Source organism: Podarcis raffonei, chromosome 1 (genome assembly GCF_027172205.1).
Source record: "Podarcis raffonei isolate rPodRaf1 chromosome 1, rPodRaf1.pri, whole genome shotgun sequence".
In the NCBI taxonomy this organism is placed as follows: domain Eukaryota; kingdom Metazoa; phylum Chordata; class Lepidosauria; order Squamata; family Lacertidae; genus Podarcis; species Podarcis raffonei.
This window is the reverse complement of record NC_070602.1, coordinates 104,308,971-104,453,149: the sequence shown is the minus strand read 5'-3', so window position 1 is coordinate 104,453,149 and position 144,179 is coordinate 104,308,971. Positions and strand designations below refer to the sequence as shown.

At 41.1% G+C, this 144,179-nt stretch overlaps 1 protein-coding gene and 1 long non-coding RNA gene across 5 annotated transcripts; one reads left to right on the top strand and one right to left on the bottom strand.

Annotated features, from left to right (window-relative positions):
- Positions 1-33,003: 33,003 nt before the first annotated feature.
- KCNJ3 (potassium inwardly rectifying channel subfamily J member 3) lies at positions 33,004-143,789 on the bottom strand. 4 transcript variants are annotated; one of them, XM_053407211.1, is made up of 4 exons: positions 143,696-143,789; positions 140,308-141,000; positions 133,923-134,139; positions 33,004-33,792 (listed from the first exon to the last, which is right to left on the bottom strand). In XM_053407211.1, the coding sequence occupies exons 2-4, from the start codon at positions 140,986-140,988 to the stop codon at positions 33,194-33,196; spliced, it is 1,497 nt and encodes a 498-aa protein (XP_053263186.1). In that variant the 5' UTR covers positions 140,989-141,000; positions 143,696-143,789; the 3' UTR covers positions 33,004-33,193. The 4 variants fall into 4 exon arrangements, with proteins under 4 accessions (XP_053263186.1, XP_053263176.1, XP_053263205.1 ...); XM_053407201.1 differs by lacking the exon at positions 143,696-143,789 and adding an exon at positions 141,352-142,221; XM_053407221.1 differs by lacking the exons at positions 33,004-33,792; positions 143,696-143,789 and adding exons at positions 137,193-137,288; positions 141,352-142,221 and having other exon boundaries at positions 134,046-134,139.
- LOC128422776 (uncharacterized) lies at positions 62,335-63,733 on the top strand. The gene is made up of 3 exons (XR_008332593.1): positions 62,335-62,662; positions 62,789-62,920; positions 63,170-63,733. It is a non-coding gene; the product is annotated as an uncharacterized LOC128422776 (long non-coding RNA).
- Positions 143,790-144,179: the final 390 nt, after the last annotated feature.

Sequence of the window (144,179 nt, the reverse complement as noted above, 5' to 3'; positions counted from 1 at the left end):
TTATTTACTTATTTTTTCCCCTTCTTGGCCCCCACTGCCAAAATCAGTGGGCTCTTGGAAAATCAGAAACAATTACTGAGGGGTACATTAGTTCTTGGGCTTTTTGCTAGCCACAAATAGGTTTATGAGATCTTATCATAATTCCATTTAAGATTTAAGACCTTCCCCTGCTTCTGATGCCCTTCCAATGGGAAACTAGCATTTCCTTACATATACAAATATCTCCTTCCAGTTAAGTTATCCATGCTGTGACACAAAAGTTAGAGCAATTGTTTCTTTATTTTTTGAAGATGAATGAATGAATGAATTGATTTTTTCCAGTCACTGACCAGAGTGACTTTTTGAAGCTGTCAGTACACACATCAAACGTCAACTGCCCTACATGAGATAATGTGTAGCTTACATGATGCAGGCTCATAGGCTCATAGCTGTGTGGTTGGAATTGCAATTTCAGCACCAGGAGCTTCCCATAAACACGTAGCCAGAGTTTATTTGTTGTTGCAACCATCCTGGTCATTTCAACCAAATAGTAAATAGAAGTATTCTGTGCATACTGTGCAGAATAGGCATAGATACACTGCTAAAATACAGTGACAACCAATTTATACAGTTATACATTAAAATGCAGACCCACACAAATAAGTTTCTCTATTACATTACCGACCAGACTTTGCAGTCCATCATATTGTCCTTGATGAACGTACTTCACGGTCCATAAACACATAACACATGGCTTATAAGGCAGTTTTCTCTAGGAATCTGCTTCTTTGCATCTACTGTCCATTTAACAATTGGTACCAAGCAAGATAAGCAGAATGGAATTCTGATCTTGAGATGCAAGAAAGCCTCTAAATTACTCATCACAAGGGGGCAGAAATGATGATGCAAATCTAAACTGAATCCTTCCAGCACAATATGTTAATTTTTTTATATAATAGTTATTAAGACTTAAAATCTATGAGTAATATCCTGTGTTCTAGAAGCCTATTACATGATTTATAAGGAAGCTGAACATTCTAGCTCACTTATAATGTCAGGGAACAGTGGTAAGGTCTCAGATACTGCTCTTTAAAAAAGAAAAGAAAAGAAAAACTTTATTGGTTTTTGTAAGACCAATTGTCTAGAGCACAATTTGTCTAGAGCACAAATCAGTGACAAGCGAAATAATCATGAAGTACTGGTGGTTAAACAGCTTAGCACTACAAACGTACAAGAGAGACCAGCAATAAAATGTTGCAGTGTAGAGAATTCTTCTTCAGTGTTCCAGCTAGCCATGTCTTCTTTCAGAATAGTCCACTCCCATCTCCCCTGCAGAAGACATGAATTGAGCATCCATGCCATATTTAAAGCACATGGTTCCCTCAACATAGAATACTGGGAGCTGGAGTTGACTCCTCACAGAGCTGCAATTCCCAGCATCCTTAACAAACTCCACTTCTCTGGGGGAACCATGTGCTTTAAAGGTATGATGTGGGTGTAGCCTTAGTATTCTGTGCCCTGTGGGCATGCTCAGTCCTCATCCGGCTGGTGTGGGTGTGCTTCTGTTAGGCTTTCTCCCCCTAAATGTTTATTTCTTCTATGAAACCTTCAGGTTCCCCTATGTTGACAGCTCACGCTTGTTTCTCAGCAGCCATATTTTGACTATATTCCCATGATAACTTGGGGGAAGGGCTGTAGCTAAGTCATAGAACATCTTCTTTGCATGCATCCCATGGCTTGTTTCTCAGCAGCCATATTTTGACTATATTCCCATGATAACTTGGGGGAAGGGCTGTAGCTAAGTCATAGAACATCTTCTTTGCATGCATCCCATGGCATCTCCAGGTAAGGATGGAACACTGGAGAGCTGCTGCCAGTCTGCAAGGACAATACTGGACTTGATGGTCTGACTGAGAATAAAGCAGGCTCTTGTGGTCCAGTAACAGGTCATGTTGTTCATATATGTAAGTGGACTTGCAACAAAATGAGAGCCAGTGTGATGTAATGCTTAGACTGTCAGACTAGGACCCAGGAGACCAAGGTTCAGGTCTTCACTTGGCCATAAAGGTGACCTTGGGCCAGACATTGCCTCTCTGCATGGTGGAGTCAACTCCAGCTCCCGGTGGTGGGGAGCATGTTTGCAAAGGTGAAACTTTATTTCCCATGTATGTAAGATTGCAAACTTCAGACAACTGAAAGAAATTACTTCAGCTCTGAGAAACAGCCCAGATAGACTTGGGATGGAAGAGTCATTTCTCAGGTCCCCTTCCAACAAGTTTATTTGTTTTCAAAGACATCTCCAGACAGAGGAGGACATCAACAATTCATCAGAAGAAAATCTATTCTTTTCAAGTCTCCTCCTTGAGAAAGATTCATTTCCTTTGCCATTAGGTATTTGAACCCAGCCTCACCCAACACTGCTCAAGCGGGTTCCTTGACCCTTTGGAGAACATTTTTTGTTGCGGCAGTGCAGATATTTGCCGTAGTGAGAGATGGGAAAGTCCCCTTTTGCAAGCATCCTTCTGCCAACACATCTTTTGCTTTGGTAATGGACTGGATGAGAGCCATGAAACTGAAGCTCAATCCAGATAAGACTGCTAGTGGGTGGTTTCCTAGACCAGATGGATGGGAGTTTGCCTGCTCTTGATGGGGTTACACTCCCTCTGAAGGAGTGGATATACAGCTTAGGAGTATGTCTGGATCCATTATTGTTGTTTGAGGCTCAGGTAGCCTCAGTGGCACAGAGTGCCTTCCATCAGCTTTGTATGGTGGCCCAGCTATGCCACTATCTGGACAGGGATAGCCTGACTTCTGTCATGTATGCTTTGGTAACCTCTAGGTTAGATTACTGCAATGCATTATACATGGGGCTACTTCTGAAGAAGGTTCAGAAACTTCAGCTGGTGCAGAATTCAGTGGCCGGGTTGCTCACCGGTTTCAGCATATAACACCAATCCTGGTCCAACTGTGTTGGCTGCCAATTAGTTTCCGGGCCCAATTTAAAGTGCTTTTTTTGACCTATAAAGCCTTAAACAGCTCAGGACTGCGATACCTCAAGGACTACCTCTCCCCATATGAACTGACCTAGACCCCGTGATGCTCATCTGAGGCCTATCTTCACATGCGTCCTCCGTGAGAGTTCTCGAGGGCATCAACACGAGAATGGGCCTTTTCTGTGGTAGTTCCCCGTTTGTGCAATGCTCTCCCCAGCAAGGTTCACTTGGTGCCTTCATTGCATATCTTTAGGTGAAAACATTCCTCCTAGGCCTTTGGCTAATTAAACAATGTACGGTCTTTTAAGCTGTGTGTGGGGGGTTATTGTTTTTGTTTGCTACTATGCTATACATTTTGATGAGTTTTTATCGTAAACTGCCCTGTGATCCTCGGATGAAGGGTGGAACAGAAATTTAATAAATCATCACCATCATCTCTGCATTTCAATAAAAAAAAATATTGTGGTAGTGGGAATAATAAGTACAGATGGACCAGTACAATGTTTCTATGCTTCCCTTGTTCAATTAATCTGGCACCGCTTTTGTTGCTACTCCACTGTATGATCTGGCATTTAGCAGGGTTCGTTTTAAATGGTCCCATTAGTGTTCCAGAGGTAAATTAGCTTGAAGGGGATCATTGAGAACCAAGGTTGAGTGCTTTTGAGGCTGCTGCCCATCACTTACGTGTAATGCAGGTAGAAAATTGTGTGGCAGAAGAGGTTTGTGAATGTAGTACTACCGTGCTTTTGCAGGGCCTCCGTGTATTTCAATGGCATATGGGCAGGAGAACTTCCCACTAGATTCTGTGCCTACACTCCTTACAGACAAAAGCCACTTCATCTGCAGGGGATGAGAGACCCACTTCTCTGAGGACACTATCGCTAGCAGACAGCTCATAAAAACAAGATCACGGGGATTGATAAGCAAACAAAAAGGCCTTTAGAGCTGCAGGATAACCATTTTCTGAGCTCATTAGAAGCTGCTCTACTGTTAAATATTTCATCACTCCTTGATTCAAGAGTTTAAAAATATTTACCCACAGAATATTGCATGGCGAGATTGTTAGACACTGACTATATATATGGCTCAAGCTGTCAAAGGGAGGCCACTGAAAGCAGCATGTGGCCCTTCCCAGAGCTTTTACATTTGGACATACCAAATGGTAGCCAATTCAGAGTTAACCCATTGAAATTAATAGATCTAAGTGAGTCATGCCTAATAAATCTGCTCTGAATAAAGCTTAGCTGCATGCAACCAACTGTGTGGATTGCTACCAGTGCATTGTAAATCTCCATGCCCTCATATCATGTTACTGGATGGTCCTGGGTGACACCTAGATGATGATCCATTCACTCCAATTGCAGATTGCTACCTCCTCCATTGAAAGGGAGGGGAAGTTCTTGAAGGCTGGCATATATTCTGTTGGTAGTCACGCAGAGTGGTTGGGGCAACCCAATAAGATGTGGGGGGTACAAAAAAGCTATATTATTATGATGATGATTATTATTTTTCCCATCAATAATCTCAACCCCTGCAAATGATTACTTAACACTTTTGGGTTGGAGTAATCTGATGAAGGCTGCATGCCAGCAGTAGGTGAGGCTGGAGCCAGTGATGGATGAAGGCAGAGACAAACCTGGACAGGCTGCCCATTCCTGGTTCAACCAATAGCAATAGAATTCATAGAATCATAGAATTGCGGAGTTGGAAGGGATCCTGAGGGCCATCTAGTCCAACCCCCTTCAGTGCAGGAATACACAGCTGTCCCATTCAGGGATTGAACCTGCAACGTTGGCATTACCAGCACAACGTTATAACCAACTGAGCTATAGAATCCCTCTTTTCCTTTGGTCCACCAGGTGAGCTGTCCTTTATCTACCTCAGAGCAAATCTTCACATAGAGAAGTAATGTGTGTCCCAGCATTGGTTGTCTGGTCTGAAACCAAACAGAGAATTTATTTAGTGTTTCATACATATTTGGAAACTGCTTGATGCTGTTGGTGGGTTGTTGTGTTTTGATGACATGTGATGAGGCGCATGGAAACAATTAATATAATGCAGGATAATAAAACAGTTTCATTGGTTGCCCATTGCCACTATTAATAACAACTTGTTAAAACAGAGGTGGCCAACAGTACACTGTCTGGATGTTGTTGAACTAGGACTCCCATCATTCTGGAGCAATGGCAATGCAGGCTGAAACTGATGGGAGTTGGAATTGAATAGCATCAGGGGCAGGGGGACCCATGTAAAAAGCTGGTTCATCATTATACACATTCTTTACATACTTTTAGTTTTGCATAAACCTTAGAACTGAGCTAGAAAGCTCATCTGAAAAGTGTAGTCTAAAGGTTCCCTTCTCCTTTATCTCATTTTCTAGGAGGTAATCCATTATTTTGTACGAGTGAAAGAAGAAAACATTTTCAGAATTGAGCACATAGCTATATAATTAGATCGAAAAACATTGTTTCATGGAAAAAACCTGTTTTTGAATTTGTTCTAAGCCAATTGTTATTAATGCTATGCTTGGTAACATGCAGAGATCAGGTAGGCACCAGCTCCAAGCACAGCAACCACAGGACTTTGGAATACTTGAAACAAACTAAAGCAGATTGCTATACTTTTCAGCGTTTGTTCAAGAGCTTCCGCTTAGAGAATGGAACTCTTCTCTCCCTGTGTCCACCCACCAAATCTGTTCTGGGAGTTCCCTCAATCCATTGGAACAGGTTTGGGCGTGGAGGGGGGTACATTATGGAAGAAATGGAGGGGAAGTTCCTCCTGTTCATATGAAAGACACCAAAGAAGAAATGGAAGGGGTTTGACAGCTAGAACATATTTTTATCTATCAGAAAATAAACTAGATAGATATTGATTAGTGGGTTAGACACAGAAACACACGTGGGTAGCAGGGGACCATCATGCAAATTTGTTTTTGATATCTTAAGAGGTGTCCAAATACATAGTGAAAAGACAATTTCCCAAAACATACAGTAAAGGTAAAGGTAAAGGTACCCCTGCCCGTACGGGCCAGTCTTGACAGACTCTGGGGTTGTGCGCCCATCTCACTCAAGAGGCCGGGGGCCAGCGCTGTCCGGAGACACTTCCGGGTCACGTGGCCAGCGTGACAAAGCTGCATCTGGCGAGCCAGTGCAGCACACGGAACGCCGTTTACCTTCCCGCCAGTAAGCGGTCCCTATTTATCTACTTGCACCCGGGGGTGCTTTCGAACTGCTAGGTTGGCAGGCGCTGGGACCGAGCAGCGGGAGCGCACCCCGCCACGGGGATTCGAACTGCCGACCTTTTGATCAGCAAGCCCTAGGCGCTGAGGCTTTTACCCACAGCGCCACCCGCGTCCCATACAGTAGATTACTTTAAATATTAGGCATCACCATAAATCTGTGACATTTGGTCATTTACCTTACAAATATTTTTCCTGACAGTATTTAGTGGTGAAGTTCTATCCTTGGTGTCTAAGAATTTGTCCTCTTGCAGTCTCTGAATTTTTGGACTGAAATTTGATCCCAGATACGCCTAGCAGGAGAGGGAAATGAGCTAGAAGCCGACCTGTTTCCACTCCCCCCAGATGGATGGTTAACAATATCTTGAAGAAGATGGGTGAGGCTTATTAGCATAGATGAGGTGGTCATTGTGCAGACTTCAGCCTAAACTGCTCGCAAATACCGAGTGACTATCTATAGCATCAACTTTTGCAAGACGTAGGGTTCCAAAAGCTGAAGCACTGGGTTTTAAAAGTAGTTAGAACAGCACAAAGGCAATAATCACTTTAGGGGCAACAATAAGAGCACAATTATTGGCACCAATTCAGTAGTGGGGTTTACGAAGAAATTTTGAAGATTTGTAACATCTTTCCCAACTTTCTGATTTATGTTTTCCTTGCTTTTCTTTTGGAATATAATCTAGTTTAGCTTCTTATTTTGTCACTCTGTGCTGTGCTAGAGTTTCCCAGACCCATTTATCACACTTTTAGAAGACTCTAAGAACAGCTTTCCAACCTACTCAAGAAAATATCCAAGACCTTACTCCTGTAAGGTCCCTCCAAGCACCACACAATAGAATTATCTGTGATTACTGTTAGAAAATTGCATTTTAAAATGACATGCTACTTTCCCATAATTATTCCCCATCAAATCTTTTTTCTGTTTATAGTCAGAAGGCATTTTTTGTTTTGTTTAAATTCCTAGTACAGAACAAGAATGCAAAACATCAGTCAATTGCACACCTTCTTCTCCTACTCAGACAATTAGACCTTAGGTAATCATTTGCATCAAATGGATGTCTGTGGATTTATCCTGTTTGTTGAATAAAATTAAACCTTTGCCCATCTCTCCTGGTGGCGAAACATAAACATCTTACTTTGCCACTTTAAAGGGTGAAAGATGGTTACTTTATACAGTCAATAACCAGAGTTTTTATTTTACAGATTAAATTGTAATAATGTTATTTTATAAAACTGTAGGAGGTATTTTTACATTTCAAATCTGTTTGATTTGTACATAAGTGGAACCTCTCTCAAGTGAGATATAAAGATATGCAATTGGAAAATGGGATTCTTGAAGTTCATGAATGGCATTTTAAACAGCAGGGACCGTGATTCCATTCCCGTTTTTCATCGAAGCAGAAATTGCAGGTAGCACTTATTAATGCATGCTATTCATCATTAGTCTCTCGCTTGCATGCTGTACGAGAAGGGTATGATTTAACACTTTGGGGAGATTTCAGAATATGGCTGCCTAAATCTTTCTGCAGACATGTTTATGGCCAGGCCCTTTGAAAGCTCCAAAGAACCACTTCCAGCTTTTTGAGGCCTCTAGCCATAATTGCATGGCACCAAAAATAGAGTGGTAGATAATTTGATGTTTTTATATGTAACAAACGCTTTTGTAGTCTGAGAGGACTGTGTCACAGTTTGGTCTTGTGTGCATAAAAATGAGTTGTGAAACTCATCAAAGTCCACAAAATGAAGAGGGGGGGGGGAAGAGTCTAAATTTGAGGCCTGCTTTGAGTTGGAGGCCCCAGGCCTAATGGCCCTCCTGACTCCATGCCCCAATTGGCTCTGTTGATGGTATCAGTACAAGCTATACATACATTTTTTGGATGTTCTCATTCAGAAAATGCCATTCCTGGAAGCTGTGTGACATCTATTCTGACAGAGCAAACTCGGGGACTTATGAGATGAACACAGAAGGCTCATGCCATCCAAATTGGAGCAGATTCCAGAGTTTAACTATGCACTGTGTGGAGAAGCACTTTTTGCCTGTCCTCAATGCTCCAACATTTGCTGAACAAATTCTAGTGTTTTGAGAGGAGAAAAGCTTTTCTCTACCCGGTTTCTTCATGCCATGCATAATTTGTACCCACTTTTATCAACTTGTCTCTTACCTTTTCTCGAGTTTCCCACATAAGGGAGCTACTCCATCCCCCTTGGTCATTTTTGTTGCCCTTTTCTGAACTTTTCCCAACTCTGCAATATCCTTTTTGAGGGGAGGCTACCGGAACAGTAGGCGATATTCCAAATGCACCCAACTAACACTGATGACAGAAACAAAATATTGCACTAAATGTACTGTCGGGCTAGCATGCAGACAGACCACTGGTTCTGCCCATAAGATGATGATGAAATAAGTGAAAGCTTGCTGCATATCTACAACACAGAGTGATGAATTCAACTAGCATTTACTCAGAGTAGACCCATTGAAATTAATGAACCTGACTAAGTTAGGTCCATTACTTTCTGTGGGTTTATGATGAGCAAACATTAACTGAATAGCACCCAGACAGACCAAACTGGGAACCATGTGTCTAACCCAGTTTTCCATATCTAGGCAGAGAAACTATTTCGATACCACCACTAGCAAACATAGAATTCTGCTACTCTGAAGATCTTGCTCACTGTTTCAATGTGACCAGTTGGTTTATTCCTCCCATAGGAAATTAACCAAGAAGTAAAAAAGGAAGAACTTTCTGCAGAGATAGCTTTTTTTATTGCTGGAAAATGAGTTTCCCAGATATCAAAGCAGACATGGAATTCATAAAAGTCTCCACCAAAACTCCTCTAGAGAGCAACTATTGTTTCCTTTATTGCCACAAAAGATCTGGTGTAAGTCACTGAGCAAACACACATTGCAATTATTGATGAAAAGCCTGCACTGCTTTCAGAGGGCCAAGGTTTGGGCATTAAAGTCTAATCAAATGCCTAGAGTCTCATAACACAGAAGATCATGGAAACTGCTGCACCAAGTGAAGCATCAAGTGCTCTAAGTGTCATGCCTTCTTTACATAGGCCCTAGAAGACAAGGCCACCACTCATTCTTAAAGGAGGCTACTTTTGCCCACCAAAGCCCTTTTTCTGGGACAGACCTAGTTGTGTTTTATGTTTTCAGTAGTTGAGGTATCCATTCTCCCTTTTATGGTTGCCACTATATCACATCAATGAAGTCACTTATTTATTTTACATCATTTGTATTCCACTTTACAGTTTTTGGAAGGAAAACAACCCAAACACCTCAAGCTGTTTACAGCATATTTTGAAATACAACATTCCAAAATCCCAGAAGAAAAAGTTACCCAGACAAATCATTTGTTCAAAATTATTTTTAAAAATCCTCATTAATGCAGCATAATTAGCAGCAAAACAAGACATCCTCTTAAATGTCAGAAAACATTGCAAGTAAAAATCAAATAAAAACCCCATGCATTAAAGCATTGTTAGCAGCTAAACCAAATAACTCAAATAGAAGCTGCACCCACACTTTCTGGCACAGTAACATTTCCCAAGCACATCCTTATTACCCTTCCACATACAGATTTCGTTCTCAGGCATTTCCACCAACCATACCCATAATACAGTTGATCCCAGAAGCAGCTCAGGTGGGGGCTATGCTAGCTTCCTGGCAGGTGGCCCTTGTTGCTCACCAGGAGGAAGACGGAAAGAGGAGAGGTGGCAGGGAGGTCAGCACAGTGCAAATGCACTGGCAGAGCCAATCTCGTGCTATTTGGTGGTGTGTTTCTACCTTGCCCACCTTCCTGCCATCTCATCCCTCTCCCTTTTTGTAAGCAACAGCTACCCATTTGCTGGGAAGCTAATATGGGCTCTAACCCAGCCATACAATTACGTTGCTAAGGCTTAGCATTTGGGGTGAGGTGTTATCCATCCGCAGAAATGACTGTGGGTAGCTGCCTGTCTTTAGCAAAGGCTCACAGAATCAACAATTGGGGTTTCTCTCTCCATCCAGTCTTAGGTTTTAGCCAAAGACACACAAACTTGAACGCTCATTATCTTTGCTCTTTGCTCCTGCTATTAGCATGTCCCTGTGATATTTTTTGAAAGGCATCACATTAAAAACACAGGTTACTCAGTAGGAATTTAAGAAAGGTCATTCTGCTTATTAGAGGGGAACAATGACATACTGTTTTGTGCAGAAGCCTTTAGCTGCTGAGTGTCAAAAGACTCCTTCCATGTAAAACTGAACTTCAAAGGAGCATAATAATACGGTAAACAGCACAGTACAGTGGTACCTCGGGTTACAGATGCTTCAGGTTACAGACTCTTCAGGTTACAGACTCCGCTAACCCAGAAATAGTACCTCGGGTTAAGAACGTTGCTTCAGGATGAGAACAGAAATTGTGCGGCAGCGGCAGAGGGAGGGCCCATTAGCTAAAGTGGTACCTCAGGTTAAGAACAGTTTCAGGTTAAGAACGGACCTCCAGAACGAACTAAGTTCCTAACCCAAGGTACCACTGTAACATTGCACTTATCTCCAAGCATTGCATCATGGTACTCTAATGAAAAGTTAAACCATCAGGGCTACAATTATTCAATAAGGTAACCTTTAAGTAGGGTGGTATCTGTACATAATATACTATGGGTATGTGCCAATTTTTAAAGAATAATTAAATCTATTTCAAAACCAGAATTATTTGAAGTTACAACCTTAACTCGGAATGTGCCAAGTATTATCTGGCTTTCATTTTCAGGCCAAAATTTGTGATTTTACAGATGGAAATATTTCTTTGCCCTCTCTCCCAATGCCCTTGTGTTAATATTAATTAGGGCTGTGCATCAGATTGTGATGAGTTGTGAGGTGAAGCTGGATGCCCCCGGGGAATTTGGACTTACCAACGGTGAATCAGATCTCTATAAGGAGGCACAGATTGAAGCAAGGAGCCCTAAAGTGCTTTGTAGCACCTTGTTGATCCAGGCATCAAAATAATGCTCCAGGCAGGCGTCTGCTGAAAGCAAAAGCAATGTCTCTAAGCTTACCATAACATTAGGGTAGGGTGATGGGAGAGCAAACACTGAAGGAGAGAGTGGGTGCAGAGGCAGAGCCTTATTGTAATTGATACTCCAGCTTGCAGGTAGAGAATTATTTCACTAATACTCTGCAATTCCAATACTTTGGGAGAGCATTGCAAGAGTGAAACCTATGTCTCTACTGTAAAGGAAGATGGGGAGGTGAGAGAGTACCAACAGAACTCTGAATAAGTAATCAGAAGCAATCATTTTACCTGGAAATTGAATTCTTTCGACTCCAAAATCATATTTTCTGCAGTTTGGCACATTTCTTAACTAAGGGTAATTCTCCAGTCAAATAAAGGAGCCTCCTAATTGGTCCAAGTTGAATCAGTCTGTTTTTTCAGCACCGAAACCGAATATTAAACTTTTCTTTTTTATTAGTTCCATTGTTGTTTTGGTTTCCACTGGTTGCAGTGTCTTTCTTCCCCTTTGCTTAGTCATATGGGTGATGCCTGCCAATCAGTGATCATAGAAGTACATAGCCAATCAGATTTGGCCCTGTGGTGATATCACTGAGAGCAAACAAAGTCAGTTTGAGAAAGTACACATGAGAGGGCAATATAAACAAATGGAAATATTTTCAGTAGTAGTGCCAAAGATCATTAACAGAGAAGTCATTTTAAACGCTGCCAACAATGTTCTGGAAAACTAATCCCTAACCTTAATGTTTCCAAGAAATCTAACATATAGAAATGACGCAGATGCTTCATTCATTCATTTAAAAATATTTTAAATGCTTCATGAATGAATAACTTCCTTTCCAAGTAAACTTGGCAACATATTTAATTAATGCATTTTCTCCTCTTGAGGTCACCAGAGTAGCAGTTTAAAATTGCAGTGTCACAGCGTTCCATAATTCACTGGCAGTGAGTTAGTAGAAAGAGGCAAAGAGGCATGAACTGAGGAAGCTTTTAATTTGGTTAATGGAAACCAGATTCTCAAGGGAGACATTTTTTTAAAAATCACATAATCTTAACAGACAAAAGCAGCACAAAGGGAAGTGTTTGTGTGTTTGACCATGGGATTGTTTCACGCAATCCATTTGGCTACAGTGGAACCTCGGTTTTTGAGTGTCTTGGAAGCCAAACGTTCTGGTTTTTGAACGCCGACAACCTGGAAGTAAATGCTTCCGTTTTCAAACGCGCCTCGGAAGTTGAACGGCTTCCACTGAGGTCCCCCCCCCCATGGTTTAACAACATGGCAATGAATTTGAATGTGACAAAAGTCACATCTTTGTTGATAGCTCTAAAGGAAAAAGAGAATTATTACCCAACAAGGAACTATTTTATACACTCTTTCCAGAGAAGCCTGTGGCTGCCAGTTGTTATTTTTGTGCCATAAAACTGAATGAAGTTGCTTCAAATTTGCCCACTGTGTTTCTTGAATTGTTTCTGTCTTTTGTGTGTGTGTGTAAGTTTTTGCTTTAATGCGGTAGGCCATAGCTGTTGATACCACACTGATTTTAAATTATCACCTTCATTCTTCTAGCAATTGTCATTCTTGCTGCTGCTAATTGATTATCCCCCCCCTCAAATATCATTCCCCCACCTCATCAAATACAGAAATAAGTGCCATTCTAGGATCCAGGCACAAGGACAGCCCAGTTTGTAAAATGCACTCTTCCCAAATTATTTCATTTTTGCATGGTACTGCAAGTACAAGTGGGAAAAGTTACCAATCTTCCCACATACCTCTCCCCTGCAATGGGCTGTTAATTACTTGAAACTCTGCTGAGGCTGTGGGGAATCACACCTGGGAGTTAATTTAAAGGAACTCTGTCGGTGACTAATATGTAGAATGAATGTGTACTACTTCTAGTACCAGAGGTTATGTGGGTCTGAATACCAGCTGCCAGCAAAGCAGGGTGATCCCCCTCATTTTCTGCCTGTGGGCTTCCCACAGTAATCTGGTAAGCCACTAAGGGGGCAGAAGGCTGGACTAGATACTATCGATAATTTTGTAAGTTGTGAGTCTTTGTTTCTTAATTTGACCCTTTTACATGGTTTTGTATGCATTGTTGTATTTTATGTCTTTGTAACTTGCCGTTATTTTTATTAATTATAGTTTAGTAATTATTTGTTGTAATGGCTAAGAGTGAATTTCTGGGGTTTTTTTAATTTGCTGATATTTGGAGAGTTAATTTTTACTGTACTATTCTAATGGGTTGTTGAATATTCTTTGATCTAAGTTGGTTGTTTTAAAGCCATGTTTTTATTATGACTTTTTGCATTGGATCAGATTATTATAAGGTATATGATCTTTGTTTATTTGTTGTTGTAAAGCGTCTTGTGTTCAGTAATATAGAAAGGCGGTTTACAAAGTGAAATATGAAATATACAGACTGATAATGAGCTGAATGGTATAGCATCCCAAATTTTACTCCATTTTGCTTCATCTGCAGTTTACACCTGAATCATTTCCCCAGTTATCTGTAAGAGAATCTAAGGAGCCCATAGTTGCTTGTAAGAGTATTTTGCAAATTTCAGATAAATTTTGCTTCTCTCATTAAGTATCCAAAAGATGTCATTGGTCTGGTATAGATGTTTCCTTTCCCACAGTGCTTTGTGTCATATGAGAATAGTAAAGCTGTTGGATAATTATTGCCATTTGGAGGAAGTTGTCTGAGACAGTATATGCCATATAAGCCTACAAAGTGTGGCACAAAATTCTGGCTGTGTTGCAATTCCAAAAAGCCATGTGTTTCTGATGCAGACATATATGAGGAGGGGAAAGAAGGCATATTGGTAGCAAGAAACCTTGTCCTGTGTGGCTGGGTGGAGAAAACAATACATTTACAGGCTTCTAGAGCAAATATAACAACTGATAGCTGATAACTTTTGTTAGCCAGGGAATTACGTCTGGTTGGTACATTAAAATCAACCAACCAGAAATTTTATTTCTTACATTTATATACCACCTTTATCTTCCAAGGATCTCAAGGTGGTGTATATGAATCTCCACCTCCCCATTTCACCCTCACAACAACCCTGTGAGGTAGGTTAGACTAAGAGATGGAGACTGGCCCAAGGTATCCCGGTCATCTTCAAGGCTGAGTGGAGATTCAAACCCTGCTCTCCCAGCTCCTAGTTGAATAATCTAACCGTTACACCACACTAGCTCTCTAGAGCCAGTTACCAGCTAATCTAAAAGTTTCAATGGTAGCATTTGCCAAAGGAAAGGAAGCACAGTTGTTATTCTGTAGTGGTTAAGAGCAGTAGACTCGTAATCTGGTGAACCGGGTTCACTTCCCCGGTCCTCCACATGCAGCTGCTGGGTGACCTTGGGCCAGTCACACTTTTCTGAAGTCTCTCAGCCTCACTCACCTCACAGAGTGTTTGTTGTGGGGGAGGAAGGGAAAGGAGAATGTTAGCTGCTTTGAGACTCCTTCGGGTAGTGATAAAGCGGGATATCAAATCCAAACTCTTCTTCAGTGTGTAATAATGCAGCAATCTCAGACCAGAATCGCAAACCTGACACATTTATTATAATCAAACCAAAGGTGGCATAGGCCAGATGGCTTCCATATACACTTGTATAAGCGCATGATCAAATGGTGCCCAACTGTGGTTTTATTTTTGTGTGTGATATAACTGCAGAGCTGGATTTCTTGTCTTTTTTTTTTAATATCTTACATTTCCTGGAAGCTTTTGTTGCTTTATATGAACATATGCAAAACTGGGTGATAATGATGCAAAGTTTTCTTTAACTTGGAAATTTAAGAAAGCTGATGAAAGGGCTCTGTTTAGCTTTGATGCTCTATGCTTGCTTCAGAAATTGGTGGTGATTAAATGGAAGCAGATAGTTTTTTAAATAAGGGAAATGCACCCAAACATTGCACTGCGAGCCTCTCTCAGTACTTAGCATCGACTGTGCTTTAGACGTATCATACTAAATAGTGGAAAGCTCATCATATTTCTACAGAATATTTTTGGTGCATATTTTATTATTCTTATTTTGTGGAAAGGAGATGGCATTGAGCTCAGCCAGTGTACATCAAGCAGAGCTGAGGAAAGCAGACAACCAAGAAATAAAAAAAGCAATATTTCAGCCTTTGGATATTGCAGGTGTATATCTGAGCTACAATGAAGAATGTGAATTCACCCCCTACCCACCTCAGTGCATAGCATGAAATGATGAGATCTCCCAGTCTCATAGCGGCCCTGGAGACATGCTGATGGCAATGAAAACATCTTATCATTCACATAAATCCTCTGATGACTAGGAAAACACGTTGCTACCAATCCAAGCTGGGGGGCTGAGGGGAATAAATTTTCGGCACTGGGGTTCAAATTCAGAAGGCAGACACATTTCTCTCTTATCTCCCTTCTGTTTTAAATCATTTGCAGTCACACGCTCCTGGATGCTGCTGGTTAGATCTCTGTCAAATTGACTGCTTAGGCTGACTGCTCTCTACACAGCTGTCCTAAAATATAAAAAAATAAAAAGCATGTTCCAGCCCTTTCCTGGCTCGTTATCACCATCCAACTAGATGGCATAAGTTCTGATGTGGTTCAGGTTTAAAATGCCCTGCTTTCTTCTCCTTCATTTTGTCTCCTTGCCTGGTTATCAAACTATAAAGGATGGCTGCTCTCCATGGAAGTCCATTTCAAATCAGCAAATTTTGTTGTCCCTTCTCCCCAGAACCCGAAGCACCTCATTCCAGGCAGTTTTAGGAATCAAACTGATCTGCTGCAGCTGGATCTCCCTGAATATTCATTTTGTTGAAGGCTGAAAAGGGGGTAAGCAGCGTCAAGCTTCAATTTAATATTGATTTAAATATGCATTTTTAGACATGCTTGATCTCAAATTGTGCATTTCTGCATGCATCTTCTCTCAAAACAGACACCTTTAAATGTGTTTTAGTATGTCCTTAGAACCAAGAGCTGCATGGTAATTGTGAAAGCCAATGGATAAATCACAGCACACAACCCTGACTGTTGTTGCACATAGTAAGGTAAAGGTAAAGGGACCCCTAACCATTAGGTCCAGTCGTGACTGACTCTGGGGTTGCGGCGCTCATCTTGCTTTATTGGTCGAGGGAGCCGGCATACAACTTCCAGGTCATGTGGCCAGCATGACGAAGCCGCTTCTGGCGAACCAGAGCAGCACACGGAAACGCCGTTTACCTTCCCGCCGGAGCGGTACCTATTTGTCTACTTGCACTTTGATGTGCTTTCGAACTGCTAGGTTGGCAGGAGCAGGGACCGAGCAACGGGAGCTCACCCCGTCGCAGGGATTCGAACCGCCGACCTGATCGGCAAGTCCTAGGTTCTGTGGTTTAACCCACAGTGCCACTGCGTCCCTAAAGGTGCATACAAGGTCACTTCATACTGGAATACTCAAAAGACTGAATTCTTAAGCATCTCTACTCCTACTTCAGGCACTGAAGTGTCTTAGATACTGTAGGTCTTCCACTGACAGCACATACCTACAGTGCTACTTTGGTTCTCAAACGCCTTGGTATTTGAACAACTTGGAACCCAAACACTGCAAACCCAGAAGTAAGTGTTCCGGTTTGCTAACTTTTTTCGGAAGCCGAATGTGCTCCGTTTTGAGTGTTACACTGAGGTCTGTCTGTTTTTGCTATTCATTTTGCGTTTTTGTTTCTGCGGCTTGTGTGTGTGTCTGTGTGGAAGCCAGTTCAGCTACTGATTGTGTGACTGCAGTACATTGTCTATTGCTTTCATTTTATGGATCAGTGGTCTTGTTAGATAGTTAAATTCATGTTAAACTGCTGTTTTAGGGGTTGTTTTTGAAAGTCTGGAATACATTAATCCATTACTTTCTATGGGAAAGCGCGCCTTGATTTTGGAATGGACTTCCGGAATGGATTAAGTTTGAGAACCGAGGTACCACTGTATCAAGTTTATAATATGCTCTTCACCACCCACAAGGCAGGAAGAGTCAGGGATGTCAGAGGCTGGAAGTGTTGCAGGAAGGGGAGGAAGAGGGAGACCCTGAGAGAGTCTGGCTGTTTAGGATCTCCTCCATCCCATCCGCTGTCTCTAAGGTCAAGGAGGGGCTTAAAGCGCCAGAAGCAGCAGCAACTACCGTGCAGGAGAAGTCTCAGGTTGCTTGCACACACCCTGGCAGGCGAGGTGATTTAAGTTCGGGATCCAATCTGATTTGGACCCTGAATCTGAATCTTCAGTCCTCCCTTTGAATTACATTAGGAAACCAAAACAGCCATAGCTCTATTCTATTTTTCACATAAGTGAATGAAATTTTGAGACTTGGCAGCCCCTCAAGAATGTATTAGCTCTGCAAAATTTCAGGCAGACAGGTAAAGCAAAAAGTTTGCTTTTATAAATAAATAAATAAATTTTTAAAAGTAAAATGGCCATCACAATCTTGTTCTATCACACCACCACCACCATCATAATTTATTATTTATAGCCCGCCCATCTGGCTGGGGTTCCCCAACCACTCTGGGAGGCTTCCAACAGAATATTAAAAATGCCTGAAAAGGGTACCACACTCCTGGTATTTCGGAAGATTTCATACACAGACATAAACACGCACCCATAAGGGACAAGTGTAGCATCTCAGAGGGGACGGAATATTTGGCAATAGGAAAGAGAACCATTAAAATGCCGAGGCAAACATAGTTACAATGACATTGTCGGAAATTTAAGCTTTTCTTAATTATCGAATTGCAAAGGACATTTAAATTAGTGCTTACTTTAAATCAACTTCAAGCCGTTTAACTTTCCTGAAGGAACAGTAAAGTATTACAGTGAAGCAAGGAAAGAAGGGCTACCCTTATGCTATTCATATAATCAGTTATCAGTAATCAATATATTCATATATGCTCACACATAATCAGGGCTTACAGTGTTTTTATAATCCATTTTGAATCAAAGGAAAGCCTTTGCCTAAGCTAACTGCAAACTGCTTGGAACAGCAACTCTAGAACCGACCTTTCACCTAGAAACATCCTTGTACCCAAGGGGAAAAGGGATGCCATGAATCAGAAGACACTGGTACAAAACTCCCCCTCAGATGCAGGCTAAAATGGTCTACAAAACAGGAAGGGCCAAACCACAAAAAACTCCCTACATGAGGCAGAATGCATTAGGGGGGGGGGTAGGCCAGGAGATTCCCTCCCTGAGTTCTGTCAGAACCAGGGAAAAGGTCAGACTGTGCATCATTGTGCATCATTTGTGCAGACAATGGAAAGCAGAAGTTGGGAGTGAACTCTGCGCTCGGCCAGGAGCTGGGAGCATGGCAAGAAGCACGCTAATTGGCTATTTTTCGCTGGCGTTCGTGACTGTCTCATGATTGTCTCATGATCTGTGATTTGCTCAGGTATAAAGACCTCAGGATTTGTGTTTCTCAGGGTCCCAGTCCTTTTGGAAAAGATTCCAACTGGGTCCATTATTGCTCAGCAATAAAACCTCACCTTCTTTTTCTCCAAAGCTGTGTCTGTCTGATCCTTGTTTCACTCTAAGTGGGTGCCACTTTACTTTCACATGCTTCAACAGTTGAGTACCACTGAGCCTTGGACTTGCCAATCAGAAGGTTGGCGGTTCGAATCCCCACAACGGGGTGAGCTCCCATTGCTCGGTCCCTGCTCCTGCCAACCTAGCAGTTTGAAAGCACGCCAAAAAGTACAAGTAGATAAATAGGTACCGCTCCGACAGAAAGGTAAACGGTGTTTCTGTGCACTGCTCCGGTTTCACTGTTGCGTTGCGCCAGAAGTGGCTTAGTCATGGTGGCCACATGACCTGGAAAAACTATCTGCGTCCAGATGTTGGCTCCCTCGGCCTGTAAAGTGAGATGAGCGCCGCAACCCCAGAGTCATCCGCGACTGGACTTAACTGTCAGGGGTCCCTTTACCTTTATCTGACGTGCACTGCACTTCAGCTCATGAGGTGATTCTTTGGCAATTTACAATCATGCAAGGAAACTGGTTTTAGCCAGCGCAGTGGGTGGATCAATTGTTTCTTTGGTTATCCTACACTTCCCTGTCAGTCCATAAGGAGAGGTCTTATGTTCAACACAAAGTGCCTCTGTAGCTGCTAAAGAAAGAAGCATAATAGGAGGTGTGTAGTGTAATACTGTATTTCTCCAACAATAGTTTTTGAGCATGTGAACAAAGGCCCAGCTTCTAAAATTCATTAATCCAACCTACCTAGGCCAGTCCTATGCCCCACTGGGGATGAAACAATTGGATGTAGCTTAAAACCAACCAAGTACAAACCAAAGAATTCTGTTCTTTGTGCATAATTAAGAGATTATCACAGATGTTTCTGCAATAATGTGATAATGGAAAATGGCACAGTGTTCAAACACTCTGGCTTTTTACACAGCCCTTTTTGATGTTGCTATCTTAGTTTTAATCAGTATCAATGCAATTTTACTTCAAGGCATTCCTGTCCTTTATGTTTTCTCTTTCTGTTTTTTTAAAAAACTGAATTCTCTGGTTATTCATTCCTCTCTCCCCCCACAAGGGGGGAAAAAACTGTTCCGAAATTACTGATATGATTACAAATTGAAGGTCAAATCTTAGGGTGCAAAATATGGAGATTTTTTTTTTTAGAAAAGTAAAACATAGATTAAGTAGAGTCAAACCCAAACTGAGAACAGTAAAATCAACTGATTTATGCAATAGCTGTGATAGGTGATGTGTTCAGTAATGGGGAAATGTGGCTTGATACAGGGGACCCAAACCTTTTGGTCTTATGGGCACATTCAGAATTTGGGGAGAACATAGTGCGTGTGATCACAAAATACCTGCAATGTGGAAATGTCCATTTGCGAAATGGCTGCTGTGGTAGGTGCATTCAGTCAAAGAACACCCATTTCTATAAATCTTCTCCAAAAAACAACCACCACCACCCACCTCTAAGTACTAGGCAGAGGTGCTATGTAGGCCCCCAAACACAAAGCCATTTTTTTTGGGGGGGGGGAGAAACAAAAACTCCGAAAATAATTTTTGCTCCACTTTCCCAGAATGCAAAACACCAGTTTCGGAGACAGAGAAAATTTTCTGTCTGTCTTCCAGGCAAACTACACACAGAAGGCAGTTCCCACCCCCAATTTCTCTCCATGTCAGGCAAAACATCCAATTCACAGATGACAAATCTCTCTCTGCCAGCCAAAGCACACCATTCCCATATATATTCCTACCCATATCACTCATACATACCTGTCCGAAACAGGCCCTGGGTGGTACATCTTTTTTCTCTCTCCCCACCCTCCAGACTGCAGCTGTTACGTTTTCTAATTCCACCCCCCACCATTACTTACCTTTCCTCCTAACACTGAAGCACAGGCACAGCCTCCTCTTGCCTCAGCTGGTTGTGTCCAATTAAAACTGCACCCTCTCTTCTGATGCACTGGCAGAGAGGACCATTCTCTCTCCTCGTTTCCAAGTCTGCCAGCCAATCAAAATTGCATGAGGGCCTAAACAGGCAACATGGCTGGAAGCCTGGGCTGTGTGGCCATTATAATTTTTGAACTGGCCCGGGAAGGCTTAAAGAGGTTGGTAGGCAGCCTGGTAAGCCTCTGTGGGTACAATAGTGCCCTCAGGCACCATGTTGGGGACCACAGTTTACTAGCTGGTTTATTGTTAAATACAGGTGTTTGCTTGCATTTTGGGTGTCATGGACTGGTTGGACACAGAATGGTGGAAGGAGCTGGGGAACAACCAAGGGGGAAAGGCTCACAGCCTGGGAAGTGGTGTTGGGACTGCAATGAGTGGTCACATGGAGAAGAGGGAGAAGCCCCTGAAGGACCAGGTGCACAGCCTGGGAGTCATTTTGGACTCCCAGCTGTCCATGGAGGCGGAGGTTAATTCTGTGTCCAGGGCGGCTGTCTACCAGCTCCACCTGGTACACAGGCTGAGATCCTACCTGCCTGCGGACTGTCTTGCCAGAGTGCTGCATCCTCTAGTTGTCTTCCGCTTGGACTACTGCAATGCGCTCTATGTGGGGCTACCTTTGAAGGTGACCCGGAAACTGAAATTAATCCAGAATGTGGCAGCTAGACTGGTGACTGGGAGTGGCCGCCGGGACCACATAACACCGGTCCTGAGAGATCTGCATTGGCTCCCAATACATTTCTGAGCACAATTCAAAGTGTTGGTGCTGACCTTTAAAGCCCTAAATGGCCTTGGTCCTGTATACTTGAAGGAGCATCTCCACCCTCATCGTTCAGCCTGGACACTGAGGTCCAGCGGCGAGGGCCTTCTGGTGGTCCCTCATTGCGAGAATCCAAGTTACAGGGAACAAGGCAGAAGGCCTTCTTGGTCATGGCACCCTCCCTGTGGAACACCCTCTCTTCAGATGTGAAGGAAATAAGCAGCTATCATATCTTTAAAAGACATCTGAAGGCAGTCCTGTTTAGGGAAGTTTTTAATATTTAATGCTGTATTGTTTTTAACACTCGTTTGGAAGCCGCCCAGAGTGGCTGGAGAAACTCAGCCAGATGGGCGGGGTATAAATAATAAATTATTATAATATTATTATTATTAGTCAGGGAAGAGGTGTTGGAAGCTGAAGAGGTAACAGGGCTCAGTGAGCAGAGAATCAGAGGCAGAAGCCGAAGCAGGAGGGTGAGAGGAGGGAGACAAAGAGGCAAATATTATTCAGGCTGGTGAAAAGTTATGGGGTGTCTCCTGCTGCTGCTGTGAAAAGCTCCCATCCACCTTTGTCTCCCAGAACCAGAAGAGGCATGAAAAGGGCAGAGAGTTAGCAGGCAGTGTCTCCGATTGCTTGAGGACAAGCCCTGGAGAGGAGGGGACAGGCAGCTGTGATGACACAGGGACCTTCAGTCTCAACAACTGCTTCATGGGGGCAAGACCTACCAGAGATGAGTTTCTGTGCTCACTGGGCCTGACATTCCTGTGCAGATTGTGTTCTTGCTAAGGTCAAGCCCAATTTTCATGGTGTGATTTACTGCTGGCTCGCTCCTGGCAATGGGTTTATACTGTGGAACATAGGGAGTTAGTTGCCTTATTCAGAGTCCCACCCTTGGTCTACTGAGCAAATGTGAGGTTGCGTAGTGCTGGCTGCTTTCTGCCTCCTATTCCACCTCCCAGCACTAGAAGCTAAGGGCAGGAATGCCCTTGTCCTGTATCATCTCACCATGGTGGCTGGTACCCTTCTGAGGCCACGGCCGCTGGATTTAATCGCTTCATTTTGACATCAGCTATTTTGTAGAGTATTTTCTCTAAAAGGGAGATCGAAATATTTTAATCGACAAAACATGTAAATGTGATCCTTACCACATGTAAATGAATACATAACAGTGTGATCCTTACTCATAAGTAAGTCCTACTGGATTCAATGGGGTTTACTCCTAAACAAGTGGGATTAGCCTGGCAGCCTTAATCATTTCATGCTGTTCTGAAAAGTCTCACTTTGCCACATAAATGGGCAAGAGGAATTAATTCTGTAAGTCTTTGGATCATCTATCTATATCTATCTATCTATCATCTATCTATCTATCTATCTATCTATCTATCTATCTATCATCTATCATCTATCATCTATCTATCTATCATCTATCTATCTATCATCTATCTATCTATCTACAATAATATAGATTCATACATCTGACATTTTCACTTTGAGAGAAATTAAAATGATAACATGGTGAACCACTTACAAGAAGCCTAATTTTGAGCCTAAGTACTATTTAAAATGAGTGCAGTGCTGGTTTTGTTAATCTGTTTACAGCATTTCCAAGTACAGGATGATTGCTATGAAAAGCACTTGAAATATTACTCCAAAGATATGTGCATAATCTCCTAGATGAAACACATAAGACTGCTGTATCACAGTCTGGTGTTGTTGTTTTTAAAAATAATCATCAGGGTGACTTCGTGGAAATAGATCAAATGTTTTTTCATCTTTATTATCAGTTTCCCAGAAGAGTTTGCTTGTTAATACAATCCACAATTGCAGTTTAAATTACCGGTATGTTCCAGGCTAAATTTTATTTTAAAAAATGCTCTTGAGCAATCCATTTTCTGAAGGAAGCCATTTTCTATGTATGGCTCCCCTTCTAAATCGGTTCTCAGCCCCACTTCCTGCCACACATACAACACAGGTTTTAGAGAGGAAAATGATTTCTCATTCAACCTCTGCTCTGTATATTTAGGACAACAACTAAATTCATAGTCATCCCTATGAAAATGGTAGTCTTTATTTATTATGAAAACTGATAATTTCCTGATTATCTAATATTTGATTAAACTAATATTTTATTAGTTTTCATAGTATCATCAGTAGCGGTTTTTTTACAAGCACACCCTAGAATAAGTCATGGCTTAGCATTTTATAGAACACGTACCCTAGAAAAGTGCCAAATCATAAGAAAGACACTAGATTGTTACATATTTTTATCATCTCAATCAGCTTTTAAAAGCAATAAGTTCCAGATTCTTCATCTGTCATTGCTGCTGGAATCCTGTCTAAATTAACTTTTAACATCCGCTGGCACATTACAGTCATTATCACTGAGACTGGCAGAAAGCAGACAACCAGTCATTATCCAATTATTCTTAGCAAGAAATCCTAGGGTTAAAATTCTACTGTTTGTCTCTTTAGCCCAACAGTGGAACTCACAATGCAGTCGAACTCTTCAGCCAGGCTAGTTAGGAAATGGATGCAATTAAATGCAGATGAATTCTTGTGCCAAACCTAGTTTGGTTGCTTTTAAAATTGATGCTTTGCCCTTGCTGTGTCTGCAGTGTCCATTTCTTTTGAAATCAACTATGTAATCCATTTTCCCCCTGTAATGAAAGTTCATAATTCTGCTTTTGTGCAGATCCTATTACCTACAGACAACAGCCATTCCTTTCAATTAAAGGTTTCAATACAGTGCGTTTAGGGGAGAGCCCTCACAGGAGAAAATGGGCTCTCAACCAGCAGTTAAAATCAAGCTTAATACTTTTTAAATCTTGCATTGCCCAAACTGACCTAAGCAAATAATTAATTGTACTGATCAGAGGAGGAAAAGAAATGGATTCGGATGTTCATGATACACCAATTTATTACACACACACATACAATCTTGATGTTTTACCACTTTAAAACACTATACAAAGTTCAAAATCTAAGGATTTTGTGGTAAACAGAAGTTGCTAGTGACACAACTTGTGGCAGGGAGAAACTCTGGAAGCTTGAAGTACAGCAACTTCTGGTACATTAAACCCGGCAGAACTCGCTGGAACTCAGTTCCACATCTCTCAATTGCTCTCCCTTGCCATTATAAGAGAACAAGGGAGGTGTTCATGGTGAGTTCTGGCACTTCTTTATATATAAAAATAGCACTATATGCAACGTTGTAAAGCTGGAAAAGGTGCAGAAAAGGGCAACGGAAATTACCCAGGGGGTGCAGCAAATCCCTGATGAGGCAAGGATACAGCTTTGCAGTTCTGAGAAAAGGCTAGTAAGATGCGATGTGATAAGAGGTGTATAAAATTGTGTGTGGCACCCAGAGAGCGGACAGTGAAACGCTTTTCTCCCACTCTCGTAAATACTACAACTCAGGGACATTCAATGAAGCTGAATGTTGGAAGATGCGGACCAGACCAACTAGCACATGGTTCGGCTATGGAGTTTGCTCCCACAAAAGGTAGCGACGTTCACCAATGGCTTTAAGACTGGACAAATTCATGGAGGATAAAGCTTTCAGTGGCTTCTAGCCATGATGGCTATATTCTTAGTTCTGCTGTTGAAGGCAGCATGGCTCCGAATGCCTAGTTGCTGGGAACTGCAGTTGGAGAGAGCTCTGTTGTGCTTTGGTCCTCATTGTGGGCTCAGGGGCCTCTGGTTGGCCACAATGAGAACGGGATGCTGGCGGAGACGAAACTTTGGCTCTTATGTTTTCGCATAGGAGCTGTTTCCAGCTGTGCTATTCCGTGTGGCTGCCGTGAGCGCTTCTTCATTACACATCACACCTGCCTAAAGGCTTTTTGCTTGCATTCATACAGAATGGCAACATCTGATGTGGCAACTCTTTTATCAAGAGCACAGATGTATTTCGTTGTGGCAATGATCTTTGTCAGTTGGCCCATGCCTAGGTTCTGGCATACTGTGGTATCCAGCAGGTCATGGGGGAGAGGCAGAGAGGAGAAAGGCTGGGCAGGCAGGTGGGCCTGCCTCATAGGAGACTGAATAAGATCCAAATGTGAAATGGTATCTGTTTGAACAAAGTATTTGCACAGCAAATATCCATTATACTTATTAAGCTCACGATAAACAAACTTTCCTTTTATTTATAGCTGTCCTTCATAGAGTAGAGGACATTTATTTATATATTCAGGTCGTTGGCACTGGACTCGTATTTTCAAAAGACTTGAATGAGTTTTATAGGACACATTTAATTTCGTTTGCAGATGATAAATTGGCATGTTTATTTTGAGATGTGTGCTGTGAAAGCGCAGTGGAGTAAGGAGTAGAATTCTTTAGTGTGCTCCTCTATTCAGTCTTGTTACAGATTAATCAAATGAACAAGATGCATGTGCAGTCGTACCTTGGAAGCCGAACGGAATCCGTTCCGGAAGTCTGTTTGGCTTCCAAAATGTTCTGAAACCAAAACGTGGCTTCTGATTGGCTGCAGGAAGCTGCGGAAGCTCCGTCAGATGTTCGGCTTCCAAAAACAGTTCGAAAACGGGAACACTCACTTCTGGTTTTCAATCGTTCGGGAGTCAAAACGTTTGGCAACTAAGCTGTATGAGATCCAAGGTACGACTGCACTGCAAGCTACAGAAGGAAATGTTCAATATAGGTTGGTATAAAGACAGACTATGAACAAGTAGTACGGGCATAAAATAAGCTGCAAGTTTACTTCTTTGACTACTTCCATTAAATAGAAGCAATGTGATCAGGACTTGGTACCTAACAGCTGTCCAAGGAACACAGAAGAGGAGCCATGGGTGGTTCTACAAACATTTGAAGTTAATAGAAACTCAGTGGTTTGCAATAAATATAAATATCTTGAATGAGATCAGAGGTTGCTGCAGCCTAGATTACTGTAACGGTCTCTGACCATTAGCTCTTTGGCCAGTCCTGATTATAGATCAACTCCCTTAATCAAAATGAATATGATTGCTACTTGCACAACAGATCAGCCAGCAATGAGTTTGGAAAGTTGCTCAACAAGTTATGTGCTGAGAACCTGGCAGTTCACCACAATTTAAAGCAGAGTTCTTTTCCTGTATTTGCCAAATATATGTAAAACACTTGGACAGAATAAGGAAATATGACTGCTGATCATAAATTTTGAACAGAAAGGTAATGAGGTTAGGGTTCAATATTATTTTGTGCGTATCCTCAATGAATTGGCAGGTATGGTCTCTCTTTCCTTTTTGGCTAGTGTCTTAATATTTTTACTTCGGTTTGTTGTAATGCTTGTTTTCCACTACTAGGTGTCACTATAACGCTGATTACTAATCTAAATAGACTCCATCAGTGACAGATAAGAAATATATGCTCACAGAACAGCTTGTACTTGGAAGTAAGCCCCTCATTTATCAAGAATATGGTATTAGCCAAATTCTGAGGCTATTTCCAAAGTCTCTATGCAACTTCTAAAACAAACTGAATATTCTTTTGCTTTTTAAAAAAAGTCCATAATTAGATAAACTAGACAAACACTGGTGTTTAAATCCAATAATTTTCTGAAAGTTTAATATAGTTTTAGATAAAACTGAGCTTGCAGTATTAATGAGTACAAGAGTTTGTTAATTTTTTTATATTATCCAAATAAAGTTGTACATTTATACAGTTATAGAGTGCATGCCAGAAAATGCAATTACTTGATTCTAATTTGAATATGTACAATTTACAATATAATTCAAGCATAAATTCAGCAGTCAAAAACACAGACCTGCTGTGCAGTCAAACAGAATTGTCTTGGTAGCATAAGCACTTGGGCCGGGCAGAAAAGCGAATGATGAAACCAGAGTGGCCGCTTGACTAGTAAAAAAGATTACTAATGAAAAAATATACAATCGCTTAAAAAAAAACTTCCATTTTTTTTTATAACCACTCTTTGATGTATTGATTAAAAGCAAATATATTTTAATCTAAGTACATAGTGCATGCTGCAGGGTTGGCTAAACAATCTTAATTCCAGCAGAAAAAACGATTTTAGCTTAATATTTCAGGTCCTTTGAATAAATTGAAGTTAACTTTTTTTTTAACACCATGAGATACTGTGCATCCTCACAAGTGACTAAAGAACAATCCTGTTTCTGCGTGCTATTTTGCACTGCACAGAGATTGCCTTGTGCTGCATAGATGAGTAACTCCTCTTACTCCTATGCAAACTCAGATCCTAACACATGATTAAATAGTAGACAATTCATTCATTATTGAAGTTTCAATAATGAGGCATGGATAAAAGTTAACATTTAAGCATGAGACGGGCAAGTAGCACAAAATATCCAGCCTCCACACTTAAGTACAGAGAAGTGGCGTTTTTTCTCCAAGAAACAATGTGAGTTCTTTAAGATGTGTGTACCGTATGCCACAGAAATCAAATTACATATTGCCAAAGAGGCTCTTAAGAGGTGGGTGTGCAAAAAACTGTATAAGTTATTCACACAGTGGAATTCTGGTCACAAGACGGGTTCTCTATTTTTTGCTGTGTTTCTTCGCATGGAATTACAGACACAGTGAAATGAATTGACAGTTTGAGCTTAAAGGTCGAACAGCATGCATTTCAATTCACACATTTTAAACTAGTAAACGAAGTTGGAAGAAAATGCAAAGCTTGTACAAATACAGCGTGATAGACACATCTCCCTGTGTTATCTGGGTTTCACCCCTTGGCTCCACAAGCAATGTGGCATAGTTTCCTTTTCACTCTTATAGTTTACAAAATGATTGACTATTTTCAGGTTTTGGTAGATCTGCTATTATTTTTGCCATTGAGCTATGCATTGGTCACTCATTCATGGTTTTTTTTTTCTTTTTTCCAAATGGTTCAGAGCCCTTTTGAGATGCTAATGTATATATGGATTCATATTTAGCTAAATGTATGTCATTTGAATAAAATAACTTTAATTTTCTATTGTCCCACCAACACTCAAAATATACCCCACCCCAACCAACCAATTTTCAGGTAATTAAAAACAAATGGCTTCACACAGAATCCAAAACTTGGACAGATTTAGTACTCATTGGTTTTAATCAACCCTGTTTTATTCCACAGAATAACCGCTACATACTATACAAAGAATTGAAAGAACAGCGATGAGGGTGATCTAGAAGATATGCATCAACATGGCACTGCTACCAGTTATCTTATTATCACTCAGGGTGAGTCCATTTATGCATGTTGAGCACTTGATGGCAAGATCTAGAAATGACTGGTATGTCTGCAACAGACACTCCTGCATCTTTCATCCTGCCTCAGAGCCAACAGAGGACACAGTGATTTGGGTCCAATGGGGCAACCATAAGAGGGAGTCCAAATTTCTGCTGATCCCCTCTTCCCACCACAGCATCCCACATATGTCACATCCTTTCTGCAGTGTATTTTTTGGATGCAGGGGGAGACTGCCAAAGGGAGAGAGAAATAGGAAATCCCTCTTATGTGAGTGGTTTGCTGCAACTGAGCCAGAACGTTTCGTTTGTGGATGTTCACAAGTTCAGGTGAAATTCGTCAACTGATGAGAGATCAAGTGATGCACATTCATCTGTGGAATTAGCCCTCTGTTTGTAGTACTGTACTTTAAACAAATAAAAATTGCTCAGTTTCAGATAATCAGCACAAAACCTTTTCTCCAGGATGACAATTCCCATCTATGCCGCATTTGGGCTCAAAGCAAAGGGGGGGGGATGGTCAGGCAAATTCTCCTAATATTATTTGCAAGAAATAAAAATCTAACATTTCCTTTATTTTTCAACATTATAAATACAAGTCCAAATTAAAAGCAAACTAAATGTTTGCCATTTAAAAACTGGTATACCTCATGTTGCGTCTGCTTCAGGTTACGTCTTTTCAAGTTGCGTCCTGCGGCAACCCAGAAGTACCGGAATGGTTACTTCCGGGTTTCACTGGTCGCAAATGTGCAGAAGTGCTAATTCGCACTGCGTGCATGCGCAGACGCAGCGCTTCTGGATGTGATCGCTTCGAGTTGCGGACGTGCCTCCGGGATGGATTACGTCCACAACTCAAGGTTCCACTGTACAGATCACGGAAATTTGCTGTGTTCTGAATTTGTTGTCATTTTCTTTCAGATCTACCCCATGGCAGCAGAGTAAGATCTAGATCTGAATAGCTACACAGCTAGCACTGTACTTCTGTTTCTCTTGCTGCATTCCCTCATTTCATATTTTGGCAAACTGAGACCAATTTTAAAATCGGGATCTGCAACTGAAAAGAGGGCAGAGGCAGTGAACTTTTATTCTAGTGGGACGCAAGCCCTTGGGATCACCTGGTGTGTCTCTTTGAATACTGGCTAAAGATCATGCATTGATATCAATAGTAGAGTTTTTGTTTTGGTACTTAAGATGATCAGTCAAGCCCCAAGCATGAAAAGCAAGGGCAATATATTATTGGGAAAGTTTTGCCCTTGGCCAGATAAATCTCATTTATTTGTCTTTCCCCATAGCATGTAGAACAATTTCTATAATTAAGCCAGCTGGGTTTTATTAAACATTTTCCTGGTCCGACAGGCACCTCTGGCATGATTCACCTTGATCCCTGATGTCTTATGTGTGCAGCACACTGTAAACGGAATTATTGTAGGCTATATATTATGGGCTACTTGTATTACTCCAATTAGCAATCCTATTCTTAGGACTGTGGCTCTTGTCTCAGTGCAGGGGAGGTTCAGCTTATGACTTCCAGGCGATTATTGAACACTAATGCTTCAGAATTATATGAATTTCACAAAACAATTGAACATGCAAGATTCTTGTTAACTAGGGGGAAAAAACCCCTAAGAGCTCAGTGCTATATTTTGCCTTGTCTAAGATTGCAAAGAACAAAAGGCTTGTGCTTTTATAGCTAAGTTTCTCCTAAAGAGGAATTGGCAGAAACACCTCCTATTGGTGCCCCTACCGCCATTATGGTTGGGTTTCTTTTGAAATTCCACAGATCATGACAGTATCTGTTGGGCCTCCAAGAATTCTTCATCCTGGCTTCTGTGCACCCATCAATGCTGCTTTCAGCATTGGGTGAACCCCCATCTCAACCACTGATTTCTTTATTAGGTGGAATTAAACAATCCCAACCCTGGAAAATGAAATTTCCTCTGAATTTCCATTCCGCATCTGAATGGAAAATGAAATTTCCTATGCAATTCTGTCTCCTGCCAGGAACCTCTGACTTAATTTCCTATTTATTATAAGAAAGGTGATGTGCAAAATTTGTTACCATTCTCTTGATACTTTCAGCATCGTTTTGGCTGCTACACTGGCATGCAGAGGCAAGCACAAGGGATCAATACTGGTGTTGCAACATCGATGGCTCCTCATTGTATGACTGGATCATTACTCCTGAGTTTGCCTATTCTGCTAGCAGATAATGTCAGCTTTGGACTGGGCTAAAAAGGTGCTTTTAAAAAAAATCATTTTTGTGCACCAAATGGGAGAGGCCCAGGGTGCTAACTATGCAATATTTTTGATGATGTACTCTTGGCACATAGTCACCATTTATCTTCCTCTGCTTTTTTTTATCTGATAATTATTGCCTCACAAGGCAAAGTTGGTAGTGTGAGAAAGCACCCTAAACTAACAATGCTACACACCTTAATGCAGTAGCCATCATAAAAAAAAACCCCTTCCAGGTAGATTCAGATGACCAGGAGCCTTGCAATAGACAGTGAAGTACTTACCCTTTGTGAAATGGTGATAATGCTAGGCAAAACCATAAACCATGCTTTCGTAGTTACAGGCAGTGGTAGCTAACATAGTTCTCTTCTGACAATTTTTGACTACAACAGGCATCCCCAAACTCGGCCCTCCAGCTGTTTTGGGACTACAACTCCCGTCATCCCTAGCTAACAGGACCATTGGCCAGGGATGATGGGAATTGTAGTCCCAAAACAGCTGGAAGGCCGAGTTTGGGGATGCCTGGACTACAACTTTCCCCATCCCGGCCAGCATGGCTAATGATCAGGGGTGATGAAAGTTGTAGCCCAACATCATCTTGAGAACACTACACTGGCTACCGTTGTTAAAGTCAAACACTTCTCCCAGGATTTTAGATGCTACACATTAAGTTTCTAAGCAGTTACTGAGAGGCTCTCAGTTGTCTAAATCCAACTTTATTCTAACTTGTTCTTTGGAGCCTTGTACAAGTTATGGAAAGAATAATAATCTATTTAAGTGCAGCCTTTTCCAAACTGGTGCCCTCCAATAATAATAATAATAATAATAATAATAATAATAATAATAATAATAATTTTATTATTTGTACCCCACCCATCTGGCTGTGTTTCCCCAGCCAATCTGGGCGGCTTCCACAAAGACCAAAAATACACTAAGATGTCACACATTAAAGATGTCTTCTTAATGTCAGGTAGTTGTTTATCTCTTTGACATCTGAGGGGAGGGCGTTCCACAGGGCAGGCGCCACTACATATTTTGGACTACAACTACCGTAAGCCCCAGGCAGCATGGCCAATAGTCAGGGATGGTGGAAGATGTAGTCAAAAGCACTACAATCCCCAGTAGAGGATTGGTGATTTAGGCAAGATGAAGCAATCAGCATAATAAATCAAGAAAATATATCTCTTTTTGAACTTTACTTCACTCTTAGAGCTTGTTTCATATTATTCAAGCTGTCAGTAGAGGATGAGACTCTTAATCTCCCAGGGTTGTGGGTTTGAGCCCCACATTGGATGAAAGATTCCTGCATTGCAGGGGGTTGGACTAGATGACCCTCGTGGTCCCTTCCAACTCTACAGTTCTATGATTCTAAGCACCTATCACTCTTACATTCTTTGGGTTTTTATGCACTGTGTCTAAAATGGAAAACTGTCCTTATTTTGCACGCATTAAGCCCATTGCACTTTTTTTTTGTTTAATATAAAGCATGGGTTCAGGGATCTCTGTAGCTCTCCCTCCCAAAGAAGTGGAGGAAACTGTTAAAAGTAAACAATAAAGTTAGGAGATTAAGGCTAAAAGTATTGGTGTTCATTATTCCTAATACTGATAGCCTGAATCTAACAAAGAAACATGCACTTTAACTGTCTGAACAAAACATCACAGTTTATATCAGGAGAGTAAAAAGGTACTGGGCACGATTCAGCCAACATGAAACATTTATAATTCCCATTGATGGAAATAGAAGCCATCTAAGGTCTTACTTAAATTTCAAGAAAGCGACTGCTCCAAATTGTCCTTTATGTGCACTTCTGCATAGTTCTCCACCTACAGGGGGTGGGGAAAGGGAAGGAGGCTTGGCAGCAGATGACCTCTCCACATGCTGAGAGGCTGGGAAGATTGCAATGGGCAGATGGATCATGCCTCAAATGTTTAACTTTGGCTGGATTGTGCCCATCATAAACAAATGTATAACCTGCCCTGTTAGTAACCCACTTGGATGTTTTATCTACTACTTAACGCTTAAGAAATATAGGAGAATAACACCCCATTTACACTCCCCGCCCATAATATACAGTATAAATATAGTAAGAACCATGCCATAAAACTATATGCAAAATTTGCACACTATTATTGCATGCTTGTGGTGATATTACATGCCGATTAATATTAGCTTGTTAGCTTTCATATGGTCCTATACTGAAGTTCATGTATTTTATTGTATAATTCAACAAGAGTCCTTAATTTGGGGGAATACAGTTGTCCCAGAGTGCATGTAACTCTTAAGGAAAACCAGTCATCAAATGCAATTTTCAACGTGTTTGCTTTCCTGCTCAATTGGATTGAATGGCAATTCAAACTTGAAATAATACCTAATATGTCTGTTCATGTTATGTAAACCGATCAGAATTCATTTTCCTCAGTTTTGGGGGGAGGTTTCCTTCCATTCTACCTCCTCCTCCTCCTCCTCCTCCGGATAATCTTTGAAGTTTCGGTGGCAAGTCTGCCATAGACTGGCTCATAGGATCTGACAACATTTTTGTGGTTTTAGATACCAGTTTCTCTTCTGAGTTGCCAGGGACAGAACTTATTCGCTGGAGTTTCAAAGGTAGGTCCCCCATGCTGTAGGCTTTTTCCGAAGTGGTAGAACTCATCCTCAGCAGTTTTTTAGGAAAGTCATCCCTTCCAGTCATTTTCTGCAGTTTTGACGGTAGCTTTGTACCAATGTCATCTATGCCATCTAGACATTCTACAGAATTATTTCTTTCTTTACTGTTACTTACAGCTGGTGCTATTAATGGGGAGGACATAAGGAGCATTTCTTCCTGTTCTTTCACACTGTAAGGTGCTGTAGGGACTTCAAACGTTGCATGGAACTGGGAATAGTCTACTTTGAAGAATCCTTCCTCTAAGGAAATAACAGGGAAGAAACGATGGCCCCAAAGAACTTCATCTTCTGTGTAGGATGTTCTGGCTTGACAAGTCATCCCTACAAGTTCAAAGGCAAACAAGAGCTTGGTCAGAAACTTGAAAATAAAATGATTTGGTTCATATTTAATCCACTAGGTCTATTTACGACAGTGGAACATGGCAATGATTCACATGATAGAAACACCACATGAAACTAGCTTCCACATATAACAGAGCAGCTTGACATGAGGATTCAAGGCATGGTGCAGACTTCATCAATTGCTGCCCCACCCCAATAAATGCATAAATATTAATCACAATAAGAATATATTATTAATGCACAGCTGGCATATGGCACTGTACTTCTTGGAGACTCAGTTCATGCAGTAATGTGCTGAAATCAGAATTACTGTTATTTAGAATTGAAAATTGATCAAAAACAAAGAAATCACATACTTATTGAAAGGAGAGGAGAGTCACATACTTATTATATGAAAGGAGAGGAGAGTCATACTTTGGTTAGAATGCCAATCAGCGGTAGAAAGAGAGATATGAAAGCCAGGAGCAAAATGGCACCTTGAACCTAGATTATGGATGCAACAACAGAATTTCTAGGGGCACTTTTTTTACAAGAATTCAAAGCTGAAAATGAATCAACTGCGGCTAAAATATTATGTTCATTTTCCACATGATCTGATCCTTCCCCCACGGGTGGCGCTGTGGTCTAAACCACAGAGCTTAGAGCTTGCCGATCAGAAGGTCGGTGGTTCAAATCCCCGCAATGGGGTGAGCTCCCGTTGCTCGGTCCCTGCTTCTGCCAACCTAGCAGTTCGAAAGCACGGCAAAAAAGTGCAAGTAGATAAATATGTACCACTCCGGCGGAAAGGTTAACGGTGTTTCCATGTGCTGCTCTGGTTTCACCAGAAGCAGCTTAGTCATGTTGGCCACATGACCTGGAAAAACTGTCTGCAGACAAACGCCGGCTCCCTCGGCTAGTAAAGCGAGATGAGTTGCCCATGACTGGACTTAACGGGCAGCATCCTCCCTGACAGTAGCCAAACATGGCAACTGTAGTCCCAACCATGGGACATTTTGGGAACACAACTAGGCTGGCACAAGAGCTGCTCAAATGACTTTGTATACAAGCTTGGTAAAGAAAATGTTACAAAATGACTGCTGGGGAAGATCTACTGTTCACCTAAGGAAACCCATCACTTGGGGAGGAAAGATACATGCATGCAATTATATGCAAGTGGGATTTTTTTGTAATTATTTTCCAAATGAATATAAATTATATCAAAGCCCAGTTTTTCGCCCACTTTTAAATTTTGTTTATGAAATTATCACATAAAAGAACAACATAGCACAACAGGTTGGGTAGAAATTAATTTTAGACACAGAGCAATTACTCTGAGTAGTAATTACTCTGAGCCTAGGGCTTGCCGATCGGAAGGTCAGTGGTTCGAATCCCCGCGACAGGCTGAGCTCCTGTTGCTCAGTCTCTGCACCTGCCAACATAGCAGTTCAAAAGCACCTCAAAGTGCAAGTAGATAAATAGGTACCACTCCGGCGTTTCCGTGCACCACTCTGGTTTGCCAGAAGCGGCTTAGTCATGCTGGCCACATGACCCGGAAGCCGTACACCGGCTCCCTTGGCCAATAAAGCGAGATGAGCGCCGCAACCCCAGAGTCGTTCGCGACTGGTCCTAACGGTCAGGGGTCCCTTTACCTTTACCTTTTAGTCTTGCCAAGCCAGGTCCTTTATTTGCTGCTGTTCATTAGTTATAGCTACATTGGATTTGGGCTATTATGCCAACAAGAGGACCATCAGCTCCAGCCTCTCTAGATCTGCATTCAGCTAGAAATCTCATTACTAAAGGTTTGCTATAAAATGAATGAGTGGAAAATGAACACCACATCGTTAGATATTAGGTACAAGCTTGCAGTTTAGATGTAAGAAAACAGTGAGATAAAGCTGGAGTGGATTAAAAGTGAAGAAGGCACTTTCATTGATGCTGTTCATAAAAGAAGGAAACCACATACTATCTGTCTCTAAGGAGTAACAAATAATTCCTAAGTCATTCAAGTAGTTAGTGATCCTATTTACGGTAATCGTTTTAGTAATGGATTTGTTTGTGGCAGGGTGTTAGGGCATGTGCAACCCCCTGCAATTGTCAAAATCCTGAGGCTCTGGCTGCATAATGATTTGGCGCCTGCAGCCAAGGAACTAGCTAGTTCATTTCATGAGTACAGTGGTACCTCAGGTTAAGAACTTAATTGATTCTGGAGGTCCGTTCTTAACCTGAAACTGTTCTTAACCTGAGGTACCACTTTAACTAATGGGGCCTCCTGCTGCTGCCACCACGTGATTTCTGTTCTCAGCCTGAAGCAAAGTTCTTAACCTGTGGTACTATTTCTGGGCTAGCAGAGTCTGTAACCTGAAGCGTCTGTAACCCGAGGTACCACTGTATGTAAAAGTAGAACTGTGAGCTCTTCCCCCAACAGGTTGCTGTTGTCTCCCCTTCAGGTTATCCAGCCACAATGCTGCTATGACTTTGGAAGCAACTACTGACAAAACCCTGTTCAGATGAGTAAAGCTAACAACCTGATGCTCTATGGCGCAGAGTCCCCAGCTTGCCAATCCTCCCTTTTGCCTGTCCACTTCCTTCATGCCAACAGTGCACAGTCCTGCTTGTTCCTAGGGTCTGCTTTCAGCCCTCTTTGCCTCACTTTTTTTTTATATAGCTTGCCTGTCACTTCATCAGACACCTATTTCAGTCCCCTCATAGCACCAAGCTCTGGGAAAATTTTTTGGCCTGAGCATTATCTTAGTGCATCTGTAGTATTCCAGGGGCCACAAGGCAGTGGTGGGCAGGCCAGAGGCAAAAACTGGGTGGCAAAATGGTTGTGACTCTTACCTTTCTATATTTCCAGCTCTGCAAAAGTCAGAGGTGCATATGCATATACCTCTCTAATCCAGGAAACCAAGAGGCATTATCACAATTCATCCCACACCCAGGCCGGTCATGAGATTTCTCGCCCATACCTTAAGTGATTTCAGCTATGCTCAAAGCACCTACCTATCTCCTATTTCCATGTCTCCTCTGTAAAGTTTCTGATACGTTTGCTTCCTGGAAAGTTTAACACTGAACCCCTGGACTAAGCTGAACAGTTCAGCTCACAAACATTCCATGGGTTTCATCACCACAAGCAAAATATAAGCAGTTATTAGAAATAAAACCAACCAAGGCCACAATATTCCTGTGAGGCAGTGGCGTAGCGTGGGGGGTGCAGGGGGGGGGCCGGCCGCACCGGGCGCAACATCTGGGGGTTAGGGTTAGGGGGCGCAAATCCACGGGTTAGGGGGCGCAAATCCACGGGTTAGGGGGCACAAATTACTTGCCTTGCCCCGGGTGCTGACAACCCACGCTACGCCACTGCTGTGAGGCCAAGTATAAATTCACCTTACTTCTGTTTTTTGGCTAACGCTAAACAAGGGTAGAACTGAGATGTCTCAGTGTTTAGTTTGCTGCTTATTCTGTATGACTGTGGTCATCAATCGAGTAAAATCTGAGAAGAACTTGAACATAATTACCCTCCCCTCCTTGAACAAAAAGAGAGAAAAGAGAATAGGGGAAAAACTGATTCCAGATTGTATCCCCAATTAGTAGATCATTTCCCTTTCTGTTGCATTACACTTTCCCCCCCAAATGCTTTAAGATGTACTACCATCAATGTGATTTTTTCATTTTAGTATGCCAAGAAGCAAAAGCTATTGACTGTGATCCAGTTTGCATGTAATGCTAAGCCAAACCATGGCTTAAATGAGTATGAGGCTACTCAACGCAGAAATCGTAGCCACTTAGCTCCTCCCTTGGTCCTGATATCCAGAGCGAAGCCATAGATTGGCTTAGCATTAGATTTGAAGCTGGGCTTGTGATTTATCTCGCTCCAAATAAACCACAACAAGACAAACCACGACTCCAGGTTTGGCTATAACACCTTAGCCCTAGGGAGCACGAAAGCAGCAGGGCTGGGAAAGGATTGAAGCTGCTACAATTTCTGCTATGAGTAAATGCACAACGATTCACCTTAGTGTTACATGTGAGCTGTACCACCATGTACAGTGGTACCTCAGGTTAAGTACTTAATTCATTCCGGAGGTCCGTTCTTAACCTGAAACTGTTCTTAACCTGAAGCACCACTTTAGCTAATGGGGCCTCCTGCTGCTGCCGCGCCGCTGGAGCACAATCTCTGTTCTCATCTTGAAGCAAAGTTCTTAACCCGAGGTAATATTTCTGGGTTAGCGGAGTCTGTAACCTGAAGTGTATGTAACCTGAAGCGTATGTAACCCAAGGTAGCACTGTATTGTGTCCCCATTGTTCCTGTGCTGCTCTTCATGCATGCATGCTACAGATGGGCTAAAAGCAGCACAGAAGGAAAATGAGAAATAACGATCAGCAAGTAAAAATATATAGCTGCAAAAAAGGCATTTTAGTGCAAAAAACTAGGTACTGAATGATTCATGCTGATTCTACAGCATTCCCCCAAATAATCCTAAAGTAATTCCCAAATCTATGTAGAGCTACTTATTAAGGATGGATAACACCCTTAAAGGGACGCAGGTGTCGTTGTGGTTGGCGATTCTAATCCCTGCAACAGGGTGAGCTCCTGTTGCTCGGTCCCAGCTCCTGCCAACCTAGCAGTTCGAAAGCACACCCAAAAGTGCAAGTAGCTTAATAAGTACCGCTCCGGCGGGAAGGTAAACGGTGTTTCCGTGCGCTGCTCTGGTGTCTCTGTTCTGTTGCACCAGAAGCGGCTTAGTCATGCTGGCCACATGACCCAGAAAAACTGTCTGCGGAGCGGACAAACGCCGGCTCCCTTGTCCTGTAAAGCGAGATGAGCGCCGCAACCCCAGAGTTGTTCGCAGCTGGACTTAACTGTCAGGGTCCCTTTACCTTTACCTAACACCATTAAACAGGTGCCCAAACAAACTGTGAAAGAGAAAGTACATTTCAAGACTTCCAGAGAAGAGATTTAAGGAAAGTGAAGTTACAGGAAAGAAAGGAGGTCATATGTGTGTGTGTGTGTACACACCATTTCTTAGCAAACTTTGCTCAGATTTCCCTTAGAAATTAGTCATGACAAAATGCAAAACACTCCAAGAAGAAAGTAAGTAGTGAATATGAGAAAAATGAAATCAAATTTTGACACACAAAGGGGCTTATTCATTGCTAGTTCCTTCTATCTCAAGCAAAAAAACCAGTCTTCTAAAACACTGTAATTGTATGCATTTTTTTCACTTAAAAAAACCTCTTTAATTATTTAAATTAGGTGTGTATGATACACTTTTAGAGTAAACCTTGAAGGTGGAAATCTTTTTGCTTCAGAATATCACAGAGAAAAGAGCTATGTTAGAGCCTCAGAGAAAACAATTTTCAGGGAGAAGACTCAACCACAGCAGGCAGCTGGAAGTGGCATAAAGTATTAAATGATCTGCTCACCAGTAAAAGGGGCTGACTAGAGAAATGTGTTAAGGCTAGAATTAGAGCGCTATTTAAATCAACAACCTATTAAACTAATCATTCCAAGGCATTCTGATTCGTTACACCTTATTGGGAGGGGGGGAATGACATTTATGTCACACTGCTTTAGGCAACAATTAAGTGTTTGTCTTCAAACTTGAGTGTACTGTCATGACTAAGGGATACACTGCTTTTTACGGTCTAAGCTTTCATTAATGCAATTTTGCATGATATCTGGAGCTTCAGTTATCTTAGAGAAGGTAGTATGAAAGAAGCATGCTGTTGCAATTGTATGCAGGCTATGTATAATTGCATTTCTTGGTGAAGCTTTCCCCTCCCAGCACAAAAGAGTGTCCTTGGAGCAGTTTTTGTATTTTGCTGTGAAAGGGAAATGATGCTCTTCACAAAGGCTTCTCCTGCACTATCAAGTTGTTATTATATAACATGATTTTGTGACAAATGTGATGTGACAGCAGGGCTCAACTTGTTTGGGAAAGGGAATGGGCATTATTATTTTTATATGTGCATTAGGATTGTCTGATAATACTTTCCAATTTAAATGGTATCTGCAGCACGATACACAATTCTAGCACTGCATTCATAGAAAGGAGTTGCATAATTATCTCTGTGTTGCTGTTAATGCAGACAGCTTCCATCACTGTTGCTGAGCTATATAGTTGCTGCAACCCTGCAAACTGAAGCAGGCCACAAAATAAATCGACAGCTTCCTTGGTACACTGTGTTGCCTTTTAGGGGCAATTGGATTCGATTTCAGCTCTTTGGAAGGCTCAGTAAACATTTACACAAGTTTTGCTAGTGGTTTTCCTTTGACTAAACTTCAGTTCACAAGAGGTCTTAGCGAGAATCGGGTGTTGAGAGACACCATGCCCATTTATCATCCTTCTTCTCATCACAGACCTGGAACCTGGGGTCTTCTACACTTCATGTTCAATAGACCATAATAAACAAAGGGTGGAAGAGATTTTATGAGTTGTATGCAGTTGTTAAGAAAACCTTCCCTGGAAATACAGTGGTACCTCAGGTTAAGTACTTAATTTGTTCCGGAGGTCCGTTCTTAACCTGAAACTGTTCTTAACCTGAAGCACCACTTTAGCTAATTGGGCCTCCTGCTGCCGCTGGAGCACAATTTCTGTTCTCATCCTGAAGCAAAGTTCTTAACCCGAGGTACTATTTCTGGGTTAGTGGAGTCTGTAACCTGAAGCGTATGTAACCTGAAGCATATGTAACCAGAGGTACCACTGTACTGGCTTAATATTATGTGAATCTTAATATTAGTAGCTGGCTTTGCAAGAAAGTCATGTAATTTGAAGTGTTTTAGAAATGTACAAGTATATGGAAGCACAAGTTAGGGTAATTGAGTATATGAGGAGTACAAGGTCCAAACTCTAGCCCAGTGGTGGGGAACCGCTCCCCAGAGACCACACACCTCACAGCTATGCTCCACACTATCCATGAATGCCTGGTTAGAATGTGTCATTGAACTGTGGTAATGCTTCTCGCTTGCCTGGATGAAGAGATGTGAAAATGTGTAGAAGCCTCTGACCTTTGCATGGCTACTATACAAAGGTAAGTAAGAGTCACATCCATTGATCTGTCCACTTTTGCCCCTCAGCAACATTGGTATGCGGCATTTGGAAGTTTTATCACAAGGGAATGCAGCCCTCAGACTTAAAAGTTCCCCAGTGATGCTCTAGCTTCTCAGCTTTTAGGAATGTTATTGTCAGGGAACTGCCATCAGAACTAGCGGAGGAGGCGAGGCTCCACAGCGATGCTGGAGAGGGGCCAAGCAGGGAGAGAGGCAGGTCTCCGGCTGGGAAAGAAAATCAGCGCAACACCAGGGATAGAGGGGGGCCGATGGGAGAAGCAGAGAGGAGGCTCCAGGACTCTTCGCAGGAGACCAGCGAGGAGAGCACAGGTCCTCCGCTGCCCACACCCACCCTGGGCAGAAGACTTCCGCGCAGGGAAAGTAGGCGGCGACTTGGCGTCAAAGAACTTCTTTGCTGGAAGAGGTTCAAGAAACGCCCACTGACGGATTCTGCCAGCGACTGAACAGCCACGGAGTGGATGGCTGTCCAGCGAGAAACGGTTTAACCAGGCAACCTAGCCCAGAGCGGCGGTAAATAACGCACAAGCACCCCCTAAAGCCATTACAGTTATACTTGGTCATCCTGGACCAAAGGAGTATGTTGGGGCTTATACAATCGAAGCACAGCCCCTTTGCCAGTGGAGCCCAGCATCCGAACACCACGAGCCCCAGCAGTGCAGATTGCTGTCTAAATAAACTATTTGAAAGTAATCCCACTTGTTTCCACGAACCTTTCTTTCGAGTAAGTTCTACGACAATAACTGAAAATGCTCTCCTTGGGATATCAGAGCTCTTAACATATACAATTTCAGTAATAGTGTAAATTCTATACAATGGGTCTATACAGCAAAGAATGCCTGCTTGGTATGGATTTACACTTTTAGCTAGTCTCCCTGAAACATCTGCATACCTGTTACTATGGAAAGCTATGGACAGTAATGCATAATTACTAGGATCAACATAAGATTGCCTATTAGCGGCAAAAAGGTGTATTTGTTGCAGTTGCTGCCGCAAGGAGCGTATAAGATGCAATCCAACTGTCTTAGAGACTACATTCTGGGTTTGTGTAGGGTTGACTCCAAAGCCTTTCCTTCTCCCGGCAAAGCAGAGTATTCCTTCTCCCAGATGGGGGCTACCTTCCCAGGTTGACGAGCCCCATCTGTCCTTCATTTCCCTCTAGAACACAAGCAGAAACTACCTTCTTGACTGTAAGACCTACTATTAGTCTCGTCCACTCAATCCACCAGAACCTGTAATCAACTTGTAACCAATTTAGCTATGTAGACTGCATCCACATTCTTCATACTTTAATTTCTGAAATTGCAGTGTTAACAAATAGCAAATAGTATTTCACAAATACTTCCTTTAAAAAAATATGGGGATAAACACCAGTTTTATGGGACTGGGTCTCGGATAGGTGAATCTAAGATATGGAAAACGTCCTTTTAAAACATTTTAGAAATTTTTCCTGTAGGCTTTTAAATATATTGCTGCCTTAAACTTTTCTCATACCCCTTCAGTGTTTTATTGCTTTTAATTATCCCTTTTTCTGTTTACTGTAATAAATATGTTTACTCTACTTTGGGCAACCAGCTAACGCTATTCATCTAACTTCAGCTTTATTGCTTTATAAGCTAGACAAATTTAGTTTTGCAAATACATTTTACAAAGCAAAGTGATAATAATAGCACATGCTATTCTCATAAAATTGTGATAAAAGGTATATAGGAATATCACTGTGTAAACAGCCTCGTTTAAAACCATTTTCAGAGTTTGTCCTGAAGCCCTGCAATGCACACAGAGCTCCCAACATGGTCTTTTCACAATCTGGATGTCAGAAACAAGGGGCCAAAAATGGTATGGGATATTCATAACTATTTAAACCATTCAGGAAGTCATACATATTTAAATAATACAGGAAATTCTAGCATGATTCATGTCTCTGAAATGAAAAGGTGACACTATTCAATCAAGTTATTCTGGAATAGATATGTGTATGAAGGTCTCATGTGTATATGGTCTCGAGTAAACTGTTTTAAGACCTGTGCATTTGTTTATGATTATTATTTTTAAGGTAAGCTACTATTCTGGCCCCAATGTTGTGTTCAAAATGAAACGCTGAGCTAAAAGCAACAGTGAAATCAAGTCAGCTTTAAAGACTAGTGCACAATGAAGTAAGGCCTAATGAGCTCCATGTTGCTGACTTCTGAGTAACCATGGTTTCAATTGCACCACACAACCAGCAGATAGAACAAATATACTCCCCACCCCAGTATACCACAATACAACATAATATTCAAATGCTTTAAGTCACCAGTGGAAAAAGCAGGGAAAGGGGAATAGTCAGAGTTCATTTGGAGGAGAGTTTTGAGGCACAGCACCACAATGGACAACTGCTTAGACGTAATATATTGCAAACTGAATTCTGTGAAAGTAATTCATGTATTATAACACTAAAACTTGTTAGTCGCTTTATCTTGCTCAAGGGAACCTAAAGTGACTTACAACCAAACCCGGATACATTAAAACCAAGGGAAGGAAACTATCCCAGTACATTAAAAACACCTGGCCCACTTCAAAAAGGCCATAAAGCCCAAGGCCTGGTTATAGAGGAAAGTTTTTGCCTGGCACCTAAAGGTGATGGTGCTAGGTGAGACTCTATGGTGAGAACATTCCACAAATGGGGAACCACAACAGAAAGGTCTGTTCTTGTGGGTGTATTTAGTGAGTGGTTGTCATGTCCAACTCACATCTCGATTGTGTTACTGCAATGCACTCTGTGTGGGGCTGCCTTTGAGAAGTGCTTAGAAACTTCAGATGGTGCAGAATACTGTGGCAAGATGGGAGGTGGTTATCAGGAGGAGCTGCAGGGTTATCGTTTTTGGTAGTAATCACACATGACCTTTAGCATCTATCCAATTTTGCCTTAACTGCTGGTCACTTGCACCTCTGCTACCTAGCACTGTCTGAATGTTTTCTGTTCATACAAGTGATGTCATTCTCTGTCAGCTTGATTTGGGCTACACAGATACACTTCTCAAAGCCAAAACGATTTCACTAGTGTGCCAGATGTCACCTTTTCTCATTTGGAATTATACTTTTTATTGGACTTTTTCTTTGACAAAATGTTCAGTTTAAAAGCTGTTATGGTGATTATAATGACATAATGCTACTCAACATTTGTAAGGGCCTGTTGTACAGAATAACAATATATTCTCTCTAATTTACCATGCCATTGTCTTAAGTACTGGCTTTCTTTACTGTATTAGGGAACTAAACCAGATGATTAATGTTCATCTCCTTTTTGTATGTTCTTTTATTTTCTGTAGATTCTTTTTAACAAGGAAGAAAAGAATTGGTTCATTACGAAGTTATGGTGACAGACACTTTTTCTTGCTTTCATTAAGTTAATGGCCCTATTAAGATTTAACAGAGTCTATATACTAATAATGTCTATCCCCGAACACATTCTAATTGCACTTAGGAAGACAAGTTTTGTTGCAAGCTATATGTTTACATTAACAATCATCCGATGCACCGCTTTATGAAAGTTATCTTAATTTTATGTGCTACTTCCCATGTTGACATATGCGCTAGCAATTCAGACTGAGTTTTAATAGCATATGAGAAGACAACCATTTTCTGTATAGCGATATCTATGTTTAAATAGGTGTTAGGTTGTTGGTCGAGGAAAAACAAAAAAGAGGCAGGGAGAGAAATGGAATTGGCTTATAGTAAATATTCTTAAAAGGAGATTAGGGTTGGAGGGATGCACACTATAAGGTTAAAAAAAAACCCCACCTCTCTCTTTTCCCTGCAATATATAGGGATGTTTCCGATTGACAAGCCGAAGAGCAGGGGTCCTTAATAGGGATGTTTCAGAAGAAGAAAAAGGGAAAGCAACAGTTATTCCTTTTCCTATTTTCCATACTTCTTCTACTCTTTATATCAGAGATAACCAACATGGGGCCCTTCTGATGTGGATGGGAACTATAACTGAAGAGCAGCTGGAGAGCACCATATTGGCTACCCCCTGCTGCCTTTTTCAGACTTGCTGGAGGCATGAACAGGAACATGCCTGTTAAGAGTCTGGAGAAACACAGTAAAATTTTATTTTAGTTTTTTTTAAAAAATGTATTTATATCTATGTCACTCTTCCATATGAAACCAAAGTTGGAATATTTTGTTAAGGATCCTCTTTGCAGCCTGTGAGCTTCATGGCTCAGCCAGGATTTGAACAGGAGTCTCCCAGATCATAGTCCAACACTCTAACCACTACACCACACTGATCACAACTGAAACAAAAATATGACCTAGAATACTGACAAATTCTTTGTTACATTCATAAATAGTAGTAATGGCATTTTAGCTTTCACTTTTTGTTTCTAGATTACCATTTTTTACATGAGGACCCTAGAAGTTATTCTTTTTCTGTCTTTTGTTTTATTGTTGACAAGCATTTTTCCTACTGAAAAGGCATAGCTGTCAACATTTCCCCCTTTTTAAGGGAAATTCCGAATAGGATTCCTTGCAAGAAAAGGGAAAAGTTGACTGCTATGAAAAGGGCATCCAAATTGCCAACATATAAATTAAATACAAATTATTGCATGCAATGAGGTAGAACTTTTGGCTTCAGAACAGAAGATCTATGACTATGCACAAGGCTAAAACACAAATGTAATTGCTTTAGCCTCAGCTAAGATAGGAGACTATTTAAGCTTTCATCTTAGCTAATGAAGAAGTGCAGCATTTTAATCCCAGGAGCACGAGAATGCCTCAGAAAGGCTGAGTTGCACAACTATTTCAAGCCATCTTTTATGTCACATTACCTAATTAGTGTATGCTGGTTTGCTACCCCAAGTACTCCACACATTACAAATACTTACACTTTTTGAACATGCTGGGTTTCTCTGAGTCTGCAGGAACAGTTTAGATTCTGCCATTCTGCTTTTGACTAACACTGAGTGGACTAGAATGAAATTCATAATGTTTATTGTCCACAGGCTTATTTCTCAATTCTAGTAAAACGAAGCATGAATATGATTCCTTTTCACATGGAAACACATGACATGATCCCTGTGTATTGTCAGAAATGAGCTGCCATTTGGTGTTACGTTATGCTTCCATGGCAGCCATTCTGTGAAATGCCATGTCCCACAGCAACATTTTGTGACGTGTTATGTCCCCATGGCAGCCATTTTGAGAGTGGCACTTGCAGCACTTTCGCAAAAAATCCAAATGTGGCCAGTGGCAGTAAAATGCTGGCGACTGCCCTATCAGATCGTTGTTGCTGTTGTGTTATTACTTTAAGCTAAAGGAATTGATACTTTCCCATTTGAAATATACTCAGAGTCGCCAAGTGATTTCATGCTCTTTATTCAGCTCATAGTGGTGAGGAGGAATGAATGAAAGTCCCCTCAAAGTATCTGCTTTATATACATTATTTACACAATGGGCTGCACATGATTGGCTAATTCCGGAATTCTACTGTAAGCCAATCAGGTTGTGGATTCACTTCTATCTGGAGCATGATTGGGTGGTTCCTGCCAACCAATCATACTGCTGCATTGTTCTAGGACCAATCAGACTGCTGCATTCTGAATCCTATTGTTCTAGGACCAATCAGACTGCTGCCTTTTGGATCCTATTGTTCTAGGACCAATCAGACTGCTGCAGTTTGGATCCTATTCAACTCAGTACATAACACCATTCATACCAACCCTTGAATAGGAAGAGAAATGAGTCCCATCTTTGCAGCATGCATTGGTGGTTTGAACTACTAAGGTCAGCAGTATATAATTAGGGCAGTTTGAAAATGTGGTGTTTGGCTCTGACTCATAATGGATTCATTCAGCCAACCCGTTGTCTCCTGCTCCCAACCAAGTTTGCTCATGGTGGTGAAGGGGAAATGGCAGTGGAGATGGCTGGGCAGTCCTTACAGACTGCATCCTGAATGCATGATTCAAGTGTCCCTCGCTGCTACAAAAGAAGGGAGTTGCAGTTTTCAATGCCCCCCTGCTTCAATTTATTGAACTGTAAAAAAAGAGCAAATTTCAAGGAGAACTGAGCAGTTTACCCATCACTAGCTGGGGCCAACTTTCAAATTCCAGACAGTATTGTTTGAAAATCATGAAAAACCCTTTCAGAAAATGTTATTTTAAGGAACGTTTACAGAGCACACATGCAACAACTTCCCTTGTAGTAAAACTGATGCATAGCCCCAAAGGACAGGCAGATGCCACAGTTGCCTTATACCACATGCTGTTTCTGTTATGTCAGCACTTGTCATCCTGTGCAAAATGACATCTATATATAACTTTGTACATTGGGATGCCAAAGTATATTACGTTCTGCTTCCAGTTATGTCTGAGCATGTTCAATATGACCACTGAATGTTGGCTGACTGGTAGAAGGCTGGATTGGAAAGCAAGGGAGAATGTGCTTTTTATTCATCTTGCTTTTTATAGCCCTGTTTTTAACATAGAATTATTATTTTTTTACTGACAATCTTAATGTATATTTTATACACTTCGTAAACTGTTTCAAAATGTTACACACAGTTAAATGGGTTACAAATTTTGTTAAATAAAATAAAATAAAATCGTAGGAAGAGTCTGTGGCTGACAGGCTGGAATCCTGAACTGAAACATTCCACTTTGTCATGCTTTTCTGTAGGTCCCACTTGTAAACCATTATAAGGAAATAAAATCTTGAAAATCTCAAGGTACCAATATGACACTGGAGGGAAATTCCTGGCACCGAGTTTACAATATTTTCTGACTGATGTTATATTTAGAAGCAAAGATTATGGTCATTGTTGGATACTGACTTTTATGCTACAGCTCTAAAATGTATTTCAGTTGCTCCCATAAGTAAAAGTGTCTTGAGTATTTTGAACATATATAATTGACATAGTATGTCAAACACAGAATCCATTTACACAGTTCTATGAGAAAACAGCAAGTGTGTGTGTGTGTGTGTGTATGTATGTATGTATGTATGTATTTATGTATGTATGTATGTATGTATGTATGTATAAATAAAATAATTTTATTATTTATACCCCGCCCATCTGGCCAGGTTTCCCCAGCCACTCTAGGAGGCTCCCAACAGAGGACTAAAAACAGAATTAAAACTTCAAGCATTAAAAGCATCCCTAAACAGTTAAGAGGAGCAATGGAAATGTATTTTATTACTAATAAGAAGGGGGAGAAATATATATGAATACAGTGGTACCTCGGGTTAAGAACTTAATTTGTTCTGGAGGTTCGTTTTTAACCTGAAACTGTTCTTAACCTGAAGCACCATTTTAGCTAATGGGGCCTCCTGCTGCCACCACGTTGCCACCACACGATTTCTGTTCTCATCCTGAAGCAAAGTTCTTAACCCGAGGTACTATTTCTGGGTTAGGGGAGTCTGTAACCTGAAGCATCTGTAACCCGAGGTACCACTGTATTTCTTTTTCATAACTGAATATTGAAATGCATACAGGGTGTTATCCAAACTATGTCAGACTCAGAGCAGACCTATTGAGCAAGATTCTATAAGTCCATTGTTTTCAATGGGTGTGTTCCGAGTATCTAACACTGGATATCACCCATGGTTAAACCAGAATTCTCAGTCTGTGTAAGCTTATGCAAAACCTTAAAAAAATTGAATGTTATGATTTTCAAGGCTCCAGTGTATCCTTTCGGGATTAAAAACAAAAACATGAATGTTGGCATGGTGGTGGTTGCTAATATAAAGTAGATAAGTAATAAGATGAACTCCTTTTGGAATTTACAAACCCTTTCTGTGATATGATAATGAAAAGTCGACAAAGAGAGAGAATGCTTAATAATCAGGAATTAGGCTTTCTCTGCTTCTGCACTTTCGAGAAAGATTTAGTATTTGCTATGAAGCAAATACCTTTTCTTTTTAACTCAAAAGAAACAGGAGCACAAAAGCAGGAGAAAATCCTTCCATTTCTCAACTTATTACACATCCTGTAGACAAATGGACAGTGACAATATCTTGGGTTTTTCATTGGGCAAAAGCACTGGGTTGGGTGCCCTAGGAGAGATATAACTGTAATGAATATGTGCTTCATTTATTGTGGTATTAATTCTTTATTCCTGTTAGATACAGTAAAAAGCATCTTGGCTCCATTCTGGACAGCTAATGCTCCTGTTGGCTTTACTTATCTGTCTGTAAGCAGTGTTGCAAGAGCTGTGAAAATGCAGATTTCCACAGGCTGTCTAAACTAACTATGGCTTCTTACAGAGAAGTCTCTTTTCACCTTTAAGTACCTGTCAGGGAACTGCCATCGGAACTAGAGGAGGAGGCGAGGCTCCACAGCGATGCTGGAGAGGGGCCAAGCAGGGAGAGAGACAGGTCTCCTGTTGGGGAAGAAAATCAGCGCAACACCAGGGATAGAGGGGGGCCAATGGGGGAAGCAGAGAGCAGGCTCCGGGACTCTTCACTGGACACCAGCGGGGAGAGCACAGGTCCTCCGCTACCCACGCCCTCCCTGTGCAGAAGACTTCCGCGCAGGGAGAGTAGGAGGAGACTGGGCGTCAAACAACTTTTATGTTGGAAAAGGTTTAAGAAATGCCCACTGACGGATTCTGCCAGTGACTGAACAGCCACGGAGTGGATGGCTGTCCAGCGAGAAATGGTTTAACCAGCCAACCTAGCCCAGAGCGGCGGCAACTTACGCACAAGCAACCCCTAAAGCCATTACAGTACCCTTTAGTACTGAGCCATTGCACCACTCGCTGATAAGCACTTCCTTTTGAGGGTGTTAATCATTTTTATTTTCATAGCCAAATATACCAAAAGCATCCGGAAGCTCAGGGCAGTGTGGATAAAAGTATGACTTCCTTCACATGACGGCAGCCATTTTCCCCCTCGTGCTCTCTGGAACTAATGTTACATTATTTCGGCCCCCAGTATATAAATAAGTATCTAAAATGATTAAATTACTTGTTCAGGCCACCTCCCACAGCTATCATTACTGAGTATGTGGACTGACAACAAGAAAGCTGCCATGGAAACTTTTAGACACAAATGCTGGTTGTGGATAGGATTTCAATAGTCCACCAATGGAAAACCTTGAAAAAACTACATTTTTATGGTATAAGAACTTGTGGACTTTGGCTGTTGTGGAAAAAAATCACACATAAACTGTGTGTTTTCAGGGGTGGGGGGTGGACGATCCAGAATGCTTTTATGTAACCTGGTGGGATTTTATTTCCTATGCTTCAGAACTGGATGCCTGACATTCACCACCCATGCCAGCTCAGGAAATGTGGATGTCTTAGTTTACATTTGTGTGCCACCATTTCCTTTCCTTATTATTTATTTGCTTTGTTATGCTACTGTACCTTTTGGTTTGTTAGTAATGATCACTATGTTACAAAGCCAAAAATATACATAAATAATTACAAAAAGAGAGAGGGGTGATTACATAATGCCATTTTACAGAGAGACTTTCAGCCTCATTTTTAAAGTATGTAGCAGGAGTGGTGCTTCCTAGCCTGTCAGAGAGGCTTTTGCCTTTAAGGAAGTTAAATGAAACAAAGAAACAAATACTGAGTTCATATCTCGGGAACCATGGCCCAATAACATAAATAATCAACACTAATGGTCTGGTTGCACAACATGGCAAGTCAAACTATGGTTTATCAGGACCATGCAAATATGTGGGCTCCTCTTGCTCCACTCCAATACTTTTTACTTCTGTGTTCACCTGTGCTAAGCCAAGGTTTGGTTATGGTGTAATATCTGAGCATGGGCCCATGGTAGCTAAGAATAAACCTTGGCTACATCCCATGGTGCATAACCACGAGTCTGGGTTCAAATGACATGTTAAGTCAAACCAGCTCAGTGGAGTGCTGGAGTAAAAAAATACTGGGGAAGAGCAAAGTGGCTGTAAGCTCCTCATTTGCAACTATTTGTGAATACGTCCTGGTACGCCATAGTTTGGTGAATGTGCTCTGCATACCAGGCAAAAGGAAAAAGCAAAGCCTTCTGGCGGTTCCCTCACTGCGAGAAGTAAGGTTGCAGGGAAGCAGGCAGAGGGCCTTCTCGGTAGTGGTGCCCACCCTGTGGAACACTCTCCCATCAGATGTCAAGGAAATAAACAAGTATCTGACTTTTAGAAGACATCTGAAGGGAGCCTTGTTTAGGGAAGTTTGTAATGTTTGATGTTTTATCTATCGTGTTTTTAAAATTCTGTTGGGAGCTGCCCAGAGTGGCTGTGGAAACCCAGCCAGATGGGCAGGGTATAAATAAATTGTTGTTGTTGTTGTTGTTGTTGTTGTTGTTGTTGTTGTTGTTATTATTAGATTTTGCTCTGCTCAAGCTTATCACTGTTTTCAAACTTAGCTCCAAATCTCCAAAAGGAACTTTGTGAAAGCTTAAAAGGCCAAAGCAAGATATTAGTGTTAGATAAACCTATTACCAATATATCTTTACGGATTGAAAAAGTTCAGTTAAAGCTTCTCTTAGGTAATAAATTCAAACAGTGACTTACTACAGCGTTTTTTATATGCTAAATAGTATAATCTGTAATGCAATGTTCAAACTAGGGCTTTGCTGAAGGTTTGCCAGGTTTTTTAACCACTTATTTGCTGGTATCCACTGTCATTGTCTCCCCTCTCTGCAGTTCCAAAGGCAAAATTTCCCCCTTCAAATGACTTCATCTTCTCCCTCCCCCACTGTAATCCCAGCCAAATGAATGAATGGGATGATGTCATGGTGCTATTTCACTGTGGACAAATGAAGTGAATTAACAGTGAGGGCAGTTCTTCCTGCATCGATTATATGGATGAGCTCAGCCAATCCAATTGCTTTCATTATGCACGGGTGAACGCTTTTGCTCACTTTCCAATGCAATTCCTGAAAAGCTGCCCGAGGGAGGGTGCTGTTTTTTGATGCTGCTGAATACGTTTTGTGAAAAATGGCCCCTTTGAGCTCAGCCCTACTTCTAACTGCCTTGTAATTATTTTTTTTGTACACCGAGATTGGAAAGTTACAGTTCTTGAGTTGCGACAACAGTGTTATGCTACGCTGGTGCTCAGCAAAATATTACTTCAGCGAGTTGTAGTTGAGACCTCTCACAAGATAGGAGATGAAAATGTCTCCTGTCATGATCTCATACTTAGGATGCTCACCGAATTGTATTAACACTGAATGCAATTCAAATATTAAATTAACTGCTGCCTTTAGGGAACAACTGCTTGCCATTTTCAGACAGTAATGCTATCTTTACTTGGAAGACAGGTGCTTTCAGCACTCTGCCATTATCTGTGCATCTATAGTTTATTACACAACCGCAGATGGAAGTTAAATGTTAAAAAACCATTTCTCAGTAACTTGATGCGTTTCTTCATTCCTATAAACAAATCATTTTGTTCCAGTTTTGGTTTGCTCTATAAGACGCAGAAAATACAGAGGAGCCTACAGGACCAGCTTCCGTTTGGAGGAAAGAACACTTGAAGACTTGCAAAGTCTTTGTAATCATCAGAGCCACAGCAATCATAAGGACACACAAAGGTAATAAGCCTGGGAGGCCAACTCCAGAACAGCCTCTCTCACGGAGAAAGTGAGAAGGCAGGAAGAGGTGGGAGGGGGTCGCACTCAGAACCCTGATTGCTTTCAGTACATTCTGCATCCAACAAGCAAACCCCCTTCTTTTGCTTGCACCCCTCTGCTACTCTCCTTGCCACTTGTCTATCACTCCCCCTTGCTGCAAAACCTTGCTGCAAGAGTAAGGTAAGGTAAAGGTAAAGGGACCCCTGACCATTAGGTCCAGTTGTGACCGTTTCTGGGCTTGTGGCGCTCATCTCGCTTTACTGTCCGAGGGAGCCGGCGTACAGCTTCCAGGTCATGTGGCCAGCATGACTAAGCCACTTCTGGCGAACCAAAGCAGCACATGGAAACGCCGTTTACTTTCCCGCCGGAGCGATACCTATTTGCTTTCAAACTGCTAGGTCGGCAGGAGCAGGGACCGAGCAACGGGAGCCCACCCCATTGTGAGGATTCGAACCGCCGACCTTCTGATCAGCAAGTCCTAGGCTCTGTAGTTTAACCCACAGCGCCACCCACATCCCTGCCACAAGAGTACTGCTTGCTAAAAAGAGCTTTTTTGTCCACTGCACCATTGCGTGTGTGTCTCACCCTCTCTCTTTTCCCCATTAGCTGGCATGGTGGGATTATAATTCATACATTTGGTACAGAGCATCCTGCATAATCCTATATGCATTTACTCAGGAGTAAAATCCCACAAAGCTAAAAGGGGCTTACTGCTTCCAGGTATGTAAGTTATATGATTGCAGTGCCCTGTACTCATATGTACTATTATTATTATTATTATTATTATTATTTGGGGAGGGCAAAACTTTTTTGCCCTGGGGTGGCAGATGCTATAAATATACCACTGGGCCTTTGGTTGACAAAGTTCCCACACCTGATCTAATCACTAATATACCAACAAAACTGAAGAGAAAATGTTGTTATCTGGAAGCAAGCTCAGATGAGCCAACTGCTGTGTCTCACCCAGCAGGCTTTCCCAGGATCATTCTTGCTTGCCTCTTGGCTGTCTCTAAGCCTGCCCTAGATTAGTAAACCACCCCGGGTCCAGGCTTCAGATCCTTCACATTGCTGACATGGAGCCTTCCAAAGTTGCTCTTCAGCCAACCTACACTCCTCCACTCTCGGTGAAACAGTGCAATGAGCACAACTAACTTAATCAAGATTGGTGTATTTGTGTTCCACTCCCAACATTCTATGTGCTCCAAGACCACCAAGACACAAAGCCCAGCAGGGCAACCTCTGGTTTGCAGAGGTATAAAATATATATATATGGGGGAAGCAGTCCAACTCAGAGCATGACACTTTTAAGCTCATGGTTGTTGAGCCCCACGTTAAGCAAAAGATTCCAGCATTACAGAGAGTTGGACTAGTTGATCCTTATGATCCCTTCCAACTCTACAATTCTATGATTCTATTAGAAGTGTGCTCAGTGCCCACAAGATGTTGACTGTTGAATGAAAAGAAAGGGGGGTACCTGAAAACTTGATAGAAGTGGGAATGGAATAGAGTGGCTGGAAAAGAGGGGTGGAAGAAGAGACACACATATATATGAAAAGTCTGGAGAGAACCATACATGATTATTTTTATTGGCTATTTCTTGGTTCATACTTACAAGTATTTCCCCAGTGACAGGAATTAGAGCTGTCTATAGAAATCAACAGAGAAATCCCAAGATTTGAAGGGAGTTGAAACTGGGCACTAGTGTGTCCACTCAACTCCTAACCCCCACAAAAAACCTCCCCCAGAACAGCACAATAAGGAATGAGCATCCTCAGGGGGGAATGGAATGTGGTCTGACTATTCGGCCCAAAAAAAGAAAGGAAGGCCAGGGAGGGGGTTTGCCTACATGTGCAGTCTGTAGGCCAACTGTACACGGGCTATGTATATAGACTACTTCAAAAGATCTGGGTGGGAAACTAAATTATTCAAAGACATATGCACACTTCTGAAATCTGCCATGTCTTTTGGAGCGACATCTTCTGCGAGTTGTCTACACCACCTTGTCTCCACTGTGTCAGAGATAGTGTAACAGTTCCTACTGCTTCCCATGACATTAGAGTGATGAGCAAAGGGAGAATGCATGGCCTTAATGGATTAGAACCAATATAATTTTCGCATAGGTTGAGTGAAAATCACCCATTCCACATGCATCTTTTCTGGGTGCAGTGGATGATTGACTGTGGAATATAGATAAATGGGTCTATTCTGTTTGGATGCAGCTGCGATCCTTGTATGAATTTCATAAGGCAAGAGACAGAAGAGTTCTTATTGCTTCTGTAAGAGATCCTGAAAATGTGAAAATACATCAGAGGGTCTTCTAATGGTTTTGAGAAATATGGAGAAAGGAAAGGGGCTATGAAGGGTGATTTGCACTTGTCACTTCATAACTTAGAGGCGTGGAATGGCTATAGCATAAATCATTATGAAACAAATCACTATGGATCATTGCTTCTTATCACCTGAAGCCAAGGCACCAGAATTGGAGCAAAGAGAGGAGGTAATAAGGGACAGAGATCCCTGATGACCCCAGAATGTGATGATTTAGCTGCCTGAATATGTGAACTTTCCCTAAATATTATGGCAACAAGCACAGAAAATGTCAAGCATATTTTGCTTCCTTTCTTTTTTACGGAAATAGTGCATCACACTGAGAGGAAAAACAAAAGGCTTTGTTCTACTATTTTTATATTTAAATGTTTAGGGCATGGCAGCACACATCATTGTTGTTATGTGGCAAAGTGTGGGATGCATGCTAAAAATTGAATGTTCTTCTGTTTCCTTGGCTCTTTGCAGTACAAACACTTGAAAGCACCTGAATTTTATTATTTATTTATTTTATAGATTATTTATATGCCGCCCATTGCACACCACATGGTGGTTTACAACAAAAGCAAGATAGAAACAATATATAAATACACAAAGCAATGGATCAGAACAACTCATAAGTAGCAATTTATAGCAACAGCGGCTAAATCAATTTATCTATTCAAGTCTCTCCTGCTCCCAGCTCCTGCTCCTTAAACAAGTCACTTGAAACTATGAAAAGATGGGGCCAAATGCACCTCAGTAGGGGAGGAGTTCTGTATGCAAGGAGCCACCAAAAGAAGTCCCTTCCCTGGGCCCCCACACCACATACTTCATTCTGAGTAGGGGCCAACAAGAATTTAGCAAATGGCTTCAGATGGCAGAGGTGAGCTTTTAAAAAGTTTGAATGAAAGTGAAAGGGATGGAGTGTACCAGATGAGTTCTCCCTCAATGGTGTCCCAGATTTTGGGTTGTTTCCTTTGTCACATAGAACTCAATGGAAGCCACTGAGAATCAAGATACTATGTCCTATAAAAAAAGGTAAAGGACCCCTGGATGGTTAAGTCCAGTCAAAGGTGATTATGGGGTGCAGTGCTCATCTCGCTTTCAGGTCGAGGGAGCCAGTGTTTGTTCACAGACAGCTTTCCGGGTCGTGACCAGCATGACTAAACTGCTTCTGGCACAAGGGAACACCGTGACAGAAAACAGAGCACACGGAAATGCCGTTTACCTATTCACCGTAGTGGTACCTATTTATCTATTTGCACTGGTGTGCTTTTGAACAGCTTGGTTGGCAGGAGCTGGGACAGAGAAACGGGAGCTCACCCCGTCACACGGATTACCTCCCCCTGTTCATGTGACTGTTGCCATTTTGGCTACATAAGTGACAAGACTTAAAAAGCTGAATTTGAATATTTAGATCACCTCTTTCCTCCAAGAAGCTCATCCTATATCCCCCCTCCAGTTTATCTGCCCAACAAACCTAAAGACTAAAACTGAAAGATAGTGACTGGACCCAGATCACCTGAACGAGTTTCATTGTTGGGTGGGGATTTGAACTTGGGCTGCCACTGTTCTAGTCTGACACGCACGCCACAAAACCACACAGGTAGCTGAGCTGAAGCTCTCTGAATTGCAAACTGGCTTGCAAAAGTTGCTTGCAAAAATATGGTCTCTATTTCTGTTCAGTCCTAATTTGAATTCCTACAGAGGAGCCTATATAGCAGTATCTCCAACCTTACTGGAATATATACTAATAATAAAGAAATGTAACAAATTGAATATATCCCCAACACAAAAACAGACAAAAGATCGGGATTCCTTTGCTTTCCTTAAATATATCTAGATGCAAAAAAATGCATGCATCCACAATAGCAACATTTAAAATCTAACCATGCAGAGTTCTCATTCCTTACTTGGCTGTTTTTGAATGCTGCAGAGAAAACTGGAGCTTTTGTTTTGTTCCTCAATTTAGATGCTTTGTTTCTGCACCATTACTATAAATACTTTTACTGCGCGTTTAGATTGTGTTGTTCTCCCTGGAACAATTTCATTTTGTGAAAATATAGTCCCTCCTTTTTTGGGGGGGCTGTATTTTCTTCAGTCATTAACTTTGACTCATCATAATCTGGGATAGTATAGTTAGTAAGACTTAATATTATTGTTGTATGCAGCAATGCAAAAATGGAGATCTGTGAAATGTCACATAAATGGTAAGCAGGGTCTTTACATTTATGCTCACTCAACAAAGGGGGGTATATTAAATGAATTACAATTGTTTGGTGTTTGGTGTTTTTGAAATATCTGCTTTTAAACAAATGAATGAATGAATGAATGAATGAATGAGGTAAGTGGGGGCGAAGCAGAGATCCCAAGCAATGCAGAGCCATACTGGTGGTTTACTGGGAAGAAACTTCAGTAACGGTCCATCATTATCCCTCTATCTATGCCAGCAATGCCTACAAGGGTAGTCTGTTTCTAGCCCTGAAGGCACAGTATTAAAATACAGTATGTATTCTGAACACCGAAAGTGGAAATTATTATATATGCTGTAGTATGACAATGATGGGACGCGGGTGGCACTATGGTCTAAACCACAGAGCCTAGGGCTTGCCGATCAGAAGGTCGGTGGTTCGAATCCCCACGACGGGGTGAGCTCCCGTTGCTCGGTCCCTGCTCCTGCCAACCTAGCAGTTCGAAAGCACGTCAAAGTGCAAGTAGATAAATAGGTAGCGCTCCGGCGGGAAAGTAAACGGTGTTTCCGTGCGCTGCTCTGGTTCACCAGAAGTGGCTTAGTCATGCTGGCCACATGACCCGGAAGCTGTACGCCGGCTCCCTCAGCCAGTAAAGGGAGATGAGCACCGCAACCCCAGAGTCGTCTGTGACTGGACCTAACAGTCAGGTCCCTTTACCCTTTATGACAATGATATTTGCCTTGTTCATATATGTGAACGTGCATAATAAAGGCTATTTTCACTGAAACAAAGCATACAGCACCATACTAGTGATATAACCAGATACAGGATATTGCTCTATTGCTGCCGTAGATGCACAGACTGGAGTCATGATCCCCATAATGTTGGGTATGTACCGCGTGGCAGCAGAATGCCAAGTAATGATGTGAACAGGAATAATAATAATATTATAATAATTTATTATTTATACCCTGCCCATCTGGCAGAGTTTCCCCAGCCACTCTGCGCGGCTCCCAATCAAGTGTTAAAAACAATACAGCATTAAATATTAAAAATTCCCCTCAACAGGGCTGCCTTCAGATGTCTTTTAAAGATAGGATAGCTGCTTATTTCCTTCACATCTGAAGGGAGGGTGTTCCACAGGGCGGGTGCCACTACCGAGAAGGCCCTCTGTCTGGTTCCCTGTAACCTCACTTCTCGCAATGAGGGAACCGCCAGAAGGCCCTTGGCGCTGGATCTCAGTATCTGGGCTAAATGGTGGGGGTGGAGACACTCCTTCAGGTCTGGAGAATGGCTGGAGAAAGGGCTTGACTCCCACAGGAAGCTCATATTGACAGTGTCTGTGGACAACTGTTTGTCCAGCTAATTCAATTTTGTCAATGCTGACTGACAATCCTAGATTACGATAATGGGTCAAAGTTAATGACTAAAGAAAAAGTACACCAAAAAAAGAGGAGAGGCTATAATGAATTTGATCAATATATAGGATGCCACCACTGTATTTTCACAAAATGAAATGGTTCCAGAGAACAGAATCTGTCGGCCACCATTGTGCCATGCTATCCAACAGCACAGGTCAATATGCTTTATATATCACATCCAGATTTGCCAAAGAAATTATTCTGACTCTTCTAAGAAGCTGCCTTGTGAGTATATTGAGTATGAGATTTGACCAGAGAAGTAAGGAAGAGCTGCTCATATATTCACTGTAGCTACTTCCTTCCAAGCAGCACCAATAGATATATCACTGCAGTGTAAGGATGCACTTTCAAGCACATTTCCCTATAAAATATATTTGAAATCAGTTGGCGTTGCTTTCATGTACTTGTACTCAGCTTTGAAACTGAAGTTATTTAGAATTTATAATAAGAAGGGCTGGAGAAGGGCTGGAGTTAATGTCAAAACAAAATCCATCACGTTTACAAATTTGCAGAGTAAAAACCTGAATTGCAACTAGAGCCAGGAACTTGTATTTGAAGCTGACTGATGTGGCTGTCAATTTTTATTATTAGCATTGTATGCGCTTGTGTGTTGATATAGGTAAGTGAGGAGAATGCTAAGAATAGCACAGAACATGGGCAGCCTCATGAACTGTATAAAATAAGCCACAGTATAAACATGGTGAGATGAATTTAGTTTTTTCATCAGAATGAACACACAACAAGTCTCGATCTTCCAGTGCCAGAAAAATCTTGACTAGTTGCACTAGGTGTCAATCCTACAATTCATGAAATAAAGGCTCAAACAAAAGAATGTGACACACTTAAGAAAACCCAAGATTCCATTTTGTGTAGCCTTGAATAGAACAACTGAGCAGAACATTCTACTAAGCAGCTTTGTTACCTAGTAACAGATATTGTAAAAACACACACACCCATATACTACAACCAGGGAGTAAGGAATTTTAAGGTATAACATGATCTGGAAAACTGTGTGTTTATTATGATAGAAATAACTGAAATAAATATGAGTACAAGAACAATTAAAATGTCAGCTGGGGAAAATACAAGTCTCCTGCTTTCCCAAGAACACTTGAGTGGATAAATGATAGTCACTGGAAACGGGTATTTAGAACGTGTGCAGTGGCAAGTTAATATTAAAATTCAAGAGAAGAACTGCAGATGTCCAGCAACCCACAGCTTCTTTCTAAAGGCATAATGCAAAGGCAATTATTTTACTATTATCCTCTTGAAATGACCATAAATCCAACACCTGCAGAAATCCACAAAGTGAGCTCCTAGTCTCTCTCTCTCTCTCTCTCTCTCTCTCTCTCTCTCTCTCACACACACACACACACACACACACACTCACACACACACACAGAGAGAGAGAGAGAGAGAGAGAGAGAGAAAGAGTGTGCAGTGTTAAGATCTGCACATGATACAGCTTGCTTTTACTGATGCATAAGCTTACTACTCAAATGGGGACAAGTTAAGATGCTGCAATATATATGGAATGTATTATCAAATGAAGTGCACATTGGTCACAATAGAAATAGGACTTCATAAGAATAGCACAATCCTTTTGCCTCTGTCATCCAAAACCTTTATGATGCAACCAACTTCTGCCTTTTTAATACGTTAGTCCCACATTTCCCCCTAGCTAAGAGATTTTGGTTTTTAGCGGTTGTTCTGTTAAGAAGAGAGGGGGGAAATTAAAAGAAATGCTATTCTATTTCCAGTCTTGTGTCATTGTCAGAACTGTGAAAGCTTTAGGCTTTGGGTACTTGTAAGAAAGGATTTCTCTGTAGATTCCACTGAATCACAGCCTCAGCAGTATTTTCTTTTCTTTTTTTAACCTAGCATGCTATTTCTGAAAACGAGTGTACATCTTCAACTATTTTTTTTCCTGAAATGGAAAGATGCTATTCAAGGAAAATGTCTTCTTTTTAAAAAATGAAATAAAAAGTTTTCTTTTAAAAAAATGAAATAAAATAGTGTTTTGAAATGAGGGGCAGTCTGATGATTTGTACAAAAAGTTTGAAGTCAGTACTGAACTGCACCTCAATTTGACTGCCAGTTTTATTTCTCATAAAAGTGAAGGTTAAGCCCACTATTAATAGTTCAACATCAGCTTATTTCCACCAGAATCCAGTCACTTCTATCAGACAATGCTAAAAACAGGAACAAAAGTTTTCAGAGGCAGATTTTGCCTAGTGGGTACCATACTACTGAAGGGGTGGGAAGAGGGACTCTCAAATCTAAACGCTAGGGTACTAATATGATATGCTTGCCTCCAATCGCATCGGGTTTCTGTTGGGCAGTGATAGGTAGGCAAATGGACATTTAGATGCTTCTCAGAAGGTGCTCACCATGTGCTTTCACTCATGCACATGGAGGGAACATAACCCCCACATAAGTGGGGTGATGCCTATATACATGGTTGAAGGCTGGCTGGTTGAAATCCCACAAGTTAAATACAAAGCCCACACTAGGAAATAGCCTTGCTCAGGAAGCAAGGCAGAGAGCTTAAAAGCTACTTTTCACAGTGGATTTCCCTAGAAGGGCAAAGAAGAACACAAGGGCACAGTGCCCCCCCTTTTTTTTGGCTCTCTAGCTCTCCTACTCTATGACAACACAACCCTCTCTAGTTGAAGATCCCAGCTCTGGGGCCACCTGGAGGACTCGTGGGAAAGTGGCTACTGCTGCTGCGCTACTCCACATATCAGCTGTTAGGCAGCGAGGCGGAACAGCTTAAACAAAGCCCTGCTGCACCTCTGCCCTCACTGACATCCTCTTTGGGTTCTGGGGAGGGTCTCCTTGTGAGCCACAATGACTCTCCAGCTCCCCCCCCCCCCATTTCCTGATATGATTCTATTTATTTATTTCCCAGTGCCGCCTGTATACGCCGTCACATTTAAGTGGGGGGGGGATGCGTGTAGTTGAAATCATGCAAGTTAAATGTACATAGGATATGATTGTACTGTACTTGAAGAGAATGCTTGTGGGGGATAAACCAACCAACCAACAAACAAACCCTGATAAGATTTTGAGCTGAATATTTGTGCATCCCTCATAAGCCTGTTATTGCTCTGGTCAGCTGTGTTACTTAGGGCTGAATTAAAAATCTGGCAACTACCATTTCTCAGAGTAAATCAGCTCGGAGATTGCAAAGGAAAGGTAGCATATGAGGGAAGAGGGCACCAAAGCCCTTGCTCTCTGAATATATAAGGCTGCAAATCCGAGGGACAATTCAAAATAGCATTTGCTCAGAAGCCTTATATTTGTGTGCTTGCACAACTACGTATTTGATCCGCTCCCAAATCACAACAAAAGTATAAACAGACAATTTCAAATTAGCTCTCCATCATGCAAGGAAGTTTACAAAGCATTAAAAAACAAATAGCCTTTGTGGCTATCATTGAATTAAGCATACTTTTCAGATCAAGGTCTATTTCAGATTGGAAACACTTTGCTGATTTAGCTTGGAATAGTGTCCAGTCACCTTCTACTACAGAAAAGCCAAATTTGCATTAACTTTTGGTGCAAAACAACTGGATTTTTTGGGGGGGTTTTTGAAGAGTTTTTGGTTTAAAAAAAAAATACTGTTTCAGTCCACACAATACTTAGTGGAACATTATGTCCAGGCATAGTGGAAACTAGCAATCACTCTGTCAGAAGGGAGAAATTAGAAGTTAAAAATACTGTGCACTGAAAACAGAACATTTTAATTCTAGTGATAACAATCCTCATCAACACCAACAAATAAAGATCTTGGCAGTTTTGAAGTAATCCAGTGAGTCTCTTTTTGAAGTCAACCTGTGTTTTATGGAAATGTAACTTTTCCACTGATACTTTGACTGTGTCCTGTCAAAGTTACATGGATAACCCTCTACATAAATATATTTTTGTATTTTTGCAAAACAGTCCCCTCCGAATGTTTGGACATCTGAGAAGTTTGTACTTGCATTTTGGCAACATTAAAATGAACAAAAATAGTTGTCTTAAGAGTAAAATGGAATCTGTTTTTTCTGTGTTACCAGGAGAACTTGTAATAGTGAGCATTCTTCCTACACTCAGATTTCAGTATCAGGCTTCCATGTGTGTTCACTTACATACTTGATAAGCAGAGACCAATGATAGTTACTGTAGTTACCATCTTTAAGAAAATGTACTTTAAAGTTTGCCTGGCAATAGCAGAGACTGCAAACACCTTCCAGTGCCTGAGAAGATTATGACATTACTGTTACCTTCCCCAGCTACTGATTTGCAGCCTGACAAAATCCTGCCAGACCCTTCATAAGGTGAGCAATCTGCCACGGCTGAATACTTGATCAATCTTCCCACGGTTTCAGTTTTCAGTTAGCTTTAAACTACTTCTTAATGAAAACTATAATAGCTAGAACAATGACTCTTTTTGTCTTCTATAGATATTAACTTGGCAACTATTGACAGCGCACTGGATCCTGACATTTAGAAGAAATCCCCTCTCTCCAAGCACGTCAACCATTCGCTCATGATTCACATTAGTCTTAATATGAGGCTACAAATGTGCTTTTGAGGTGACTGAAAAAGCTATGCATCAGTGACATCAGGGGTGAGCCTATAGTTGGATTAGCATCAACAGGCTCCACCTACTGTTGAATAAACCCACCTCCTATAGTCATCCAATGCCTAAGCCAATACCTTTTCACTGCTGTAATCAATAAAGTTGTGGTCTTTTCTTGCCCATTAACCTTATATCACGTGTCCTTGTGTGTTTATTTCACATAGCGGGGGTCGGGCCCTCGATCCACAAATGTGCTTTTGAGGTGACTGAAAAAGCTATGCATCAGATAGATCTAATACTTTTCTGTTAAGAACATTTGTGTTCTGCAAACCTGCAGGAATCAATGTGGTGCATGCCAGGTGTTGTGACCTAGAACTTCCATCATTCCTGGCAACTGGCCACACCTCTGAGGCTGACTGGAGTCCACAATACCTGGGGGAGAGGACACCACATTGACTATCCCTGTTGTAAACTGTCATGGGTAGAATGATGCTGTAATTGTTCCACATAGTCACTGGTGCTTGTACTTTACTAGCCTAGAGAATATAAACAGAAACACAACTAAGAGATATCCTGTATACATAAAGAAGATATAAAAGGGCCCCAAACTGCTATTTTTTTAACAATTGCTAATTGGGCAGAAACTTAGAGTTTCCCCCCATGAATATGTCTTCTTGCATGAATTGTTCGAAAGAATACAAGTATGTCTTAATATATTACTGATATTTAATAAAGTATACCACCTTAAATATGAGAATCTTCTCCTTTACATACAGTAGGTTTTTATTACTGTAATTACTGTTGTGACTGACATAATATTTGAATATGATTTGCCTTCAAGTGAGTCAAGTTTACAAGGAAATAAGTTGAATTCACATAATGGAGTAAATAATTAGATGAATAATTTGATGAATCAGTAACACTATGACAGAACTATTAGGAAATGAAACCTACAATTATGAGTATTGCTTTTTGAACCAAGCCCTGCTTATTATTCAAAGGATAAAAATACTTATTTTGCATTTTCTGTGGTAGGACTTGAATGTGGATATATGTTGAATGAAGAATCAAATAAAACCAATTGGTTATAAACAAAATTCACCTACCTACCTACATATTTTAATTTGGAGAAAGGGAAAAGATTCCTGCCCTGCAAGGGGTTGGACTAGATGATCCTCAGGGTTCATTCCAACTCTGATTCTGTACCTGATAGTATGTTGACAAATTTCTTTCTTCAGTTGCTACCCCCATAGACACTTCGTCATGGGATTATATGGATGACTGGACATTCCCCTTTGGTAATTCATTGAACTTAACGTTCAACCACGATTGAAGGCCATTTATGCATGCGAACATACACTAAGAGTGAACTTACTTGGCTATTATTGCAGAGATCATAGCACTAAAAGTTAAAAGATAAGTATGTTCACAATGACCCCAATTTTAATGTCAACTTTCTTCATTCTTCCAATGGATTTTTCCATTTATTGATTTTTTAAAATTATATTGGTTGAAGTGCTGGCTCAATGCACCTAAATCTTCACTAGCTCCTAATCATTTATTAATAAATTATAACTACTTCTTCTTCTGAGAAGTCTGCAAAAAAAAGCCCATTTGCACAGTAACTTCTCCTTCATGCAATGGGACTTTCCTTTCCTCTCCTCCTCTATGCAGTCTCTCCCACAGCCCCAAACTACTCTACATAGGGGTCATGAGGGTTTCAGTCCTCACAATAAAATATCTGAGGAGGCCAGGCTTCCACAAAGTTGTTTGGAATTCCCATTCAAATGGTGTGTGTGCACTCCATCATGTGGGGTGGGGCTTACCTGGGCCCCCACAATATTTCATTCAAGTTGGCACCCCTGCTGCTCTAGATTGTTGGAGGTCCCTTCAGAGTAGATTGGGGGCATGAAAGGCTGCAAGAGGGAGCAGAGGAAGAAGTGCCACTGTCTACGTTGGTGTGACACTAGATATTATTCTTAGACTACATTGCAAGCTGTGATTTTGAAGGCAGAATGATGTGCCTGTCAATATCTTTTTGATTTTTTTTTCCTGCTGAAAAATAAGAATACTGAAAACTGGTGTGCAAAGTCAACATTCACCTCAAATAATTCCCAGTGTGAAATCTGTTTTGTGATTGAACTAGCAATTAAAATGCAGCTGGAATGCAAAAAAAGAGCATCTGAGCATACGGTAGATGCATTTAGTTGTAAATGAAGCACACAACAGAAATCACTGGCTCAAAATGTATTTGTTTCGATTACTTACCTGCCTTATACTGGGGCTTCATTGATTAAAGATTACCATATGTCTTTACAAGAGTTGGTCTTCCTAGGAGGAAATCATGCAAGGTTTCTGATTTTTTTTTTTTGCCCAAGATGCCCAGAATCATTAATAGCCAAGTAAGCATTTGAACCTCAGTCTCCAACCCAAATGCGATATTCTCTTCACTCTGTAAACTACACTGGCTGAAATTCTTAAATAAGCAGTATTTTTGTGTACACTGAGAACTCTCGTAGGTATAACTGGACGCAATTAATGTCATGTTTCCACCAAGCATACTGGTGGCCTTTGCAGCCTTGAATTTCTTTACCTTCAGTTTCCCTCTTCTTCAAGTCTCCTAAAAATGGTACTTTTTAAAAAAAAAGCCCACCTAAGATCTCATTTGTTCCTGGTGGAGTTTTTCGAGGTGGCACCCAGATTGTGAAATTCAGCCCAGGAAACCTTGTTTTACAGCATTAGCTAAGAATTGTGCTTTTTAAGCCTGTCTTATATAGTGGTACCTCTAGTTATGAGCTTAATTTGTTCTTAACCTGAAATTGTTCTTAACTAGAGGCATGCTGCACCCCAGGTAGTGTAGTTGCTGACCTTGAGCCAGACATCCTGGAGAGTGAAGTCAAATGGGCCTTAGAAAGCACTGCAAATAACAAGGCCAGTGGAAGTGATGGTATTCCAGCTGAACTATTTAAAATTTTAAAAGATGATGCTGTTAAGGTGCTACACTCAATATGCCAGCAAATTTGGAAAACTCAGCAGTGGCCAGAAGATTGGAGAAGATCAGTCTACATCCCAATCCCAAAGAAGGGCAGTGCCAAAGAATGTTCCAACTACCGCACAATTGCACTCATTTCACACGCTAGCAAGGTTATGCTTAAAATTCTACAAGGAAGGCTCAAGCAGTATGTGGACCGAGAACTCCCAGAAGTGCAAGCTGGATTTAGAAGAGGCAGAGGAACCAGAGACCAAATTGCAAACATGCGCTGGATTATGGAGAAAGCTAGAGAGTTCCAGAAAGACATCTACTTCTGCTTCATTGACTATGCAAAAGCCTTTGACTGTATCGACCACAGCAAACTATGGCAAGTTCTTAAAGAAATGGGAGTGCCTGATCACCTCATCTGTCTCCTGAGAAATCTCTATGTGGGACAAGAAGCTTCAGTTAGAACTGGATATGGAACAACTGATTGGTTCAAAATTGGGAAAGGAGTACGACAAGGCTGTATTTTATCTCCCTGCTTATTTAATTTATATGCAGAATACATCATGCGAAAGGCTGGGCTGGATGAATCCCAAACTGGAATTAAGATTGCCGGAAGAAATATCAACAACCTCAGATATGCAGATGACACAACCTTGATGGCAGAAAGTGAGGAGGAATTAAAGAACCTTTTAATGAGGGTGAAAGAGGAGAGCGCAAAATATGGTCTGAAGCTCAACATCAAAAAAACGAAGATCACGGCCACTGGTCCCATCACCTCCTGGAAAATAGAAGGGGAAGAAATGGAGGCAGTGAGAGATTTTACTTTCTTGGGCTCCATGATCACTGCAGATGGTGACAGCAGCCACGAAATTAAAAGACGCCTGCTTCTTGGGAGAAGGGCAATGACAGGCCTAGATAGCATCTTGAGAAGTAGAGACGTCACCTTGACAACAAAGGTCCGTATAGTTAAAGCCATGGTTTTCCCAGTAGTGATGTATGGAAGTGAGAGCTGGACCATAAAGAAGGCTGATCGCCGAAGAATTGATGCTTTTGAATTATGGTGCTGGAGAAGACTCTTGAGAGTCCCATGGACTGCAAGAAGATCAAACACATCCATTCTTAAGGAAATCAGCCCTGAGTGCTCACTGGAAGGACAGATCGTGAAGCTGAGGCTCCAGTACTTTGGCCACCTCATGAGAAGAGAAGACTCCCTGGAGAAGACACTGATGCTGGGAAAGATGGAGGGCACAAGGAGAAGGGGGCGACAGAGGACGAGATGGTTGGATAGTGTTTTCGAGGTTACCAGCATGAGTTTGACCAAACTGCGGGAGGTAGTGGAGGACAGAGGTGCCTGGCGTGCTCTGGTCCATGGGGTCACGAAGAGTCGGACACGACTAAACGACTAAACAACAACAACAACAAGAGGCATGCTTTCACTAATGGGGCCTCTCACAATTTCCGTTCTCATCCTGGGGCAAAGTTCTCAACTCGAGGTAACTCTTCCAGGTTAGCGGAGTTTGTAACCTGAAGCATTTGTAACCTGAGGCATTTGTGACTTGAGATACCACTGGTATAGACAAATTTACTGTTTTGTGTATTGCTTTTCATACTGATCCTTGCACTTTAATTTTTATTTTGTTTTATTGTTAAATTATTTTAGTTGCCTTGAAGGCCTCCGTTAAATAGGGCAAAAATGTGGTGAATATACATAATAAAGCTCTTTCCTATTTATTATAAATTGTTGTGATAATATGCAATATAAGGACAAAATTTAATCTTAATATCAACCTTACTGAAAAGCCTTGGGATAAATCGAACTGAAATATAAAGGCAAAATGACAAAGGATTTAAGGGTACCCTTCAGTATTAATTAAGCAAACATCAATAGCTTTAATGTTTGTAAGAGCCATAAAGCAAGACAGAGAAACCTTTCAGGACAGAGAAACCTTTCGGGATGTAATTAGTACAATTTTTGCTACCTTTAGTGGACTATAACCATAAAAAGCAGAGCAATATTTACCATTACTCTTATGTTGTCAGTTTGAAACAACAAGAAGATGAATCAGAATTAAGTGTTCAACAGTGCCCTAAGAAAATATTTCCAAAGTCATTATGGGGTTATTGCTTATTACTGTACACTGCAGTGGGCTTTAAGGGAAGGCAGCAGGAGAATGCAAGGAAATAAAGTGAATGGAAAGGTACCATTTTCAAGAAAAGCTAGGAATTCACACACACAGACAGCTTTTTTCTAAATCACCATTTTATAGTTCAAATCAGAGGAATTACAGTAAATGGACAAAAGTACAAAGATTCACAAAATGTTTAGGGGTATGTGTACCCCTGCATCCCCCCAGAAAAAAGCACTGTATGTATATATACACACATAGATATATAGATACAGATATATATACATATACACACATACATATATACACACACATGTGCAAGGTATTTATTAAGATGGATAGATACAAAGAGGACTGAACTCTGGCATCTTTAAGAGCTGTACAGAAGAGAGAATTTCATCAGGTGTAGCTTACATGGGTACCCTAGTACTCATCAGCCTTCTACTTTTACAGTGGTACCTTGGTTTACGAACTTAATCCATTCCGGAAGTACGTTCTTAAACCGAAACCGTTCTTAAACCGAGGCGTGCTTTCCCTAATGAGGCCTCCCGCCGCCGGTGCCCTTCCACCATTCGGCTTCTGTTCATAGACCGAGGTAAAGTTCACAAACTGGGACACTACTTCCGGTTTTGAGAAGTTCGTAAACTGAATCGTTCGTAAACAGGGCTGTTCTTAAACAGAGGTACCGCTGTATATTAACAGACAATGAAGGGTGCAGGAGGTCTTTATGATAGAATGGAGAGGTGACACCAAGAAATAAGAAATTCCAGTGGCCAGCAAAGTATCTACCTATGTACCATTTCACTTCTATGGCATGAATTCTATCGTGTGAATGACACTATGAGCTTTTCCTACTTTGTGAATTGCAAGTTTTTATGGAAAATATCATCAGTAGGTTTGCGTAGGTGTAATGTTCCCAACGTGCTAACCATGATTAGACTGGCAATATGACATGTATTTGCATGCTCCCTAACTTCTCAGGCAAGTTAAATCTTCATGGCCCAAGCTATGCTCAGTGCTAAGTAAGAATGCTCTGTAACTAGATTTTGAAACCAGTGTTTAAATGGATAACCAAACATTAGTTATGAAGAAAGCCAGGGTTTTCTTTAGTCAGTGGTGAGGTGGGCATAACTATCACCATGTTTAAATCAAGTAACAGAAAAGGAAATTCAAGCAGGAGACAAGAAGAAAAATGAAAGGAATATATATACATTCCTTTAGTTATTTTGTAAACCAAGCATCTGCTTAATATTAAAGAGCATACTATCATACACACCTAGTCATATGATACAGATAAAACGAAGGAACACTTTAGTTCCCTAAGGACATAATTTATTTCAATGGTTTAATTCAAGCAAAAGCCTCCTGTTTTCTTTAAAAATAAGCAATGGTATCACATGCATTCTGAACATTGAATTCCTACATTGAAAATACTCCTTGTATTTTCACAGGCTGCATTATTTTTACAAGGAGATGTAGATGTTGCACATATTTAACATGCATGCCAACATTTTCAGACTTCTTGTTATAAGTTTCAATGTCATAAGGCACCAATCTTAATTGAGTTTTGGGGTCAGTTGAAGACCTTTTTTGACAAGTATGCACAGACTTTAAAATCTAACCTTTGGGGAGTGTGTGTTTTACTGTACTGATATTTTCACATTACTGTGTTTTAATATATACTGTTTAACACATCTACCTTTAAATATATTTTGTTTTAATTTACAGTCGTACCTTGGTTTTTGAACAGCTTAGTTCTTGAACGTGACTGTTCTGGTTTGCGAACTATTTTTGGAAGCCGAACATCTGACGGGGCTTCTGATTGGCTGCAGGAGCTTTGTGAACGGAACGGATTCCGTTCGACTTCCAAGGTATGACTGTATATTGTAAACTTGGAATTTGATAATGAAAGGGGTATATCTAAAAATAAATACTCTTAATTGAGTCTCCCATTCCAAATGACTTAAGCATTTCTCTCTTACATGCACATACACAAAATGAAAACCATCCCGGCGATGGTTTGAATCATGGGTAGGCAAACTAAGGCCCGGGGGCCGGATGCGCCCAATCACCTTCTAAATCCGGCCCATGGATGGTCCAGGAATCAGCATGTTTTTACATGAGTAGAATGTGTCCTTTTATTTAAAATGCATCTCTGGGTTATTTGAGGGGACTGCCTGGTGTTTTTACATGAGCAGAATGTGTGCTTTTATTTAAAATGCATCTCTGGGTTATTTGTGGGGCATAGGAATTCGTTCATTTCCCCCCCCAAATATAGTCTGGCCCTCCACAAGGTGTGAGGGACAGTGGACCGGCCCCCTGCTGAAAAAGTTTGCTGACCCCTGGTTTGAATGGCTCTTAGCTCTTTAATGAAACCTTATTTCCTCAGCTGAATTAACACATTTAGATAAGAATGTATCATAACTTCCTACTGCTGTGGTAGGAGTAACAGGTCCTGATGGCATTTAGCTAAGAGTTCGTCTCTGCTAACAAAAATATACAACTTCTTCCTAAGATCAGCCTTGGTACCTGAGAACTGGAAAGTGGCCAAGACAGCATCAATTTTTGCAAAGGGATTCTGGGGGGATCCTGAAAACTACAGCCTTGTTGGCTTAATGCTTGTTCTGGGAAAGCTGGTGGAATCCATTGACAAATTAGCAAACATATAGAGGAACAAGTCTTGCTGACCCAACATGGCTTCTTTAAGAAAAAGCCCTATCTCACTATCTTATTCTTTGAGTGTGTCAACAAGCATATAGATAGCAGTGATTCAGTTGACACTGTGTACTTTCAAAAAGCTTTGGGTTGATAATCCATTAAGATCTGGAGGTGACAACGTTTGCTACCCCTGATATAGGTGATGTAACATGACACAACTTATGAAGTCAGAAATGAATCACTTTTTAAACAAGTATGTGTAAGAAGTCAGAATATTTACAGTAAAAGTACAAATTAAGACACTACGATCTCTCAGACCCTTGAACCACTGACAATTAACAATAATTTCTTACCTTACAAAAAAAAACACCTTGAGACTGGCAACATGATAAATTAAAAATATCAAATGAAATCCCAAATGAACTTAAAAACTCTCTCTGAAAAGCTGGAAACACCACTTGATATGGCACACAAGAAATTCTTATCTGTTCCATGTTGAATTAATTCACTAACATGCTACAACTGCAAAGCCTCCACAGAGATTTTATGTAACAGTCACATTGCCAGTACTGTGCATGTTTTTCAAAGAACAAAACAGTAATGTGGGTGTTAATATGGCTGAGTTTTAAATAGCTATTAGTTAAGTAACTACAGCATCAAAATAACTTGGATGAAGAGAAATTTCGCAATCTACTATGCCAAATTGGCTTTTATCACCCCCCCCCAAAGGAAGCACATTAATCAGTCTTCAGTGACTACCAGTACTCAAGGTCATGCAATGAAACCGAGTGTTGGAAGACAGACAAAAGGAAGTACTTCTGCATACACCACACAGTTCAGCCACTGAATTTGTTCACTGGTTTGGTTGACTTTAAAAGATGGTTAGACAGGTTCAGGGAGGATAATGCCATCAATGGCTCTTTGCCATGATGGCTATATTATACCTCCACTCTCGGATGCATTAGGCCTATGGATGCCAGTAACATGGTCCTGTTTTTCTTCCATTTGGAGCCCTCTTCACATGTATGACACCAGGGCTAGGAGCACAGGAAGCTGTGTAATCCTGGACCATTTGCCCATCTAGTTCAGCGCTGTCTAGATGACTGATGGTGGCTTTTCAGGGTTTCAGGTAGGGGACACACCTGGCCCTACCTGAAGATGCCATGGATTGAACCTGGGAGCTTCTGTATGTGAGTAGATGCTCTATCACTAAGCTATGGCCCTCTGCAAATAATACCTATAAGGATTGTCCTGTATTTTTAGTATTTCAGCATCAGACAATTGCTGTAGTGCAATTTTTTTTAGAATCATGGGCCAAACTTTGTCAGTGAGATTAAGTGTACAATACTAAACCCAGCTACTGAGATGTATTTCCCATTGAACTCAATAGGACTTCTGAGTGTACCCGCTTTGTTTTTTGCTACACATCAGCTTACTGTTGGGCACTCCTAATTTTGACTTGTTACACTCAGGGGCACCACTGAACTCGGAGCTAAATATCAGGTTTCCCTCTGTCCCAGTTGTATCCCAGACTGTTCCCTGTTTACTTTGCCTCATATCATCAAATAGTAATGATTTCAAAACAAGTCTGTTTTTATCTTCTCATCTGCATAGCCCTCCTAGATTCTGGCACAGAGATATACACAAATAGATATATTTAATAAGGTCTTGGACATTTCCATTCAACATTATATTTAATTTTCCCCACATTTGCTAAGTGAAAAGTAATTCACCTACTGATCAGAATTTTAGCCACCATTTTGTGATTGTTTTGTAATATTGGCAACATCATAATGATCAAGTGTTACTGTTACAACAAAGAGAACAGGCTGATTGTTTGGGCCTGTATTTTTCCCCCAACCCAAGTATTTTAGAGATGCCACATCAAAAAGCCTTTGCAATTCCTTTTATCACATTTACAGTACAATCCTATACATGTCCACTCAAAGAAAATAAAACATAAAACACAGATTTAATCTAAAGTAAGCAGACAGACAACTGCAGCTGTAACTGATTAATTATTGCTGTCCTTTCTCAGTATTTTCTTATTTTTTTGTAAAAATTCATGACTACTTACCCCCACTGCTTTAGGACTGGTTAACTCTAAAATCTAATCGCCTCAACTGCTGGATGCACATCTGTAACTAGTTTATTCCATTACCCAAATGCTATTAATTATTCTGTTTGACTTTTCTGATGTTCTCAGGTTGAAATGCTCAGCACTAATGAGGCATTTACTCTCAATTAGAAAGCTCCTTCAGAATGTAGCTTTAATTCCAGAGAGTTTCACAGATGAATTAATTAGTGCCTACATTCAGGCACTTTTCTTGGAATGTGTTGACAATGTTTCTGAGCACAGACCTCACACTGATAACCACAACCCTTGTTGTGCTCCGTATCAATGCTTTTGTTTTATCTTGGATGAGGAACAAATTTTGTGGCTTAAGCAATAAATCACATCTCCTGGAGCACATTTTTGGTAAGTGCAATAGAAAGCTGTGTTTTAAAAATAATTAAGAAGGTAAGGAAAAGCTTATGTAATGATTCAACAGACCATGAAGCACTGGATTTCCAGGGCATATTCAACTTGCATTTATGTTATATAAAGCAAAGAACTGCAAAGCATTCTAAGGCAAACCTAATAAACCAGCAGCAAGCAGTGTAATTGCAGATTAAATAAACTGTACTTCAAAAAGTATGGAAATCCCATTTGCAACCTATTACAACAGGACCTAAGCGTTTCCCCCATCCATCTATTCAGCTTCCTGCAATCTTAATCAAACCATTCATTTCCACATTTACTGTGGTGGTATCTAAACCAGTATGAATCAAGGGGGAATGTATGGTATTCAGAACTGTCTCTGCTACGAAGAAGTCCCTTCTTCATCTGGGCAATGGAGCAAATGATTTTTCTGAAATGGACTTACGGTATTTTAGAAATGTTCCTATTTCAGACATACTTTAGTAAAAGCACCTTGCACTAAAAAGTCTACCATATTGAATTGTGGCATTCTACTTGCACAATGGGATTTACCCGACCTCTCTTTCCCCCTCCAGCGCCCACCCCCATGTGCCCCCAAAATCTGCTCTGGTTGCTTTGGGCAACCTTTACAGAGATGTAGAAGCACTTTGCTGCTGAGTAGATAGCGGTGCCTGGCACAGACTGTTGATGTACTGGCCCCTGCCTGTGTGAGGTCGTGCTAGCTAATTAGTAGCCACACAATTCTACAGCGCCCTCTGCAGGTACCTTGCGACGCTCTCTCTGCTCAGGAGGACAGCATCTTCCATTTCCCTTTGCTGAGCAATAAGCAACGGCTGCCTTTTTGCAGGGGAACCACACAGAGAGCTGCCATTGTGCTTTCAGCGTATCAAAACAAGTAAAGCACACTGTTTTTAGATGCTCAGCATAAAGTGCACAGCTCAGGTCTTATTTTGGCACACAGGGTAGGCATAAAACTATATTGGATTACTTACTACACAACATTCTATACTCGTAGCCTTACACATTCCCTCAAATATTTTATTCTGAAATTAAAAACTGTCAGGAGATGGATGTCCTGAATTGCTGTCTATTTCCCATAAATAATTTCACTGAAGTCAGTGCACAGGTTTGGGATGCATCTTAGAACTCTCAAGCAGAGGATGCCACATGCTCACAGAACAGAAAAAAAAATGAATGTTTTAAATATTAAGGAGCCCTTTTTACACAGTTTAACACAAAAAATGCAATTGCTTTTCTTTAAAGAGGAACAAGCAGCAGGGAGGATTAAGGATGTTTTGCTTTCAATTTTAACAGGTCATGCTATTATGACAGAACCCAAAACATAAAATTGTTTTATACAGCTAATGATGCACAAGAGATTTTATACACCTAATGATGCACCACTTTGATCCTTTAGTGCTCTTCCCGGGCAGCGTCATCAGTGAAACACAGACTTTAGAATGCTCTAAATTGTATTCAGTTGACAAACCCACTAAAGCCTATTTTGAATGTAACAAGTGGAAATAAACAATCATTTATAGTGAGAGCTGTCTCTTCTGAAAGACCATGAGCAGTAAGTCACTGTATGTGTTCTATGCAATGTAATGAGGAATATTCCATACAGGCATAGAATTGGAGGAAACCCTGTAAGCCATTTGGTTTAACCCCTTGCTCAAACTCCAGAGGGAGAATATCTGCAAGAGAAGCAAGACATGGTTGTCCAGTCTCCAACTATCTTAGGCTAAATCGACTCCAAGTTTGGCTCTTAAACAACATATAGTGAGGTGTGACATAACCTTACTATAATCACCCCAAATTGTAATTTTAAAAATCCATATGATATCAAGACTATATACAACCCTAAATGATATATATATTGGGATCTACTGAGCCGCAAATCCATTTACTGACGCTAACCATTCACCTCATAAACCTATTGCACTAAATGTTTCAGGATGAATTAGCTTTCCTTCAGGATTTCAGTGCTTATGTGCATACAAATCCAATGCTCACTTGTGGCGGATTGAATCCTATAGTTATAGAACTGAGGGCCAATTCTCACAACAAATTTGTGACCACAAGGTTTCTGGGCCACTTATTTAGTAGCAGAGATTGTGTGCAGCCCCTTTATTGCACTTAAGAATGGACCTATAAGACAAACCACATAAACCCCACAAACCTAAAAAAACAATAACAAGGGGTGCTTGATGCATGAGAAATCATTCACTGGAGCACATTTTGAACTCATTCACAACAGAGTTGTCTGCATTTGTCAAGTGATGACTGACAGCCCAGACAGTTGCTGAGAGAGAGAAAACACCCCCCCCACACACACACACCTATTAGTAAGGGACAGAATTTCATTCAGGGCTATGAAGCTGTTATATAAGCATTAAAGAGCTGCAAAATGAAGCAAACAGGAGATTGTTCATCATCATAGTCTGAAACCGGCCTTAGATAATAACAGATGGAGAAATATTATGTTCATTTTGGAATAGTCCCTGGCTGAGTGATTGCTCCCTCATACGACACTGAAAAGAATGCAGTGGCAATGACCTATCTAGCCGAGAAAACTGAAAATATGCATGTAGGGTTAAGAGAAGAATGGAAGCAAGTATGTGTGTGTATTGGCCGGGGGTGGGGCATCTCCAATACTCTGCAATGGATGCAAAAAGCCAAAACGTTTTGGTAGTTTCTTTGTAAAATAGCTAAGGCCAAAAAACAATATGAACAGGGGAATGAGGAGGAACATGATGATTAGCTCCACTAGGAGCACTCTTAATGCCTTGTTTCTCTCTCTTGCACGTTGTTAGAGTGCTAAGCTGCACTTCAAGGCTTTAAGAATGCATGAGAGATGCACTTACAAATGCAAAGATGTTATATTCTGTATCTAAAAATACCTATCCTTGCACAGGACTGCAGGATAACTGGGCTGCCAATCTACCCAGTTGGTACTTGGCTCTGGTACAGCGACAGGGCATTTTAAAGATTATTATGCTTATATAACAATGCTACATAAAGTGAACTTTTATTATATCAAATTCAATTCTCAAACAGAAGCTGTTTTGGAGCATGCAGTGCCCTGCAGTCTGGGCCCCCAATTCCTCATCTTTTCTGTCACCTCCAAGCCCCCAAATTCTTCTTCTTTTTTGTTACTTCCAAGCCTATTAAGCAAAGAAGTACCAAATACAGTCACTCAGAAGCTACCACACCTCACCTGGAATAGCATATCTGAATGGCTGTGCAAAGGGATAACTGGGAGGTCTGCTTTGATACAGGATTTCAGGACATTTTGTCTTCTGAACTGTACTAAATGAAGAGGTTTAAGATCTTGTAACCATTGTATCACACATTCAAGTCCAGTGAGCCTTATTGGGACACCCTTTTACCAATGAATCAAGACTGGACGCCTGCAGTTCTTGTTTGTCAAATTCAATAATTCAATTTTTTGGGTGGCGGCACATCATTTACCAGGGATAAAGGAGCTTTACATTGCAAGAGCTTCTCTTGCCGTCTTCCCTGACAAGAGGTATCGGTGGAGAAGATGGGACAGTAAAGTCAGCACAGCAAGTGACCTAAGCAGAATTAAGGGACTATCTCCCTCCTCTGCAAATCTCCCTCTACATTCTCTTGATTGACAGACATGTTGGTTGAAAATAAAAGAGCATTTCTTACCCAGACTTGACAACGCCCCATCTTCTCTGCCAACATGTTTGAGTAGTGGGTACTGTTTTGAAACAATGCCTAATACATTTGTTCAAAATCATCTGGTGTAAGAAGTTCATATATGTGGAAACGCTGACATTACTATGAACAGGTAACCTACCAGTCACTTTTTTTGAAAGCAGCTGACTTTAGTGCACAAGACTGTTTTATAGAGTGGGAACTATGTTCACATTTAAAAATAAAAATAAAAATAGCACACCAGTATTTCTTTAGTTCTCAAACAGCTCAGTTGGGTAGACCACGAGAGTCTTAATCTCAGGGTCATGGGTTTGAGCGCTGCATTGCAAGGGGTCCAACTCTTGGGGTCCCCTCCAACTCTACAATCCTACGAGTCTATGAAATGATATGGCCAACAGAGGAGGACCATTTCAAACAATTAACAAGGTAACCACAAAAAGTAAATTTAACTGATGAAAAGAATAATTCATGCATTGGACCTGGAATGAAATACTAGCTGTAGACAGTACTATTCTCTCCCCCCCCCCCGCCATGTACATAAAACTATCACACTGAATCAACTTCTCCTAAACAACACACCAGAGGAAAACCACACTGACATCTTTATTAATATGTTAAAATGTGCAGAGCTAAGGAATATAGCGGCCTTCTGATCAAGAAGCTATTGCCTTTGATAGAAGAAACATAGAGATAAGCAAGATATCTATTGATTTCTTTTCAATTGTCTCTTTGCAATAAATATGCATCGCTATCATCCATGATAATGGGAGTACACATTCACTTTGAGGAGTTATGTGGTGTGTAGCAATTCGAAGTAGGCTTTGTATCAGCAACAAGGAGCCATTACCTGTACAACTCCCTGCAAGCAGAGTTAATGCAAACACCACCACATAGACCATATGAGCATATGAAACTGCCATAGGGCCAGAGAAGATGCACAACCATTCACAAATGGGAGCTCCCTTCCCTCAATGCAGGTGGATTCGAACTTAGGTAGGTGGCAAAGAATGGAAGCCCCCATACTATCTGCACCCGGGTTCCATTTTGGATCAGGAGGCTCCACACATGCCCTTTCCTTTTAAAAAGTGCAACCACCAACTGCATGAATGGTATCTCATTTAGTTTGGGCTTGTACATAATCAGACCATTGGACTAGTTACTCCACTGCTGTTTGCTCCAAGCTTGACAATGGTTCTCCAAAATCACAAGGAGTCTTTCTTTTCTTTTCCATAACTGCAGTCTGAGATCCTTTAATTGGAGATGCAGGGGACTGAATGTGGGACCTTGTGCTTGCAAAGTACATGCTATACTACTCAGCTATAGCCTAGTCTATATCATTATCGACACTTAGAGCCTTTCCACACTTACCATTTATAGTGGTATAGTTGCTGGCTTTTTAAATTTTTATTTTTTGTTACAGTGCTACATGACACCATCATTATTTAGCTATCATTCTTGAACAATATTCTAAAAACAACAACAACCCCAGTTTTTCTTTTACCGCAAAATAAGTGACCTTTGTGGAAGATCCAGAATGGATCCTCAATATTTTCATTTGCGTGGCATGTGTACAAGCGTTGTCGTTGGTTTCTATGTGAAGTGGTTGGTGGGCCTGGTTTGGGAGACATCTGTGCAATCAATTACAAGTTCACTCGTAACAGTGTTGGATCAATTATACAACTGTATATGGGCAGTGCAGAGAGGGATATTATCAGAAAAATGCAGAATCTCTTCCAGAAATATAGACAAGATTTTTAATGCACTGTTCTTTCCGGTGCTGCAGCAAGTTTTATAGTCACTGTTGTTGGCTCCATGTTCCTCAGTAGATCTACAAAAAGCATCTTCAGGATGTGGATATGCTGAAAACAGTTTCTACCATTACTCATACTTGATCTGTTAAACATCAGGTGTGAGGCTTAAAAATTATGTCACTAAACAACAACAGTCCCCCAATCAGGGGTGCATACCTGAACAAAATGTGCCCCACATAATCAATCACAAGATGCAGTGCACACACACCATTTGAATGGCACTGCCCAAAAACTTTGGTGGGTGGGTGGCCCCCTCAAAAAATATTTTATGGGAGGGTGTAGTGACCTTGGCCCCTAAAGGTGGCTCCTATGCCCCCTATTAAAACAGATCCCTTATTTCACAGACTCTTCTGGGTCACAGCATTGACCCACTTCTGTGCTCTGCTTGTGTTATAAACTGGATAATATGACCCAATCCTTTAAGGGGGCTTGGTATATACTAGAGCAACTTTCAAATTAGTCCAAAATGAGTTGATGTAAAAAAAGTTCAGGTCTTCACAAAAATAACTAGAACCACTTTGGCTGGTAGAGAAGCACTACTTTTTGTCCAGACAAAGTGCTGTATTTTTCGCTCTATAACACGCACCTGACCATAAAACGCACATCGTTTTTAGAGGAGGAAAACAAGGGGGGGATTCTGAATGAAACAGTGGATGTATCATTTTTGTGCCTCATGCTGTGGCCACAGACATGTGATCTGATGATGAATTTGGGGTGACCCAATGCAAAGATCCTGAGGATCCATGTGGATCCATGCTTTGTAACCACGTTTTTGCACCATTGCAGCCCCAGGCAACAGTGGGTGCGTGATTTTTTGGTGCAGGCTGTAGCCATGGACATGTAATGTGATCTGATGGTGAATTTGGGGTGACCCAATGCAAAAATCCTGAGGATCCATGTGGATCCGTGCTTTGTAACCACGTTTTAAGTGGGGAGGGAAGGAAAAACACAGAAGGGACAAGGAGCACGAGAGGGGTGTGCAGAGAAGCAGCTGGCTAAGAATGCAGGAGAGGGGTTTAACGGGAGGCAAAAGTTCCCCCCCCCAGCCACCCAAGCCAGCCCCCCCCCTCTCTCCCCCCCACCTGCATGTTTTACGGCTGCCTGCGAGTCCCTAAAATGCTTTCCTGGACGCAGCAGCACCGGAGCACAGAGAGGAATTAGAAGGAAGGACGCGATCCTTTCCTTTCCCCTCTGCTTGCCTGGAGGGGAGGGGATTTCCCTGCTCTTTGTTCCGTTTGAGCAAACAGCAACCGAAACAGAAGAGGGTGGGCAGTAAGACCCTGGGGCAGAATGCAGGAAAGCAACAGCTTCCTCTCTTCAGGCGCGCGATCGGATTTTTGCCTGATTTTTGCCCCTGCACTCGGGCCAGTCGGCTCCAGGGACCACACATTCGCTCAATAACACGCACAGACATTTCCCCTTACTTTTTAGGGAAAAAACCCCTGCATGTTATAGGGAGAAAAGTACGGTAAATTAAAGAGGAAAAGGCATTCTCTAAATTCTAGAGGGGTGTTGAGGAAAGCCAGTGTAAGTGGTTGTTTCATGAATAATTAACAATAATTTATTATTTGTACTCTCCCTCCCCCCCATCTCACTGGGTTGCCCCAGCCACTCTGGGCAGCTTCCAAACTACATAAAAACATAATAATAATCATTGGCCCTTGGCATCAGCCATTAATTCAATAAGCACTCTCATATTGTGGGGGAAGGGGTGGGGGTGGGAGGGAGAGAAGGAGCCAAAAGTAAATTGGCAGTGCCACCTTCAGCCTGACGACATATGCCACACACTCTGAGAGAATGGTGGGAGTAGATTTGTCATTCAGGGCATGAGGATTACACTATCCTCTGGATCTTTTCCAAGTCAATACAGTAATTGCACAAGAAAAAGCATTAAGGTTGGTATCCAGCTATATTTTACCCAGAGCAGACCCACTGATAAACCTGACTTAGGGGCATTAATTTCAATGGGTCTACTCTTGAGTAAAGGTTAGCTGAATACCACCCTTAATAAAAGAAGCAGACAGCAGTCCCCATGTGAGAAATGTTATCAAGACTGCCCAGAATTGTCTCATCATGCAAATACAAGCACTTCTTAATTTCAATATTTGATGTAGAAATGAAAAAAAGCAGAAGCCACAATATTTCACCATTATGGAAGATATATGCTTTTATGCTGAAAGTTTTATATGGTAGCATCTGTGCATGCTCTCATGGGTAATGAAATAACGATACTGCTCTCCTGAGAGCCAAGGGATATTTTTAGAAGCTATTCTACAAGGACTGCTGCACTGCAGATTGAATGTCCTTCTGTCATATTGTACACCTTTATGAAAGCAGTATTAATTATTAAATACATTTATAATACAATTTCCTACTCATGATAATATCCCAAGTGCACTCAAACACATTTTATTACTGTAGTCTTAACATCTTCATAAGATGACTATCACTGAAACAAATGCCACAGTTGGTTCATTTTTGCAGGCACTGCTGCAAAAATTCTAGGTTTCTTGATGCACTAGATTTTCCATTCTGTGGCATGCATATTCAAAACGCACCGTTCCAGACTGAATTTGACAGAACACAGAACTATTGGCATATTTTAAAGGAACGCAGAATGTTCTGCATCAGAAAGAAAGAGCCATACACATAAGCAGCATTCCAAACATATTGCAAATGCAGATGAACCTGGATATACATCCATGTCCCAATGCTCACCCTTCCTGAACCCTACAGATCTTCAACTACTTGTCAGGAATACATCTCACCAGTGCAGAGAGCTCCACTGGCTTTCATTCTGTTCTCAAGGTCCTGCTGTTGATCTATGAGGCCCTAAACACCTGCTCACATCAGCCTTTTGTATCCGCCTGTCAGTCTGTAATGTATTGTTGTAGGACAGGCTTTCTCAACCTCGGCCCTCAATATGTTTTTTGGCCTACAACTCCCATGATCCCTAGCTAGCAGGACCAGTGGTCATGGATGATGGGAATTGTAGTCTCAAAACATCTGGAGGGCCAAGGGTGAGGAAACCTGTTGTAGGACCATAAATGATAATCCTGGGTGACTTCAATATCCACACAGAGGTCGGGTCAGCTCGAGACTTTATGGCCTCCATGTCTGAGCACTGTACTCAGGTTGAAATTCATTAGTATATTTTATGGGGCACATTAACTGATGCTATTTAAGTTAGGAACCTTAAAATGGGAGACTTGTTTACTTACTTGCAGAGATGTCTGCAAATAACCATTTCATTTTTTCCCCTTTCAACTCCCTCCTACAGTGTTCATTATACAGTGTACAACAACATTTCAAGCAGGACAGCAACTGGCTAGCTAACTGTAACAATATTTTAGCAGCTAATTACAGAAATACAGCTGAGAAGACCAGTCATGATCATCCTGTTAAAAACACAATTAAAGTTTGGGCAAATGGTGCCATGCCGGGAGAGACTGTTCACTTATATTAACACAATGTAGATGTATCTATGGTGTTGCTAGGAGACAAGCTGTTGTTGTATCATACTTCATTTAATTTCTTGTTTATTTTTTCGAAATCAAATGCAAATCCCCATAAAAGCAAACAAGTTGTACAACCGTGAATAATATATACAGATAGTCCTGAAATAAGCAAAATTTAGTAATGCTTATTGAATTCTTCCTGTCCTAATAGTGATGCCAAGCAAAGGGGGATAGCTTTTTTACATTTTGAATGTAGATCTCTCTCTCTCTCTCTCTCTTTCTCTTTTTACAGATAGTATTAAAATAATGAGATGCAATGAGATGGAATAGACAAGGGAAGCAACTTTATCAGTGCCAATCACTTGCTGAGGGACAAAAGGAAGAAAGACCAGACTCAATCTCAGTATTCTCCTCTGTCAGAAATGACACTGCTGACCACATGTTTGTCATTGTGCATTTTATCCCAAAGCAGTAAGGTTTACCTTGGTAATGCTGGAAGGGATGGACCAAAAGGAACCATAATCGTGTCTAGTTCCCAATCCCAAAAAGGATGACAACACAGAAGTTTTCTTCTGTGAGCAGATACCTTTGTCTTCGGGCACTAATCTTGGCTAGAGACCGAGAAAAAGGTGCACGTGGTGCTTACACTTTTCCTGTCTTTCATATCCGATTAACACACTCTGAAATATTTCTGTGTGGCTTCCAAATGCTGAAAAACCTATCTGACAGCTGTTATATCATGCCTACACATAGTATGAACCAACGCCTTCTGTGAAGCTGCATTCAACACTTTAAAAAATAGTACATATTTACAGCAACTCCAATATTCCTACAATTTCATCATACATCACCCAGTTATGGTGCCACCACTAAACAGGCTCTTGGTCTTTTAGTGACCTTTGGCTCTTCAGATGGCTAGGTCACCCACAAGAGACACTTGTTGGACAACTTCAATGGCCTGGGCAAGATGAGGAATATATGGATAAGGCAAACTAGCGAAATCCAATAATCTGCTCCGCAACTTTTTGAGAGTTGCAATTTTTAATGTCTGAATTCTGCTGATTAATTTCAGTTTGGTAGCTTCACACTGGAACCAGTCTTTAACACTTTTTTATAGTATAGCGCCTTAAGGTCTGTTATAGAATGTCTTGGGAGACTGAAATGTTCACTCACTAATTTCTGAGTATAACCATTTTTTAATGGATAGACATAAAAAAGGGAACTTCTCAGAAACCAGTGGGCAAAAATGTCAGTCTCCCAGGACATTTTGTAATAGGCCTTAAACATTGAAAACAACTAAAAACAACAGCAGCAATAAAATTCTCAGGAGGAGACTGTCATGAGTTCAGTTTGGGTTTCTATTAGCAAATTTGACTTGGTGGAGGCTGGTCTTAACAAATCCTGAGAGCCGTTAGGTTGCTAAAGAACTGGTGTTCATTAATTTTGCTATGTCTATTTGTCACCAATGGCTGCTAGTCAGAAATTTGTATTCTGTACTCATTTGTGCTCTGAAATGTACTATAACCTAAGTACTAATACTCTTCCATTGCTTGGCCTTCTGGCCTCACTTTGTAAACAAACAAACAACTTCCCATTATACCTGCATGCCCTTAGGTGACCCAAGAGAACTTTGGTCCACAAAAGCTTATCCCACAATAAATTTGTTATTCCTCCAAGGTGCCCAAAGATTCCATGTTGATTTTGCTGCAACAGAGTAACACCTTTGAAATTTCTCATTAAAGAGTAAGAAATGTATTGTGGCATGAGCTCTGATAAACAACAGCTCGCTTTATGAGGTGGAGGTCGACTCTCGAAGCTCATGCTGCAGTATCTATACCTATTTGGACATATGGGGCCTGATTCAACCAGGCCATTCCACTAGTGGAAGCAAGCACAATAACTCCTTGTAGCACCTCCTCCAAATCTTCTTTGGGGGGTTGGGAGAACCACCCCCTGAACAGTGGATGGGGAAGGGGAGGGGAGATAACTGGGAGAACCCAAACAGATGGACGGGGTATAAATAAATAAATAAAAATTATTCCTTTGGGCTAACAGAAACGTTCATGCTGACAGAAAGACCTCCCTTGTGCTATGTTGAATTCTACCCATAGACTGCTTATATTAATCTATACATTTAAGTTAGAATTGATGGAATAGTCTTATTATTGTCAGCTAACAATATATTTAAGCCATTTTTTCTCCCCCCCCTTTCTTTTTATTTGGATTTTTAAAGAGGCAATTCTTGCATGTGCTTTTTTACAGTGCTGTAACAAACTACTTAAGAGCCAAAAATCTCAACCAAGATGCTCTACCAATTCTTGACTGGAGTACATTACCTCTGTAGTATCCTCCCTGGCACAAAGTGCCTTTTGACCAGGCACAGCTGTTAATCTCTAATACTGCCTCCTTGATCAAAATATGAGCCCAATGCAGTTGCTTTGAAGTGAAGAACCACCATACAGTGGTACCTCGGGTTAAGCACTTAATTCATTCCGGAGGTCCGTACTTAACCTGAAACTGTTCTTAACCTGAAGCACCACTTTAGCTAATGGGGCCTCCTGCTGCTGCCGCGCCGCCGGAGCACGATTTCTGTTCTCATCCTGAAGCAAAGTTCTTAACCTGAAGCACTATTTCTGGGTTAGCGGAGTCTGTAACCTGAAGCGTGTGTAACCTGAAGCGTATGTAACCCGAGGTACCGCTGTATAGGAAACCTGATTATACGTCTACCACATGACATCTAACTTTAGCCACAGGCCCCCAGCCTAAATGAGGAAAAAGCCAAACTTTCTTGGCTCTAACCAAGAGAAATATATTCTGTCCTAAAACAGAACCATCCTACCAGTCCAACCTATTCCCTACCCTATGATCCAATAAAGTGTGGGGTGGGGGAGAATCACAGACCCTGCTGCCTTTCATCACCACTACACATTTATATCTTAAACTATTAGGTTTTCAGAAGGGGGGGGGAGAGAGAGAGCACTACTACAGCTTGAATGAAGAATGGCAAAGTTCTACTGTTATTCAATAAGGTGTGTGGCTAGAATTTCCTTTGTAGAATGTAATTATCTCAAAACACAGATTAGCCTAGGTTTACAAGGTAACATTAACAGTTTCATTCTCTCTCAAGAGAAACTAGAAAAGAGGAGAGACCCACAAAATATTGGGTCTCTTAAGCCCTTTTATTGTCCTGTTACCTGTAAAGTGGCTGAGAAAATCTTAGCTACAAGGAAGAGCCTGTAAAAACTCATCATGGCCCATTTGAGAAGCCCTAAGGCTTTTCAGAATGGAGAAGCATGCTTTTCATTTTAGAATGATTCAGTCTGAGGCAATTTTCTTGTGGAACTTCCATTCTGTTTCTTATGTAATAGCACTGTTAGCCTGAATTGACTTTCATATTTTAAAAAGGAATAAGGGGCTAAATTTTGCCTAAGGATCACAAATTATTTCTTAACCAATTCTGTGAGAGTTTTTGAGAGTCAATGTGCTTTTTACCAACCTTTCAACATGAATATCTCAGGGAAGCATGGATATTATGTTGTGAAATCCTGAATAATGATTAAATTTGCCATACTTTCCAGCTAGTTCACACATGTATGTTTATCGCTTGACAACAGTAACACCAAGAAGCATTTTGAATGTTTGAATTATCTATTCAAGATGCAACACAACAGATAAAATACCCATTATAATCCATGGATGTCATATCGAACCAGTATCCCGCCCCCACCCCATGAAGTACATTCAGCTAAGTAAGTGTTCACAAATAGTAAACCTTTTTTTACAGATTGAGAGAGTGGTATGCTCCTGTCTCAAAATCAACATAGTGACTTTCATTTGGTCAGTTAATGAAATGGACTAGAGGATATTGCTGCTCAGCTCGATTTCTTCAAGCCCCAAGTATCTCAAAGTTATTTATGTTCCTTCAGCATAAACATACGAGGATCACACAGCATATCTAATAGAATTAAGATCTAAACCTCTTGAAGTTAAATAAAAGGATCCAGTACACCAAGCGAATCCTATTAGCACATTTTGACAGGGTGAGCTCTGTGTTCCCCAAAAACTTTTCTGTACAGCACTTTGTTTACAAGTTTGCCAAAGTTGCAAACATTAGTGTATAAATCTTTAATGGTAATGATTCCTTTGCCTGAGGCTAATTTCTGTGCAATCTGGATAAATTGCAAATCTCTGATAATCTCTCCTTGCATCAACTGAGAGTGCTTTATTTTTAAAGATTTGTTAGATATGTCTCTCTCCCACACGGATTCTACAAATACTTCGTGGGACAACTTCACAGTACTGCAAGAGGATTTTTCTACAGTTTCTTCAACAATAGTGCAGGAGGATTTTTCTGCAGCTATTTTTAACAGCTGTGGCCCACAGGATGGAGTGTGTGAACTGACTTTAGGATTTCATTATTTTACATGGGCCATTGGATAAATAATTGATCATCTTTGGCAGCTCAGCCAATACATTTTACAGTCGATACATCATGTCCATCTTGCCAACAAGTCTATGCAATGGCCCACAAATTGTTTTGTGTGTGATTTCATGTCAACATGGATGAAGAATCATGGCAAGGAGGCCCATAATGGACAGCCATAAACCACCATGAACTCCTAGCCCTTTTCCTCACCAGATAGAGAACTGTGGGGCAAATGACTGGTCTACAAAATGTCAGCAGTAGTGTTAAGCCCCTGTAATGCTTACTATAGTATAACACAAGACAATAGAGGACAAAAAATGCTGTTACTTGCACACTATTGGATATATTCCCTTGTAATGCTTTGAAATTGTTATTTTTTCTTTAAATTCCATTTGTATAAGATAAAATCAATATAAATAATAATTAAGTTCCCAGAACCACTGAAATTTGAATTTAACTTAATCACACTTTCTCTCGGTTTACTTTTCTTAGTTCTCCTACAATTCATCTTCTAAACTGATTTTAGGTGACTATCCAGTCTAAAGTACAGTTTGTGTAGCTGAAGTCAGCAGCTTCTATAGTCCTTTGTAGCAATGTTTAAATCTGTTTTGCTTAATTGCATTGTTGTGTGATTGCTCATTTTGGTTCCAAGACACTTGTTATTCTAACTAATAGTCAAAGGTAGTATATCTATTTTTATTTCCAGTAAACATTTCTCTGGCACTCAACAACCTCCCTGACTTCCTGATTTGAAAAAGTCCATGGAAGGCTTTGCCTTGTGGTGTCTTCCCTTAGGATTTAATAGATGTGCAGGCACCTGGGAAGACTGCAGAGAGCAGAACACCAGCAAGACAATTTGTAGGATGAAAGAAAAAGGCACCCCTCAGCCGCCTAAAAAATAAGGTAAGCATTTCACCACAAATTTACCTCCCCTTTGGTCATTTTCAAATACTGTTTCTTTTCTCACTAATTAATGGAGAATGGCAAAAAAGTACCAACAAAAAACCAACAGAGGATAAGGTTTTGAAACAGCACTAATTCAGACCAAGTGATTGTGAGCAGCCTGGCTGTAAAAATGCAATAATGTACAGGCAAAGTGGAAATTTAAGCTATGTCCCCAGAGTACCCAATACTATTTGATAATCCAGATACTGCATATGGCTCCCAGTGTGTTCAGTTACCTCACCCACTCATGGAACAGAAGCCACGTTCCTGACTGATCACACACAGTTTGCTCTCGACTGGCCGCCAAAGACCGATTCATGTTACTTTTTTGATATGGAAAAGTCAACATGAGATTATTGTACCTTGTCAGTTTTACTTGGTGAATAATTCTTGTGCATATGCCCACGCACTGTGACAGCTGGTATTTACTGCAGTATGTGGATCTGGATTAATAACAATTTGCCAAATTCATACTTGATATTAAATGCCTGTGATCCAAACTGACATGAATAACCTGAGCCTGACCAAAAACTAAACATTCTTGGTTTTCATAGTGGAATGGTCTGCTCAATAGGAACAGAAAGAAATGTGATATGTGTTCCAAGCAAGTAAAGATGCTATTTGTTAACAAGAGCTAACTCTAGCTGCTCCTGCAAAATTTATTGTTGCTAAGGAATTACAAAAGGTTGGTCTTTTGGAACAGAGCAAAAGTTTATTGTGAAATGCTACTGTTCCCATAAAAATATAATGTTGGTTCCTTAACTTATTATCCAACATATTTATATCCTGCCTTTCTTCTAAGTTGGGATTCAAGGTGGCTTACAACATTAAAAAACAATCAATTATAGAATACAGAATAATAAAAACAAGCTAGTTAAAAATAATAATTAAAAAACCTTATAACCTATCCAAAGCCAGCAAGTAAAATACAGTTTGCCCTGACAGCAACCCAGTGATTGGGTCTGAAGCTTAGTTTTCAAAGGCCTGTCTGAACAGGAAGGTTTTAGTTGGTTGGAGGAAAGGTAATGCCAATCTTACATCTCTTGGGAGGCAATTCCACAACATGGGAGCAGCGGCAGAAAAAGCTCTATTGGGTCACCACCAACCATACTTCTGGTGGTAATGGAACTGAGAGGAGGTGCTCACTCAAGGATCTTAGTACCCAGGGAGGTTCACATAGCACATAGGGAGATGAAATCTTTCAGGTAGCCTGGACCCAAGCCATATAAAAAAGTTATATAAATACTATATAAAAGAATGACAAGTGGAATGCCATAGGGTTCTGTCCTGGTCTCATCTGTTGTTGAACAAATGTAAGGTTCTGCACTTAGGCAGGAAGAACCAGCAGAGGAAATCTAAGATGGGGTACACCTGGACTGCTAGTAGTACATGTGAAAAGGATCTAGGGATCTTATTAGCTGTTCAAATCTTGGGCTTAAACTTTAGCCTGGATCCTTGTTTCAATGCCAGCTCTGTCATATCAGTATAAAGTATACACATACTTTTAAGTGCATAGTTTTATTGCTAATTTTATCCCACTGCTACCTCTGATAACATTTTTCCGGGAAGTTTTGCATTGTGAATTATATCTCCATCCTGTAAGACTGTACTTGACTTTGTTGAATGGCTCAGATAAATATGTATCATATAAATAAAACATTGGGGAGAACCGTGAAATTTCTATTTCATTCATGTAAAAATAAACTTGCTAAAAATAATTCTCCTCAGAAGAGAGATCAAATAAGTGCATTAATTCTTAGCTATGCAGATACTTACGCATTGCTATATAGTAATTTTCAAATTACCATATTAGATATGATACAGGTCAAATGCTTCTGGGAATAGAGCTTTAGCTTTTAAACAGCTTTGATAGACGATGACATTTCAGGCACTCACTACACTTTAAAATCCAATCTGCAATAAAATGGATTTTTTTTAAAGTTCAGGTTTCGAGCATGCTCAACTATTTGACTGAAAAAAGGTCCTTTTAGAGATAGCCTTTTCATACAAGAAAATTATGGTGTGGTATTTAATTTATGAACTAGCACACAAGTGCAGTTTTAACCTTATATCCTGATCTCACAGAGCAGCACAAGTGGTATCTGCAGAAAAAGTGACTTGGGTCGTTCCTGCTATAGCGTCCCAACTTTGAGAAGGGAAGCAGAGCCATCTGCCCCTTTCCATTGCCAAACAAATATTATCTCTAATCATTTTCATTCACTTGAGGTTAGTGCGTGCTTGTGCCAAGGTGAGCCTACAGGAAAAACCTGTAGGTGTCAACCCCAAAACCTTAGGTCCAGGTTACACCCGGGGACACAGCTCCAGGCAAACTAAAATAAACTGGAATTCTCAAACAAATCTGACAATCTTTGCAGAGTGCCCCAGTCTGCAGCCACAACCCTCGGCAAACAAAGCCAACTTGGAATTTCAGGCAAATCGGCAAGAATGTTAGGCAAACAGTCTGTTGACACCAGATATAAAAGTCCAAGGGCAGCAATCCAAGAAACAGATTAGACTACATAGAGACTAAAGCAAAAATCCTGGTAAGCATTGGAGAGAGCGTGCTCTCCTTCATGGAGAGCACATGCTGCGGTGCGGTCTGACAGGCCACCCCCTCAGTTCCTGGACAGGATCATTTAGATGGCCATTGGCAGTGATTGGGGTGTTTGGGTTACTGGGCTATTTTTTTTGTTGCCAATTTGTGGGATGGACCAAAGGTTTTATATGCAGGGCATGCAGCACTGAGCGTTCTCTTTAGCTGTGTGCACTGGATCACCTGCCCACCCTCCCTAATTTAAGGCTCTTGTGTTTGACCTTGCTATGCCTGTCATAGGGTCGTCTGCTTTTGGAGCAGGGGCCTGGTAGGAATTTTGTCCATTTGGCTGATTAGCTGGCGCCATTTGGTTTTTGCCTACTGCGTAGCAAATCATCACAGTTTGTAAGGTTGTGGTTAGGCATTGGTTAATTTTTGGTTGGTGGAGAGGATGTGGTTGGCAGTGCCTGCCCTTCCAATGCTGCTGCTCGCCATACTGTACTTTCATCCGAATCCCTGGCGTGGGGCTTGGGCCGCGCAAGCCCCTGGGAGCATGAAGGTCTGGTGCCCGGCTCCATTTTCTCCCCAATATTGTTTTCCCTTACTCGTTTTCACTGGAATCCAGAAGTCAGCTCTGTCCCTCTGGACGGGGACAGATAGCCGGAACCAATGCCTAAGCAACCACTCACATTTATGTACCGTATTTTAATAAAGTTGTGGCCAGAATTATGCCAAAAACCTTAAACAAAAATTCTGTGTGAATTGTGATTTATTTGGGGGTGGCTTGGGGACCTCGACCTGCAACTGGACTAATAAGAGAAGATACTTGAAGAATTAAACCAGCAGTCTCAGTATCAAAATGTTTGAACTTCTTGTGCAAATTCTGCGTTTAATTCCCTGAAGGTTCGCAAGGCATCCCAGGAGCCAATCAGGCTTTCTCACCGGTCAACAAATAAGGTGGGGCTAAAACACAAGGAGCTGTTGAAGTCACAGAAGTTCAACCAAAGTAGTCAGTAATGGCAGCAGGTGACATTCATTTATCATGGCCACCATTACCACAGCCCAACACTTACTGTAAACTGTCCTGGTATAGGGGAAAACCACTAGTAAAGAAGAATCAACAAGCATTAGAATCATAGAATCATAGAGTTGGAAGAGACCACAAGGGCCATCGAGTCCAACCCCCTGCCAAGCAGGAAACACCATCAGAGCACTCCTGACATATGGTTGTCAAGCCTCTGCTTAAAGACCTCCAAAGAAGGAGACTCCACCACACTCCTTGGCAGCAAATTCCACTGTCGAACAGCTCTTACTGTCAGGAAGTTCTTCCTAATGTTTAGGTGGAATCTTCTTTCCTGCAGTTTGGATCCATTGCTCCGTGTCATTAGTTCCTTGATTAGATCCAGGTGTTAGAGCAACACAGTTGCTTGCAACTTTGTACTGGGCAAAGAAACAGAAAGCGTAACTTGATATTTGCACAATGGGACTTTCTTCCTCTCCTCTCCCATTTCCCCTCTATATATATTCTAGCTTCCCCCTTCCAAATTCCCCCCCATCAAGAACAGATTTGGAGGGGCTGTGAAGCACATGCAGGGGTAGGCAGGGGGAGTCCTGCTGCACAAGAAAAAAGTCTTTCTGCCCATGCAATGATTTAGTTCAATACTGTCCAATGCATAATATACCATTTGCACTGGGCATTGATCTACCCCTCACCCAGATCGCTGGACGGCAAGGGAAGAAAACAAGCGAGGAAGGGATGTGCATAGTGCAATGATTTCAAGTCATATGCTGCACAAAACTAGGCAGGATGCCGGCAACTGAAGCAAACCACACAATGGTGCCTCCCACCCTGTCAAGGAGAAAGTGAAGATCTACATCAAGAACAAGTGGGGGGGGGGTTGGAATAAAGATCTACATCAGGATCTGCTGCCCCTGTGGATATTGCTGCCCGAGCCGATTGCCTCACCTTCCCCCATAGGTTGGCCGGTTCAGAAACTAGGCATACTGGAAAGGAACACACAAGGCACATGGAACAGCTATATGTGCCTTAACTTCTAGTGAAGCACAGATGCTCGTTCACTCTAGGGGATGTGGCTGACATAGCTAATACTGTATGACAGTTCAGACAAACATTAAAGATAGATATAATCAACACAGAGAGTGTTCACAGTATGAAGCTCCCTATGTAAAAAGCTCAACCCTTCAAGCAGTAACTTTTTTTAACAAAAAACAACAACAAATTTGTTAATGCATTCTTTACTTTGCAAGCATTGAATCACCTGCTGAGAAAGATTTGACTTTGCCTTAAGAATGGAATAATAGAGTGCATTACAGACTGCACCATTTCCCCTCCCCCTTGAATACTGAAATAAAAAGTAAATGCTAGATACAATGGGAAGACAGGAGTGCCTGGCGTGCTCTGGTCCATGGGGTTACGAAGAGTCAGACACAACTAAACGACTAAACAACAACAGATACAATTGAGGGGGGATACTCAGAATATGCTAACATGAACAAGCCCCTTTGCTATTTATGTAAATTCAAGTCTTGTCTAGATCAGGAATCAGAGAGTATAATATATTACATAATCATCATATATAATTATTAGTAAAGAAATTGGGTATGGTATCCAGAGGTTTATTGCAGCTTGCACAAAAATTATAAACATACTAATTAAAAATGAATGTTTTTAAATTATTTAGAAGATCAGTACCATAGAATTGGATTGGAACAACAGATAAATAAACAACTCTTGCACCTTTTTAAAAAGTCTTTGAACAAGTAAGGATTTTCAATATTAGAAGACAGTTTAAAGGGGGGGTGCAGCATTGCTGTGCAAAGATAATATGTGATGAAAAGTCTAAGTATTTATAATAAAGTTATTCCATTCAGTATTTTCAACCTTAATAATTTATTTCTCTTTGAAGGGATTGATGAGAACTTGCAGTACTAAAATCCTGAAAGGATAAGTCACATGGTTGTATCATTTTCAATTAAATAAAACCATGATAAAGATTTAGTATTTACAGTCGTACCTCGGAAGTCGAACACCTTGCAAGACAAATGATTTGGCTCCCGAATGCCGCAAACGTGGAACTGATTGTTCCGGTTTGCGAACATTTTTTGGAACCCAAACCTCTTTCACAGCTTCCGGTTGGCCGGAGGAGCTTCCTGCAGCCAATCGGAAGCCGCGCCTTTGATCCCGAACATTTTGGAAGCCAAACAGACTTCCGGAATGGATTCTGTTCAACTTCCAAGGTACGACTGTAGACCTCTCTACACTTTTCTTTTCTTTTGCCGGTACGAAAAGGCTTCATTTCCTATAGATGAACAAAGCAACTTCAGCACCAGACTCTGTTTCATAAATGATTCCAACACTTGGGAATCTTATTTTGTAGTAGAGTTTAATATGCATAAAATGTACAAACTAATGGTACAAGTTCACAGTATAAGAATGCAACCTTGTTATATTCATTTGCCACATACTACATGTACATGTACATGCCACAAAGTACATCTATGTACAGTGGTACCTCGGGTTAAGTACCGTATTTTTCGCTCTATAAGACGTACCAGACCACAAGACGCACCTAGTTTTTGGAGGAGGAAAACAAGGAAAAAAATATTCTGAATCTCAGAAGCCAGAACAGCAAGAGGGATCGCTACGCAGTGAAAGCAGCAATCCCTCTTGCTGTTCTGGCTTCTGGGATAGCTGTGCAGCCTGCATTCGCTCCATAAGACGCACACACATTCCCCCTTACTTTTTAGGAGGGAAAAAGTGAGTCTTATAGAGCAAAAAATATGGCACTTAATTCGTTCCGGAGGTCCGTACTTAACCTGAAACTGTTCTTAACCTGAAGCACCACTTTAGCTAATGGGGCCTCCTGCTGCTGCTGCGCCGCCGGAGCACAATTTCTGTTCTCATCCTGAAGCAAAGTTCTTAACCTGAAGCACTATTTCTGGGTTAGCGGAGTCTGTAACCTGAAGCATATGTAACCTGAAGCGTATGTAACCCAAGGTACCAGTGTACTTTGTATACAGTATATAATTGTGGTTCAGTATGATGATGATAAACAAATTAGAATCTCTACTTTAACAGAATGGGAGGGAATTAATGTTATTCTTATTGCACCCTGGTTGTTTGGTTGAAGTCCACTGAGTAGTAACTAAGTTACATTTAGTAACATATAGACACGGAAGAGTTCAAGAGAACAAGAACATTCATGTTATGATTCCACATACCAGCCACAAACCAGCTCATTAGCGACAAGGAGAAAGCAGCATTATGGTTCTTGAATAGAAATTCGCTTCAAATAAGAGAAACAAGTGAGTTGTACTGTTCTCTAGCACAAAACAAAATGATGCAAAAACAGGACTTCTACCCCATCTATCTTGTGGGACAATAAGGAAGAAAATGCTTCTAAAGGTCCATGTTTCTCTCTGGCTAGGGCATACATAAAGTGAGGTTCCATAAATACACCCACTATTTTTTAAGTGGGATGAAAGCTCTTCATGCCACAGTGAGGTAGCCTCTGATGCACTAGAACAAATTTTGTAAGATATCTATTGTAAGTATATTTCTGTGTTTTATATTCTACAACTGCTCCAGGAAGGCTTTTCTATGCAGATTTTATTTCAAAACCGTACATCTTATTGGTTTAAAATCTTTATTTCTGCCTTACACATTAAACTTGTTGTAGGTATCAGTTCTCATTCCCACAATTATCTTTCAACAAAACAGCATTAGTCCTGTGCTACTCCCTCATATATATATTTGTAGAATAGAGGAACAGTGTACTCCTTTTCAGCTAACTCTGTTCTTCCAAAGAGACATTTTCCACTGGCTCTTGCCATGGATTATTTGATCTGCTGTGGGCCACAATCTCCAAAGTAGTCCCCCAAACACATTAAAAACTACAAGATTAGAAATTATTTTCCTTAACTCCAGTTTAAGGCTATTCAATTCACCTTACTAATGATTTAAAATATTTTGCTGTGTTTCCAGTGTTTATACCCACAAATTTCATCACCAAGTTTGCCTATCCCCAAAGCTCTCCATATTTCTCACACGTCAAGGAGAATGGATCTTTTACCAAAATGTGTGCAATTATTTGAAGAACAAAGTGCATTAGCCACATGTTACCTCTTCATTTGCAGACTTAGACTGACTGACACAGATGCTTTCAATGGGGCTATGTATGAATTAAGCACATATTAAGTGTGCAAAATAGGAGTAAAAAGAAGCTAATTTTAACTGTTTTTTTAAAAAAAGAATCCATGGTAGAGGTTAAAGGTAAAGGGACCCCTGACCATTAGGTCCAGTCTTGACCGACTCTGGGGTTGCGGTGCTCATCTCGCTTTATTGGCCAAGGGAGCCGGCGTACAGCTCATGTGGCCAGCATGACTAAGCTGCTTCTGGCGAACCAGAGCAGCGCATGGAAATGCCGTTTACCTTCCCGCCGGAGCGGTACCTATTTATCTACTTGCACTTTGACGTGCTTTCGAACTGCTAGGTTGGCAGGAGCAGGGACCGAGCAACGGGAGCTCACCCCGTCGTGGGGATTCGAACTGCCGACCTTCTGATGGGCAAGTCCTAGGCTCTGTGGTTTAACCCACAGCGCCACCCACGTCCCATATGGTAGAGGTTAGAGGGAGACTTATGTTTCATATTTTCAGACCCTCAGTTTGCTACTAAGTTTGGGGAAAGGAAGGAAGGAAGGAAGGAAGGAAGGAAGGAAGGAAGGAAGGAAGGAAGGCAGGCAGGCAATGGGAGAATGAGACTATAGATTTTTTTTTACACATCCAGTGATTTTTAATGTACCTTCATAAACATATTTGATTCACAACTCCCCTGCCCTAATGACTTGTTTCTGCTCTCAGACCATGAAGTGCATATCCTAAAGTACTTTTGAACTTGAAGCATTCATGTCAACCTCAAACAAGATCAAATGAAGGGTGAAATTAGAGGTCACTTAATTAGTACAGCTCGCAGTTAAAGGAGGAAAGAAAAAAGTGAGAAGGCTCACATAAGCAAAATAGTTCTCTAAATCTAGAAAACTTATATAATCAAAAAAGGTTAACACAGGGGGAAAGGCTTATTTTAATGCTGCACTGTTAAATGGGAAAAGACAAATCAGAAAAAGAATGTAAACAGAATTATCACCAGAGGAAAATTAAGAAGCAGCTGTGGGTGTTCAAACACCTACTGATGAAACATGTTCTCATTTTCCCCTCTGCTCCCTCCCATCTTGCAAACTACCAAATCGATACACATACATTTAGTAGTCTAGGAGAAGTCATAAAATCTATGAGCGTTAGTAATTTAGGATTAAAACCTAATTAAAGTCTCTGCTGTTTCAGACACGTAACATAATTCATCAGCAAGAAACTGGAAGACACCATAAATGAGATATGAGTTTTAGTATAACAAGGATAAAGAACATTTGAATATTGTGCCTTAAGAGTTTTTTTAGAACAAAACAAAACCCATCACATACTAATTTGTCCAAGGACTTGGACTACTGCAATGCCCTCTACGTGGGGCTACCTTTGAAGGTGACCCAGAAACTACAACTAATCCAGAACACGGCAGCCAGACTGGTGACTGGGAGCGGCCGCCGAGACCATATAACTCCGGTCTTGAAAGACCTACATTGGCTCCCAGTACGTTTCCAAGCACAATTCAAAGTGTTGGTGCTGACCTTTAAAGCCCTAAACGGCCTCGGTCCAGTATATCTGGTCCAGTATACCCGGACACTGAGGTCCAGCACCGAGGGCCTTCTGGCGGTTCCCTCACTGCAAGAAGCCAAGTTACAGGGAACCAGGCAGAGGGCCTTTTCGGTAGTGGCGCCCTCCCTGTGGAACGCCCTCCCACCAGATGTCAAAGAGAACAACCACCACCAGACTTTTAGAACACATCTGAAGGCAGCCCTGTTTAGGGAAGCTTTTAATGTTTGATGTATTACAGTATTTAAATATTTTTTTGGAAGCCGCCCAGAGTGGCTGGGGAAGCCCAGCCAGATGGGCGGGGTATAAATAATAAATTATATTATTATTATATAAGGCTGTCTCATGCTACAGAAGAGAAAAGGAAGACTACAACAGTGATGAAACCACCAATTGGACTCATGACAGAAGCGAGTAACTAAGCTAAGAACATCAGCAAAGAGTTTCAGAACCTGATATTTAAAATAATAATAATAATAAATAACAATGACTTTGAAAGGGCAGAATTATGCAAAGCTGAAAGTCCTGGTCAGGCATCCCCTGCCATTTCTTCTTCCAGGGAATTGCTTTAGAATGGCATGGGATAATTTGTAACTACAACATGAAAGAGATAAACCATATAAAATGTTTCTTTTTAATAATAATAATAATACATAAAATCATTATGTGTACTCACACACTAGAATTATAATATGCACAAAAAAGAGTATATATTAAATGCTTTTGAAGCTGTACTAACGTATCACCCTCCCTGCTTTCCATTCTAAATAAGTAATTTCGTAACAGAAAGCATTCACTACAGATAATTAAAAAAAATGTATTTAAAAAGAGTAACAGAAAAATAAATAAATAATTCCTTTGGATATAAACAAATCTTTTTGTACTCAACTGATACTAACTGGAACTTTCTATTGGCATCTATGCACAGAATTTGGCCCTAATACGGTGGACATATGGTTTATGGCAACATGAATGACAGCTATGATTAAAAAAAATTAAAGAACACTGAGTAGAAAAGTGAATATATTTGTTTAATGCTGCTCTAGCAAGACATTTCACATAAAATGCTAAACCACAAAGGGGAGGTGAAAAGGATGTGTGTGTTTGTTTCACAGTTGTAGCGATAGTGAAATTTAGGAAATCTTGATACTCCATATACAGAAATCTTAGTCAAATGCCAGTTCTACATCAAGGACTGAACATGCCTTAATCAGTGAATCTGGCAATTCACATTACATATTTTTACTCACTCTTACTTTTAGACATTTAAATATATGTGAGTGCTTTTTTATTTCAGAAAGATCTAAATCTAAGAACATATAAAAAAACTGAAATACCGGCACAGTAAAAGAAAACAATAAAATGTTTCAGAGAGAAATAAAAGAATACTAAAGAATAAAGAAATGGATTCTGACCCTTTATTTAAAGAAATCAAATATTAAGTCTTTTCCAGGGCACACTTTCTGGGCACGGGTTCAAGCAGTTTTCTCCTTGCTACACTCATTTCCCAGGGAAAGACTGGTCTTTAGTTCTAAATCTGAAGAACAGCAATAAGCAGAAAACCTGATTGTCGTTTTCTCCGACTGAGCACTGTTGAACAGTTTTCCCAAGTGGGACAAGAGGAAGTGTGGATAAGGCCTCAGTCTACAGACTCATCTACACAGCTGCAAATAAAACGTTCTAAATGTGTTGTAATGTGACACTAGATGGCGACAGTGAGCTATGCAAAATTCAATGTATTTTTCAAAATGTTTTTTAAAAAAGTATTTTCATAGCATTTTTTAATATGTGTGTAGATTCCACCTGAGAATCATATCCAAAGAGGTTTTTTTTAGTCATGGAATACAAGCTAAATCAGTCTGTGTGTCTATGTATGTGTATATGTGTGTCCATGCATGCCTACACAAACAAACAAACAAACAAACAAACAAACAAACATGTATTTGTCACCTGCTCATGCTTGCCCAATTTTGTCACCATCAGCTCCTTTCCATTCCAGACCAATCATGGCTGGAAAAGCAAGGTAATGTCCCACCTTGCTGTGTACTGTCTACCCCGCAAAGGAATAGTACTCTGACTTGGAGTCAAGTGCTCCTCCATCTTTCTGACAATGCCTCCAATGCGTGTTGCTTGTGTTGAAAGTGTCAGTGCAGGCTCCAAGGCCTTATACAACAGGCTTGTGCTGTTGCTCAAGCCCAGTCATGGCGTTGGTGCCTAGGTTAGTTTCTTGCATACAGCTGATTTGCTCATGACACTTTGAAAGGTATATGTTAGTTCATTAATAAATGGTAACTACAGGTGGCGCTGTGGGTTAAACCACAGAGCCTAGGACTTGCTGATCAGAAGGTCGGTGGTTCGAATCCCCGTGATGGGGTGAGCTCCCATTGCTCGGTCCCTGCTCCTGCCAACCTAGCAGTTTGAAAGCACATTGAAATGCAAGTAGATAAATAGGTACCACTCCGGCTGGAAGGTAAACAGCGTTTCCGTGCGCTGCTCTGGTTCGCCAGAAGCGGCTTAGTTATGCTGGCCACATGACCCGGAAGCTGTACGCCAGCTCCCTCAGCCAGTAAAGTGAGATGAGAGCTGCAACGCCAGAGTCGGCCACGACTGGACCTAATGGTCAGGGTCTCTTTACCTTTACCTATTGGCATAGCAGAAATCCCAGGTGTTAAATCTAAGCCTCTTAAAAACGGGAGAAAAAAACATCAATCCTGACTGTATAGCACTAAAACAATGTACGAAACAAGCACTGTGCAAAAAATAAAAAAGACCGAAATGAAGAGATGGAACTGTATAGCACATGATATTCACATAATCTAGAACAGTGGTCTTCAACTGGTGGGTTGGGTACTACTAGTGGGTCACAGCCTGACTCAAGGTAGGTCACAACAGGACAGGAGCACAACCACCACACAGTTATATGGCAAAGGTTAAGAAGCGGGTCCCCAAATACATGTTTGGGTTAAAAGTAGGTTCTGGGCCTGGAAAAGGTTGAAGATACTTGATCTATAATATCTGTAAAAACCCTGTGATCTGCTACTTTAACTACAACATCCAAATAAAAACATGTGTTAATACATATGTAGCTTTAAACGCAAGTTGATGTGTTTCATAAGCAACAACACAATTAATCAAATAGCACCCTTTGTCTTACATCCAAGATAAGAAGCACTTCAAAACAGTTTTTAATTAGAAACAAGAGGCAGGCTTTCTTTATCTTTATAATCGCATTAGCTGAGGACTCTTTGCTGTAGCACTACCACAAGCATTTAGAATAGAAAATATGACCTTCACAAGCACATGAAAATTACACTATCTTCTTCAGCACCCTTTCTTGATCCCTTATTCCCCCTCCGCCCCCTGCCCCACAATCTACTTAAAATGTAGTCCCTGTTTGCATAGTTCTGGTCTTCTATGCCAAAGAGTAAATCCTGTTCCTGGAAAAAAATAATTCAGCGTTTCCCATCCTAGCATGGATATTGTGCCTGCAACAATGACTATCCACCTTATGGAGAGAGAGTTTTCTTGTTTTTGCTACATATACTGGATCAGTTCTGGTGCTAATACAGTGGTACTTCAGGTTACAGATGTTTCAGGTTACAGACGCTTCAGGTTACAGACTCCGCTAACCCAGAAATAGTACCTTGGGTTAAGAACTTTGCTTCAGGATGAGAACAGAAATCGTGTGGCGGCGGGAGACCCCATTAGCTAAAGTGGTGCTTCAGGTTAAGAACAGTTTCAGGTTAAGAACGGATCTCCAGAACGAATTAAGTTCTTAACCCAAGGTACCACTGTTTAGTGATTATATAATTGTGCTGCCTATATACTGCAATCATTCATTTTCTCCAAGTGGCTCAGCCATCTGAGGTGAGGTAGGTAGGAAAGGGAGAAAGATTGCTTTCAGCTATGATACTTCATCTCTGGAATTCCCTGTCCATAGAGGCTTCAGTGGGACCATTTATGTTGAGGGAGGCTTCAAGGAAAGAGTTTTCCCCATGCAAATTACAAGGGGAGAGGAGTGATCACAGAGAATGATGTTCATAGCACTTCATCTAAAATCCAAACCATTGTTTTCAAAGGGTTTGGTGGCCCCCTGCTTTAGCATTATGTCCAAACTTTGACAAACTATGGTTTACCAAAACAAGCCACTTTCAAACTGTGACTCATGAAGCTGCTTGTTTCAACAAGTCATAGTTAAGATTAACCACTTAACCCTAATCATTGGATTCAAACATAATGCTAAACTGTGATTAATCAAAAACAGAAGTGAATGCTTCAAATTTGCTGCTTGTGGCCACATAAGCCCAAGGCTCACCTATGCTCATTCATAAAATAATAAACAATACTTTATTGTTACATTCTAATGCAACCACCATGCCTCAAGTTTTATATAAAGTACCATGACTTAGATAAAAGGACAATTAATGAGCAGCTAAACAGCTTAGGAATTAACTGCACGGAACACCTCAGACACAGTTTGACTCTACAACCTGTTTTAATAAAGAAGGAAACTCGTCTCCTGAATGTTATACAAAACATGTCAGAAAGGGGCAGCATTAATAAGATAGCTCACAACCAGCGTCATCAGGAAAGGTTCCATAACAGACAAAGCTATGAAACTTAATTCTGTTCTGCACCAACCCAAGTGCAGCCAGCTAGCCATATGTGGCAGTTCCTGGGAGCTTCTGGTTTTTGTTGTATTCCTTGAACTGGGGGGGGAGGAGCGAAAATGGGTGTCATTGACCATACCAACTTGCCAGTATGTTAAGGTAATGCACTGGCTGTGCTGCAGCCAGCTAAGGTCAGTTGTGCAGCAACCTGGGGAAAGTTCTTCTCTGTGCTGACAACACAGCTAAGGAATGCCCTCCCTTCTTGGATTGGGTTGCGGCTAGCATTGACTCTTGTTGGTTTTCATCACCCTGCAGTCATTGGACTGGGTGTTTATTTTGTTAATTGCTGCCCCTGAGGTCTTATTGGCCTCTGTTGAGTTTCTAGTTGCCCTGCTCTGGGATTGCTTTGTGATGATGGCTATGCTTAAAAAAATCCAAATAAAAAAAATAAGGAATTGGGAAACCAAAATGCAAGGCTTTAATTGGCTTATTTGGGTACAGGGTGCTGATCGCAGGCCTTTCTAGGGCTCACCTTAGCAGATTATCTGACACTTCAATACACCACATTATGTATATATTTCAAATATTTTTGGTCTGCTTTTCCATTAAAAATGCTCAGGGCAGTTTTCATAATAATAATAAAAAAGTACTAAAACTAACCACAACATTGAACAGCAGCAGCTGTGTGCGAGAAGGGTAGAGTGCCACCATTCCCAGTGGCAACAGCTCAGCCAGTTGCCAACATAGGAATGCAGCTCAGCAAATACATATGGATTTGTGACACTGTCATCACCAAACCAGGGCCTCTAGCTGTCACCCTGCCTCATCTCCTTCCTGGTAGTAATAAAATAAAATAAAATAAAATAAAATAAAATAAAATAAAATAATAATAATAATAATAATAATAATAATAATAATAATAATAATAATAATAATTTATTTATACCTTGCCCATCTGGCTGGGTTTCAAGAGGTAAGTGTCGGCACCATTGCCAGCAGAGTGCCACAGTGTCTCTACCCACTCTCTCCCAACACGCCACAGCTGTTTCTAACAAACAGATGAACAAAGTCGGAATAGTAAACCTGGAAGGTTAAAAATGCACATAAAAAACAAAAGTCTATGCAAGTGTAGTTTAAGGCTCTGAAAGATGGGTTGTGGGGCAGTCATACCTCGGGTTGAATGTGCTTCAGGTTGAGCATTTTCAAGTTACGCTCCATGGCAACCCAGAAGTAAAGGAGCGCATTACTTCCGGGTTTCGCCCCTCGCACGCGCGCAGACACTCAAAATGACGTCACGCACATGCGCGGAAGTGGCAAAATGTGACCCGTGCAGACGCACAGTCGCGTCTTACATTCTATTCAGGATGCGAACGGTGCTCCGGAACGGATCCCGTTTGCATCCCGAGGTACCACTGTATTGATAAACACTTGAGGCCCTCTGCTTGATATAAAGAAAGTTCAAACAGAGAGCAGAATAAAATGGGATTGTGTTAATTCTCACTGCGGAATATCCACAGTTCTTCTGTGTGAAGATGCTCGTATTAGTTTACAAGGCTTAAATCCAGAGCAAACACTGGGAGTTTGGAAAAGCAAGCATTATAACCACCTGAATTCTGCTTGGGTTCAGGTTAAAAACTCAGCTGGAGAAGAATTCCCAGCTTTCAGCTGCCTTGAAGAGTTACCCCCCAAGAGAACTGGGATTGTAAACAAATCATCGTCATCGTCATCTTCTTTCTGCTCCAAGGGATTTTGCCTCAATCCCAAGCTTTCCCAGGGGTAGTACTGCTTTGAAGAGCTGACTCTGAGAAAACTGAGGCTTGGGGCAAAAGCTCAGTCCCCCCAAAACTGGAACCACTTAACAGCAGTGATTTATATGTGTTTGCGTATGGATGGCTTTGAAGTGCTGCATCTGCAGAGCTTTAGTGAATTCTGATTGGTCAGAAATTAACCAACTTATTTCCTGAAAGACATGCTGAAACATGTAGTACCCATGCCCTCCTTTGGCAGGAACATGACAATCCACCAAGCAGCAGGAGCTCTTCACTGCCAGCTTTGTCACTGCTCAAAATTCATCATCTGATTTTGTTCTCTTGCCCTTTCCTTGTAAGTTTTGGGTCCTTGGTGGGGAGAGAAAGGAGGGGAAGGAGAAGCAGGAGACAGGGAAGGTGGCAGCTGGGTCTCAAGCCCTTGAAACTGCTATGTGTGTGCAAAAGATCAATCCTCATCTGGGATGACAAAGGAAGAGGCAGGTCAGGTTGTTCACTGGCAAGGTCATTAATAGCTTTGGGTATCTGCAATAGGTGCGAAGGGAGGAATACAAAGAATGAGGGTTTTCTTCTTCCTCCAGCCATGGAAAAATATTTTATGTATTGTTCAATATATTTAGAAAGCCATCTATTATCCCTGTGATTTGAGTACTAATAGGGAGAGGTAGAGAAACCCTTGAATAGCTCTACACTACACCTCATATTCCCATCCACCAGTCACAACAGACAATAACAATAACAATACAGTCATACCTCATTACGTTTGCTTCAGGTTGAATCTTTTCAGGTTGCATCCTGTGGCGACCCGGAAGTAACAGAACAGGTTACTTCTGGGTTTCGCCGCTCGCACATGCGCAGACGCTCAGAACGTCATGCGCATGTGCGGAAGCGGTGAATCGTGACCCGCGCACGCACAGACGTGAGTTGCGTTCTGTTCATGATGCGAACAGGGCTCTGGAACGGATCCCATTCGCATCCAGAGGTACCACTGTAATAATAATAATAATTTATTATTTATACCGCGCCCATCTGGCAGGGTTTCCCCAGCCACTCTAGGGTGGCTCCCAACAGAATATTAAAAACACGATAAAACATCAAACATTAAAAACTTCCCTAAACAGGGCTGCCTTCAGATGTCTTCTAAAAGTCAGGTAGTTCTTTATTTCCTTGACATCTGATGGGAGGGCATTCCACAGGGTGGGCTCCACTACCAAGAAGGCCTGTAACCTCACTTCTTGCAATGAGGGAACCGCTAGAAGGCCCTCGGCGCTGGACCTCAGTGTCCGGGCTGAATGATGGGGGTGGAGACGCTCCTTCAGGTATCCTGGGCCGAGGTTGTTTAGGGCTTTAAAGATCAGCACCAACACTTTGAATTGTGTTCGGAAACTTACTGAGAGCCAAGACAAGAACTCCCAATGTCTGAACAACACAGGCTTGAACTTAAAAAAGAGAACTGAGTTTCATACCCTCAAGCTTTTGCTTCTCCCCTAGAAAACAAATTTCCTCCCATACTCAGTGACCTTATTGAGAAAAATGACCATTTTCAACATCAGCAACAAACTGAAGGCAGCTGAGATCCATGGGACTGCAGAGTGCTTGGAATAGGTCAGCCTCATAATATATTGCAGAAGCCACAGTGGAGACAAAGAAGCATTTCCTTTTCCACCAAGCAGTCATATCATGATTAAGCACGGAAACAAGTGGCAGACTCCCATGTCTCGTGTATCTGTAATACGAACCAGAATGACAGCAACGCTGAAATATTACATGGGCAGAAAATGAGCTGCCAGCTTTTATACGTTCGTGGGAACTTAAAATGCAAACCAATAAATCCATTTTTAATGCCGAAGCCATTCCTTGTCATAAAAATGAGAAAACATAGACATATTGAATGCTGCAGTACTTAACAGCACTTGGCCTTCTGCTTGTACTATGGGGTGAAATAACTCCTCCATGCTGAGAATTTTCCTGCTTACCTCTTTGAAATAAGAAAACCACAGATTATTTTCAGACTTGAGCTGCATTAATGAGTATGTGGAGCATAACACTTCTGTAGCGTTGTGCATGACATCTTACACTGATCTAATCAGAGTTGCAAGGATTGAAACTAAGCTTCAAAAATGCACTCAAGTGATGGATTTGTTCACTTATTATGCTCTATAATAATTTGACAAACTAATGGAGAAATGAAAACTTAACAGGAAAACGCTAAGAAACTGCAATAGATTTTTCTCTCTTTCTTTATAATAGTGGGTTTGGGGCATCTTTCTGAGAATAACAGCTTGAATTAGCTGTCTAAATGTGTTCTATAAGGATTTACATAACTTAATGTATTTCTCTGCTAGAAAATAACAGGGTATTACTAAGATTTCTCTTAAAAGGGCCAATACATGTTGATTAAAAAAACCCCTCTAGATTGACGACGTTATTTAATTAGTGTCTATTTTACTTCCCTGAAACTAGCATTATTAGTCATTATTGGTAACTAATAACTGTTTGAGCTGCTTGCTTTTGAAAATGCATTTTTAACATTTTAAAATGCTTCTCCGCCCCCCCCCCCGCCAATAGTAATAAACCTCACTTTGTTTTAGATAATGGGACCCACACATGGAAGCAAAGGTGCAGAAACCTCCCCCCCCCATCTAAGGGGGATTTGAAGATGATTATGGTATCACAGCAGCTGTAGTTATCCCAGGGGTATCAGCAATAATCTCCCTTTCCCCCTGCTGCACCATAGTGGTACCATGTCGATTCCTCTGCCTGCCAAAGGCTATGACACAGAAACAGAAATCTCTTTCATGCCTTCAGGCAAGGAAACCAGGTACCTGCTCCCAGGCTGCTGTTCACATGCAGATTATTTCTGCTCAGCAGGAGCAGGGAGGGAGAAGGGGGACGAGTTAGCAGAATTCTTCACATGACCCTTCCACAAGAGGTCTGGAGGGTGGCAACACAAAAATAAGCCTTTACTGAATGCTCTCCCCTAGGGGGCTACCTGGTGCCATCATCATATATATTTAGTTGCCAGGCAAAAACTTCCCTTGACAGTCACACTTTGGAAGTAGAATGGAATCTGTTCCGGAACTCCGTTTGACTTCCAAAACGTTCGAAAACTAAATTGTGGCTTCTGACTGGCTGCAGGAAGATGCTGCAGCCAATCAGAAGCCACGGAAGCCGCTTCGGACGTTCGGGTTCCAAAGGAATGTTCGCAAACCAGAACAATCGCTTCTGGGTTTGCAGTGTTCGGGAGCCAAAACGTCTGAGTTCCAGGGCGTTCGGGATCCAAGGTACGACTGTGTAACCAGGCCTTTGTAGCCTTTTAGAAGTGGGTGGGATGTTTTTTAATGCTTTAATGCTCTTTTAGTTTTAATGTATCTATGTGGGGTTTGTTGTCTGTCATTTGTTTGTTTGCAAGTCGCTTTGGGTTGCCCTGGGGAAAATAAAACATCTGACTTAATAAAACAACAACAACAACAACAAAATTATTGCAGACCTGAGTGCAATGAACAATATAAAATGAGCCCGTGCATTAGAGCATTCCAAAGTATGCTCTTGAAGGTCTGCATGTGCTAGATTTCTTATCCTGTGGTTATGGTTCAGTCTCCACTCCCTTCTCAAGACAACTACTTGTAGTGAATTTGCTAGCCAAATATGTTTACTAAAAGGTAAAACCGAGGGGGGGGGCAACCTCTGTAACCCCTGCCTTCCATTTTTCCCTGTATCAGTTTACCACAAAATAAACAATACCCTTTGGTCCATTTCAGACCTAGACTGCAATCCAAACTCCATTTATCTAGGAGTAAGCTCCACTGAACTCTAAGGTACTTTCTTCCAAGTAAGTAAGCACGGGTTGCATTGTTAATCATATAAATGCTTTGGTATGTTTTGACATATTGAACATTGGTATGGACTGCTCTGCTATCCATAGCTTTACACTGCTTATTGCACAATCCTATATCCACTTTGAAGTAAATCCATTAAGTTCAATGGGACTTACTCCTAGGCATCCTAGGATTGCAACAAAAATGAATATAATGATTACAATTTCTAGGGATCCAAAGCACAATAATCATGTCTCCCTACACCACAGCAAGTCATTATTACTGCAGTGCAAGGGATTCTTGTCTAGACTATTCATTGTTTTGTTGCCGTTTGCAATCCCAGTTTTTCAAAAGAAAAAGAAAAAAAGACTATCCTTTTCAAGATACCGATATTCTCTATTGTAAATAAGAAGCCACTCTAAATGTTAATAGGCCATTCCTTCATCATGTCATCCTGACAGCTGACTTGCATTAATATTTTATTGGAATCATGCTGGGTCATCATTCTGTCATTGATATTCAGTAACAATAAGTTTCATTAAATGTTGGAAGAACTCCCTTCACACCGACATTTCCCAGATCAGACAAGCAAGCAGAGGACAAGACAATTATGCAATCATTCTAAACACTGGAACAAAATGTTATTAAAATAGATTGCTTTGGGGGGAACTCTGACTTTCCAGCCTTCTTCAGTTCTTGCCGTTAAAGCAACAGAGCTGGCTAATGTGAAGTGTCAACACCAAAATTCAATAGGCTGATCTGGCTGAGTGCTTACAGACAGTTTTAACCTGGTCTTTACAAAATATGCACTGTTGCATTAAAATTCTGCACATTCTGAACAATTATCCTGGAGTTTTCCTTATCATAAGAAATATACCTACCAAGTGATGGGAACATTGGAAAAGTGCAGAATGGCCCAGCTTGCCATTATGATCTCTGGGTTTCAACCCATGGGGGGGGGGCAGGTAGGCAGATTGGTGAATTGGATGCTGATGTCACAATGCCCAGAGATGCAATTGGTGAGATGGAAGATTAGAGTGATTGGTCCACTGGCTGTTGATAGAATCCCCCTTCCTGCTCATCCCAAGGGGCTGGTGCATTTGGGGGTTCCTCCTCTGAGTAGAGGGGCCACAAGCCATCCAAACACAAATTCGCACAAACATCAGGTGAAAAAAACCTTAATCAACACAAATAAATCTAACTAGCCCTGTGGAACGCCCTCCCATCAGATGTCAAAGAAAAAAACAACTATATGGCATTTAGAAGACATCTGAAGGCAGCCCTGTTTAGAGAAGTTTTAATGACTGATGTTTTAATGCATTTTTAATCTTCTGTTGGAAGCCGCCCAGAGTGGCTGGGGAAACCCAGCCAGATGGGTTGGGTAGAAATAATAAATTATTATTATTACTACTCCAACTACTGAGGGACGCGGGTGGCGCTGTGGGTAAAACCTCAGTGCCTAGGACTTGCTGATCGCATGGTCAGCGGTTCGAATCCCCGCGGCGGGGTGAGCTCCCGTTGTTTGGTCCCAGCTCCTGCCAACCTAGCAGTTCGAAAGCATGTCAAGTGCAAGTAGATAAATAGGGACCGCTTTATAGCGGGAAGGTAAACGGCGTTTCCGTGTGCTGTGCTGGTGCTGGCTCGCCAGAGCAGCTTCGTCACGCTGGCCACGTGACCCGGAAATGTCTTCGGACAGCGCTGGCCCCCGGCCTCTTAAGTGAGATGAGCGCACAACCCTAGAGTCGGTCACGACTGGCCCGTACGGGCAGGGGTACCTTTACCTTTACTACAACTACTACTACTACTACTTCTAGCATTAAGGGACAAAGGAGTATGTTAAGGGTCTAAAGCAGGGGTCAGCAAACTTTTTTAGCAGGGGGCTGGTCCACTGTCCCTCAGACCTTGTGGGGGACCAGACTATTTTTTTGGGGGGGGAGAAATGAATGAATTCCTATGCCCCACAAATAACCCATAGATGCATTTTAAATAAAAGCACACATTCTACTCATGTAAAAACATGCTGATTCCCAGACGGTCCGCAGGCCAGATTTAGAAGGTGACTGGGCCGGATCCGGCCCCTGGGCCTCAGTTTGCCTACCCATGATCTAAAGTGTATTTAAATCTCTCTATCTTGAATTCAGGAGATAGACTGGATTGTGAATGGTGCTGTTGTTTCCTACAGTTTCATATATTTTTAAAAAAATCAAATTTTCAGCCATTTTTATACTTTGTATCACCATGGGACTTGTATATTAGTCATGATTACAGAGGCAACTTTGAAGGCAATATCTTGCTGGTGCATACAAGTATGTCCCATGATACATATGGGTAGGTAGAGAAACACAGGCCTCTCACTGCATTAAAGTGGCTGTACACTGAGTCGTGAAACTGTGAATATTTTACATAACAACAACTCTGAACATTATAATGCATGTTTCTGCATGCATGCTTCATTCAAGTATCTATATAATGGACTACTCTCAAACATACAAAAAGCTCTAACTAGTATTTACTACCGAAAACAGTATTCATTGTGAAGGCAGATGATTTCTTTTTTTTAAGCTAAACATGAAGCTGAACAAAATGCTTTCACAGCATCATACTATCACCTGAAGGCATGCATAGTTTAAAAAGGTACTTTGCTATACAATTTGTTCCTATGGGATGAGCCATACAATAATAAAAGAAAAAAGTATTAGCTTACTGAATAACCACAAAAGCTGATCAGCCTCCGATGATAAACATTAATGTGGATGTTTTTCAAAGCGTGTGGTTGTAAATTAGAGATAAGATATATGCCTGTTGAGCCCAAAGCCATGAAATTTGTTTTTTCGCAATTCCTGAATGATCATGAAATATCTAATTCTGCATTATGTAATATGCCCTTGTTTCTTTTGAATTAGGGGAAAGTCTTCCAATAATTAAAACAGTTTAAGACAGTGCAAGGATCTAGTCATTTTGATACATTCATAAATAAAAATAACAATATTTCTAACATATGCTGAAGGGTATGACAACTGCCAAGTGTGAAATCTCAGAACTAACACTTTAACTTCCTTCTTATATATTTATAATGTATATCAGTTGCTCATCCAAGATCGCTCAAAGAAATATGCAAAAACTGTTAAATCATGACAGCTAAAATGTAAGCCAAGTAAAATAATAGCAATTATAAATTATGTTAAGACAAGCAGACTCAAAGTGAACATAGATGCCTTTTCCACTGAGCAAAGTTTGATCATCCAGCAGAAAACATGTGGCTTAGAAATATTTTTTAGGAAGTCTGTGTAGTAGACAGGATACCGTATCAATAAAAGTGCTACTCCAAGCACCACAAAATTTTAAGAACCCCACATGGAGATATGCATGGATGGGGGGAAGCCTCTCCTTTGTTCACAAACATCACAAGAAACAGCCATAAACTAGTCTATCTTACTTATCTAGAACAAATACATCAATAATTATGCCAAAACCCTCAATAACAAATCTCTCGTTCCTAAACCTCACAACAACTCCATCACTAAGATCAACAAGCATCACTTCATCATACAGTGGTACCTTGGTTCTCAAACGCCTTGGTTCTCAAACACCAAAAATCTGGAAGTAAGTGTTCCAGTTTTCGAACGTTTTTCGGAAGCCGAATGTCCGATGCAGATGTCGGCTATTGTTTCCAGGGCGCCTGCACCAATCAGAAGCTGCGCCTTGGTTTTTGAACATTTCAGAAGTCAAACGGACTTCTGGAACAGATTAAGTCTGGTGTTTTTGTTTTTGCTATTTATTTTGCGTTTTTGTTTTTGAGGCTTATTTGGTTAATTTGTTTTTGTAACTATGTGGAACCCAGTTCAGCTACTGATTGATTGATTGTGCAACTGCGGAAATGGATAAAAAGAACCCATCCAAACAATGACTATCATCAGTGCAGGTAAGATTTTTTTAAAAATTCATAATAAAATTCATGTTAAATTGCTGTTTTAGGGGTTGTTTTTAAAAGTCTGGATTCATCTGTTTTGCATTACTTTCTCTGGAAAAGCACGTCTTGGTTTTGGAACGCTTTGGTTTTGGAACGGACTTCCAGAATGGATTAAGTTTGAGAACCAAGGTACCACTGTATTTAAAGAGGTATCCATTAGCACAAGGATTTCATGTGCCCTTCACCCTCTCCAGTTCTGCTCCAGAGGCTTGGAGGAACCCCTAGAACAGATTCCGGCGTCTCCCCCCAGAGGGAAGAAGAAGGAAGGGAAGTTCCAACAAGTAGTCAAAAGTCCTTGCCCTAATGGAACTACAGTACTTCAGTATGTAAGGTGTCCTTGCCATCTAAAACTACCTGTTCGCTGAAAACCAATTTATGTCACTTAGAGATTTGTGCAGAGTGTTTGTCTTTTTCTTCTTCTGTTAAGGCAGTTCTCTTCAGCAATGTGGCACTGCCATAGAATAAGTTGTACAACTTAAAGCTAATCATCTAAAAATATTCAGGAATGAATTTACAAAACCAATAATCCTTGGGAAGTGAGGTCACAGAAAACAAAATAGCTAACTCCCTTTGTTGATGGAGAGGGAGAACCTTTTGGGATTTGTGGGCTCTGTTATAAGCTTTAAATTATCTGCTAAGATGCACATAAATGGTGCGTGCACACATTATCCTCTCACACACAGAATATGTTCTCTAAAACTGGGGGGGGTGGGGGGCAAGACCTGTGATCATCAAGATGTTGTTGGTACTGAAGCTGATTTAATAAAAAAGTCCCTGTCCTCCCTTCCCACCCCCCATTGTCTATGCTCCCTTTTCCTTGAAGCAAGTTGCTACAGGAATGCACTGAAGCTGATGGATCAATTACAGAGTCAACTACCTAACCAGCTTTGGGGCTTGCCCAGCAACACTCGATTCTCACTTAATAAAACCAAGTGGCACGTGGTTTGCCCCAATGTGAATATGTGTTAGTTAGGAAATTTAAAGTGATACTCTTACACTTATCTCATGTTCTTATTGTTTTCAGCCTTACAACAGGACTGCCATTATTATGTTCAGGTAGCAGAAATAAGCATAGGGCTGAAAGACACAGTACTAACCCACCATCAGAAAGGACATATTGGAATTTAAACCCATGATTTGGCCACAGTGGGATTTGCTAGCTGATAGTCCATAGAGGCCATGTCATTTCTCCATTTCCTCAGGAATCATGATGGCATGATCCTCAGGAAGTCACTTGCCTTTTTGTCTGGCCATGCTTCAATATATATTCCTTTATTATATTTATATATATTGCCTTTACTGCAAGAAGCTCAAGGCAGCATTCATTGCATTCTCCTGCCTCCATGTTATCCTCACTACAACCCTGAGAGTTAAGTTACACTAAAATAAAGTGAGTGGTCTAAGGTCATCTAGAAAGCTTCATGGGGGAATGGATTTTGAACCCACATTTTTTCAATCCCTGCCCAGTCATTACACCTCACCAGTATTGCATGTTGAGGTCCCCAAGCCACCCCAATAACTCACACATCACACATAATTTTGTTTAAGGTTTTTGGCATAATTTTGGCCACAACTTTATTTAAACACATAACGGTGAGTGGTTGCTTAGGCATTGGTTCTGACTATCTGTCCCCCCCATCCAGGGACAGAACTGACTTCCGGATTCCAGCGGAAGCCAATCAGAGAAAACAATATTGGGGAGAAATGAAGCTGGGCACCAGACCCTCACCTCTCCCCATATGCTCCCAGAGGCTTGCGCAGCCGAAGCCCGATGCCAGGGACTTGGACGAAAGCATGGCAAGCCCCTGGATTCCTTTAACGGAATTCCCTTGCAACACCAGCATTGGAGGGGTAGGCACTTACCCTTCCACCAACCAATTTTTTAACTAATGCCTAACCACAAACCTTACAAGTTGTGATGATTTACTACACAGTAGGCAAAAACCAAATGGCTCCAGCCAATCAGCCAAATGGACAAAATTCCCACCAGGCCCTTGCCCCAAAAGCAGGCAACCTCATGACAGGCATAGCAAGGTCATGTGGAAAATCCCCAGTTCAGGGAGGATGGACGGGTGATCCGGTGCATGCAGCAAAAGAGAAAGCCCAAAGCTGTGTGCCCAATATTTAAAACCTTTGAGCCCAACCCACAAATTGGTAACATCGAAATCTCCCCAGAAACACAAGTACCCAATCACAATCTGTGGCCATCCGAACAGATCTGCCCAGCAACAGTGGGGTGGCCTGCTAGACCCCACCGCAACACGTGCTCTCTATTAAGGAGAACATGCTTTATCAATAGTCTAAATGTTATGAGCATTTGCTCCTCTGAACTGTGAAGAAAAGAAAACAGAAACTAAGGCTATTCAAAACACAAATAGACTGGCAACGTATCTTCTATCTACTGAATTATATGTGATCCATCTATAAACCTAAATTATAAGATGTTCAGTCAGTCTGGTTATCAACAAAGGAAAATGGAGAGAAAGAGTGATGTTCTCAAACTGCTACTCTCTCTCATCCAGACCTTTTCTTCCTTATTTTTCTTCTATAACAATCATGTTTTCTTTTACTTGTAATAGTAAACCTTCTTCAGCAAGCTTTCTTTCAAACAGCAACCGCCTCCCTATTGCTGCTGAAGGCTGCAACCTGTCTGGAATAGGAAGCAATCTTTTCATTTGAAGCAGTGGCAAACTGCCAGTTATACTCTGAGCCCAGTTTCATCACTTAGCATCTCTACAAGAGGTAGCCAGGCTGAATTTAAATTCATGTGTACTGCAGATAGCAGGACTTGTTGATTCTGAATTCTGGTTCCCCAGCACCAAGGACAAATATTCCCCACCTCAAGAGATGGGGAGGGCAGGGATGGTGGGTACTGTAGCCCAGCAAAATCTGGGAGGCCGAAAGGTCACCATCCCTGTGCTATATTCCAGGACCTTCACTGGGACTTGGACGATTATAGCAAAACCACAGGACATGCATTTCTCATGGTTGCTATCGTTACTTAATGCTTCTGTGTAGGCTGGAGGAGTTCTGATGCCCTCAAGTTTGGAAAGGGAATTATGAACAAGGCTTGGAAAAGGAGCCATGAGAAGGTCCCATCCATTCTGGACTCAAGTTGGAGGCCAGATGGGGATGAAGGATATTCAGCAACATAATCCAGATTCCTCAAATTATTTCTGAAATAGATATAGTCTAGATGTCACTAAAAACGTATTGTAAGTCACTTACAGAGGTTGTGTTTGTCAGTTACTTTGGGTCACTTTTGTGAAGAAAGTCACTAGATTAATAAACAACAACAACAACAGTATCAGAACAGAGCCCAACAATACCAATAGAGCCCAACAATACCAATATCTTTAGCCATTTCCAGATACTCCCATACCCATATTATAAGTAGTATATATGTACGTACACACGTACACCCCCCCCCATGCCAATTTGCAAATTGCTTTGCAGTGCATTCATCAACCTTCAGAAGTGTTTTTAGTTTCCAAGGGATACAAGTGGATGCAGTAAAAAAGCGTCTGAAAATCTCAAGTCTGTTCATTAAGGTGCTTTTTACCTATTTTTATTCTGTCTGTCTGTCTTTTTGTATTGCTAACAACTCTAAAGCTGAGCATCCAACAGCAGATTTCAAGTACATAATCCTGCCAAGTTTGGAACACACAATGTATTGATAATGTCCACACATGGACTGCAAGCACTGCTCTACAGAAGCCTGTCCTCACAACTTTACTTGCTTGCTTAACCATTTATGTCTTGCACTTTCCCATACTCAGAACAGATGGAATGATCCTGGATGCTTCAAATTACAGTGGTACCTTGGTTTAAGAACAGCTTGGTTTATGAACAACTTGGATTAAGAATGCTGCAAAGCTGGAAGTACCGGTAGATGTTTTGGTTTGTGAACTTTGCCTTGGAAGCAGAACATGTTGAGTGTGTTCCATTTGTAAATTGAGTCCCCTGCTGCTATGGGAAAGCATGCCTTGGTTTAAGAACGCTTTGATTTAAGAACGGACTTCTGGAATGGATTAAGTTTGTAAACCAAGGTACCACTGTATAAACGTAACAGGATATATAATAAGAATGATATAACAACAATGGTTACAGTATAGCAGCGTCCAGAATGCCAAATATTTAGAAGGAGATTTATTAAAATGATATATTTGTGAATATTTAATTCCAGAACCCAATTATATGGGTTTCCCCACTCCTGGGAAGGAAAGAAAAAGCCACCACACTAATAACAGATTTGGAATTCCTTGAGGGTTTCACCGTTTCCCCTTGTAATGTTCAAATCAAATTGCCATTATTGTGTCTGTCAACAGCGATTGAGCAAATGCCTTGAAAAATGCCAGAACAACTCAGGTAAGCAAAGACTTCTTTAAGTTCAGAAACTTGAATTTCACAAACTATCTTACAGAAAGTGGCTCTTTATGCTTTGAACAGTCAGCACTGTCACTTCACAGCAGTCTAAATAAACATAAAAGAAAGTGTGGGGTGGGTGTGGGTGGGTGGGTGTTCACAAAACAGCTACAAGTTACAGTCAAATTCTGTGCATAACTGTACAGTATCGACTTCCGGATTTGGAAAGGCTGCAACAATAATTGCCATTATTTGTTAAAAGCCCTGGGGTGTCACAGGGCATGAACTGGAGTCCTCTCAAAAATTTCTGTCTTGTTCCTTCGTTTCAACCCTACCCCGTTAACCCAGCTTTTCCCATTTAAAGTCATGACCTTTCCCATCCCTGGGAAGTGGAAATTGTTTCCAAGACTTTTCATCCTACCACAGGACCAGGCTTCAAGAGCAGGTGTCATCTTTGGTCTACTGCTAATCGCTTTGACACTGTCTGAGCATGAAAAATATAGGATGTTGGGAACTAGCCACGACACACATACATGGGCAATGTGTGACTGAGAAAGGGACAAAACCATATTAAGTGTAATATCACAATAATCTAGTGTATTAGAACAGCAACTAGTATAAAATCACTAATGTGGTGATACACTTTATATTACTCCCCCCTTTCTCTGCCTTACATTCATATCAAACTACCAAAACTGATTCCCTTGAGCACTATCCTCAGTGCAAGACAATGACAACAAGGGGGGTGCCTTTTGCGCAGTGTGTGGGGTCCGTTTTAATATATGGCAGTGTGCACATGAACACAGTATGCCTGGGTAAAGATGAAGAGTTAGGCAAGATTTAAGTCAGAGTAATTGCATTTAGCAATATTTAGTCCCAATGAAAAGTATTAATCAGGCCATAGAACTAATTGTATATATTGACTTGAGCTGCACAGTTTGTGAATCAATTTAGATAAGGCGGAAATAAAGAGTCAGCAAGGGTAATAATTATGCTGGATAATATTCCTAAAGCTGCTTCTCGGCACCACATAAGATAGCCTCAGGCATTTACATTAATAGCAGGAAGGAAATCTATTTAATATGCATTTGGTTAGTTAACAGAATTGGCCAGGGAAAGTTTCTGATGTGACTTTCAAATCAAGGCAACTCTGAGTCTAGATCTCTGTAGTTCTGACTTCTAGCTCAGTCAGTAGAACACCAGACTCTCAGGGTTGCGGGTTCCAGCCCCATGTTGGGCAAAAGATTCCTGCATTGCAGGGGGGGTGGACTAGAAGACCCTTGTGGTGCATTCCAACTCTACAATTTCTATTAAATTTCTATTAAATTAACAACCAATATTCCCATCTTATTACCTATTGCAGCCTGCAATACTAAATTAATTAATTTGTTACAGGGCCAAAGCCCTTAACAGAACAGTAATACATTCTCCAGAAATGGTTTAGTTAAGCATACTATTACTGAGTAAATTTTCATTTAATTACACACATCAAATTTAGATATTTATTTTTCAATATTTTTCCAGCCTTATTTCAGCTCCAGCCTTATTTCAGACATTGTGATATATCACAATGTTTAGCTGGCAATATATCATGATACTGAAAACCAGATATTGCCCAGCCCTAGTCTAGAACACATCAAAACATGACAAGGCAAGCCAGTTCACCAGCTACATATTGTTAACATATTGGTCCAATAACAGTAACAACCAAATTATGGTTTAGGCATTCATTTGAATGCTCTCTCCTTACCAGTCCCTTACATGTGTCGCTTCACTTCCTTCCTCTTCCTGATTTCAACAAGCCAAAATTTCCCATAGTTTATGAGTCATACATTATCTACACATCAGAAGTTAAAACCTAGTTCAAACCTGGTGACAACCTATGATTTGCATAAACCATAATTTGTTCAACTTGGACATCAAAGCAAACCTTGGTTTGCCCAAACCAAAATGACAGGGAGAATATGTGAGTGCAAAACTCATTCAAGACAATCAGACTATTCTTTGGCTGTTTGGTCGCAATGTTTTATCAAAGTAGACAAGAAAGAGTATAAAGAACCACAAATACATGCTTTCCTGCCATCATATCCTGTAGCTTTAAAATAAAACTACCATTTTACTGGTGGCCCTCAGAGTTTGGTTTCAAAGTCTCTGTTTGAAAAAGTCTGATGAATGAGCATAACATTGCCAGCTTCTTGGGAAGAATAGTGGTATAGCATTTGATTTGCTGTTGCTTGCTGTCACATAACTCAGGTTTATTAATGATGTAACTGTCAAGTATAACAACATGCACAATAAGAACAGCTATTCAAACCATAGGGTAGAATAGCGTATTGCATACTGTAGATACTATTTGTCATCCACGTTAGAAAGAGAGGGAAAATAACCAATTCAGTTTTGTGTCAGGGATTGTAGCATTCTTTCCTCCTCTCTGCAAGTTCTCCATCTCAATATAGTCATGTAAACGTGTTGTTGTTGTGCTAGTGGTTTTATTTGAGACATACATTACACTGTTGACATTCTAATAGCAATTTTGAATTGCAACATGTTTTGTACGTGATTGGCTTTAAGCAATAATGTAGAGGTCAGAATTTAAATACGGACAGTAACACATCTCTATCATTGCAGCACTGAGAAAATAATGTAGCACATTGCATATACATTCTGTGGCTTATTTAATATGTACTTTTTAAAGCAAGCTTTTAGTTAACTCAGCAAAATGAAAGAAAAATACTGACAGAGGTTATATGTACAGAATGTATACATGATTCTTTTGATTGCTATGAAAGTCTTTGGATAACTGCAAATTATGATGCTGTTGTTCATCAAAGCACAGTTAAAACCATGAACAGATGTGGAATTGTACCTAATCTGTGCTAATGCTGATTTGTGCAAACGTAGTGCTAGCCATCATTATCTCCCAAACTGAAAGCAAGGTGGGATTGACACATAAGAAAAATTGGGGTAGGAAAGGACAGTAAAACTTATTGGGGTGATACTGGCTTGGCAATCAGGGAAGCCTACATGTTTCTTCATATGAAGGTTGCAATTCTATACACAATTAAGTTGCATAGATTTTATTAGCTTCAGCTGGATTTAAGCATTCAACGTTTGTACAGGGTTGCAGACCAATTGTCTTGAGGGGATTTGAACTAAAATGCTGGAGCAGAGGGGGTGTGTGATCCTGACTGGGGACACAACAACGTTTTATTAATAAAAGCAAATTAAATGTCTTATGTTGCTTGTCTTTGTTAGTTTAGTAGGTACATCTGTTCATATTCTTTTATGAAATAATATTGCTCCATTTTTTTAAAAAAAATCCACACAGAACCACCTTCAGATTCTAATTTGCACTTGAAATCAGTTAAGGATTCAGTAGCATTAGGGCACATAAAATATAAGTTTGATAGCTAGCATTTTAGGGAAGCAAAATGTAAAGATCTGAATGCAGTATAAAAGGCAGGTAGGATGATGCTAGCTATATCGCCCAAAATTTCTGTCAAGAGCTCACCCACCATGAAACTGTATACAACCTGAAAAGTAAACACCTATTCACAATCAAAAAAATAAGAAGACTGTGCCAAAATATGAACTGAATATATTTTCTTTTTCATCACGAACTTCATTGTGGGACAAGTGATTTAGGGCAAGAATGAAATGGCACATTATGTGTGTGGTACAACTTACTCATCCTCTGGCGCTATTGCGCTGTGTCTCTTCTCTGCCCACACTCCATGTGTGAACAGGGGAACGTGCAACATAGCTGGGTACTGTTGTCAGGAAAGCACACAACATGGTGGTATCAAGACAGAAGGTATGCAACTTTTATTACACTTCTCAGACAGGGGAGAGAACCATCTTTGGGGTGCTATTTATTTCCCAGGGGGAAGTCCCAGGTTTCTCGTGTATAGTTCTCCTATTCATGCATTTGAAAATATTCAAGGTAGGAAGATTGTTTCGGGGGTTTTCTAATAGAATGAGTCCTAAACTAAATGCTGTAACGCAAGACACATAACAAGAATTGCTAGGCTCCTTTCTGGGAACCACTGACGCCTGATCTTCATTTCCCTTCCCTTCATCACCATCATACCTAGCCAGTGTTCAAGGATCATCTATGATTCAATGCAATGCATCCGTGCTTGCGCTTTCATTTTATTACCATTACCTAAAGGTTAACTTGCATCCTGGGCATCATTTACTATACAACCGTTCCTAAAGAAAATACAAATACCCTTGTTGCATAGGGAATATAGATCACAAGTGCTTAGTAAACTGGGAATTAACATCTTGCTTCAAGCACTTCTCAGATTTATGGATTCCACTGAGACCACAGTTTTCTGGATCACAGCACAAGCCAATCCCTCTTGCTTACTGCTCTAGCACTTGCTCATGAAAAACCTGAAAGAGAAGTGAAGCTACAGCATGCACAGCCAATTTCATGCATCCCTCACAATCAACAGATGAAGGTATAGTGTAAATGTACATACATAAATTTGGTAACTCTTTGCAAACTCTATACAAAGAGTAGCAATTTTTCTCTGCCTGTCCTTCCCCCATTGCTCTGGTTGGTTGAGCACCAGTGCAACACACTCACTAAAGTAATGGAAAGCACGAACTGGCTTACTGGAATTCTAAAAGTAGCACAGCCTGGAAATAAAATGTTCGTTTTTGCATCTTTCCTGTTTTTTAGCAGCACCAGTCCCCCCCCCCCTCTTTCTGTCTGCCTTTGACTCAAAAGCTCCACAGCTGATTACTGATAATAAAACTATGTCAGAATGTGACTACAACCAATAATATTCCTCATTCTTCTTTAAGCCTTTCCCAAGATTCCATATTAACTGAAGTGCCTTGCGCCAGAGAAGTTCCATCTCCCTGAACTAATGTGTCAGTCCGAAATGTTGGAAACAGCATGCTCAACTGCTTGGACCAATAGGAAGACACTGATCATCCACAAAAGCAGTCCATTCCTGATTCAAACTCATCTCCTAGCTCATGTACTTAATGACTACCTACTCACTTCTGTATAATTGTCAACAATGATCATTCACTTAAACTCTCAAAACACTGTTTTCAATTAACATTAGCATTGTCTATCATGGGACTGCTAGGTGCTCCAATCACACCACATGGCTGCTTAAACACCTTTCAAGCATCATCACCTCTTACTAACCAGGTATTAAATTAAAACACTTCATACTAAGACCAACATTAGAATCCTGGGAAATTGCTGTTTGGGGCTGCAGAGCTCTTGCAACAATAAGTGGAATGCCACTAGCAGACAAGCACACACCACCTTAAAAAAAGGGAGAAAGTAATAGTAATTCAGGCTTCCTCAACCTCAGCCCTCCAGATGTTTTGAGACTACAGTTCCCATCATCCCTGACCAATGGTCCTGCTAGCTAGGGATCATGGGAGTTGCAGGCCAAAAACACCTGGAGGGCTGAGGCTGAGGAAGCTTGGAGTAATTGGAGAACCTCTTTTAGACTTTTTGTGTGGAAGGGGAGGAAATGAATTCTGGATGCTTGGACTTGAGGCCTGAGTAACCATTGCCTAGTAGGAGGAAGAACAGTTGGATACAACCGTGGAGTAAACATTTTGAATACTTTGAATAACTTTTATATATACAACTGAGATGGAGAATTGGAAGTCCCCTTCCTTCCTTTCTTTTTATCTTTCTCATTCTTTCATTCTTTTTATCTTTTTGTTATTTTTTTTCTTCTTATTTGATTTATTTTTTATTTTGCTCCACTTTGTTTTTGTTGTTGTTATTGTCCTCTGGGTTAAGGAGGGGATTGCACACAGATTAAGGACCCTGTGTGAGAGGCATGGAAGGGAAGATCTCCCTTAGGGTGGGAGGCTGGGAGAGGAAAAGGAAGTCTCTTTTTGTGTGAGACAGGAGTTAAGACTGCTAAAGAGAACTTTGTATTCTTCTCTTTCATTCTTTCTTTTTGTTGTTGCTTTTGTTTGGGTTGGTTTTTTTATTGTAATGTATTATGAAAAGCCTTAGTAAAATCTTATAAAAACAAAAACAAAAACAAACTTGCACACAGTGTAGCACTTACCAGTATGTGGATGTACTTGAGGAGGTGCAATCCATATTCTAGTCAAATTAATGGCGAATCCCCAACTGGTGTCAAAAGGTCTGGACTGCACTTCAAACTGCACTCTTCATGGCTTGACCTCTTAGGATCTGTACACGTGTCTGGTGTGTGCATTTTAATAATCATGAGTTGATCTTGCCAGAAGTTTAGGTGCTGGATATCCCCAAACTGCAAGTTAATTATGAAGAGTGGCCAGAACAGCAATTTAAAGCATCATCAAAGCAAGCTTAGCTCATAAGAATTTCATGACTACTAGCTTGCTTTCATGACCAAAGTCGTTAATGTCCAGCTTTCCACTTCAGCACAGCTTCATTCAAGGGTGAATTCGACCCTTCAATAATTCGTAGTTTGTTCTCCCTTCTTATGTAAGCAGAAACCAATACTTCTTTCATTCTTTAAACATCTTTTTCTGTTTTGAACGATGTTTTATTACTTATATTTGCATGCTTCTTAGATTTTTAGAACATAACCAATATGGCAATTCAGTAAGCCTGCAACTTACGCAGTCAAAACCCACTGGGTTCAATGGCAAGTGGGATTGCCAAAGTCGTTTTCCCTAGAACCTTGCACCTTTCCAATACTTTTTAATAAAAAGAAAGAAAATTTTGCTACGTGCGTAAAGCTGAATGCACACAAGTTAAATGTATGTAACTTGTTGGCTTACTGTATATACTAAGGCAGCTCTTAATTATCTGTCAAAAAGACAATTGCCAATTGAATTCATAACTTTTTAATTTAGGAAAAGAGACCAATTCAAATTCCTGCAGTGAAAGCTGATGCATAATGCAATGAAAAATAAACTAAATCCTTTAGCACTTTGGAAGATTACAAAAAAACAACAACCCACAACAACCCACAAAAGCAAGTGGAAATTTGTGCCACAGAAGAGGTAACTAGAGGAAAGCGGCATTATAGATCAGGAGAAACTACTCTGCATGCAGATGAATAGTATGCTTATTAAACTTCTCCCTGCTTACTGTATCTAAGATAGTGGCCATGGTGAGAACATAGAGAAGGTAATCTCTAAGGCAGGGGTGGGGTGGGAAACATGTAGCCCTCTAGATGTTGCTTAATGATAGCCCCAGTTGACATGCTCAATGGTCAGGGATAACGACAGTTGCCGTCTGAAGTATGCGGAGGCCACAGGTTTCTACATTCCCTAAGGGGATACAGAAGCTAAGCCAATTCTGCAAAAGCAGAATTTATTTATATAAAAACATATACACCACTTTTCGCACAGGTATCAAAGTAGTATACAATGTACGATGTAAAATTATTTAAGAAACAGAATAAAACACAGCACACAGGGAATCACTGAGCAGAAAAACAAATCAGGATCAAGTTAATGTTTGGGCAGACAAAAATATTTTGAATTGCCAGGGACAGTATACTGCTAAGAATGCTCACCAGACCTCTGGAGGAAGCCTGTTCTATAACAGAAGTACTACCCTTGAGAATGCCCTCTCTCGGGGGCCACTAGGGGCACATTGGAAGATGGCCAACAATACCATCTCTCTGACCCACACAGGGTAATTAAGAGGCTGTTATGGGAGTAGGCAGCCTCCCTTGTTGCCCCAAGGAAATGGGGAACACTGCCCTTGCCTGCTGTGCCCATAAATCACCCCCTAATTCGAAAGAAGGGGGTGAGGGCCCTAGGCAGAATGCCCCCGTGTGGACCTTGGCTCTCCTGGACGCTGTCTCTGATCGCGCACTAGCTGCAGCAGTTTGGAATAATTAATTACAAAAGAAGCAAATGCACATATTTCAAGTGAAGAAGGGGAGTGAAGTCTGCTAATTTAAGTGACCTCTGCGAAAGAAGACGACGGGTTGGAGAAACAGGAATATTTTACGATGAAGATACACCAAAGGCTGGGTATGTTGACAACAGAACTGAATGGGGGGGGGGAACCTTTTTTACTTTCCTTCTATGTGATTTACAAGAACCCCTCCTCATTAGAATCGTCGGTTGAACTGACCCAAGCAGGATGATTAAGGTCTGTGTGGAGATAAACTTTAACCAAAAGTATGCTTTATGGAGATCGAGAAGCAATAAGAGCTTTTGGGATGGCGCAGCAATTAATTCGGAGTCGCCATCTTGCCAAAGGATTTATAGCCGGGAGGAGGAACGGACCTGTTTTCAGACTGCATTCCTGGTGAAGCTCCTCAGAGGTTTTGAGAAAGGAGGCAGATTGGTGAAGATTAATGATGCTAAGACTGTTTTGATGTATGGAAGTGATGTTATATGGAAAACGTCTGGATATGGCTACTGGATAAAAAAAATAATATCCACGCAGCATTACAAACTGTTCTAACCAGCTTGTGGAGACTATCAGAGGTCACAAAGAGAAAGGAAAAATATATGAAAATAACAACAAGAGATGTGGAAAAACAATAAGAAAGGACTGGATAGTACTGTGAACACCATAAGGTTAGATTTGTGGACATTAAAACAGCAGTAAGAAGCAAGAAGTTGATTGGATCCCCTTCGGAACTTGAAATATGGGTACCCCCAACAAAAATTTAAAATTCGGCTGTGTAATTTGGAATTTATGTAATTTGGTTTGATTTGATGTGATTGGTCGGTTAATAAAAAATTATTCTTAAAAAAAAGAGAGAGAATGCCCTCTCTCAGGTTGTCAGCAGGTATGCTAAAGCAGGCTGTGACACCATTAAGAGATGCGGAGAATATTCTGGAAATACAAGAGGGACTAGAGAATATTCGAGAATAACCCATACAATGTGTTCCTGGTGGAAGGAAAAGGTTGTAAGTGTTACAAAATGCACATTGGGATTCACATGAATGGTTCAGCCCTCACATGTATTCCTGCGTACACTCCCAAGAGGTTTTTGCTGAAGTTATAATATGCATCCATTGTGAATATGTATTTACTCCTACGCTTATGCCCTATTATTATTATTGGCATATGGGTGGCGCTGTGGTCTAAACCACAGAGCTTAGGGCTTGCTGATCAGCAGGTTGGCAGTTTGAATCCCTGCGACGGATGGGGTGAGCTCTCATTGTTTGGTCCCAGCTCTTGCCAACCTAGCAGTTAGAAAGCACATCAAGGGCAAGTAGATAAATAGGTACCGCTCCAGCGGGAAGGTAAATGGCATTTCCATGCGCTGCTCTGGTTTGCCAGAAGCTGCTTAGTCATGCTGGCCACATGACCCAGAAGCTGTCTGCGGACAAATGCCTGCTCCCTCTGCCTATAGAGCGAGATGAGCGCTGCAACCCCAGAGTCGTCTGCGACTGGACCTTACAGTCAGGGGTACCTTTACCTTTATTATTATTATTATTAATTAAATTTATATACCACCATATACCCAGAAGTCTCAGGGCTGTTCACAGAATAAAATCAAGATATAAAAACAAAAAATGCCTAATAAAAACAAAAACAACCACCCCCACATTTCTAAAGGGCATAGGATGTAAATCGGATCAACCAAAGGCCTGGTTAAAAAGGAAGCTATCACACAAGAGGAATAAAGAAAGATTGGTTTATTAAACATTAAATTAAAATTATATCAATTAAAAAAATAGTGACAGAGTATACGGATGCTGCTTCAGAGAGCGTAATTATAATGAACAGAGGCTGCAAACATACAGCTTACACACTTGATCTAAAAGAATAAATAGGATCCCTATCTATCCCCCCACCCCGAAAAAAGCTCCAGAGACACAATGTATATGGCATCTTTTCCACGGTGCCCACAGTGAAAGTAAAGTGAGAAAGGGAGGGAGACGGTACCCTTGATCTTGAAGCCTAATGGAACAGAAAGCCAGGAATTAGAAAGCCTAACAGTTGTCTGTACCAGCAACTCTACAGTGTCTTTCCCACCCATTCTGTGCTCTGTGTACCAGCAAAAGCATAGAGCCTTGTCCTCAAGAGCGAAGAGTGAAAATGGGCCCCTTGTTGGAGCTTTGAAGGCTACCCAACCATTGAAAATCTGGAGCTTCTGTACTATTTTGAGCCAACGTATTCTAATGGAAAAGAGGATGTGGGTCTTTTGGATGAGTAATCGTCATAACACCTTTATTTCATTGTTTATTCCCTACGAGTTAGTGTCTATTCTGTTTAACTGATTGAGTTGTGGTAAAAAATAAAAAAAGACATGATCATCCTCTATCAAATGCATAGTAAGGCTTTTCAGTTTGAGCAAGTACTTATTTAGCAAACAAGGACAGGTGCAGGTGATTATTTTTTTTAAAAAAAAAAAGTTTAATGATATCAGCAATTCAACGGTCTTGGAAGTTGGTGAACTATAAAAGCAGGAGTCTTATGGGGCCAGGACATGCCACAGTCTTTTTCTGGAGGTTTTCATCGCCCCTAGTGCCCCCGGCATGAAATATGCCAATCCCTGCTCACTCCTTGACCTTTCCAGCAGAACCTGGTAACTGTCCTTGAACACACAAATGTGACATGGCAAATGCAGAGGCAAGCTACCAGGCCTGCCAGTATATTGCCTATGGCACTCTCAGTCTCTCCCACTCACCCTGGTGAAACCATTTTAATACAGATCTGTGATGAACTATTCTTTTTCCGACGTGACAAGTACAGTCTAAGTTCTGTTTGCAGAAAACAAGGCTAAAGGTGTTCTTGAAATAACATTAAGAACACTTTCAGAGAGCATTAAGAATGAATCCATGAACCAGTTTCCCTTGAGGTTTCTCTATATTTCAAATTCTCATTAGCTAGGAACATGTAATACGTTCTGTAGCTTATCACTGTGTTGCAGGGTAACGCTGCAGTTTTATTAGGCTACCAACAACAGATAAGCAGGCAAAGGGCTTCCAACGTATCATTTCTGCCTATAATAGCGTTTGATCATTTTGTCGCACCCAGATTAAATGTATTATTTTTAAAACGCTGAGGATTATTTTATTTTTTTGCCTCTGCTTCAAAGCTTAGGCAACAAGATTGTTGTTATTTAAAATGCTTTCATGAAACTTATTGCTTTTTGTTTTAGGATAGGTATTGCAAATTTAAAAGCATACCAATAATAGATGAATAACATCTGCATACTCCTCTCCATGTAAAGAATTAATAAAATAAGCACAAAGTACTTACATGAATCCCTTCTGAGGCAGCTGAGGAAATTTACAACACAACATGAAACTTACTTGCAGCTTTCTTTAAATAAGCCCAAAATACTGCTACTTTGTATTTTTAGTGCCCTTTGTAGATATAAACTTCTGTGAAATATTAGCATATATATTAACAATGTTTTCAGAACAGCTGAAAAACTCATAAAATTAAGAAAACAGATTTAAAAGAGACAACTTCTGTGTTTTCAAGAGTTTTAAACAACTTTTTTTTTTTACCGGACTAAATATCACCATCAACAACATGCTATATTAATGACAATATATTTGCCTTTCCAGAAAGCACAATGGGGAAAAGGGTCATAGAAACAGAACATTCTTTTGCCTACAATAAAAAGTTTTCCTAGTACTAAGGAATCACCAGAATTAATGAACAAAAGTAAACACTTTGGCCTGTGCACATGGCTCTCTGCAAATCATAGTTTGCAAACCACGAACTATCTTTCCCCCTGCCCACCTATCCTTTTCTGGAGAACTTTTCCCTCTTCCTTCCCCTCATTAAATCATAGTTTCTCAGTATATGTATTCTGACAAAAACCATGATTAGTGCAAACTGTGTCTCCCTCACAAGCAGAGATAGAAACCATGTTTGAGGGAAAGCTGGCTTTCACTATCCATGGTTAGGGAAATCCATACAACACAAAGATACTTGTGGCAGAAAGCCAGGACTGTCCCTGAACTGAGCTTTTTGCATCTAAGCTGCATATGCAATAGGTGTTTATTGGAACTGTACACATTTGCAACACATTCAAGATAGTATAGACATGCACATCCTACTAAAGATATATACAAACGAAACATGGTAGAAGTGAGCTTAGAGAGTGAATAGGGGGGGGGGAATCAGAGCTAGGATGCCACCCAAAGCTCTTAGTTCTCACTCCTGATCACCACACACAATTTCTATTTTAGGGATTTTGTTTTTCTCTGCAATGCTCCGATGTCTTGGGAAAAACAGGGAGTGTTTAACAAGAGAAGCCTTGCCTGTTGACTTGATCATAAAAGAATCTGTGTGTGTGTACTTCTGAAGTGGGGAAAACGGAATATTTAAGCCTCATGCTCATTATACAATTTTGCAAGTAGCTTACCCAAGCAAATTTTATCCTAAAAGCTTAGTACAAGCAGGCAGGTATTGGATTTCCATTTAAATTCAATAAGCTTTAGAAATGGTAAGCATGAAGACCTCTTCTGTTTATTTTGACACATTAGCCCTAGTGAATGCTCAGGATTAAGATCTTAATGAGAACCAGGAAGGGGCAGCATGGATCAAGTGGTACCTTTGGGGAGCTCTTCGCAAATGAAAGGAAGAAAAACACAACTCTTGGATGTGGCACTTTTATTACCTCTGTATTGATCAATCGCTCCTGAGGCTGACTCTATGCGCAAGTCAATTTTATATAAACAGAGGGCAACTTCACAGCACTGTACTTAAAATAACATTGCATCATGACTACCTTACAAAGCAATCCTACTGAGCTGGGTCGCTGGCAGGGCCAGATTTAGGTTTGATGAGGCCCTAAGCTACTGAAGGTAATGGGGCCCTTTATATGTCCAGCTGTCCTTTAGCAACAACAAATTGTCGCTGTATTTTGTGTTGAATATATGCTATATGGTAATTCGTGGGCCTAATAGGTATCTAAAGCCATTTGCCCATAACAGATAGGAGCCTACACAACACAAAACATTGCTGCTGTATGTAGATTTTATTTTATTTGTTTTTTATCTTATATTTTGGAAATGTACATCCAGGTGTTGTTTTTCCTTTAAAAAATTTTTGGGAGCCCCAAGAGAGTGGGGCCCTCAGCTATAGCTTGTTTAGCTTATACGTAAATCTGGCACTGGTTGCTGGTAGAAAAGAAGCTAATTGAGAGGGTGCAGCTTGTCACCAGTTTTCTTATTTTCCCTCCCAATAGTCCCAAGATGTATTCTAAGGATGTGTCAGGGAATCAGGGTGCCTTTGGACCCAGAAGATCCCATGACACACCCCAGAATGCTGCCTTTTCGACCCCTCTTCCATTGAAGCACCAACAGTTGTTGAGGGTTTTTACAGCTGCAATAAGGCAGTTTCTATATACAGTACTGACCTTCTGCTGTGCCCATGGATTCCGGCCCCTCTGTCCCCAAAATCCTATGGCTGCTGGGAGACCTGCCAGAGCCCTAGGTTTCAGCTATTAATGTTTTATCATTTTTGCCATAACGTTTTATCACGACCTGTATGCTAATTGTACATTCAGTACAGGAACATGAAGGGAAGGGTGGACAAACAGAATGAGAAGCAGACAATGCATGACAACAAATGTGGATTGGATCTGGGGTAAGATTTTTCTCAGTTACTGTGTATTATTATTATAGTTGCAACCCAGCAACTTAAATCTTTACCTCTGGTGATTAAGAATTGCCTCCAGGTGACCAGTGATGAAGCAGAGATTTTATTTTTATTTTTTTGCAGCAGTTGCTTCTCTTTCTATCCCCCCTTTTCAATTATCAGTGTTGCATGCATTGAATAAGTGGCTAGTAAAAATGTTTGTGACTTTATTTGAAAATTTCTTTTATTCATTGAATAATCCCATGCTCAGGGCAAACAATTGAAATGTAACATAAACTGGCTAAGGTTTTAAAAGACTTCTGAATTATAATCCAGCGATATTTTAGGAATGAATTAGAAAGAAAATTATCCCATTCCCAAAAACCTTAAGAGCTACTTTGTAGATCATTGTTCCATGCATTTTACATTTTGCTTTAAGGCACTATGCTTTAGTATCATCTAAATAACCAATAATGCTAACCAGTAACTGCACTGAATTATTATTTTTTGTATGTTTCAGGAAGTCTGCGGTATTGAGGCAGTAGTGCTTTGAACTCAATGCTATATTCCCAATACTGACATAATAAATAAGTATAAGACTATTTTAGGATTAATTTGCAAATTTAGGATGTGACATAAAGGGCTATGGAAGTCCTACACACTTTGCTCCAAATACCTTTGTGTGATAATCCATTGTTCATCACATGGTTCAGGCCTAGCTCTTAATTTTAGCACCAGACAAATGGGTGCAAAAAAACCACCCTACATGTAAAAATTAGTTTGCTTTCTTGGGATAGGGCTCTGCCAAGGCTGTAAGATAACTGTAAATGTTAAGTGCCTGAAATTTGGAAGAATTGTTTACTACTATGCAGGTGACAATGTCCTACAATGACTACACTGTACATCTACCTCTGTATAAATTCTGCAACAAAAAGTGCTCAGGAGGTGTAATTGAAACCCCAAATATCTGGATCAGGGTTTAAAGGCACTGACCTGGTCAATGTAAGAACACATCTATATTACATCAATATTTCACTTTCCCACCAAGGATCTCAAGGTTGCATACATAGTTTCCCTCTGTCCCATCTCTAGTTTATCCTTATTAACAATCCTGAGAGGTATGTCAAGCTTAGAGACTGTGACTCACCCAAAATTAACTGTGGTCTAACCCACAGAGCCTCTTGGGCTTGCCGATCATAAGGTTGGCATTTCAAATCTGCGTAACAGGGTGAGCTCCCGTTGCTCTGTCCCAGCTTCTGCCAACCTAGCAGTTTGAAAGCACGCCAGAGCGAGTAGATAAATAGGTACCACCGTGGCAGGAAGGTAAACAGCATTTCCATGCACTCTGATTTCCATCACGGTGTTCCATTGCACCAGAAGTGGTTTAGTCATACTGGCCACATGGCCCGGAAAAACTGTCTGCTGACAAACGCCAGCTCCCTCAGCCTCAAAGCGGAGACAAATGCCGCAATCCCATAGTCGGATCTGACTGGACTTAACTGTCCAAGGGTCCTTTACCAATCTTAGAAGCTGAGATATGAAAGCAAGGAGCAAAATGGCACCTTAAACCTAGGTTATGGGTGCAACAATGGCACACTTTTTTTATAAGACGAATACAAAGTTGAAAATGAATAGACTGCACCTAAAATATTATGTTCATTTTTCACATGCTTTAGTCCTTCCCCTGCTCACCCCCCTAATATTCTTAAGAGGGTCTCTTCTCCAGTCTTCAGAGAGTAGCTGGAAGTGGGGAGGCAGAAAAAGGCGCTTCTGTCCTTCCACTCTGCAGTTTTAATCTGAAATCTTAGTACTGCGCTGAGAGCTCAGAAACTGCTTGCGCTAATGAAATTCCCTGTCGCAAAATGTGCCTAGAACAATGGGAGTTTCGAACACTGTCCTTTACCCTTTACCTTTACTCAGTGAATTTCATGGCTGAGTGGGTTTCTGAACCTGAGACTCCCAGATCCAAGTCCAACAGTCTAACCACTACACCACACTGCCATGGTGACTTACGCTTCGTTAGGCTACAACCTAAACCTTGGAGTAAGCCCCATTGACTTACTACTGAGTAGACATGCTACTGAAATACACATAGCACATCAAAACTAGAATACGAATCAATCTGGCTAACCTGATTCAAAAATACACACTCATACCCTGCTCACACACAAAAACAATTCTCCCTACAGCCAACCAACCACACCCTAAGCCACCGACAACCTCTCTCACCACCAAGGAAACACAACAAGTGAATAGCAAGAGAAGCCATACAAGTTATGCTGACACTACCCCCACCCCAAGTAGAATAATAGAAGCATAACCACCCCACCCCACTCCACTCACCATTCCCCCTCCCCCTCTTCCCCCCTTTTCTTTTTTCTTCTTCCTAATCATTTAAACCAATTCATGAACTAAGAACTTATACATTGACCACTAATAATGAAACATATGTTGTAGATATTTTTCCACATTTATTACACTAACTTTGTGATATACAAATGACATAAGAAAACTTGGTTTACTTATTTGTATAACATTATTCTTGTTTATAAAACTCAATAAAACAAAACAACACTAGAATCACAAATCTGAAATAATGAAAACTGCTTCATACCTTTTAATACAGTGGTGGACAACCCCTGGCCTTCTAAATGTTGCTGGAATAGGAGTCCCATAATCTCAGACCACTGGTCATTCCCTAACAAGCAGCCATTTAGTGCAGCTGATCCCAATCATGTCCTTAGCTGCCTGAGGTCACATATGAAATCAGGTGGTCATGGTTTGGGGAAAACAGCCTCATAGGCTAGGATTCTCATGGCTGATTTAAAGGTTGCTTAAATACAGATTCCTTAAGTTTTAAATTAATTATCAACTCTCCATAACCCCTATTTTGGAAACAGCCACCCAATGATGCATTTGTTACAAAGCCTTTTAGAACCTAAAAATCAGAATTATTTAATATATGCACTGCTCTGGTTCGCCAGAAGCAGCTTAGTCATGCTGGCCACATGACCCGGAAGCTGTACGCCGGCTCCCTTGGCCAATAAAGCGAGATGAGCGCTGCAACCCCAGAGTCAGTCACGACTGGACCTAATGGTCAGGGGTCCCTTTACTTTAATTAATGTTAGGACTGTGATGCACTTCAAACTGACTTACAATTTTAAGTCATATGTACAAATGTGAATAAACTATTCAAACTGACTCATTTCTGCTACTTACAGCATTTCCTAGAAAACAGAACTACTGGGAGACTGAAATTTACTACTCTTCTCCAACATTGTCTTCTACTAACTTGTTTTTTACAATCTGGTTTAGGTTGCTTTGCTACGCAAACTAAAGAGTGAAATCCTATATGTGTACAATCAGAAAAAGCCCACATTTCATAGGGGTTTATTACCAGGAAAGTGTGTACCTGTATAGGCTTACAGACACTGTTTTACGATGTTTTCATATCCATACCAGGTCCACTCTGAGATGTGGCTCAATGGAGTGACAGCCACTTCCACCTTGGAACTGCCCAACAATATTCATGACTATAAATCAGGATTTCCTTGGTGACAACTGCAACTGTTAAACGCTATGATTGTCAAGACATTTAAAGGATGCCTGGTCTCCACGCTCAAAGGAAGGAAATGGCAAAGCTCACGACTATTCTGGGGCAAGCAGTTCATCAAGGTATCAGAATGCCTACTATATTTACTGCTAAAATTAACTTTCCGAACCTTCTTGGTTTAATGAATGTACACTGAATGAACCTGCATTGTAATTTGAATTTAGCTTCCTTACCTATATATCACTTGCCATTTCTCTTATCTGAAACATATTCAATAAAATCAATCTGTAGCACAGAAACCCGATGTATACATCTTCTGAATGAAATCAGTTTCTGTTTTCATCTCTGTCAACTTACAGTACCATCCCTTTCTCCATTAGATTTATTATTAGCTGCCTTTGATTCTACACTCAACTTCAATTCTCCAGCTACAATTGCTAATAACCATACCAATAAGTTTTCTGAGCTCCAGCTGTTTCACCTTTCATTTCCACTACAATTGTTTTATCCTACTATCAAAAGGTGAACAGGGATACAAAACAAGCAACATCCTAACCCACCAAAGTAAGCGGAACTGGTGTGGCCCTCACAGCTCTGGATTTCGACTGAAACAAAACACACAGAATAACTGGAGGAGCTCATTTCCTGTACTAGCATAAACATATTTGACACACTAGGAAGCAAGTGGGAATAGACCAACCAGAGGGTAAGAAGCACTAACAGGCTCTAAACTGCTCCCCTTGATCAGAGCAGGATATAGCTTGGAGGAATAAGCATGTATCTGTAGTAATATGCTTTGCATAAACTTTGTCTAGCACTGGAACCCACTCCTTTGCTCTATGCAAGGTTGGTGTAAGGAAATCCAGAGCTAACCACTGCAGATAATTTGAAGGTTGTACGCGTACCCAAAATTAATCCATATCTGCTACAGTGAATGCAAAAGATTATTATTCCTTACATCCTCCAGCCAAATTTCACAAAGTGAGGTTAATTAATTACTTGCAAGAAAAAGCCTAGTCCACCTTTCATCATATGACACCAGAGCAGGTTACAGTACAATAAAACCATCTGAACACAAGTTTCTAAAAACAGATTTAAAATACAATACAACATTTTAAACACTCAGAGGACCACAACCTGGGACTCCTCACTTGTAGCAGCAACAAAATCCCTAATTAATAAAGAGGTGGGGCTTGATTCTACAACCTCTGCACAACTACAATTCAGCTCTGATCTATATTTGTGGTTTTGTAATCTGTATTCTGATCCGAAGTCTCCATAGGAGTGTTTCTGGAATATGGAGGACTGCACACGAAAATACTGGAATTAGAATTCCTATGAATTCCCCTCACCTGCCCAGGACAAGCTCTATCAGGAACCTATTATCATACTATGTCTAGGATTTGGGGAGGCAGGCAAAGCAAATCCCAAGCGTCAACTCAGTTACTCATGTACAACCTACTGTGTGTTAATGCAATATCAACATTAAGAAATAACTTTTTGTTTTATTTGTCTTTAGTCCCAAGGTAGGGAGGAATAATATTTGAAACTAAACACAAACATGTGGTTTGAGCGACTTTGAGATCACTGTACTCACCAGTTGTTTCCACGATGCCCTCTAGGATGACAACAATCTCAAATTGTTCCGTCTGCATGCTTCGTTGAGAAAGGTCATAGAAGGGGCTTTTGGAATCTATCACATGGCAGATTGTAAGTGGCGAAACAAGAAAAAGTTGGTCTGCCCCTGTGCTAAAACCTACATCCAGTTCAAGTTGATCGAGGGGGAGAAATTCACCCTCAGGCGTTTGCCGAGACTATATAAAACATGAAGAAAGAAAGAGAGAGAGAGAAATCACAAGCTAATACAGTGAGTTTAAAGAGAGTGACAGCAAGTCACATCCTTGCCAACAATTCCCGCTATCAATCATCCGAGAGAAAATCCAAACAAAAAGATCATGCAGAAATGCTGTTTTTAAAGGGAGGAGGGAAGGAGCCAAACATTACAGAACATGCATGAATTATTTATAAATACATCTTACTATAATTAAACGTTCAGCAGCTCATGAGCTTTGGAGAATTGTTGGGTGTCATAATGTGGTTGCTAAAACAAGCGAAAGAAAAGTGTGTACATCCTTTTTAGTTGTGTCACTGTAGGACAAGAGTCAATAGCATTTTTTTCCTGCATTTCTGTATGAAGCAGCCCAGTATCTGCATTATTGGGGAGGATTCCTTGAATGGTTCTGGATCTTGAACATTTGTGTCAGTGTGTGACTGAATGAAACTGTTCCACCATTTCGTGTTCTATTTGGTTGCTATGAAATGGTTCCTTCTTGCTTCAGGTGCTCTCTACCACAGGAGAGTTAAAAGTTCAGAGGGGAAGTAGAGCACAGGAAGGTCAAAAGTTTCCTGGTGGATGCTTTGCAAAGAAGGGTCAAGGCTTCACAACCTAGGAACCTTGCAGTTAATGGGAAATAGAAACTATTTCCTTTCTGATTGGCAACATCCCTAAAATGTTGGCAGGAAAAATAAAAATACTGTCAAACTAGAAGATAAGGAAATAGGGAAAATTAGTCCTGGAATCAGAAAATTGAAGAGCTGCAAGAGAGAGAAAGGCCTGAAACCCTAAAAAGGGGTTAGTACGGTTGGGCAGGAAAGAACCAGAAGACCACAAGAGAGACTTGGAAGATGAACATTAGTTTGGTAAGGGAAACAGTCTAGAATGGGTATAGCTGGATGCATCTACCTTTGTTTATTTTTAGTATCATTATTTGAGGGTGTGTGCTGAAGGACTTCTTATGACCCTTGACCAATCTCTGAAGTTATTCAGACTAAGAACTTGTTGTCCGTTTTCTTTCAGTTCTATTTATATACAATTATTATATTAATTTGTCTTTTTTTTTTCCAAGGGACACGGCATGCTTTACATGATGCTACACCATGTTATTCTCACTATAATGTTGTGAATAAATTAAGCTGAAAGTTGTTGAAATTCAGTGACTATGATACAGTGAGAAGTTGAACCCTGAGGAAATACTCTATCCACCACATGCCACACTTTCTATCCTTGGTGTTTCCATTCATTCCAATATTGCTTCTATTTCTTCCGGCATCTAGTGCTATCGGGCAGCAACTGTATTCAGAAACATTTGCTACCCTTTCTTGGACGTACAACTACACTTAACATGCAGCAGTATAAGCAGACACTGTTAATTAGGCAGATGCTTTTGGCCATGGGTAGGCAAACTAAGGCCCAGGTGCCGGATACAGCCCAATCGCCTTCTAAATGTGGCCTGTGGACGGTCTGGGAATCAGCGTGTTTTTACATGAGCAGAATGTGTGCTTTTATTTAAAATGCATCTCTGGGTTATTTGTGGGGCATAGGAATTCGTTCATTTTTTTTCTTCAAAATATAGTCTGGCCCCCCACAAGGTCTGAGGGACAGTAGACCGGCCCCCTGCTGAAAAAGTTTGCTGACCCATGCTTTTGGCCAAACATACTGCTATGCTTGAAATAATGTAGCTCTAAAACTACAGGCAACTCCCCATGTGTGATTGAAACACGCATGACCACTGGCGCATGCACCATTTTCGAAACTGCAAGGCAGGGGCAGAAAAGGGTGGGCTTTAGCACGTCCCAGTTATGTGTACAGTACCGTGGAACCTCCATGTAAATGAGGAGTTGCTTGCAGTTCATATCAGCTGATCAAATACATGGGTTGTATTGGGCTAAGTCAAACTCAGAGTTGTTCCACTAAAATCAATGGTGCATGGAAAAGGCTACAATTGAACCACCACCATCCATATGCCAGGCTGCAAAAGGGTTTAGATGGAGCGCAGAAATCCCTACCACTGGATCCTGAATGGCTCTCACAGCCAATGTGGGCCTGATCATTATGCCAGACTAGAGCTGGCACAGGGATCTGCCCCAATCCACCTGCTCCCAGCAACCTATCCATGAGGAAGCAGAAATGGGGAACTTAGGACTGCTCTGTCATACTCTGAATATGACATATTTGGATACAACCCAACTATTTTCATTAAATAGGGGAGGGGGACTTAATTTCTTTCTTTCCACATTGTTTCCTTAACTTCAAGGGAAACTCCACCAAATTGAAAGACAACAGCGTGTGAACATTGCAGTATCCTTGCCTGGCCCTATTTATTTCACAAGGGTGTGAATAAGAGAACCCACCAATTAAAGCCATTCCTGAATTGCTGATTGGGTATAAATTTTAGAACACATAAATATGTTTTAGAATAAAAAAGAAATAACTCCACTGCAATGCTTCATCTCCCTATATGCAATTCATAGCTGTCAACGTTTTCCTTTTTTTAAGGGACATTCTCTTATTCCGAATAGGATTCCTCGCAAGAAAAAGGAAAAGTTGACAGCTATGATACAATTTACTTTCTAACTCAGGCCCTTTAGGGTGAATCTCTCTCTTCATCTACTGTTAATACCTAGCTTCACAAACTATACCACCCAAATTAAGGTGCCATTCACTGTGATTCATGTTTTCTGAACCTTGCTTCACCAACATGACAGTGTTTTCTTTATTAAAAAAGAGAGAGAGAGTATGAACTGAACATTAAGATGATTGACTGGGTTCCTTTGAGATCTCATACTTGTAAAATAGATGTATATTCTATGCTAACTTTTCCAAATATGATGTCCTTCAAATCCTAATTTGTTCAACATCCAATTATTTTCAACAAACATATATCACTTTGCTCTCTGTAGTCAAGAGATGGGGGGAAAGGTATCTGCCACTTTGACACTGGATCTAGATTTCACTTTATTGAATTTGCTGTGATGCTTCTTAAGCAAATTCTTTACTCCACCCTGAAGTATGTCATCCACAATTTACCATTTTCTTTTCTTGGGGCTGTTCAGCAATTCAGCTTTCACACAGAAGCATGACATCTGTGCAACTATCGTTCTGTGTTAACGGGCACAGCATATACTACGAAAGATAGATAGATATTGTACACATTTAAAATACAACATTAAATTCTTGATGCTTTTGGTCTAAATCCCTTTTCCCCCCACCCACACATGATAGCAGAAGAGTTAAAATGACTATATTCTTAAAGATATTCTGAAACAAATCTACTCACTGGACAAGCATACACTACACAGCTATGTATGTACACTACACTGCGAAGTATGATTCCCTCCTATAAAGTTGATCGCATTTTCTGAGCGACTGTCTAACTCTAAAAAGCTGCTTCAGCTGTCTAGTAAATCATATGCAGAGACATCTCAATGTTATAGAAAGGAGCAACTTCATAATGTATCAATCAGCATGGTAATTGCTGTGCGACGCAAATCAGAACTTGGGGAAATAATTAATTTAAATTCAGGGTTGTGCTAAATTCCATCATCTGTACTTCATAATTGGTTATTACAGCCTAATAATGAAAGTCCATTCTGTGGTATATGTCGGTGCCCTCTAGACAAATACTAATGAGGATACTGAACCTGCAATTTAGTTTACTGATTTACATTACTGATAAAAAGCTACTTCTCTACATGGAAGCTGGAAAGTTATGACTACAATGCTTATTAGTGGAAATTTCCAGATTGGTTTTTTTTAAGTATGTCTTGGTAGGAAAAGCTGCAATAGTTCTTCGTGCATTTTTTTATCACAGTTATGAATTTTATCCTAATGCAGCTATGGGTAGCTTTGCGTCATCTTTTAATAAATAATAGCTTGGGGTATGCTATGTCATGGTCCAATTTCCTAAATTTATTATAATTTACTTTTCATTATTCAATCAATTAAGAACTAGGCGTGTCACTAAAAGTTTCATCAAACTAGTGAGTCCTTGAGCGCACAAATGTTTAACTATTGTTGACCTCTTTCTTAATGTTTTGAATTTCTTCACTCTTAAGATGTTGTATTGATGTTCAGGGGTCTGGATTTAATTACTATTAATAAAAGTCCCATCTAGCCTACAGTGCTAAAAACCTACTTGAACCTATATGGAACTTTCTCTTCACAATTTCTCTTCTCCATTCATGAGTGACACTAGTACCCACAATAAGAGTCCCAGTGAAGTCAGTGTTATCTCCATAAACTTAAAATGCAATAAGACCCATTAAGCCTCTACCACAAAATCTTGAAAGAGTGTTTGAAAAAAAACCTAGCAGAATGGAAATTTTTTTTTTGTTATAGCAGCCTTCAAAAATTACAAAACCAGAGAAGAACATGTCCCTCTCAGCAAAGAGCTCTCTGTTTTATTGTCACAATAGTCCTTCATCATTAATCTATTTTTTATCTCCTTCACACTAAGCTTTGCATTCATTTCTCCACCAGTATTCACTCTAGCCATAGTTAGCCCAAACAGTTTGCAAACCTGCCTCTAATCACGACTGCAAAATGAGGTTTGGCACTAATTCAGGATGGTAAAAATGCCACAACAGGTGTAACACCAACTGTAGTTAACTCCTTTCCAAAATGGAAAGGAAGGAAGAACTATTATCCCTCATGCACAAAGGGAAGGGAGGAGCATGAGAGCTTATAGAGCAGTCCCAACAATTAGGAGATAGGCAGCATTGCATCTCACAAAGCCTCGGTGGCATGAACTGCCCTTATTTGATATTATATAACCATGTACAGTACACACAGTATTTTAACTGGGTATTTAAAAGGCTGTAGCTATACTCCTGTACACAGACCCCCAAGCACAGTGATGATAATGCATCTATACGGTGCTTTAGAATATTCAGATCACATGATATACATTTAAGCAAGCTAACTGTGTACATAGATGTGGCCGGTGGAGAATATTATTTTGACCTGAGGCTATTGGAGCGACTCTAGATTGTGGATTCTGTTTATCTGATCAGTCTTACGACAGAGGCAAAGCAATATTCTGGATGTAGAAAAAATGAGTCCTTCGAAGGTATATATGACATCACTATCTGTCACTCATACTCCTAAAGTGAAACCTCCACTGAACTCAGTTGACCTTTATGATGTGGGGGTGATCAATATTTTCAATTGAAGGACTGAACTCTGAAAAACATATTGTTCTATTAAGCTCCAGAGAGCAACCATCTTTCCATTTTACTTATAAGAACAGGTGGTTTAATGAATTTAAAGGATTCTAAAAAGGTAACATGCTGGTGGACTGTTTCACACAGTACATGCTACAAAAAGAAGAGGGTAGGAGAAAGTCTTGATTTAAAGGCTGGATGTCTCAGAGAGTTTATTGTTAATTCCAGTTTTTTGGAATTTGCCTGTGGAAAGGGGGTATGCCCTGAGAACTGGGAAAGATATGAAGGAATTCATGCTTTTTTAAAGGGGAATGAGAGACAGTGCTATAGGGACTACATGGTGGAAGGAACCACAGACAGGCAGGGGATATTCGTGGAAGAGAACTGATGAGAAATGACAATGCAACTGCACTAGAGCTGGAAAACCAAGGAAGGGAAGTGCCGAGAGATCTCCATAGGGTGGGCAGAAAGTAGATTGATCGGGAGCTGCTAGTAGATTTGAAATCTGATTGCAAAAGTTTCTTACTCTCATTGCTTAACAGCAGCAACACAATGACTTTCCCCACCAAAATTAAGCAGCTTAAATGAAGAAAGCTATTGAGGAGTGGGCTTCTGTCTGAAATGACTAGGAGCTTGGATACTGAAAACAAATTCCAAGGCTCAAAATGATATGCGCAGAGGCACCCTGTTCTTTCCTTTAAACTATATGTCTCAGCACCTGGCTCTGGTTGGTAGACCTTGAGGTTCTTATGAAAAAGCAAAGCAGATCCAGCAAACTGAAAAGTACAGAAGACTGCATAGAGGCAAAGGAGACACTGTAAGGGGTGAGCAAAAGGCAAAAAGGGAGGCATGAATGCTTCAATGAAATCTTGTTTAATGAAGAAATGTGTAGAGTGCAAACTTGGAAAAAAGGTGAAACACAGAGAGGAACATGCATGTGTGGTTAGCACAGATGACAAGAAAGGGAGCCTTGAACTTACTTTGAGGAGTTTGCAGCGGATCTGTGCAGAGACCATGTGACTGTTGCGGAGGTTGCCCACCCTGAACATGAGGGTGAGCTTGCCATCTCTCATGGAGATGGCAGCATGTTCGCTGAACATCAGCGTCTCTGCCCTTTTCTTAGGTTGGGACATCTTGATGAACATGCAGCCAATGAGAAACGCATCCACAATGGAACCCAGGATGGACTGGAACAGGAAAAGGATGATGCCCTCTGGACATTTGTCCGTAATGTATCGGTAGCCATAACCAATGGTGGCCTCTGTCTCTATGAAGAAGAGGAAGGCGGAGGGGAAGTTGTAGACGTTGGCCACACAAGGAGTGTACTTCTCGTCATGGGCTTTGTTCAAGTCACCTCGCATGTAGGCAATGACCCACCACATGGAGGCCATGAAAAGCCAGGCCACCGTGTAGGTGAGGATGAAGATGAAGAGGTTCCAGCGCCACTTGAGGTCCACCAAGGTGGTGAACAGGTCCGACAGGTAGCGGCTCGTCTCGCTGCCCAGGTTGCCATGCTGAACATTGCACCGGCCGTTCTTGTCCACAAACCGCTGACGCTTCTTCTTGTGCGCCGGCGCCTGCTGCTGGTGGAAGCCGGAGCCACTGGACGAGGTGGTCACTACCTGGTAGTCGTCCCCAAATTTCCTTCGCAGTGCAGACATAATACACCCAGGCTGGCCAGTGTTGCCAATCCGCAGTTTGTAGGGTTGGGGGGGGGGGAGGGAGGAGAGAAAGAAAGAAGGTGGAAGGACTTGGTAGGACTGCTGCACCCTTCCCTCTATTCTCTTCTCCAACCTTCCTCTTCTCCTCTCCGCTCTTACTTTTGTTTCCCTCCCCTTGTTTCCAACACACACAAACACATTTGCTCTTTTGGACCACCTTCTTTCTTCCCCCTCCCCACCCCAGCCACGCCGTCTCCCTCTTTTTGGGGGGAGAAATCAACTCTTCCTTCCCCTACTCAAACCCAGCAGGACCCCGCCACGTACCGGAGGAGCAGGGGTATCACCATCACCTTATCTTTTTACCTTCCAGCAGCAGGCAGCTCAATCGGGCATCGTCCTCCTCTTCCTAATCCGCTCCTGGAAGTTGCGCGGGTGGGGGGGGGGAGGCGAGAAGAGAGGCGGCGGATTCGGCGCAAACTAGCCGCAGTCCGCCAGGCGGGCGGCCGCTTTTTGGCGCCCTTTCCTCGCCTCTCGCGGGCACAAAGGCATCGCTGGGCAGGTCCTCTTCTTCCCCACCAGCCTCCTCCTCCTCTTGCCGTCCTTCCTTCCCTCAGAAGCGGGGGGGGGGGGGACGACGACGACAAAAAGCACCCCGAGAGCGAGCTGCCTCGTCGCGCCTGAGGAGTTGCTCTGTGGGTGCGCGCCGCGTATGGCGTGCGTCCCCGAGGGAAAGAGAAGGAGAAGAAGAGTCCCTCAGCGGCGCCTTGTCACCAACTGGGGCGCAGCAGCCGCGGCTCTGCTGCCACCCATTCCTACGGCTTCTTCGCCGCCGAAGGGGCTGCGTGTAAAAATAACATTAAAAAAGAGGGGGGGCGCAGAGAGAGAGAGAGTCCTTCCCCTCTCGAGGCTGCTTTTTCGCCTTTCCCCTCCCTTCCACCCGCTCAGCACTAAGCGAATGGATCAATCCACGTTGCTCTCTCGCTCAGCCGCCCTCCAGGCTGCGCGGAGGAAACGACTCGCGTGGGTTTCTTCCCCCTCCTCATGCTCGTGGGAGGTGGGAGGCGGGAGTTGGCGCGGCGGCGGTGGGAAAAGACGTCTCTGGCTGCGCGCGTGAGTTACTGCCTGCGGTCATCTGCAGACCTTCTGCTTTAGCCCCGCCTGCCCCATGCCTTCTTTTCCCGCCGCCCGCACCGTTCCGACCCCTCATTTGGCGCCGAGGGGCCGAAGGAGACGGCGTCGAGAGTGCCAAAGGCCACCCCTCCCTACCCTACCCTCGCCTCGCCCACCACCTGGCTTTGGCCCCGAGGCGCCGTCTCCGCTGCCCCGCGCGCACACGCCCACTTCGCCCCCCGGGGCAGACCTCGCTCCCGGGGAGAGAGAGAGAAGCCGCGGCGGTCGCCCAGGAGGCCGGTGTGTGCCAGCTTGTACGGCGGAGTAGTGGCACTTACAGGGGGAAAAATAGCATAGATCGAAATGTGTGCACAGGGGAAGCTTGAAGTGGAAAAGGATTAGACGCTCGCCAATGCAGAGCAGAGTCACCCAATGGAGGGATTTGAGGGGGTGCCGCTGGTGGAAGTCCAATCCTGCCTAATAATAATAATATTGAGAGATCTTGCCAGTTTCTGGGTAGCTGCTCCCCCCCCATTATTATTTTTTGGTCACTCTGCCTGTTGCAAACATTGCACCAGAAGCTACCACTTCCTTAATTTCATCAAAGAAAGAAAGAAATGCTGCAAAATTCAAGCACTGCAGCAGCAGCAGCACTGCTCCATCACACCAGGGCATGGATAAGTGGTTCCATAGACTTTCCTGACACAAAGCACATAGTAATGTGGGTTATAATTATCATGCTGTGGGACCAAGGCACAAATGGAGGAGGGGTGATGCTAGCCCTAGAGTCTGCTGTGGGCCCAAACAGAGAAGGCAGAGTAAGAGCGGCAGCCAGAAAGGCAGAGAAAGGGGAATTTGGAGTAGAAAATAGGGGCCAGCATGGATGAGACCCTTTCCCCCCTGTGGGACACAAACTATTTAGTACAGGGAAACTTCTGTGGCGATATCCTGGGGAGGAAGAGCACATGAGACTCAAGGGTGTCACTACGTGTGTGTTTTTTCTCCCCAGAGTAGGAGTGACAACATCACTAGGATAATGAATGGACTTTCCTTGCTCTGGCAACTGAATGAAGGAATAATGAGCCTTTCAAGTTTGTTTGGTACAGATTCATGTGAGGAAAATACCAAGCAGAGGCTGAATTCTACTTCACACTAGTACTTTGTATAGTTACACTTTTTTTGCAAGATAGTTTGCCTTTCTAAATAAAGGTTGGGTTTCAACAGGTGGAGTTCCTTTGCATGAGGCTGTAGACGAGGCATGGCCAAACTTGGCCTTCCAGCTGTTTTGGGACTACAATTCCCATCATCCCTGACCACTGGTCCTGTTAGCTAGGGGTGATGGGAGTTGTAGTCCCAAAACAGCTGGAGGGCCAAGTTTGGCCATGCCTGCTGTAGACATACTGATCCTATTACATGCTGTTGAGAGCGAGAGCGAGAATAGATCAACACTGTTTTCTCCCTTCCTGGACACTCCTTGAGAGCAGGACCATGGACTTGGGGGTGTGACTAGGGAGGCTGCCATGATAAAGCTCCTACACTTCAAATTAACACTATACCACAGCAGGAGGAGAAGGCCAGCTTGTTTCATTCCACTTACCTTAATTCACAAGCTGTTCAAATGTCCCAAAAGTGAACAGATGATGACTTTTGCCTCTCCCTTTTTATCTTCAGTTTGCCTTTGGGTTACATGTCTGTTTTAAACAAACATACAACACAGTATAGGTATGAAACAATAGCCATTGGTCACATTCAACAATCTCTGATCATTCAATGAGTCCATTGCCAAAATATTCATATATGATATTATAAAACAAATTATTGGTCACTGAACTCAGTTCACATTTCATATTTTACCTAAATGTATTTCTTTATATCTCATACAGTTATTAATTCTTCTGCTTTTTGAGGGTTCTTTACATGATTCTGATATCTGCCAAATGGGAGTCTTTTTCGTTGCAATGTTATTTACGCATGCTTACCTGGAAACTCAAGGGAATTTCCTCCCAAATAAGTGTACTCAAGTTGTGCAGTCTTTGTCATCTATTCCTTGCGCTTATTACATTTCTCATATTTCTGCCCAC

Excerpts from the sequence above, each read along its gene's own strand:
- KCNJ3 (XM_053407211.1), bottom strand. The coding sequence starts at position 140,988 with ATGTCTGCACTGCGAAGGAAATTTGGGGACGACTACCAGGTAGTGACC. Across the intron at positions 134,140-140,307 it reads TCCGCTGCAAACTCCTCAAA|TCTCGGCAAACGCCTGAGGG; the intron begins GTAAGTTCAAGG and ends TGTTTTATATAG. Across the intron at positions 33,793-133,922 it reads GGGCATCGTGGAAACAACTG|GGATGACTTGTCAAGCCAGA; the intron begins GTGAGTACAGTG and ends TTGAACTTGTAG.